We start from the raw sequence: 132,134 nt of genomic DNA on the forward strand, positions 1-132,134 counted from the left end.
TCACTCAATAAATATTTGTGGAACACCTTTCCTAACAGGGCTAGCGAGTCTCTTGGAAGGGGGTTAAAGGTCTCTGGTGGAGCCCTGATCCCAAGGTCTCCCATCTAGCCTTCTGGCGGACCTTCAACTCTTCGGGAAGCACCCACTCTCCCTCCTCCCTTCCAGCTCTAGGGCTCCTCCCAGGCAATGCAGAGAAATGCCTGCCTTTCTCCCCCTGACTACTTGCCTACTTGTTCTTCAGGTCTCGGCTATAACTCTTCCTCCTCCCGGAAGCCTTCCCTGACTCCCTGTAGAAGACACCTGATGATTTAGCCTCCTAACATCCTCTCCATCTTTGGCCATGCTGCTCTGTGTGTTTGTTTTTTTAAGGAAACCGCACTTCTCCCACCTGAATCCTGAATGCGTGTGTGTACAATGAGGCTGTTCCCCTCCAGGCTCTAGGAGCTGGCATTTGGCCTAGGCCTGGCCGATCTGCAGGTTCCTCTTTTGGGGAGACTACCGTTCAGGGCTGTGACCTAAGCCAGGCCCCTGAGGGTCAGCCCTGGAGTCTTTGCTGGGGGTATCAGGAAACAGGTCGCCTTTATCTGGTGGCATGGCTGAGCCAGAAAGCATCAGCCTGGAGCTATAGGCAGACAGTTTACCAGCACAAAGGGAAAGCCTGCCTGGAGCCTGGAGTCAGAGAAAGAAGACAAGCCCAGACACACGGGGAGAGATTCCGGCTGCTGCTGTGGATGTGCCTGGATTCAACTGTGCCTGAAGCCCGTCTACCTCCAGATGTCTCTTTTTCGGCCTGAGACAGTGTGTGTTGATGGCAGATGATTCCTGTCACCTTCCACTGAACGCATTCAGACTGATTCATCCCATGGGTAGAATTAGGCAGCCCCTCCGGCCTCCCAGAATCTCCAGGGCTGCCCTTGCCACCACACCCACCACACAGAATTACACACGCACAGGAATTGGTGGCCCGGCCCCAGTGTTTTTAATGGCAACACACTTTTGCTCACCCCTTCCTGCTTCTTGCGAGCAGGGATGTTGTGTTCATTTCTACCTCCAGAAGAGCTGTCGTAAAGAGGTGTTGGGTGAATAACTGAATGAATGGATGAATGACTGTCTTCTGGTTCGTCATGAGACTTGAGTAGGACAGGAGAGGAGAGTTGTTTGATCGGAGGCCTGCCTTCTACAAGGCTCAAGTTACACTGCAGACCTCTCTGAGCTGAGAAAGGGTTATTATGTCTTAATCTCTCTTCACCCAGACCTCAGCAGGACCAGCCTACACCCACGGAACACAGAGCCATCTCCTATTACAGAAAAACAAATCTGACACGGCCAGTCCCCTGCTTGAAACAACTTCGGGGACGTGTTTGCGGGAAGGGGTGATGGGGAGTGAGCACTGGGCCCAGGGAACATTCTATGCTATAGAACTTTCCATGTTTGCTGACTGATTCATTCAGCAAGCGTTTAATGAGCACATACTATGTGCTGCGCACCGGATGTGTTACTTCATCTTCTCAGCAAAGCTCCTAGGACCACGTATTTGTTTCTGTTGCTGTGTAACACCTTACCCCAAATTTAGGGGCTTAAAACATTTGTCATCTCACAGGATCCAGATGCAGCTCAGCGGGATGCCTCTAGGTCAAGGTTTCCCATGAGGCTTCAGGGCTGCAGTCACCCCAAGGCTGACCTGGGGCTCACGGATCCATTTCTAAGCTAATTCAAACGGTTGCTGTCGGGTGTAGGCAGATTCCCCTGCAAGCTCACTCACGTGGACCTCCCCAGGGGGCTGCCTCATAATGGGGCAGCTGGCTTGCCCAGGGTGATGGGCCTGAGGGGACAGCGAGAGTGTCCAAGACGGAAGTCACAGTATTTTCATCGCGTAGTCTCAGGAGCAACATGCCATTACTCCTGCCATCTTCTGTTCCGCAGAAGTAGTCAGCCCAGCCTACACTCTCAGGAAGGGGATTGCACAAGGGTGTGAATACCGAGAGGTGGACTAATTGGGGTGGCGATTTTAGAGGCTACCTGCCACAGGTGAGGTGTTATTATCCTGCATGTTACACTCAGACACCCGGCCGGCTAAGCAATGCGTGCAGATCACCCAGGTGGGGAGCTGTCTGAGTGAGGGGTTCCCATTTCACCGGACTAGCTGGGAGACGGAAGCCGTATAGATTGCCTGCCGCCGTGCAACCGCCTGCCCACAGGTCAGTGTCTGCACACCGGCACAATCCCCTCACATTGTTTCTGAGGGGCAGGCGTTCCGGAGCAGCTGCCGGGCTCATCCTTTGCCGCAACGACCCCTCTGTGATGGTGCTCAGGCATCTTTCCGACACGGAAGCTGGCTTCCTCCAGAACAAGTGAGTCAGGAGAGCTTAAGCAGGAGCCTCCAGGCCCTGTACGCCCTGACCTCAGGAGTCACACGCTGTCATTTCTGCAATGTCCGGTTGATCACCCAGGTCAGGCCTCTTCGCTGTGGGAGGGGATTGCACAAAGCCATGGGAATATCAGAAGGCCGGCAACCACAGGGCGCCACAGGATGAAGAATCCTAAACCTCAGCTAGGAAGTCACTCCCCTGGGCCAAGAGATCCAGAGCTTTCCCACTTACTCCTTAGCACTACCTCCCCCTGTCATTTGGGCAGGTGGTCCAGTAGCCTGGTGCTGTGCGGACCTCAGCAGTCTCCACGGAGATCCTCACTGATGCACCCCGCTTCCACCCCTCTGTGCTCTGGGGAGACCTGCCTCCCGGGGAAACCTCCATGCAGTCTTCATAGTCACTGCTACCCCCCGCACAGGCAGGCTCTGCTTGGATGCTGGGGGATGACGGGGAACCAGCAGACGTCCGTCCTCCCTGGAGAGTTCCCACTCAAGATGGGGAGGAAGACACTAGCCAGGTACAATATTCTAGTCACAAACTGTGACAGGTTCTCCCGAGGAAAACTACAGGGTGCCATGGGAGCATATACTGGGGGAGCCGGCCTGTGCCGCATACAGTATTTGAGCTGGGGCTGGGCAGGTGTGCTAGCACCTGGTTCAGGTGTAAGTGTCTGAAAACCCAAAATAACAGTAGCTCAAAGAAGATCGATGTTTATTTCTCTCTCGCTAAGATGTCTGGGTAGGTGTGTGAGGACGGGTACTGTGCCACTCAGTGACAGAGACCCAGGCTCCTCTGTCTTGTCGCCCTGCACTGTGTGGCCTTCACTGCATGGTCCAGGATGGTGACATCCACTTTCTGGGCCTTCAGATGGAGAAAGGGACACAGACAGTAACGTATACCGACTATCCCTGAAGCTGCCACCAGCTGCTTCCCCTTACGTATCAATGGCCGGAACTTAGTCACATGGCCACACCTAGCTGCAAGGGAAGCTGGGGAATGACACTTTCATCTCGAGCACCCCTATACCCAGCCTAAAAATGGGAGCCCCATCATCATACAAAAATAGCAACTACAGTCAACACTATCTTTCATTCTCACTGTGCCAGGGACAGACCTAAGCCCTTGACACAACACATTTCATCCTCACGACAGATCTGTGAAGCAGGCAGTAGTGTTGCCTCCATTTTCCAGAGGGGAACACTGAGGGACAGAGGTACCATGAGTTAGTTAGAGGACAAAGTGGACCACGAAGCCGTGCAGTTTGCCCCCAGTCTGGGCTCTGCTCACAGTTCACAGGTATGAAGCGAGGGAGAGCAGCTATGGGGAGACAGGTGCGTTCTCTGCCCACACAGCAGCGTGAAAGTGAGAGAGGAATGTGTTCCAGGGAAAAGGAACAGGAGATGCAAAAGCTTCCTCCCAACCCCCACCTCCAGGAGCCAGGTCCTCTAACACAATGCCTCTCAAACTTAAATGTGCCAATGACTCTCTTGGAGATTATGCGAAATACACACTCGATTCCATAGGTCTGGGCTGGGGCCGAGAATCTGCCCATGATGCCCTAGCCGCTGGTACCTGGGGACCACCTTTTGAGGAGGAAGACTGTGGTCAAGGGCCCACCGCTGCGGGACTCCCTCCTGTGCAGGGCCAACACGCAGTCCACTGGGCCCAGTGGCTGCTCAAGGCCCCTTCACCATTCCTGTGGCCCTCAGGTTTCCAGTTCAGGCTGAGATTTCTTCCTCTCTCCCAAGAGAACCAAGTCCCTTATTGAATGAATGAATGAATGAATGAATGAATGAACAAACAAACGGATGAATAGAGAATGCCAGAGATCAGAGAGAAGGAAAGCAACTGATCAGGTCGTCTGTAGGCTCCATGGGGAAGAGTTTGGCTCAGGGTCCCCCCTCCACCCCAGCAGCCCCCCGTACTGAGGCTGTGCGTTCCAAATCCCCCCAGAGGGCCAGGTACCACCACGGCCCTCTATTTATAGACAAACTAACCGCCCGCAGGCCCCGCTTTTAGAACATGAGCCTCCACCTTCTTCCCCTGGGGTTTTTCAAGTCCCACGTCACCGCAGCCTTGATGGGGGGCCCCAGAAATGGGGAAGTTCAGAATGAGTGTCCTCTACAGGGGTCTTAGGTTATCTCAGCTATCATCTCCTCTAGTCCAGGGAGATGCTGACTACCTGTGACTTTCACAGAGGGAAACGGAGGCTCACAGCCCAGGTTGCCATCCGCCTCGGAGACAACTGGTGCGTCCTCAGTGACCTTGGAAGAGGAAAGCAGAGATGGCCACCAGGCTGACGGCGGCAGCTCAGGAGCCTGCGCCCTTATGAGGTGCCAGGGACTGCACCAAACCAACTTTCTCATTGGATCCCTAGGGGACCAACCCTCGAATAAGTGTCCCGGTCCTCTTGGTGCACACTGGGGACAGGGTTGGGACTCTGCGGAGAAGCCAAGGGCCTTTCCCGGGGAGGTGCAGCAGGGACGTGTCTGTGTGTCAAACTGCGCCTTACAAACCAGGACTGCCTGCTCGCCCTTCTCACGCAGTAGCAGTCCCTTACTCCGAGCTAGGCGCTGGGCACGTGCCAAATCCGGACCCTTCCATTTACTGGTCACAACTCAAGGGATCTGTTTTGCAAATGCAATGAACAGAGGCTCAGAGAGGCAGCGGGGCTGCTCCGAAGCCACAGAGAGAGGGTGAAGGAACACAGAGCGCGGGGCTTGGCAAAGACGAGGGTGTCGCTAAGGGCTCCCGTCCCCTCCCGGAGCCTCCACCTCCCAAGGCCCACCCCTCCCGCTCCCAGCCCGCGGGCCCCTTAAACCAGGCGGCGGAAGGGGCGTCCGGGCCGGCGGCGCCCAATGGGCTGCGCGGAGCGTCACTTCCCGGCGGCGGGCGGCGAGCGGCGAGTGTCTGGGCTGGGGGCACCCGGCGGGGGCGGGGCGGCCGGAGGAGGCGTTGGCAGCCGGCTGGGACCCACGCGGCGCCGCGGCCCGCCTGGCCTGCAGCGCTCCCACCCCTCGGCGGCGACGGCACGATGCCCTTTGACTTCAGGAGGTGAGTGTGGCGACCCCGGCCACCGGGAAGCCCCGTCCGCAGGCACCGGGGGTGCCGGGGCACGCTGCGGGTTCCTCTTGCCTGGCAGGCACCGGGGCCCCTGCCCCGTGCATGCCTCGGCAGGCCCTCAGGGTCCCCAGACCGGCCGCCAGCCACACACAAAGCCAGCCGGGGCCGCGGGGGGCCCCCTCGTGCAGCCCCCCACCTCCTCGGGCGAAACCACCCACCTCAGCCCAGCCATCCCTCCCCTCTGCGGAACCCCCTCACCAGAATGCCCACTCCCCTGCAGCAGGTCCTCACACTTCACAGGCCCACGATGCCCTCTCCCCCCTTCTAGGACACAGATTTGCTCCCTCCTCCAGCTGGGAGCCCTGTAGCCATCCCTTTCCTGCCCTGTGCAGAGCCTCCTTTTGGGGACCCCACCCCAGCTGACAGGTGTGTCCTGGGCACCTTGAATGAGCCCCCAGGGATCTGCAGGCTCTGCAGCCCATCCTGCCAGCAGGGCAGCTGAAGGGGTTTCGGTTACCACAGGCTCAGGCTGCCCCGGCTGGGCAGGCAGAACAGGAGATCTGTCCCCCGGCCAGTCCTGGTCCTGGGCTCTGGGTATGGGGGTGCCATGGCGAGCGAGGGGAGAGGCCATGGAGCCAGGGGCAGTGCTGTGCAAGGGGCCCAAGGGTCTGGCCTTGACTTTCTCCAGTCACCACAATGGGTCCTTTGTGGGTCCAGCCGCCTCATGGTCCACATTGTACTGGGCTAGGCCTGCTGGAAGCCTGCCTGGGAAGGGGTCTCCGCCAGACTAACCCTTGGCACATGGAGCCCCAGGGGATGCCCTGGCCTGAGGCAGCCACACCACAGGTCTGTGGTCAGGAAAACAGAGCTTAAGTGTGGGTGGGAGCTGAGTTAGAATCCAGGCTCTGCCTCTTCCACAGGGCAGCGGGCTACGTTCTAGAAGTCAGGGAGAAGGCTCAGCCTGCAGACCTCCCCTGGCCGCTCGGCCGGGTGACCTGAGCACCCTCTCAGATTCTCCGTGTCGCCACCTGTGGATGGGGGCTAACCATCAAGCCCCACCTGTGAGGGCTGAGTGCAGGTTTAGAAGTGGGAGTTAGTGGGTGAGAAGCTTCTCCATGAGGCCCTTTCCTTGTCTACAAAACCAGGGTTCCAGGGCTCACCTTCTGGGGGGGGGGGACTCTCTCTCTCTGAGTGCCTGTCCCTCCCTCCAGCTGTGAATCAAGTCAGGGTAAAGTGACAGCCTTCTCTGGGACAAAAGCCTGGCAGTGACCCCCATGGTGGGTGGGCATGGTGGAGGTGAGGCCTGGAGAGGGTGTTGGCCTGGGACCTCTCCCACTGGCTGACGTGGTACTCCAGCCTGTCTCAGGCACGGGTGCCACCTCGCAAACAACTGCCAGCTGCCTGCACCTTCCGTGCAGCCCGGAGGCCGGCCCCGTGTCTCAGACTATCCCTTGCAGACACAGGGCCGTTTTGGACAAGGAAACCCCCTTTGATGGAATTCAGGGGCCAGTCCTCCTCCTGACGTTAACATTCCAGCCGTGAGAGCCACAGTTGGCACCTGGGTTCCTGGCTGCACAAAGCTTCCCCGCTTCCAGGCTGATCATTCCGTCCCCTTCTCCATCCCCATGTGATTCAACCATTTTTGACCTTGGGGGAATCCCTGTTTCTGGTCATTGAACCCCTTCCCTCTGTATCTAATCCCCTCATTTTAAGAGGCTGAGGGTCTTGCTCTGGACCTCACAGGGGCTAGGTTGAATGGTGGCCCAGGGCCCTAGTCATGCACAGTCCCTGACCTGGTGCCCCTGACTGGGAGGTTTGGAGTGTTCAGGGTCGTGGGGGCCCCAGCTTCATGCAGCACTTTAATCAATCCCTGGAGGGCGAGGGCTCACCACCTGCTCGGGAATGCAGATTCAACACTTTCCGTTCCCACCCTGGAGGATGAGCCCTTGGTGTCCGGAAACCTGTACTTTGCAAAGATCTGTGAACTCCAGGGCTCAGGTTCTACGGGAGGCTCCATTGCCCCAGACACCTTCCCCTTCGTCAGTGTGGAGTCACCAGATGTTTACCGCGCTCAGCCCTCTGCCCTGTGCACCACCGAGCGCAGCTGGGGGATGTGTGGTCCTGCCCTGGCAGCGCTAGAGAGGAGAAGGGAGGCGGGCATTCACCCTTGTCACCTGTGAGAGGCAGTTTTACTCTCATTTTAAATCACAGGACGGGGAGACTGTCTGCCCAGGGCCATGGCGAGCTGGTCCAGCTGGGGTTTGAATCTGGGGCCTTGAGCTCCAAAGCTTTAGCTCTGGGAGAAAGAAAGCGGAGGGTGTGGAGGGTCCCACGACCCTGTCACTGCTGTTGAGAACCAAGGGGAGTGGAGAGGGGCATACTCTGATCGGACCCCCTCCCCCACTGCAGGGCCTGGGAGTGAGCCAGGCTTCCTGCCCTGTTTGCTCTCCTTAAAACAAAAAGAGGAGGATTTTGCCCTTTCTTATCAATACTCCTTGTTTCCCTACTGACCAGGGGGCCTGTGTAGCCACTCTCCTGTGCCTTTTCCTGTCCGCAGTTTGGGGGTGAGAGAGTGGGGAGGGCTTGCTGGGGGGGTCTAAATGGCATAATGTGCGCGGCATGTAGACACAGTAGCCCCCCCCATACACTTTGGCTACTCTTGGCATTATTTGTGTCTTTTCACTGAAGCACCTGTACCCGCTATCACTACGTAACTCACTTGATTTGTTATGCTTGTCCTCTTTCTCCCTTCCATTAAATGCAAGCTCCCCGGGGCAAAGATTCTTATCTGTTTTGATTCATTGGTAACTCCCAGGACCCGGCCTGGGCCACACTGGCTCCTTAGACCTGCTTCTCCTGCTTCTCGAGGAAGCCACAGGCACAGTGTGGTTTGAAGCCAACTCTCCCTTTTCAGCTATTGGTGATTTTTCCCCCCTTCTTTGAGTTGGCTCTAAATTGCTGGGGGTAGGGGAGGAGGCCAAGTCCAGAGGAGGGAGCCTGGGCCTTCAAAGATGACTCGTGTTTGCTTTGCTTCTGTTGAATTGTTTCATCAATTGCTGAACCCTGCGGATGTGGAACTGGGCTCGTGACCCAGATCCGGGGGCGTTGGCCCAGACCGGACCCAGTTCCTGGTGGTGGGGGACGTGTACCACACCTGCTGCCTCCCGCTCAGCCTGGGGTAGGTGACGCGGCAGTCCCTGCAGCCCAGGCTGGGCGGGGTGCGGGGAGCTTCGGCACCGCTTTCAGGGGGGCAGAGGTGGCCAGCTCCCCCACAGTGGGAGCCCCTGAGTTGAAACCCCAAGACCTGGGCTGTGCCACTACCCTGCACTGACCAGCTGGGTCCTGTGACAGTTGACTTGCCTCCCTGGAGCCTCAGTTACTTCATTTGAAAGTAACCTTGATCGTAACCTTCCCTGACTCACCAGGAAGGGTAGATGCAGGGGCATGTGAGATGTCCCTGCAAGGGAGGACCGCTGCATAGTTTGTGGGGCCGAGTGTACAATGAAAGTGCAGAACCCCGTGTTGGAAAAATGTTGAGAATTTGAGGACGGAGACGGCAGAGCATTAAGCTAAGCACCAACCATTCTGAGCGTGGGGCCCTGGGTGATGGCAGAGGTCCCACACCCGTATCGCCCACCCTGCAGCGGTACCTGGCACGCGGCCCTTCCAAGCAGCCTTCCCTCCAGGAGACCCCAGCCCTCCAGCCCCAGAGAGACCCCCCGAAAGAGTTTTCCAAAACGGACGGATTTTTGCGTTTCCTGGTTTCAGCCTTCAAGTGGGGTCCATTGCTCTGAGGGTCCAGTATGAGTTCCTTGGCTCCCTCTGTGGCCTTGCCCGAGGGGCCCCCTGCAGACCCTTGTGGGCCCCCTTACTCCCTACAGCCAGCTGAGCCCCAGCCACTATGCAGGGTTCTGAGCGCAGAGTCCCCACTCAGCAGGTTGTGGCTGACATGACCCCCTGTTTGTCTGCCTCGCCTCATTCCAGAAGAAACTTGGGGAAGTTGACGGGAACACAGACTTTACAAGTTGGAAAAGATTTAAATAAACTGGAAAAAGCTAATCTAAGAAAGATTTGACCGGAGGAAAAATTATGTGAAAATCAAGGCGGTGTTTCGGGTTCGTTGAGCACTTACTGGGGCCAGACCGGATGTCAGGATCTTACGTTTATCGACTCATTTAATCCCCCAAGAGCCCCATTAGGCAGATTCTGCCATTGCCCCACTTCACAGGTGAGCCCGTGGCGGTGCAGAGTGAGGGACACGTGGGTGGGCGGGAGGCGCTGGGCCTGGAGCGCTGCCCTCTGGCCCCACAGCCCCACTGGGGACCCATGGGCTCGTCTCTGAAGCGTTTCCTCCTCCGCGCACCAAGTTCAGAGACTCGAAACCGCCTCTAATTGGATTCATCGACTTTCTTCTTGTCACTGATCCTTTCCTAACCGTGCTCATTAACAGGCTTAAAGTCACTCTCCCCCCCCCCTTTTTTAACACCAGCCTCAGATGGCCTGACACCCGAGTCTGAAATTGCCTTTAAAGACCCCCCACTGCGGCCTCACACAGGCTTAGGGCCTCTCACCCTGGAGGGTCCAGGCTCCCCTCCTTGGCCACTGAGGCCTTAGAGCGGAGAGCGTGGGTTTACCTGCTTGTCTGGGCTCAGAAGGAGACGCAAGCCGTCCTCCCGAGGTGCTCTGGGCTCCTTGCGGTGATGCCACAGGATCTTGAGCTGGGGCTTGAGCCACCGTGGCCTCGTGGGTTCCAGTCCACGTCTGGTAATCCCTTCATCCCTTTAGTATGGAGTGGTTGACGGGCAGGCACGCAAGGTGTGAGGAGGACATGGGGGGGGAGGCTTACGCGCTACCTCTGGGCCAGCAAACCTCAACTCAGGCTGTAGGTTAGAGTCACTCAAGGCCCCCAAACTAGGCTGCACTCCAGACCCCACAGTCAGGCTCTGGTGAGGGAGGGAGGCAAGCATCAGACAGGGGGGAAGGGAGGGAGAAAGAGAGGGAGAGAAACATCGATCAGTTGCCTCTCACACACGCCCCAACTGGGCACTGAACCCACAATGCAGGCATGTGCCCTGACCAGGAATCGAACTGGCGACCTTTGGCTTTGCAGGATGACGCTCAACCAGCTGAGCCAGCCGCTCAGGGCCAGGGCCAGGCATCAGTACTTTCCTCATATGAGTTCAGTGCACAACCAAGACTGAGGAGGTTGCCCTAAATCCTGAGAACCGACCCTTGGAGGGGAAGCTGGGGGTGGGAGTCTCGTCCCACCTGATCTGGTCCTACCTGGTACTCTTGCGTGACTTTTGGCAAGCCAGCTCTCTGCTCTGAGACTTTTTGCACCAGTCACGTGGTCCATAAGAGGTCTTACCTTTCCACTGATACCCCTGCTCTTGAAAGCGTGGTCCCCAGACCAGCAGCTGTCACACCACTGAAGCTTGTGAGACACGAGGTCTCGGTGCCCCGCACCCGCTGCCCTCCCCGAGTCTGAACCTGGGCTAACAAGACGCCCTGGTCATTTGGATGCTCGGTAAGGACAAAGCCCTGCTCCGCGTGTCCATCTGGACTCAGCGGCTCCCAGCCCGAGCTGCGCCCCCCCGCTTGGAGATCCACAGCCCGTGCTGACGTGCTGGCGGCTCTGAGAAGCCCTGCGTGAAAGGAGCCGGATAACTCGGTTCAACCGGCTTCTGCCAGACGTACTAAGTCGCCCTGTTGCTCAGAGAGTGCTGGGTACCATTTCTCAGAATGTGGTTTGGGAAATAGCCCTAATTGGTTCTTTAGGGAAGTGGTAATTAGACTAATTGTCTGTTGTCAACCTTAACATTTAGGTCTGTTGATTTAATTACGTCGGCTGCATATGCAGGCAAAGTACAGGGCAGGACAGAACCTCCGACATTACTATATATTCTCGAATTTGAAAACCCCAGCCCTTGGGCGAGGTGGGAAGAAATCAGGGCTCGTTCTGTGTGTGGCCGACGGCCAGGGGGTAGGCAGAGTGCTGCATAAACCCCTGGCCGGCTCGGCGGGCATCATTATTGCTGTTTGAAGTTCCTGTCAGAGATGCTGGGCCGCACCTCAGGTACATCCGGGGCCCTGGGGACCTGTGCACCCCTGACAGTGTGATCCCCCCCACACCTGCCTTGAACCTGCCAGGCAGCACACCTGGACAGACAGTAAGGTCCAACCGAAACGAACTGAGTATTCTGTTAAACCCTGCTGGAGACGAGAGGCCTGGCCGTCATTAAACTTCAGTCTAGGCGCAGGTCCCTGAAACACTGGGGACGGGTGTTGTGACAGCCCCTCAGGGACGCTGGCTTCGCTGTGTCGCACTTTGACCTGGGGCTTGAATGTCTGGAGGAGGACAGGATGGGAGCAAGCCCATCTCCTCAGTCATGCCGGCCGGTTCCCCAGCTCACGCGGCATCGAGCACGAGCTGGGCATTGTCACGGGACTTAGAAGTCACCCTGGCCCCTTGACATAGATAGGATTACTAGGAATTTATTTTATTTGAAAAACTGACATACAGGAGAGTCGACCTTTTGGGGGGCATACTCGTCTGCGACATTTAGGACATTATATCCACGTAGCCACCCGCACAACCCCCAGCCCAAGAAACTCTGATGCTGCCACGTGAGAGTCACACTATTAATGTAGCTTTTTCCCTGTAGTGAGAACACTTAAGACCTACCCTCTTAACCGGTTTTTGAGGGCCCAGCGCCGTGTCGTACAGCCGGTCCCTAGAAGTGACACGTCTTGTGTAACTGAGAGTTCACTGCCATCCACAGCAACGTCCCTTCTGCCGCCCCTGACGTCCGCCCGCCCTTCCGCTTTCTGCTTCTGTAAGTTCCACCGCTTACATGAGTCCTGTAAGTGGCATCGTGTGACCTTTGTCCTTCTGTGACCGGCTTCTCTTCACTGAGCAGAATGTCGTCCGGGTTTCCCGCCGTTGTTGTGTTGGGGCAGGATTTCCTTCTCTTCTCGAGGCTGATTATTATCCCGTTGTGTGCGCAGGTCGCATTTTCTTGATCTGTTCGCCCACACTCGGGCAGTCGGGCGGCTCCCCCACGATCGGGAACCATGCTGCGGTGGGCACGGGGGTGCACGTGTGTCTTTACGAACCTGATTTCCGTTCTTTGGGGTAAATACCCAGTCACGGGATTCCTGGATCCTATGGTGGTTCTACTTTTAATTTTCGAGGAACCTCCTTACTGCTTTCCACAGTGGCTGCGCCCGTTGGCGCCCCCACCCACAGTGCATGAGGGTTCCCTTCTCGCCACATCCTCGCCAGCTCTTGTCGTCTTTTGTCTTATTTCGATAACAGCCATCCTGGCAGGTGTGAGGTACCTCACTGTGGTTTTGACCTGCTTCTCCCTGATGATCAGTGACGTCGAGCATCCTTCCACGTATATGTTGGCCACTTGTATGTCTTTGGAGAAATGCCTATTCAGGTCCTTTGCCCAGCGTTTGGTTGTTTTTTTGTTGTCATTTTTAAGGGCTTTTTTTTTCTCCCCCACTATGGAGTTGAAGGAGTTTCTTGTATATTTTGGATATTAACCCCTTTTCATATATATGGGGCATACAGCGGGGGAAGTGCAGGACTAGGACTTGAACTTGGTGATTCCTGAGCCAGGGTGCTTCGCCACGATGCTGTCCTGCCTCGCCAATACCTCCCCCCTTGCCGTTGTTGGTTTTTGTGGTTCCCCACCAGGCCTTCTCTCCCCACCACCAGCCACAGACACGCAGAACTTTGTGGGCCACTGCTGGTACTTGGGCTGTTGTGATGTTTTGCCGGGTCCAACAGGACATTCCTGGAGTGGAGAAAGTGTGTCCAAACGTTCAGGGGAAAGTGCGACGTGGTGGGCCCACCCTGGCCACCCCTGCAGAATGTTCTACACTGTGAGTCCCTCCCCCTGAGGGCTGCCCATTGGGTTCCACAGAGAGCACCATCGGGCCACCCTCGGAATGGGCTCTCCCACCTGCTTGTTCGTCCTGGCTTCCTGGGTTTGAATCTCTTCCCCATGTGTACCAGCTGTGGGACCCTGGACAGGACCCTGCCTCTGTGAGCCTCGGTTTCCCTCATCTGCAAATCGGGGTGCTCCCACGGTCCTTGCCAGGTTCCTGCGAGCCCATGTGAGGTGGGCTCATTTGGATGCCAGGCCACCGTGCTTAGAACAGGGGAGCGTGTTGCCTGCTCCTGGCCTTGCCAGGCTGCATGGGCCTGTGTGCCTCACCTGGAAACTCTGGCGGGTGGACAAGGTAAAACCAGGGCCTCTCGAGTTTGCAGGGCCCGTGACGTACTCGCGTGAGGACCCCTGGGGAGGTTAGATCTGGATCCCGACTCCCCTCTCTCAGTGGCACCCACAGGGTGACCGAGACAACGAGCCATTAACCTGGTGAGAGAGCAAATGGTCAGTCACACACCCAGATGCGCCAGGGCCCAGCCAGGTGCCTTGGTAGGCGGGAAGGGGCAGCTCCCATCCCGTCTGTAGTTGGCTGCCCTGCCCAGGCTCCAGCTTTTCAGGAAATGTGAGCATGATTGGCGACTGCTTCCGCTGTCAGTGTTGTTGGGCGCCATGCTGGGCCCCACTGAAACTTGCCGAGCGCTGACGACAGCTTAGCTGGCCACGTGCCGCCCGTGTCATAGGCTGGCCAGGTGAACGGGACTCAGGGCACAGCCCTCGGAACCTTGGGTGGTGGTCTGTGGGCATGAACTTGGAGCCAGAGGCGGGGGAGTGGGGGACCCACAGGTCTGGGCAGAGGCAGCCTGGGGGCTCCCCTCCTCCCGAGGGCATGAGGGTGGCACTGCCAGCTCGGCCTCTGGGCCTGCCGCCCCTCTTCAGCAGGTTTGGAGCTGGCCAAAGCCCAGTCTGAGTGACACTCCCTTGCTCCAGATTCTTTAGCACCTGCGGCCCCCAGGATGTCTCTTCCGGTGACCTCCCAGGGCTCTGGCGGGACTACAGCAGTATTGACCAAGAGCCAGGCCAGAGGCCTCTCTGGGATTCCCTTTGTTTCTCCTCGCATTAGGTAGGAACCAGGGTTTTTTTTTTTGTTTTTTTAACGATGTTATTAATTTTTAGGGAGAGGGGAAGGAAAGGATAAAGAAGGGAAGATACATTGATCTGTTGCCCCCTATACACCCCCAGCCGGGGACCTTGCCTGCAGCCCAGGCATGTGCCCTGACTGAGAATCGAACCGGCGACCTTTCAGTTTGCGGGGCGACGCCCAACCCCCTGAGCCACACCAGTCGGGCAGGCACCAGGTATCATTCCCATGTGTGTGATGAGGATGCCAGGCACAGAGAGGGGGCAGGACTTGGCCAACGTCACACAAACCACGGATGACGCGACTGAGACTCCGGCGCTTGTCTGTGATGCAGGAGCTGGCTTTCTTAGCTGCACTTCCGTGCCCCGCAGGGGAGCCTTATCACCTCGATTTTCTTGGGGCCACTCCATGGGCGTCCCCCATGTCAGCGGCCATCTCCTTGGTTGTGTTTATTGTTTGTTGCCATGGAAGCCTCAGGGGGGCCTCTGGGCCACTGAAGAAGAGGCTGGCTGGTGACCTTTCCCTGCGTGATGTGCATGTCTGTGGGCAGGACCTCACCGCCGAGCCCCTGCCAGGGAGAGGGCGGAGGGGTGTAGCCCTTCCTGTGGGAAGGGGAGGGGCGCGGGGTGCTCATCCTGCCCTTCCTTTGGTCCGTCTCTGAAGCCCCCATGGACAGGCCAGGAGCTGTCGGCACTTGGTGGAGTCCTCTGCTCTCTGAATGTATTTATTGAGGGCCTGCTGTGTGCCAGACACTGTTCTAGAAGCTGGGGCGATAGCACTGAGCCAGACAGACAACTCCTGCCCCGCAGCCTCACGAGACTTCTGTTTTAGTTCTTGTATTTTGCTTCTCTCTCTCTCTCTCTCTCTCTCTCCCCCTCTCTCCCTCTCCCTCTCCCTCTCCCTCTCCCTCCCTCCCTCTTAGAGATCAAACACAGTTTTCATTTTGGAAACACTGAGATTTACAGAAGAGCCGTAGAGATGGTCCCCAGACGCCATCCAGCTTTCCCTGTGGCTCACGGCACATGCTACCACATTCGCCACACCTAAGAAACTGACATTGGTCTGGTCCATTATTGTTGTTATTAACAAAATGCCAGGCTTTTTTTGGAGTTCACCAGTTTTCCACAAATCCAACCCACACCACACCCCACGTTGCCTAAGTCGGTCACGCTTCCCGGTCTCCTCTGGTCGGGGAGTGTCCTTGTTCTTCAGGACCTCAGCGGGCTTGGGGAGCACTGTCCAGGTACCCCATGGGATGTCCCCCAGTCTTGGTTTGTTCAGTTTTTTCTCGTAATTAGACTGGGTTATGGCTGGAGTGGCCTTCTCTGCGCACCCTGACATCCACGTGACCTCCCTGGTGGCTTTGACCTGCAGCACCCGGTTCAGGCTGCCTTTGCTGGGCTGCCCACCTATATCAGTGGTCTTTCTCCCCACCTGGAAACTGGCCTCCTCGAGCGATGTGGACCACCAGCCTCTACAATCCCTTGTGGTTTCACGTGACTTAACTGCCCCTTTCCGCTCCGCTGGGGAAGGACCTGCCACGGTGGGCACCGCGTAGCACCTCTGCGGGGCGATCCTCACGGCTGTGAGCGGTCTGACACCCGCACCCAGTTTTTCCAGGACACCCCGTGAGAGATGTCCTTTCGTGAGAGGACCCATGAGAGGACCAGAAGTATTTCCCCCAGCGCGCGGAATGTTTTGAGGAGTGTGTGTGTGAGACCTGTCCCCTCAGGTAGGCAGGGTGGGGGGACCATCCGCGCTGATTCCTGTGGACCCAGGAGGTGGCTGTTGGCTCTGGGTGAGCCAGCATCCCCGCTCTGTCCCCACGAGCGTGGATCTCTCCCACCCTCCATGGGCAGCCCCAACCATCACCTTCTCCCAGTGTTCTTTCCACTGCCCCTGGCAGCCATCTTTGGTCTGGGGAGGCGTCCTGCTACAGGTGCAGACACCCTGGACGTTGTCACGTATATTCACACCGCTCTTGCCATCTCTGTCCCTGTTACTGTCACCTGCTGGTACATGTGGCTGTGTTGACACAGGCATGCCAGCCTCCCAGGTCTGCTTTGAGGAGCCAGGAAATCAGAAGGCGGCTCTGGGCTGGCTTGGGACCTTGTCAGCTACTTGCTGGCCCTGTGGGTAAGAGGATTATCTGGTGACAGCATCAGTGGGAACTGTCGAGCTGCATGCTGTTGAAGGGAGGGCTCCCCAGGTGGCAGGTTTGTCTTCCTGACATTGTTTTGGGCTCTTGACTCGGGCGGAGTCCACGAGTGATTTGTTCACTGGGCAGAGGAGTTTGGCTTCCTCTCCTGCCCCTAGTTCCCCTCCCCCGATGTCCTACCCACCCCGAGTTACAACAGCACCAAGCCCCACCCACTGAAAACAGGCTGTATGCCCCAATCTCTGGAGACTCAGCTGAAAGGTGTCGTCATTCCTATCTGGGGGACAAAGGTGGAGGCCCAGGGATGAGGGCTGGCAGGTTCATTCATTCCTTCATCCTTTCACTCACTCAAAGATGTATCAGGGAAGTTTCCAGGGAAAAAGCAGGAAGGAGAGAGACAGGGAGGGAGCGAAGGAGGGGCCCGTCCAGTCGGAATCAGATTCAAAGTCTGGATATGGGGCTCATGCCCCCAACACACACACCTCCCACAAAACAGCCGGAACCCCCAATGAGCTGAGACTCCCCCCATGACCTAGCAGAGGGGTCCAGCTCCAGCACGTTGGCTGCTTTGTTGCCATGCCTCTTTGTGTTTGGAAACTGTTTCTAGTTTTCTCCTCAGGGTGTGAGGACATCGGAAAGGAGTTGTTTCTCTAGCAATGGGAAAGGGAAATGTTCCCTGTGGACTGTGTCCCAGGGAACTGGGACATCAGACATTACTTGGGCCCTCACTAAAGGAGGAGCGGGTGGCCGGCTGCTTGTCCTAATGGGAGGTGACCAAGTCACCCCCAGCCCGGCTAGTGCCACTTGTTTGAAGTGGCACATTAGCCCCCAAATCAGAGGATGTTGGGAGGGAGAAGACACCTGACGTTTCATCCTCACCCCAGCGTCGGGGTCAGGCCTGGTTGTTTTCATTTTGAAGAAGCAGAGGCCCTGAGAGGTTGAGGGCCTGGCCCAGAGTCACACAGCTGGCAAAGTCACAGAGCCAAGCCTTGGTTAAACTTAAGACTTTCTCACCTCCAGAAGGGGATGCTTCCTGTTAGAACGCCTGCCCCTGGCCATCCAAGCGCGCCCGATTTTCAGTTTCAGTCAAGCAAGTGGGTTCCCTGCAACTGGCAGGTTTGTTTCCATTATCACCTGGGCCCTGTGCGGCCCCACCCCCAGCCCACAGTTCCGTCCAGGTGGCCTGAGATGGGCCCTGGGATCCCGGAGGAGATATGATTCTCAGGATGAGGTAAGTGGGGGGAAACCCTCAGGAGGAGGTCCCCATTAGGACTCAAGTGTAATTCTGGAACTCAGTACTGCAAATCTCAATTAACTTAGTAACAATTGCCCGAAAGTGTCCTATGGGACTTAAGACTTCAGAAAGCCCCCAGGGGTGTCCAACCTGTGGCCTAGGATGACTGCGAATGTGGCCCAACACAAGGTTGTCAATTTTCTTAAAACATTGTGAGATGTTTTTGTGATTATGTGTCATAGTGTATTTAACGTGTGGCCCAAGACAACTCTTCTTCTTCCATTGTGGCCCAGAGATGCCAAAAGGTTGGACGCCCCTGCAAGAAGATGCCTATGGTCTGGGAGCGATCGTTTTCCCTGGATGAGGAAGCAGATTCAGAGAGGTCACACAGCTGGAGAGGGGCCACAGGGACACAGCCCCTGAACTAACTGAGACGGCTGTGGGTGTGGACACCTTTGTCCCCGATGCAGAGAACTAGACCTGACCCGTACTCTGCACTCAGATATTTCCGGGAGGAGGGACGTGAGAAGCCCCAGGTGCTAGACAGTTGGGATGGCAGCGCTTATAGAAATAAACACTTCTTGAGCATCTCCTGGGTATCAGGCACAGTGCTCCCCAATATGCATAGATCATCTTATTCAGGTCTCTCACCAACCCAAAACCGGGGAGTGTACTACTCCGTCTACAGGTAAGGAAAGAGACAGAGGGATGTGCCTGAGCGTCCGTGTGTGTTAAGGTTCTAGGCTGATTAGAAGCAGTAGATACGGGAGCAGAAGGGCCTCCCAGCCCCCTCCTTTTGGAGCTGGGGGACTCCAGGCTCCAAGCGCTGAGGGCCCTGCCCACAGTCACCCAGCAAGCCAGGTGCAGGGACTGGTCCCGCTCTCGGACATGCCCAGCTTTTCCCGACTCGCCTCAGTCGGCTGAGCTTGCGAAACTGGGTCACGCTTGAAGCCAGCTGGTTTGTCAGAGCTGAGTGAAGCTTGAGTCAAAGGAGGTATGAGAAGGTTCGCCCACCTGCCTCCTCCCTGCCCCGCCCCACCCCACCCTGGATCAGGCCCCTCCAAGTGGGACCACTTAGGCACGTCACCCAGCTTGGACCTCCGCCTGCCTCACACTCACCCTGGTGTGACGAGTCAGCCACCCAGACTCGGCTCTTTCTAGAGCTGCCTTTGTTTGCGGCCGGCAGACCTGGGGCACGTGGGCTTTGGATCCTGAGGCTTCTGCCACTTGCTGTGTGTGTTTGGGCAGCTCACCGCACCTCTCGGAGCCTGCTTTCCGCTCTACAAATGGGACCAGGGACCTGACCCCAGCAGGCAGCTGTGTAGAGTTAACGTGAGAACCTCCCACGGCTCCTGGCTCCGAGAGGGTCCTCATTCAGTGTCATGGCCCCGCTACTTCCCTGTCCCTGTGCGTGGGACTTCCTGACCGACTGGATCCTGCAGAGTTTGGAAACTGGCAGCATGGGGAATTGAATTCTGCCCAGTCACAGGTGTGATTATTTGGTCCTCATGTTTCAACACATTTTTTAATGAAACACCGGCATCTTCAGATGGGGAGGTGTCACACGGAAATGTGGATTGCCAGTGTCTCTAGGAAAATGGGGCTCCCTGGCCACGCAGCAACACGCAGTCGCCCCCTGTGGGTGGGGCACGTGCCTGCCAGCCCCCCACTCTGTGCTGCCTCACACCCAGCTGGCTCCCCTCATTTATGAGACTTGCACCCTAGTTCTCAATGGGCCAGCTTATGGGGACAGGGCAGCCTGAGGGGAAACAGGCCACAGGCAGAAGTTGAACAAGGGAGAGCCCAGAGCCTAGACGGGGGGCGAGTTGGGTCAGCGGTCTCAGGCACCTGATAGTGCCCTGTGTCACGGGTTAGCCTATAGGACCTGGTTTGTGCTGGCTGGCGTCATCTGGCCCAGCCCACCCCCTCACAGGGTCCGCTTAGGGGTGTCAGGCCAATGGTGGGCCCCAGGGACCCAGGCAGGGAGGGCTGTCTTGGGAAGGAGCTGGTGGCCTTCGGGAGACAGTAGAGACCAGGGTTAGGAGCTTGGTCTCTCACTAAGCTGTCAGTGCCTTGCTCTGCCTTGGTCACTGCGTGGTCCCCCGGGCCTAGGACAGTTCCAGGCACACCAAAATAGCTCAAATAGTGAGTAGCAGAGGCTCCCCGGGTTTGAGTCCCATCTCTGCTCCCCACAGGCTCTCTGATTTGCTGGCACCTGGTCCGCGTCATCAGCGGGGATGGCAAGGTGCCTTCTTCCTGGGGGACAGTAGAGCTGCGAGGACGTAGGGCAGGTCCATCGCTCAGTGGGGCGCACCGCCGCCATGGGACGTGCTCACCATGTGTGGCTGTGCCTGTTGTGTAGTTTGCATGGGTATTTCTGTGTTCGGACCTCGATGCAGGCTCCCACCTGGGACTCTGGCCCTGCAGGTGCCAGTTAACACTGTCATTTTGGAATCTACCTGAGCATGCTGGAGGTGACAGCCTAGCGGAGAGAGGGCATGCAGGTGTGGCTGAGGGAGAGAACCTCTGGGGGGAACCAGCCCAGTTTGTCAGAGAAGCGCCTGTGTGTGTGTGTGTACACGCGTGGAACTGTGTGTTCATGGCTTTGCTGAAGGCCCACGAGGCGGCTATCTGTGTTCAGCCAGTGTCACCCGTGGGGCTCCCTAGTGTGGGGCCGTGGGATGTGGCTTTGGTGTCCACCCCGTCACCAGGCCGGACTGGTTTGCCATATGCTGCTCTTGCCTGGGAAGGTATGACACAGAAGATATGACATGAAGGAATGTGCCTTCTGCGCAGCAGCCCTGTGACTTGTGAGCCGCTTCTGGGTCTGCTCCTGCCTCAGGTGGAAGCTTCTAGAAAAGTCATGAGTGCAGCCCCTGGGAGGTGCCTGCTGGCCTTCAGAGGCCCCTGTGTAGCCCCAAGGGCTCCCCAGGTGGAAGTGGAGGGACTGGTTGGGCTGCCCAGAGGCATCTTCCTCGGTGGAACTTTCTGCCAGGCACCTCTTGGCTGTTTCTAGAACACACACCCAGCATTTCCCTCACTGGCTGTTTGTGAAAAGCTCACTCCGGATAGAAGGGGCGGAGTGGAGCCGTCAGGAGCCTCCCGCAGGGTCCGAGTGAGAGGCGTCTGCGTACCACACACTCCTGGTTCTCCTTTACTCAGTGACTGGAGGAGAGATGGGAGCTTGCGCTTAGTGAGACCAAGGTTCTCGTGTTTACACAGAGGAGAGTCCAGGCCCCAGGACTGTGGGTCCAGGAAGCTTGGGGTGGGCAGAGGAGGCTTTGCTGGATCGACCACTTCAGTGCTCACCTGGGAGTTCCCTAATAACCCCGGAAAAGGCTGTGTCTGCAGACCCCGCCGGCAGATGGAAGCTCACAGTCCCAGTAGGGTGCTGGGATGGGGTAGGAGTGCCCTGCTGTCCAAAGAGAAAACGGTCGGGTGCTTTGAGGCTCCTGCCTGTTGGGCGTTTAGGGCCAAAGTCCTTGCTTCCCTGCCCTACAGGTAACACCTATGGGAGAGCACATCCCTCTTCATGGGTAACATCAGGTCAAGTTCTGCTCCGAGCCTGGGACCTGTGGCTGCAGAACTGGCTCTGAGGGCATGACTTCTGAGGCTCTCAGTGCCCTGTTCTGCCACCTAGTCCAAGCCCCCTTCCTAGCATCCTGGGATGCCCCCCGCCCCAGCCGTCCCGGGCTAGGGTGGGCAGTGGGTGTCCTGACCTGGGAGGACTCTGTTTCCGCAGGTCTCCTCTGTGTCCCCACCCCCCCGGCCATTCTCGGGCCTTGGGTCAAGGCAGAGCCAGTCCTGTGAATACCATCTCCCTGACATATGCATTTTTCCTCTATGATTTTCCTGTTTTGATGAAACTCTGCTCTTGGCTGTGAAGGTTCCCAAGAGGGGCCTGAGGCCTGGCCCAGTCAGCCAGCCAGCCAGCTAGTCATTCAGGAACTTTGCTCCCAGGCCCAGCCCCACACCCTGCTTGAATGCCCTGCGGCCTGGGGCCCTAACCTTCCTGCTCTACTTGAATGGGGCCCGACCCTCCCCCACCCTCAATTCCCAGGTTCCCAAGTCCACGTCCTGGTCCTTATCGCTTTTCCCAGCTGACTGAAAAGACTGCATTCCAGCCTGAAATTAGACCCGTCCCACCCCTTTCCTTTCTGTTTTCTTCCAGACTTGCGGTGTGAGAGTTTGCTAAAGTTCATGGTCACGCCTGCTTGTGTCTGAGCCCGCTGAATGGCCACCTGGTTCCCAGGCTGCCTGTGGGGAAAGGACAGGAGTCAAGTCCGTTAGCCCGTTCATTCATTTGTTTGCTCATTCATTCAGCAAATGCACTGAGCACCTACTATGTGCCAGGCTTTGTTCTAGGCACTGGGCACAAAACAGCGGACTTTCAGGGGTCACCGAGGTACCAGCTCTCTCTGCCCGCCCTGGGAGGGATGGCCGCTTTCACTTGCTCCACTTTGCAAGTTAGAACTGAAGCTCCAGCCCTGGCTGGTGTGGCTAAGTAGATTGAGCCCTGGCCTGCGAACAAAAGGGTCACCGGTTCGATTCCCAGGCAGAGCACATGCCTGGGTTGCGGGCCAGGTCCCCAGTAGGGGATGTGCAAGAAGCAACTACACATTGATGTTTCCCTCCCTCTCTTTCTCCTTCCCTTCCTCTCTCTAAAAATAAACAAAATCTTAAAAAAAAAAAAAGAACAAAAAAAGAACTGAAGTTCCAAGAGCTGATACAGGTACTGGTACTACTGGTTGCCTCTCTGCCACCTCAGTGGGGGTCACTTTAAAAGCTCCCCTTCTTTGGGGCCCCTGGAGCCCCCTATGCAGCCTTCACACCTCCTCAGCGGAGCTGAGCGTGGGCTAGATTCCAGCCGTTGCTCGCCGCCCCGGTGAGGTTCCTTGGGCAGGGGACAGCTCTCCCCGAAGCCACAGCACAGCCCATACGTAGGTGGTGGCTCCGGGGTCTGGGAGCCAGGTGTCTGCAGCTCCAGACTCCGAAGTCTGTTCTTGGGGCCTCCCGGTGATCTGCTGGCCCAGGTCTCTGCGTGGGGCTTCTTCCCCGCTGTGTCTGGCCTCGAAGCCGCGCTGTGCCCACAGCCCTTGTCTCAGTCTGCTCCGCCAAAGGCGCTTTTGTTGAAAGTATTTGTCCTGAGTGATTCCAAGTTTTAAATCTCACCTTTGACGCATTTACCCAGCCCAGCCTCCTGCAAGCTTGTTCCTTATTCATTCTTTCAACAAACAGCACTTATTCAGTGCCAGGCCCCTGCCAGGGACTGGACGGACAGGTGAACCCTGCCCTCTGGGCGCTCACAGGCCTAGGAGGCAGTGGGAGGCAGGGGAGGCGTGAGACCCGATGGGAATAGCCAGTCCTGGAGTGATATTGTCAGGGTGTCTGGGGTCTGTCTCCTCCCATCTATGAACCAACGTAATCCTCGTGGCTGCTCCTAGGAGGTGGGTAGGATCTGTCATTATAAATATTTTGTCCATTGGGAAGCTGAGGCACAGAGAGGTTGGTTAACTTGCTCAGGGTCACCCAGCAGGTGGCAGAGCTGGGAACTGAACCCAAGTTCTCCCGTACAGTACTGCCTGACTGTGAACTTGCTAGATAAAGAAATGGGAATAGTCCACGTACATCTCAGGACTGCAAAATAAATGGACCGTTCCGGGGTGTGTGGCAGAATCGAGGTCAGCGGGCACCTAGAGGGAGCAATGCTGGGCTGGTGCTGGGCTGGTGCTGGGCGCAGGCCCGGGGGTCAGGGCAAGGAGAGGGACCGGGGCTCTGTCCTTCCAGATGGGGAGATCAGAGTAGGGCTTGTGAATGACCTTGACAGTGTGAGCAGCAGTCCAGGGCGTTAGCCAGGCCCGTGTTCATTGCGAGCACAAAAACATCTCCCAGAGCCAGACCTGGAGTTCCACGGGGCCTGAGGGCCTGCGCCTGTTGGTGGGGGGCGGGGGGGGGGGGGGAGAGGAAGGGCCTGGCTGGGCCGGATGGAGGCTGGGCCAGGCAGCCCGGCTCTGTCACTGGCTGCTAGGGTCACCCTGGGTGAAACTTGATCTACCCTCCTGGACACGCAGTGCTCTGCTCTAACCCAGCACAGGGAACAACACAGAGCCGTTTCCCCAGCCTTCAGGGCCCTGTGGGTCTGTCCTCCTCTGTCCGGCTGACCTCATCCTGTGCCGCCTCCCCTCCCTGTGCTCCGGCTGTTGCTCCCCGACCAGGTCAACCTCAGTCCCACCTCTGAGCCTTTGCTGAGCAATGGCTGTTCCCTCCCCTAGGAATGCCCTTCCCAGGCCGCTCCTTCCCTTCCTTCAGGTCTCTTTTCGGAGGGGCCTGCCCTGACCACTCAGCCTGAAGTGTCTCCCATGCGCTCTATCAGAGCACCCTGTGAAACGCTTTGTGGCTCTTAGCACACTTCACAGCAATCACATCTCCTTGTGTGTTGGTTAAAACGTTCATTCATCATCTGTCCCCTCCACGAAAATATAAATCCCTTAATTCCTGGGCCTCGCCTGTCTCCTTCACCCCTGTTTCCCCAGTTCCATCCTGGGTGCCTGGCACTGGTGGGCACTAATTATTTGTTGGCTAAAGGAATGAGCCTCAGTTTCCTCATCTGTAAAATGGGAAGCATCTTGCTGACCTACTAAAGTTACTGTAAAGATTAAACGTGTATTTAAGTCCTGATGCCCGGCACCTAGTAGGTACTGAGGATTGGTAAATGAAACAAGTGGGGGCTCCTGTGGGAATGACCAGCCCGGTGTGCACCGCAGCGCACGTGGCCAGGCCAGCCTGGTGCTCACAGGCTCAAAGTCAAGTTGATGGCCGGGGCAGGATGAGAGGAGGGAAGTAAAGAAGAAAAGGGGAAGGAAGGACAAGTCCTGGGATGCAGTGAACTCTGTCTCAGTGGAAACATAGAAAGAGGTGGTTTAGCTCCAGGCCGGCTTTGCCCGCTGGAGAGTTTGTAAATTCCTGCTGAGGACTCGTATTTTTAAAAGCAAAGAGGGGGGTGCGGCACAGGTATTCCGGCTAATAAATGTAGAAAGAATGATGGAATTTGGAAATGAAGTAGAACACACAGTAATAACTGCTGCAGTTAAAAGCAACTCATGAGTGCTAAAATGAATGGGCAAAAGTTTAAGCTGATGCTCAAGAGTATCTCCCCCCAAACATTCTATCACCCCAAAGGGGGAAAGAGTAACAAACAGCAGGGAGTCCTGGCAGAGACCATCTCAGTGCAGTGATCGAGGCTGACACCAGCTCCAGGACATACGGCCAGTGTGTCCCCTACTGGGGCACTCTGACAAGGGCCTGCTCTGGGGCTCTCCCCAGCAGGGCACGGCCTGACTTGAATCGCCAGAAAATGCTGGATAGACCCACTTTGAGAGAGATTCCACAAAATAATCACGAACAGTCTTCAAAAGCGTCCCAGTCACGACAGACAAGGAAGGATATAGTGCTGTCACAGATGGGAGGAGACAGTAGCTAGAGGCAGTGCAGGCGGGACCCTGGACGGGACCCTCAGCCAGAAAAGGACGTTAGCAGAACGACCGTGAACTCCTACCGTGGCCTGCGGTTGCCGCACGGTATGGTACCGAGGTGAATTTCTCAGCGTGAAGAATTTTTCTGTGGTTCTCTAAGGCGTGCGCTTAGGGGAAGTAGGGTGAAGGGTTTGTGGGACTTTCTGTCCCACAAAAGAACCGGCGAGCATGCTATTTGCCATCCTGTCCGGGTTCCACCTAAGCCATCCTGTCCTGTAAGACCCAGATGGCGGCGGGATAGTAAGTTGAAAAGGATGACAGAAGATGAAGGGGCAGGTAAAGGAGCACGGAAGAGGAAGTTGCGAGCGGGGGAGACCAGGTGTCAGGAGTGTGAGTTTGTAAAAGGCCTGGCGGGTGCTGACCAGAGGAGATACCTTGCAGGTGCCATCCTGTTTCCAGGAAGAATTTTTAGCTGCTGGTTGGCTGGCCGGCCTTGACGTTGCTCTTCCTTAAGGGGATCCGGTCCTCCCCCTCCTGAGCTTGGCCACCTGGGAGTGTGTCCTTCAGTGACACCCGTTGATCTCAACCTGTGGGAAACTATGGCAGGATCCCCCAGCCCAGAGTCCTTAGCAGCGTTTACCGATTTCAACCCCTCCTGGGCCAGTTTCACCCTTTTGGCCATATTTACTTCTATCTATTTATTTTTATTGTTATTCAAGTACAGTTGTCTCCATTTCCCCCCACCATCCTTCTGCCCATATTATTATACACTTTATGTTTTACTTAAATGGGCCCACTTTTAAAGACTTGAATGGATGAGTTAAAAAATGGTAAACATGTTACCTCACCCCTAGAAGTGGAAACCCAGTGTCACCCGCCAGGAATTCAAGGTCTCCGTGGGCTCCGGAGCAGTGAGAAGCCGGTTCTAGCCCCTGGCCGTGGCCAGTAGAAGGCTCTGAGCCTGAAGCCAGCTCTTCTCTTTATTAAAAAGGGAGATTATGAGGTGATGAAAGACCTACTAGTACCAAATGTGACTCCCCACCCCCGGCTCATTCACGGGAATGGCAGAAGTGGAATGGGCGGAGTTCCCTCACTGAGCGGGCTATTTGCCATCCTGTCTGGGTTCCACCTAAACCATCGTGTACAGGTCACAGCAGAGCTCCCCCAGAGCCACCTGGTCCTTCCTGAGGGACAGGAGATACAGGGCCTGGGCCCCGCTGACCACACTGTCAGCCCCGTCCGCCCCGAGTCCCCGCTGGCCTGGCCCGCCTCTTCCTTCCAGCCCCAGGAGTTCAGATCTGACTGTTTGCTCAACTGCAGAGTATTTTGGCCCTCAAAAGAAAAGTCAAGTATCAGAGTTTCTTGGAAATATTAGAATTATTCTCATAGTGCGTTATTGTTCCTACTTAATTCCAAGAACTGGGCTTTGTCACTTTGAGCTGGTGGGGTTCAGTGTGACACGCCAGGTGGCTTAGAGAATAATCCACACCTAGCCACCACCATTTCAGGAAACAAACTGGCCCTGGCTGGTGTGGCTCAGTGGATTGAGCGTGAGCTACGAACCAAAGGGTCACCGGTTCGATTCCCATTCAGAGCACATGCCTGGGTTGCAGGCCAGGTCCCCAGTGGGGGGACACGTGAGAGGCAATCACACACTGATGTTTCCCTCTCTTTCTCCCTCCCTTCCCCTCTGTCTAAAATAAATAAATAAAATCTTAAACACACTGTAAGCCCCCCTATTCTCCCTCTGCTTCCACATTTCCCTCCTTAAAGCCCCCGCCCCCCCCCCCCCCGCCCCGGTGCAGCCACTCTTGTGAGTGTGGTGCAGATTCCTCCAACGCACGTCGGCGGTTTCACTGCCTGTGTGTGAATTCTTAACTCATCCTTCATCGGCGTGCGTGTGCATGTGTGAGTGTGCATGCGCATACATGCACCTTTTGAGTGTGTGCATCGCTGAGCCCAGACTTAAAATTTTTTTTTTTAAATGTTCCAAGTCTTTCTGGCAATCAGAACCTCCGCTCTGTGCTATTGAGGTCAGGAGAGTTGGAAGGGAGTCCAGAAGGAAAGGCCAGTGGGAGGGAGGCAGGAAGAGAGCTAAGCGGGTAGGAGGCCTGGGGCGGGTGGGGGGGTTTGGACGGGGTGCTCCCAGACTGTGTGAAGCAGCTATAACTTGGGGTCCCTGAGACCCCTGCCTTCATCTTGAGCTTATGGGGAGCCCAATGTGCCCCTCATTCTGACCTGATCTCCTGGGTCCCCTGGGGCCACCTCTGCTGAGCCAGCCCTCAGAGGGTTGTGGGGGGAACTTGTTTGTAGTCCTCTGTGCCTCACACCCTGCAGCCTCAGGTGCGTGTAACAGCTACAGTGGTGCGCGCTCACTCATGGGCTGAGCACGTTGCTAAACCCCATCAGAGCAGCCCAACTTTGCGGGCACTCTTTGACTGGGAAACTGAGGTACCAGGCAGTGACATCAATCCCCCAAGGCCACAGCTGGCAGGTGGCGGGCTGGGACTCACACCCAGAAAGGCCAGCTCCAGGCCCACTGTGACCCAACACTGTCCAGACTTAACTGTACCAGAGGGCAGGAGGCCCAGGCCTTTGCCTCCTGCCGCCCATCTCCTTCTAGAACTACACGTTTGTAACCGTTTCCACGATTCCAGCTCCAGGCAGGCAGGGCCTGCCTTTGTTTGGGTTACATTGTATCTCCAGGGCCCACCCGGCACCCAGAGCAGAGCAGATGCCAGAGATATTTGTGGAGTGGATGCCTAATGAATGAATGAATGAATGGGCAGGTGCAGAGCAGTGGAGGCTGTCTGTGAGGAGGCCCCCTGGGGGCATCTCTGAAATCCTAGGCCTGACTTGGGGAATGGAGAAGCCAAAAGTCAAGGGTTTGAGTCCCAGCTTCGGTGTTCCCTGGCAGTGAAAGCTGGGGTGACCTTTATCTTCCTCCTCTGGAGAGTGGGGACCATGATCCTAGCCTGCCTCCCAGGGTCCCCGGTACTGCCTTGTCGGGATGTGGCACCTCACAGGCCTTCCTGGGTACGAGTGGGCCTCCCTGGTGGGTGGGTGTCCCCGGTGGGTGGGCCCCAAGGCCAGGGTCATTCTTCTGGAGAGCACAGAGGTCACTGGCAGGTATGGCAGCCCCACGGGACTCACCAGTGGGTACCCACAAGCTGACTGACTGATGCCGCCCCTTAACTTTCCCGGCGTCCCTGCTTCTCACCTTGGAGGCCACAGAACAGTGCTGACTGGCCTTGGCTACTGCCTCCTCTGCTGTCATTTGACACCAAGGAGACAGCTAGCCAGGCCTTGGCCAGCTGCAGAGAGCCACAGCCCCTAGTCACTCAGTTCTGGCCGACCTCTGCTGTGTCCTGGCTGGGCAGGGTGGCACTTGCCTGTCCCCACACTCACTGTGCTCTGAAGCCACCCCTGCTGGCTGCTTAGCAACAGGCTGTGGCCCTCACATACATCCACTGCCCCTGCATTCTGCCCTCAGCACAGCTGGCCACTGAACCTCCCCCACACAGCCTGGAACTAACCTCCTGTGACCGCCTCCAGGGTGCCAGGGGGTCCTCTCTGCGTTCGTTAGTGATTACACTGGTTTCTCAAAATCGTGCTGGGAGGGAGACGTGATTCCCCCACCTCCCCCCCATTTTACAGGTGAGTAAACTGAGGCTCAGAGAGGTCTAGCCACTTGCCTAAGCATGGTCAGGATTTAAACCCCAGCCTGCGTGAGCCCAGAGCTGGTGTGTGTCCTCTTCGCCCCGTGCCGCATGGTAGAAAGAAGGCAAAAATAAGCCCGTCCATGGAACGACAGCGCAGTACTGGTGCCCGACGATAATCGCAGCCAGCACCTGCCACACGCCTGCCGCGTGCTGTGAGCTACAATCGGCGCCTTCCGACGGCTTCCACAGACAATCCCCACACCCCTGAGGTAGTCATTCTTTTTTAAAAAAGATTTTATTTACTTATTTTTAGAGAGAGGGGAAGGGAGGGAGAAGGAGAGGGAGAGAAACGTCAATCGGTTGCCTCTCGCACGCCCCCACCTGGGGACCTGGCCCACACCCCAGGCATGCGCCCTGACCGGGAATCAAACTGGCGGTCTTTCAGTTTTGCAGGATGATGCCCCACCAACTGAGCCACACCAGTCAGGGCTAGTCAGTCTTTTTATCCTCATTTTACAAATGAAAAACACTGGCGGTCTGGAGAAAAATCTGCCCAAAGGCATGCAGCTCATGCATGAGGAGGTCGAGCCCTGCAAATCCACACCCTGGGGGTTGAAAAACCAGGTGCGCAGGGTCCACCCAGATCCTGAACTGTTACTCAGTGCTACAGAGAAGTGAGCTGCTGAGCCCTGAACAGATGGGGAAGAAACTTAAGTGCATATCGCTGAATGAAAGGAGCCCATCTGATAAGGCTGCACACGATGCGGTTTCTGGCGGATGGCATTCTGGGAGAGCCAGGACTATGGCACAGTGAGAGGCGGGGCTGGGGGTGAGGGCCAGCAGGTCACTGCGCAGAGCACGGAGACTATTTAGGGCGGTGAAACTGCTCCGCCGTGAATCTATAACGGTGGGTACATGTCATCATACATGTGTCCAAACCCACAGAACGGGCAACGCCAAGAGCGAACGCTAATGTTGGCTATGGACTCTGGGTGACAGTGATGTCAGTCTCGGTTCATCCACTGTAACCGATGTCCCACCCTGTGGGGGGGGGCAGATGTTTGGAAAATCTCTGTACCTTCCACTTAATTTTGCTGTAAACCTAAAACTGCCCCAAACAATAGCCTATTTTTAAAAAGGCAAACTGGTACACAGTGTACTTGGTATTTGAGCCAGCCCCAGCCTGACCCCATGACCTGTGCTCTGCCCACACCCTTAGCGGCGGTGTCCGTGGCGGGGAGGGGGTGTGGCTGTGCAGATGATGGGGGCTTCCCTGGCTGGAGGATCTTCGGGCTCTTCTTTTCCAGGACTTCTTCCAGGCCCGCTATCAGGTGTGGTTTGAAACGCAGTCCGGGGTGTGCCCGGTGGAGGGGAGCCAGAGGGAGGCAGTGGCTGTAGCCAGGTGACCAGGGGAGGCCGAGGGGATGGCAGGCACACCGGTGGCAAGGGGGCTCTGCCAGGGGGTGGACTGAGCCTCCCACTTGGGGAGAAGGGAGGAGGAGGTGAGGGCGGCGATAACCACATTCTTTGGTCCCCATTTCCCGGGACAGCGTGTGCTCAGGCTAACCTCACCCCTGCCAGGCCATTGCAAAATTCAAGCTCAGTTAAATCAATGTCCTTTGGAAAAGTACATTTTGCTCAGGAGCCAAGAAAAACTGAAGACTCGGCAGCCAGTACACTGAAGTCGAGAGCCAGGTGTGAGTCACCAAGGGGGAAGGAGGAGGGCCGGGCAGGCCTCGGCCCTCGCCTGGGCCCAGGCTCCCTCTGGTGCCAGGCCCCTCGGCCAGCTCCAGGCCCCCCTCCTCTGGGGCTGTGTGTGTGTCGTGGGCAGCACCCTCAGATGGCTTCCTCAGGGCTCAGACCCCCCTTGCTGTTTAGAAAAGGTTTTGTTCCGAAGGAGCTGTGGATAACATGAATCACTGTAAAAAACAAAATTTCATACTGACTTGCGTCATTGATTTAGAGGTGACTTTTCTCGAAGATCAGTCTTTGGTAGACAATAATGCCAAAAGCCCCCAAATTTAGGGGCACCTGGGTGTCATGGGAAGAGCCTGGGATGGGACTCACAGATAGCTTTCACTTTTGACATTAGGAAATTCGATGTAACTTCCTGGACCTCCATTTTTCTGCCTTAAAAATGGGTCTGGACTTAAATTAGCCTTGAGAACACCTGGAAAGCATGTCACGGGTGTCCCTATTCTCACATCCCGGGCAGACATTGCTAATCCACACCGAGCCCATTGTCAAATCTGCGCCCAGTTCTTTTCTTTTAGAGATTGTATTTTATTTTAGAGAGAGGGGAAGGGAGGGAGAAAGAGAGGGAGAGAAACATCGATGTGTGAGAACTGGGGACCTGGCCCACAACCCAGGCACGTACCCGGGCCGGGAATCGAACCGGCGACCTTTCAGTTCTCAGGCTGGTGCTCAGTCTACTGAGCCATACCAGCCAGGTTGGAAGTGTTTTCTTTGATTCGCACCCAGAGCAGCGCTTGGTCCACAGGAGGCACTCAGTAATGACAGAAAGAATGGACAAGCTGGTGCAGGAGAGGCAGAGGGCAGGATGCTTGCAAAGGCCCAGCACTGGGACCGAAGGGACCTTTTGGGAACAGGATGTTGGAGGGGCTGTGGGGTGGGCCAGGCAGATAATGCGCAGACAGGCTGGCCAGCCCAACCCGGGTCTCCCAAGGACCCCGGTTGTCTCGGCTTTTTATTTATAGCCTGTTTGTATCCAGCAACTGAAAAATACTGAGATGTGCCCCCGTGAAAATGGCTACCAGCTCGCCTCTCACCTAGGCCCACGAGGAGAACACTTTCTTCATCCCTTTGGCACGGGCTTGTCTGAGAAGTCTCACCGTTTAGTTCGTGGGCCAGACCTCGAACGGCTGGACACAGCATACTACCTTCCTGTCTGGACCCCGGAGGGTGAACGTGGCAGCTTTGCTGCCTGAGTGACCTTGAACTCCGGGAGCTGTGCACCTCAGCAGGAGCTGTCACTCTGGACCAGACACCCTTCCACCCTTTCCCCCCAGGAAAAGGTGTCTTTTTTAGAGTCAGGGCCTCAGCCTCAATCACCGTCTCTACATAGTCTCTTCTAGCCTCAGTTTCCTTTTCTGTGAAAATGCGGATGAACCCCGTTTTTGTACCTGGGATGACTTTGAGGAGACAAGAAGACAGCATGAGCAAAGAGGCCAGCTCAGTAAACCTTCTCCTTCCCCTCCCCACACCGCCACGTCACTCTCCAGCTCTTTCTCTGCTGTGCGTTCCTTGCCCTGCAAACCTCTTCAGACCTAACCCTGTCCGGGCTTTCACCCCCACGCCGAGCTAGAACTCAGCCTTGACCTTTCAGAGTCGCTGGGGATGTTGTGCAAAAGGTGGGTCTCACAGCACAGAGTAAACTTGAACTTGACGGGCAAGTGCTGGTGGAGGTCAAAGTCGCACTTGTGCACCCCCAGAAGGTGGCACCTTCCCCCGGGACACGTGGCCTGGCTGCCTTTCCCCCCTCGTATGTAGAAGTACATGACTCATTTCAGTACGCTCCTTATATATTTGAAAACGCCCGCACCAGTGGCTCCTTCCGCTCAAATCTGTCGAAGGCCGTGCCCTGGCGGGGAGCCGTGGGCGTGCAAATCCAGTCCCCGGAATAGCTCCTGCCGCTCAGCGTTTAAATGTCGTCTATATTTTTATCCGATGATGGGTCACTTCTGAACCCCGCCCCCCCACCCCCATCTTCTGCCCCTCTAAGAATACATTTCCATTTATAGCGTCTGCACTCGGGATGATGTTGTGCCCTGGTGTGGGGCTGGCGGGCAGCTGTGGCCTGTTTCTAGCGATTTGGAAATACTCCGGGGCCCTTGCTGTCCCCTGGCCCCGCGTTCCCTGTGGCCTTGACAACAGGATGTCTGACTCCCAGCCAAGTTCAGGCCCCAACAGCCAGTGCGCCTTTCCACTTTCTGGGACAGCTGGGGCTCCCAGTGCTGTTGGAGGTGGGGAGGCAACAGGGGGGGGGACCCCTGTCCAGCTGTGCTCTGCAGGGCCTCAGGGTGGCACCATGCTGCAGTGTGGGACCCCTCCCCCTTCCCCTGCTGCCGCACCAGGCTCGACAGCGGCACAGGAGGGCAGCCATGAGCACCAGCGCCCCTGGGGCCGGCCAGCGTCCATCTCTGGGGAAGCTGCAGAGGGTAGGTGTGGGGTCAGCCTCCTGGTGAAGCCGACCAGGGTTCCAGTCCTGACTCTGCCTCTTGCTGGCTGTGTGAGGTCAGGCAAATGGCTCCACCTCTCTGAGTCTGGGTTTCCGCCTTTGGTGCCAGTACCTCATGGGTGGTGGGAAGGATTCAGTGGGGTAGGTCAGGGGTGTAAGGAGTGCTTGCCCTGTGGGGTAGGAACCCAGGAGATGCCAGTTCCCCTTTCTGTCCCTCTGTTAACACAAGTGGGTCCAAGCTGAAAGTTTGGGGAAATCAGTTTGCAGGTGGAAATAAACCCGCAGCTCATATTCGCAGTTGCGCTTTTACCCAACGCAGTTCCTGCCTTCCTGCCCCATCCCGATGTAGTTCATTCCACAGTGGGGCCCTGGGATGGAGAAGTTTGACATGGGTGTACACCCATAAAAGCACCCTCACAACCAAGGCAGCAAACGCATCCATCACCTCCCAAACCTTCGGACCCCTCCCTCCCTCCGTCTCCAGGCAACCGGTGGTCTGCCGTTACTCTAGGTAAGTCTGTACTTTTCAGAAAGTCATATAGATGGACTCACACCATCGGGACCCTGGTTTGTCTCTCATTCAGCATCATTATTTTGAGAAGCTCATGGCAATACCCACGGCTGCCTGCGGCTGAGTCCATCGTACGGCTGTGCCACAATTTGTCCATTTGCCTGTTGATGCACACTTGGGTTGTTTCCAGTTTGTGGCTGTTACAAATGAAGCTTCCGTGAATATTCATACACGTGTGTTTGTTTGGGTACGGACTCTCATTTCTCTTGGGGGAATGCCTAGGAGTGCACTGGCTGGATTGTATGATAGGTGCATGTTTAACTTTTGAACAAACGGCTGAACCCTCATCCACAGAGCTGGTGCAACTTTCCCGCCCCCGAACAGTGTCTGAGAGTTCCAGTAGCTTTGCACCCTCACCTCCGCTCCGGGACATCAGTCTTCATGATTTTAGCCATTCTCGTCGGTAGAGAGGAGGAGCTCTCTGTGGCTTTAATTTGCATTTCCCCAGCATTTTTGATGTTAGCATCATTTCATGGGGTTACTTACCATCAGTAAGTCTTTGGTGAAATGTCTATTCAGATCTTTTGCGCAGTTTTCAATGGGTCATTTGTTTTCTTATTGCTGAGTCGCGAGCGTTCTTTATAGTGCGTATAAATTCTTTATCAGACGTGTGGCTCACATATATTTTTTCAGTCTGTCGCTTGTCTTTTCATTCTTTTAATAGTACCTTTTGAAGAGCAGAAGTTTTTCATCTTGATGAAGGCTTACTTATCAATTTTTTTAATGGATCCTGCTTTTAGTGTCTTATCAGAAAGAATTTATTTTGGCCTAACCTAAGATCACAAAGATTTTCTTCTAGAAGATTTAGAGCAAGCAAGTCTTGAAGTCGAATCTAACTTTGTTCTTTTTAAGAATTATTTTGGCTCTTCGAGGCCCTTTGCATGTCCATGTGAATCTTAGAATCAACTTGTCAGTTTCTACAAAAATGCTTGCCAGGGTTTTGTTTGGAATTGAGTCGAATCTGCAGATCAGTTTGGGGAGAAATGCCATTGTAACAATATCGAGTCTTCTGATTCATTAACACAGTATATTTCTCCATTTATTTAGGTCTTTTAAAATTTCCCTCATCCATGTTTTAGAGCTTCCCATATATGGGTCTAGTGCGTCTTTTGTCAAATTTATCCCTAAATATTTAATAGGTTTTACGCGTCTCCTAAGAATAATAGAAGCAACCCTGTGTGTTAGCTTTTGGTTATACCTTCTATTGTTTCTTTCAGAAGATACAAGCAAGGATGCCAATTTATTTTTATCCACCACCTCTACCCCCCCACACATAAACTTGAACAGAATGCCGTGTCTGCAGTTTGCTTTTTTCTCTTTCTGGATAGAGACCTTCCTCGTTCGCCTCGATTGCTGCTTCACCCGTCACCTCCGCTTTATGGGTGGTCTGTAGCCTGTGGACCGGTCCTCTTGGGTGGTCTCTAGTCATTGGCTGTTACAGCTGGTGCTACGGTGAAAAGCCCTGTGCATATGTCAGTTGGTGTCTTCACCAGGAACTTACTGAATGCCATGAATGGGCCGGCCCTGCACGGCCCACAGGAGACTGAGGACCAAACCTGGCCCAGCCCAGCCCAGCCAGAGGGGAAGACCCTGTGGCCAACTCAGGGCTGTGCCAGGGAAGTGGGTGAGGCTGCCTTGGGAGCAGCCTTCTAGAAAGTCAGTGTCAGGTTTATTCCTCCTCCTCTTTGGCTAGATTTGGTGGCTTTTGTGGGAAGAAGGGGAAGGGAGAAAGTATGCTGAAGGGGCAGAGGTCACAGGTGGAGGTGATTGGAGCTGGGAGGCCACCCTGCAGAGGGAAATCTCCACGTGGGCCCCGAGATGTGGGGAGAGAACTCTGGGTGGTGGGCTGGAGGGAGAACACTGCACATGTATGTTGTATGTTGGAGGTGTGTGCACAGCGGGTCAGCACCCAAACCTGTACGTGCAGGAGGGAGTCCCCCTGGCCCAGGCAGGCCTGTGCGCAGCGGGTAGACGTGAACACCCTGGGGCCAGCCTGCGGGAGCTGGGGTCCCCATCCTGCATCTTGGGCAAGCGAAGGGGGCACGTACCACACATAAGCCTAGCTGGGGCTGCTGTTATTGTTACTAACGTTACCCCTGCAAACTCCGGATGGCGTTCTTTTCCCTTCCTTGTAACGGAGGGAGGAGCCGTGTGAGCTCATCTTAGCTGTTTGAATGTCAAGGACAGGATGGGGGAGGGGAATGAGGGTGATGCTAGGGCTCCTCAGGACTGGTGCCTGCAGCGCCCAGCTCTGGTGGGCTCTCCAGCCAGCGTACACGCGCATGTACACACCCACGCCCCAGTGGTTCTCAGGAAGGTGGAGGAAGCGAACAAATGAACAAACAATCGCACTTTTCACCTACCTCCCTGGCACTTGGCTCCAAGGCTGGACTGGCCAGGCCCAAGTGCCAACGAAAACCCTCGCTGGCTATTTTTGGGACGAATGACCCGCCACTTCCAATGACTTGCTCCTACATGGCGTCTGATTTCATGAAGCCTTGGAAACAGTGACATCACCTGCGCTCGCCCGGGTGCCGCCCACCTAGGGCGGACCACAGAGGGCTGTGAGAACCCTCCGCTGGAGCCGGGAGAAGTGCGGTCCCCAGCAGCAGCAGTTAAAATAGCCGCGCTGAGGCGTTCTGCTATGAAAAGGCATTACAGAAGAGTCCCATTAGTCAGACATTTCCAGTGGCAGTTCCCTTCTGCCTGTTTATTTTAGGGGAGGTTACGCCGCCTTCCTCGCCCTGCGGCCAGCTGCGGTCCCTACCGCAAATTTCTGTTAAGTAAATACTCATTGACTTTTGGTGCCGACGTATGTTTTCACCTCAGGAGTTCGTTGTGTGCTAAAGAATAGCGAGGCTAGAAGCCCGGATTCAGCACCTTTTTGATTAAACGAAGTGACACATGTATTTACTGTACCGCTAGAGTAAGTCACAGACCCAGGTCGGACTTTATTTTCCCCCTGTGGGGGCCTTCGCCCAGTTTTTTTCCAAGTACGCTCTGCCTTCTCGGGCACAGAGCAACAAGGGAGAGGGAGAGACTGCGGAGTCCAGATTCTTGGCCTCCATGGGGGATAGTCGAGGCTGGGGCCCCGACTTCTCCCAGTAGGAGCCGATGCCTCTTGGTGAGAATACAGGCTCCATGGAAAATGAGCTTCCCGCCTGGGGATTTCTGCTCTGCATGCAACAGAGTCTTCCAACTTCAGCGCTATGTAGGTTTTGGGTCCATAATCTTTCGTTGTGGGGTCTGTCCTGTGAATCGTAGGATGTTTATAAGCATCCCTGGCCTCTACCTACTAGGTACCAGCAGCACCCACAGTGTGACAGCCAGAAATGTCCCCAGACATTGCTAGATGTCCCCTAGGGGGACAAAATCGCCCCTGCTTGAAAACCACTGTCAATGACTTTTCAAGAGCATGAGAGAGAACAAGGATTTCGCCAGCTTTTAACCTGCTTGTTTTTGTCTTACGTACTCCGAGGTGAGTTGTGCCTTGACCTGGGCCAGTCACCCCTCCTCTCAGGGCTTCCGCTCTGTCCTCTGGAGAATGGGTGGGCACCGAGATCTCCGAGTCCCTTCCTTCCAGACCGCACAGTGCAGGGCGTTGAAAGCAGAAGGCCTTGTGGGGTCTCTGTGTTCAGTTTCCGTGCCAGCAGGCAACGAACCTCTTGCCCACCTTGCCCCAGACCCTGGTCCCATTCTCCTGGCATTGGGGTCAGTCCTTCTTAGGTCCAGCTGAGTGTTCTCTTGCTTTAATTTAAACCCACTTTGCCTTTTTTAAAGTGAAGTTTCTAAATATCCACCAAAGTAGAAGAGCCCCGAGGACCCATTCCCGCAGCTTCCCCACCGCCCACTTCCCCCTCATCCCGCCAGGGGCCTTACCTCTGTGCAGGTTTGCTCATGGACTCATGGGTTCCCAAGGGCCTGGAGTGGGCAGGGCCGGGCTGGGCATCAGGGAGACCAGATCTGGCCCTGGGGTAACTCACGGTCCGGTGGGAGGTCCGAGGAAGGGCATTTTTTATTCAACAACCATCAAGAGTCCATCCTTTGGCTTCCTTGGTTCGAGGCCAAGGCATTCCAGTTCTTTAACCTTTCTTCCTAAGAAGTATTTTCCGCCCTGGATCCCCATCCTCCCAGCGACGCTTCATAGGTGTGCGTGCGAGCTTAGCCGAATCACCCAGCTCTCTGAGCCTCCTCTCCAAAACGGGTTCACAGTCCCTGCCTCGTGGGTTGGCCACGAAAACTGGACGAGCACATGCCGGTTGGGGCCTAGCGTGGGCCTGGCATAGGCTAGGTGCACACTCAGTGAGCATCCCGCCCCCCTCCCCCGTTCTCCTCGCCCTTTCTCCCACATTCTTGTGACAGTGAGTGGTCACAGCTCATCCCCTTGCTGCATCACGGCGGCGAGGGACTGACTAACGGGAGCCCAGGAGGACGGCTCACTTCCTGGTCTGTCACATGCCTGGGTTCTCACCATCTTCCCTGTGGCCCATTTTCTCAGTGACATTCACTGCTGACTCACCCGGCTTGTGGTCAGCTCTGAACCCAGGGTCTTTTTCAGCTCTCCCTTTACCCTGCGACCGCTCCCCAGCTTGGATTGTATGGCGTGGGAATAGGATTATTATTGGAGAACGTTCTGTTGCGGTGGCCCTGAACAGGGACCCAGAGGCATGGGTCGACCAGCCACTTCGTGAGGGCAGGGGCCGTGTCTGCCTTGACCACTTCCGTTTTCTCACCATCAAGAGCACTGCCAATAGTTACGTAGTGAATATGTGTTGGATGAGTGAATGTACTTTGAACTGGTCCCTGTCTTCCAGGAGATTCCACTTGCTCTGAGGCAGCATCTTCCGAAAAGCAAATAAACAAAACCTTGAGACTTGAATTTACCAATAATTGAGCTCTAAACTGATTCCTGCAAATACAGGACGGTGGGAGGACCACGGCCTACGGACTTGGACTTGGAGTTGAATCCCAGCTTTGGTAATCATGGGCTTGATGACTTGGAGCAAGTTGCTTATAGCTGAACTTTGTCTTCTCCCTGGGCAAATGGGATATCAGCATCTTCCAGGGTTACTGTGAACATTAAATTCAAGGATATGTGAGAAGCAGCCTAGCGTGGGCTGACAGTGACCTTGGTTTTGCGCCATTCACTCTTTCAGGGGCACCTGCCTCCTTGGCTGGCCGTTGCCTCCTGTAGTCTGGACCAAGTCTAACCTCCTCTCTTAGACCCTTGTTCACCAGGCTTCCTCCCCTTCCCACCCCGACAAAGACTCTCCCGAACACCAAGTAGACTCAACAAACACTTACTGAGCCAGCCCTTCAAATTCAGACGCCTGTAGGGACGGGCAGTAGTGAAGAGAGCAGGCTGGGTGGGATTTTTACATGATATCTCGCCCTTAAAATATTTTTTTAAATTTCCATTAAATTAAAACATGTTTAACTTTTCATTTTGATACAATGTTTAGACTTGCCAGAACATCGGCAAACATAATACCGAAACTTCCCCTGTGCCCTTTGCCCACTTTCCTGAAATGGGAGCATCTTACTTAACCAGATTCCATGATCAAAGACAAGGAAACACTACTCTATACAAACCGACCCACAGATCTAATTCAGATCCCATGAGTTGTCCCCCGCCGTCCTTTTTCTCATTCGGGACATCCCACAGGACTTGGTTGTGGCGTCTCTTCCGCTGCCTCTGATCCTGGATGGTCCCTTAGTCTTCACCGGCCTTCCCGACCTGGGTCGTTTGGACAAGTGCTGGTCGGGCATTTTGAAACACGACCCTCCCTCTGTGTGGATCTGCTTGCTGTTTTCCCACGAGTCTCCCGAGGGTGTGCATTTAGAGCAAGAGCTCCACAGCAGTGACGCACACCCTCCTCCGTGTGTCCCATCAGGAGGTACGTGACACGTCTCCTCCCCGGTGACAGGCACTTGGTCCCCACAATGTCTGCTAGGTTTCTCCCCTTTAAAGTCACACTTTTTCCTGCTGTAATTCGCAAGGATTTGGTGGGGATGGTGCTTCAGAGGTATGGGAATGGCCTGTTTCTCATCAAATGCCTGATTGTACTCATTTCTGTTTAGCCATATAGATTGTGGGCTTCCTGCGTTACCCGGGTGGTTACCATCTTTTGCCGTGATCACTGACTGTGCTGTTCACATTGTCCTTTCCCTGGCCCGTGGAAGCCCCTCTAAGCGGCTTCTTGTCCTTTTTATAGGTCCCCATCCTGCTTTGAATGCTTTCTTGCTTTCGGACATAAGACAATGCTCCAAGTTCATCCTGTATTTTCCCTGCCCAGCCCTAGAATTAGCCGTTTCTCCGAAACACTGATTTCTTTGAGTAAAGAATGATATTTAGAGGCAAGATGTCAGTGCCAGATGCGTCTGTGATCTGTCTGTCACTGTTCCTGGACCCTCTCTGTGGAGCAAGCTGGGAAGTATGTCTGCATGTGGTGTGCACACACCCACGTGGACAGTTCTGTATTGTGGGTGTCGAAAACCATGACTTCACAGCGAGTCTTCCGTCTCCACGCTAATTCCTCAGGGTTTATTCTGCTTTTTCTCTCAGTCCCTCCCCCGACAGTAAGGCACCTGGCCCTCATCACCTTCACTGTATCCACTGATTTAATCGGCACCCTGCCCCTGGCACCCCTCCCTTGTAGGTAACCCCTTCTCCCTCCTCACCCCTACCTGGTGCTGATACTCTGCTCCTGGCCACCCCTGCCTCGTCACCCTGAGCAGCCTCTGACTTCCCGTAAAACTCCCAGGGTTGAAACGACGGCTCCTATGTTTTTTCAACTGTGAGGCCCAGTTTTGGCCTGTGGGCCCTGCCTGGATGGTGACTGGTATTAACTGGACCAGGAAGTGGATCGTCAGCCCCTCCCCCCTCCCAGGGACCACTCCCTCCATTCCCAGCCTGGTTCCACGTGCAAGGAAACGAAGCCTCCATCACGCCGGATCCGCTCTTCTCTGGCTCTGCTTTTGCTGTTCTTATTGTCTGGGCTACTGTTTGCCCGTACCCACCTTCCTCCTATCCTTCTGCTCTGCTCAGATGCCACCTCTTACAAGAAGCTTCCCAGATTTCCCCAGGTGCCTCCAGCCTCCCACCCCAGCCCCACCTTCTCTTTCCATTTCCTTTGTCTGTGCTGCTAACCCACAAGCACGCAGGGCTGATTTTATCTCCCTGTCTTAGTGCCTAAAAGAGCACCCAGCTCGTAGTAGGTACTCATAAACGTTACTCAAGTGAGCATCAATAAGAGTAACAGCACTACTCAGGCAGTGCTTCCTGGGCACCAGGCTGGCTCACAGTGCTTCATGTGCTCCAGTTCTCCTGGCGCTCACCCCTATCTGCAAGATGCATACGACTGTTGCCCCATTTTGCAGACGGCAGGATGAGGCCCAGGGAGGTTGAGTAAGCCCCAGGTTACACAGTGGTGGAGTCGCCTTTGAGCCCAGGCAGGCTGACTCTGCAGTACCTGCTCTTACCTCTCATACTCCTGTCGCATGAAAGGGGTCAGCATTTTCAGGATAAGGGAGGTGACTAGGTATGGGTGGCTGAGTCACATGGTTATACTTCTCCCCGCCCCGCCATTGCACTCCCAGCCGCAGTTTCTGGTGCCCTCCGGGGCCCAAGTACCTGGCTGAGCAGGTAGGTGAGAAAGTAGTACCTTTTAACTTGGCAACCCACGGGAACCGCCTTGCCCCTGAGGTCTCAGGAAGCTAGCACAGTCGTGATTAGAGTGAGCACACAAGAGTCAAGTGTCAGACCTTATGCAAGACCTCCAAATCACGGCAGTGGGTTAGCGGGGCGCTAGCTGCTTCCCGGCCACCGAAGGGAACCGCACACCAGCCCATCACCCACCAGGCCCAGAGCAGCGGCTCTTTGCCATGCCGGGCTCTGACCAGAGAGCCTGGGAACTTGTGTGTGGACTTAGGGCTCCATTGGTTCAACTCTGCATGGGAGAGCTGGCTGCTCAGGGCCAAGGGCAGGGGAGGGAGCCAAGTGCACGAGGAGCATCCCCTGTGAACACTCCATGTCAGATCTGCCAGATGCTTGTCCCTTCCTCTCCTCAGTAGCCTGGCAGGTCTGGTAGTAGTAGACCTATTTTTTATAGACAGGGAAACTGAGGAACAGAGAGGTGAAGTTATTTGCCTAAAGTCACACAGCGAGGAAGAAGACTGGCCAAGATTTGAACCCAGGGTGGTCTGATTCAGGGCCTTGTATTTAAACCCATGGAGTCTCTCCGAGTCCCCAACCCCAAGTCCTTCTGCCACACCCCACAACCCGTGCCTGCTCTGATGGGACCCCTGTGAAAGAGAGGCGTTCCCTCCGCGCCAGGGGTGGAACCCACATCGCACAGAGCCAGAGCCATCATGACCTGATGCTGAGAGGTGGCCCCGGGCAGGGTTTTAGGTTCGCCTCGTACCTTAGAGTCCGGAAGAATCTGTAAGAAACAGGCTGCAGGAGCCAGGGAAGCAGGGAGCAGGGTCCGGAGGGTAAGGCGGAGAGGTGACGCCCTGGCACTCAGGAAAGGCTGTGTTTCCCTGCTCCCTTCACCATCAGAGAAGCCCCACACTCCCTCAGGGGGCTCCGTGTACTCCACAAATGCCTGTTGAGGGCCCACTCTGCACCAGGCCTGTGCTGGGATCCGGGGATGTGGCAAGGGGCACAGAAGCTCACCAGGTCCCTGCCCTCATGGGGGTGACCTTCTGGTGGGGAAAGACCAGCCAAGAAACAAGACCAGATGGGGGTCAAGGGCTTCTCAGGTGTTAATAAGAGCTGTGAGCCAGCGTGACAACGGTAAGGGCAGTGTGAGGGTGAGGGTCCCATCAGAGGGGGTGTCCCACAGGCCTCTTGGAAGAGCTGGTTCTGGGAAGAGGAGTGACTTGCTGAGCCATGTGGCTCTCAGCTGCCCCACATCCCCTGCTGCCCAAGGCCAGCCCTGTGTGCCCATCTCACCCCTGTCCCCTTTGCTCTCTGCAGGTTTGACATCTACAGGAAGGTGCCCAAGGACCTCACACAGCCGACGTACACCGGGGCCATTAGTGAGTAACCCCATCTTGCCCTTGCCCTTACCCCTTCCCACCCCCCAGCCCTGTGCCCACTCCCCGTGCAGAGCTGCTGGGCCAGGGCGGAATGGGGAGACAGGAGGAAGGGAGAGATGATGGGCATCTCGCCAGGCCTGTGGCCCATGGTCTAGAGCCTTGTCTCCCCTCTCCCCTCTCCCTGACCTATAAGGCATCAGGCAGCGCCTGGTTCTGGAAGGAAAATCAGATGTCACGTATAGTGACTGCCCTGGGAGGTGACTTGGGGGTTCAGGGATCAGGAAGAGCCTGACTTTTCTCTCCAGACCTTTTAACTGTTTGCACATTTGACCTAAGCATGTTTCGAACCATTTAAAAAACTAAAAATCTCACTCTGATTTTGGGTTCGAAATACTATTCAATGAAAGGACAGGGCTCGTTGGTGAAATGGCCAGTTCCAGGGGCTGGGCAAGAAGGGGACAAAACACGCCTGGGGCACCTTGTGTACCAGAGGGCACGGAAGAGCCCAGAGGGAAGAAACACAGATGGGGTGTGTCAGCGGGACTCAGGAACCCGCCTGGGCGACAGAGACCAGAGGCCAAGGCTGGGGCAGTTTGAGCAATAGAAGAGATGACGGCAGTATCAGCTTGCTGCCCAGAGAATGAAGGAAAGGCCCGTGAGTCCACACTGATTAAATAAATAGGGGAGAAGGGATGAACCTCCCTTACAGAAGAATTCCAAATAATATAGACGAATGCGTCCCCACCCAGGAGTTAGTGCTCAGTTCTCTTCTCTTGGAATGTGGGCTGGCCTTCGTGACTCACTTTTAAAGAGATGAGACCGGAAAGGAACACCGTCACGTGACTGTGGGCACACCTGGAGGAGCACCTTCACTGAGGGATGAAGGTTAGCATCAGCCAGTGAGATGTCACCAGGATGATGTCACACCCCCCCTGCTGGGACGCAATGGGGAGAGCACCTGACCGCCGGAGATCCTGCCCCAGAACCACCAGCTGGTGGGTCTAATGTTGAGATCACATCAGCTCCAGATTGGGGGGTATCCTATAGACCCTCATGAGGACTGTTCAAAGGGGGCCAGGTCCCGAGAACCAAGGGAAGGCTGAGGAACTGGCACAGATACGAAACCAAGGATACTCGTCAGCTGAGTGTGGAGTGTGGGGCTCTGGACCGGTTCCCGGCACAGGCAGAGGTCGCTGGTGGGGAAACTGGTGACCTAAGCCTGTCGCTTATGTAGTAACAGTACTGGACCGTGTCACCGTTTCCCTGTGACGGATCTACCAGATGTAACAGAAGGGGAAGCTGGGAGCAGGGTCTGTGGGAACTTTCTGTACCATCTTTGCATCCAGTATTGCTCCACAGTAAAAAGTTTATTTAGGAAAAATCAAAATAAACCAAAAGTACTGTGAAAGCAGGAGTGATTGGACCTCGTTTTTCAGAGGAGAAACAGGCTTAGCCTGATGTGGCACAGTTTGCAAAAGATAGAGTCAAACTGGGACTCAGTGGACCTCTCCAGTGCTCGGTGTGGAGGGGGGCCTTCCACGGACTATCCCCTGGGGTCAGGCACGTGGGTTGGAGTCTGCTGTGGCCTCCCAGGGAAGGCTGTCATCAGGAGAAGGGATGGCCTCAGGGACCCCCCACCCTGGCTGGCCCTGCCCAGCTCTCCCCTCCCTGCAGCTCAGCTCATTGAAGCTGTGGCTGCCTTCTTGAGTCCTGAGTCTCCCCATCTCTGCAGATGGGGACAGGCTCTGGGGTCCAGCAGGACTGGGTTCCTGCTCCCATTTAAGCAGCTGGACGACCTCGGGCTAGTCGCTTGCCCTCTCTGAGTCTCAGTTCCCTGATCTGGGCATTAAAGGACATCACGCCTGTCAAGTGTGGGACACATGCTAAGTCTCCGGTGCCTGGCTGACACTCCTCTGCTTACCACCATCCTCCTGGAGCCCACGGCCTACGGGGGTCTGTGACCGCAGGAGCTGTGATGCTTGGTGCCTGGGTCCCCACGGAAAGGATATTCAGGGGGCATGAGAGGAAAGGGGATTATGTGTCCACCTGTTCAACTGTTTTATGAACCTCAGCCCAAAACTTCAAACCAGGCCTGTCCCCTTCCTACTCCAGCGGACAGCTCCAACCCCTTCTCCGTCTGCACAGTCTTGCCCGAGTCGGCAGGTTTAGCCTCGGGTGTGCGTCCTTCTAGAATCTTTTAAACGTATCGTCAGGCTGGGATATGCGTAGATGGCCGTTCCCAGCACAGACGCCTGCAGGCTGTGCTCACCATCTTCCCGGCCTTTCTTTCAGCCAATTTGTCCTGGACGCCTTCATACCAGCACATAATTGGCCACCGCACTCTTCTTTCCAGCTGTGTCCTGTCACGTTATCTGGGTGACCCGCTGTTTATGTAAGCAGCTCGCGGAGAGTGGACATTGCTGATTCCATTTTTTTTAAGTTTTTTTTTAAGATTTTATTTATTTATTTTAGAGAGGGGAGGGGAGGGAGAATGGGAGAGAAACATCAATATGTGGTTGCCCCTGGTGCACCCCCTACTGGGGACCTGGCCCACAACCCAGGCATGTGCCCTGACTGGGAATCGAACTGTTGACTCTGTGATTCACAGGCCGACACTTAATCCACTGAGCCACAATGGCCAGGGCTGATTCCACTTTATTGTTATCACACACATCCTTGTCCGTACCTCTTTGTATCCTTGTAGGGTTGTTTCTGTAAGGTAACTTTCCTGGATGAGGGATTACTGGGTCACAGGGCCTTTGCGGAGATGTAAAATTTAGCAGGTACACCACACAGCCCTCCGAGACACTGTGTGTTCTGCAGTCCCAGTCACAGTGTGCCCGGCAGCCAACTCCCTTACACAGGAGGGAAGGCTGAGACCTGGGAAGACAGCCCTTAGCTGCCATTTAGCGAACAAATATTTATTAACCAGGTCCTGGGGGCAAGACTGGGATCTCAGTGATGAATGGGCTTCGGTCTTTGTCATGGAGGAGTGCGTGCCTTGTGAGACACAGCAGCATCTCTGTGCCCCGTGATAAGTACTATTAATAACCGAAGAAGAACTGAAGAAGCCGGCAAGGAGCCTGGACACACGGGTCTGGTTTGGATTCTGCCTCTTCCCCTGAAGCGGCCCTGCGGCCTTGGACAAGTCTGCTGGCTGCACCAGGTTGCCCACTGGCCCGCGTCCGCCTGGGGCCTGCATCCCTGCTGTCCGCGGCCTGAGTCAGTCTCAGAGGAAGCCTGGAATCAGAGAGCGGCAGCCTCTTGCCCAAACATGGACTGAAAAACCCTCGTCGAGCCTTCAGTTATCCGAAGGCCTTTCTGGCTGAAATACCTCCCACCTGGCCTTTACATTTTCATTCACTTATTCAGCGAAGATTTATTTTATGTCTCCTCTGAGCCGGGCACCACACCGGACCCTGAGACCACAGTGGTGCTGTGACACAGTCTGTGTCCTCCCAGTCTGGGGACAGGGTGAGGGGAGCCAACATGGAGCTTGAGTGGTCAGGGCTGATGGACACGTGGGTTCCAGCCACGCAGGCCTGGGGTTCATGGTGTCCACCAGGCGGGTTGACCAGGCTTCCGCAGGGCCTTGAACGAAGCACACAAGTTTCAGAAAGAGGCCTTGCCGGCCCTGTCCGTCCACCTCCCATCTGGGCAGAGGGAGAACTTAGGGGCCCGTTTTGCAGGCTGGGGTCAAGGAAGACAGCTAGGAGACACCAAGAGACCTAAGTCAGCATTGACCTTCAAAAACGCCTGCTTATTTTGGGCTTGGTCATCACTGCAGCGTCCTCTGGGTTGCTGGGGCTGAGGGTGGGGCGAGAGGGGGAAGCCGATTCTGAAGAACCGTCCTGTGCAATGTGATGCTGTTCGGAAACTGTGCGGCGCCCAGGCTAGGGGTGTGGGGACAGCTCTGTCCCCGCTGCAGCTCGTGGGTGACGAGGGGAGGGGAGTACGCTGGGAAGCCCAGGCTCTTCCCTGCAGTGGGCTTGCTCAGCAGCTGGAGAAGGCATTTGAAAATCCATTTCTAGGCCATAAAAACAAACAGACACCAGAACGCTGGACAAGCCAATGTGGCGCCTGCGTAGACACAGACTGCTGAGTGAGCAGAGCTCCGCGGGAGGCGTACGCGCCTGAGGCTGCTGTTCGCTTAGAGAAAGAAAGGGACCTGCACATCTGTGCTCTTGTGACAGGGAAGGACACAGAACCATGACAGTGTGACCTCAGGCTGGGGACTGTGGTCAGGAGGGAGAGAGAGACTCACACAGTACACGCCTTTGAATGCATCTTGATTCCTTTCTCGTCACGTGCATATTTTACCTTTTCCCCTAAAATACCCCAGAAAAAGTGAAACCCTTTAAAGCTGCCCCAAACCGCTTTTTCAGTTTGGAAGACCTGGAGAATGACTCTAGGAACCCCCGGGTCTTGGCGAGGTTTTGGAAGCTGGTTGGGGACTCTGGGGACATCCCCAGGCCCTTCACTTGGACCTCAGCTGAGCTCCTGGGGCTCTTGGTGTTCGGGCATCGGCTCCAGAGCACACAGGTTCCCGTCTCGTCCCCTCCCAGTGCGGCTCCGAGGCCAGTCTCCTCCTCTCTGAGCCTCTGTTTCTGCCCCTTTCTCGTGGGCTCATGTCCCTGTCCAGGGGTGGGTGCAGACCCTAGATGCCCATCCATGCTCCCTCAGCAGGGCATACAGTAGGTGCCCAACAAACGCTCATTCTCCTTCCTCCGCACCCAGAATGCATCTTCGACCATTCTTTGATTGATAGATCGATAAATTGATGGATTGATAACAACAGTACCACTGCTAATGGGATGATGGTGATATAACCGGTCTCGGTGCCCATCCGGTGGCTCGGCCAGTCCAGGTGCCGGGTGTCCAGACTGTAGCAGAAGGAGCAGGTGGGGCTGGGAATGAACTTTCTCTCTGCAGGAAACTAAGGGTCAACCCATGTGTCCCGTCACCTTCCCCAAACCACCCAGCCCTTCAAGGTCTCTGCGATGAAAGGCCTAGTAGAGAGCTGTGGAGTGTGTGCCTTCAGGGGCATCAGTCTAGTAGGAGACACAGCCACAGGCAACCATTAGATGTAGCAGGTGTTCCAGCAGAGGCTGGGAACCCGGAGGAAGGAGGAACCAGCTCCACTTCTGGGGACAGGGGGAGCTTCCCCACTGAGGGGACATTTGAACAGGGCCTCACCTGGAAGCGTGAGGAGTTCACCACACAGAGGGTGACGGCAGAGGAGGAGGGGTGATGGGACAGCCAGTCCAGGCAGAGGGACCTTGGCGTGGCTGGGTGGTGGGAGGTTGGGGAGGTGTCAGGAGACGGGCCTGGAGGTGAGCGGAGGCCCGGACCCCCGGATGCTGGTTGTGTCCTGTGCCACTGCAGAGCCACACACACTCCAGCGTCAGCAGCGCCAGGCAGCCGAGCTCCCTACACGCGCAGGGGACGGCCCTGGAGCCTGGTCCCCCTCTCTGCATTTCTGACTGGGGCCATTCCTCACGTTCACAGAGAATTGTCCCTCCTCTGGAAGCACAGAGCTCGCTGTCCTCGTTTTCCTACTTTTGATGGGGACACGGGCACACTGTGGATGCACCATGGGGGTGGTGATACACGGAACAGACGTGCAGCCTAGGAAGCAGGGAGGCAGGAGGGCACGGTGGGGCCTGTGGCACGCCGGTGGGCTCAGAGCCCTGTGGGTACAGGGGCTGGGGTGCTCTGCAACAGCCAGAAGGCTGGACTTTGGGGGGATCTCCAAGTCGTTCCAGGCCAACTCTGTACTTTAGAATGTGTCCCACTCAAGCCAAACAGAACACATTTGGTGGCCACCACCTGGCCGCCTCTGTTTTTGACTGCATGAGCCTGTTCTCGTGGAAGAGACCCCTGGGCTCTTCCTGGGCCCCTGGGCTGGCCTGTTAGGGGGCTGGGCCCACCCTGGAGGGTCAGATCTGTATCAGCCAGTGCCCTGCTCCCTTTCTGGGCTCAGGGCTGCTTCTCACTGAGACCAAGAGTAGGAAGGGGCCTTGGGGGCTGTGTAAGGGGGGCCTCTCCCCCTCCCTCTGAGCAGATTTCCCCTGAGGGCAGGGGGCGGGGAGGGCCGGGAGGGTCTAGCTGCCCTGGTCAGGGTCCTCATCAGTGCCCTCCGCCCTCACCGTGCGTTTCTCTGTTGTTTCTTCCAGTCTCTATCTGCTGCTGCCTCTTCATCCTCTTCCTCTTCCTCTCGGAGCTCACCGGATTCATAACCACAGAAGTGTAAGTTACTCCCCACCCCCCACAGCGCATTCCAGAGCTTCCCCAGATGCGAAGAGGGCGGGGCTTTAAAACAGAGAGAACCCTCAGCACCGTCCAACTCCCTTTCCAAGCCTGTGGCATCGCTGCCCTTCTGTTTCTTCAAAGGGCTTTAAAGTCAGAGCAGAAGCCACCGCGGCTTTGCTACAACTGAAGAGGAAACCTGGGTCCCGTGCTGTGGGAGGCCGCCTCGGTCCCCAGATGAACAGAAGGCATTTGCTCTCTTTGCCGCCCCTTTGTTTAGCTGGGGGCTTTTTCCCCCTCTGACTCATCCCGGGGTCATTCAGTGTCAAAGCTGGAAGAGTTCAGAGAAACGATGCAGCTTCCTATCCGAGTGGGTGTGGCCGCTGACATCAGAGGCCGGGGTGGGGGAGGCCCCCTCTGCTAAGCCCCCTGCCCTGTTCCCAGGCCCACACTCCGTGAGGGATTGGCGTGGGCTTCCTGGCAGCAGCTGACGCATTGTGAGTCCATCCCCGATTCCTAGCACATCCTCTAGGCCGTATGGAACCCAGATGCCAGTGGGATGATTGAGCTACGGCCTTCTCGGACGGGACGCCCCTCTGAGATGGAATCAGGCCCAGGAGCTTGCTGCCTTGGCCGTGGCTTGAGGCTTCCAGGTCTCTTTGTTTCCGTGTTTGCAGCCGAGAAAGTCGTCAGGGGGTTGAGCCCTGGCCACTCGCGTTCCTGCTCAACACTGGAATTTTCTCTTTTACTCACGGAATTCCTTGGTTTCCTTGGCCTCCTCCTCAACCACGAGGCACTAGGAAATTGAAAACACAGCCGCTCGGTCCCTGATGGGCCTGGTTGCTGTGAGAGTGTCACCGCCTTTGACCCTCCTGTGGCCCCGGGGCCAGTTGTCTCCTGGTGAGGAAACTGAGGCTCAGACAGCCAGGCCACCTGCTCACAGTCACGCCATTAGGAGGTGGCCCCCAATGCCTGCTGGCCACGCCTCTTTTTAACCTGTTTCTGGATGTAGCTTCCTGCCCTCTGTCCAAGGTGTGACAGGGTTGGCCTTCCCTGTCCCTCTGTTCCTGTGTCCAACCCCGATGGCACCCATGCCCACGGGTGCTCACTTTCCTGTGTGACCCCAGGCAAGTTGCTGAACCTCTCTGGGCCTCAGTCTTGTGGGTGAAACAAGGGACGGTGGGTCAGAGTCACACTCCCTTCCAGGTCTGGGGAGGCTCAGCTGCTTCCTAAGACATGACCTGCCCCTACCTGCAACCATGCAGAGGTCAGAGAAAGGACTGTGTGTCCCCCCCGCAACACCCAGCCCCTAATGAAGGATGACCTGTCCGAGTCAAGTGTCTTCCCGCCTGTGCACATTTGGGCCTTTCACCACTGGGGGTCACGCCATCGTGGGTTGGAGGTGCAAGCAGGGAGAGCAGTAAGAGATTGTGAGAGTCACTGGTATTATAAAGGACCTGTGTGCCAGGCACCTGCTGCCCCCTGGGAGGAGGGGTGCGGTGCAGGCCCCTCATGTTCTGAGTTAAATGAGAGGAGTACACGCAGGGCAGCAGCAAGGAGTGGGCCCTGAGCACGCCCTGGGCAGCTGGTGGGAGGCATTACATGTCCCAGGCAAGGGCGCTAGCAAGTGTGAAGGCCCAGAGGCAGGGTTCCCTGGTGCACGTGAAGTATGGAGGGAGAGCTGGTGCAGCAGGAGCCGGGGGGAGCGCAGAGCGCGGAGCAGGCAGAGCCAAGTCAGGCTGGGCCCTGTACGTGGCTGTGTGTTAATGGGGTTCGCCCTCGGCCCTGAGCCCCCAGAAGCGGGGGCCAGTCCTGCCTTATTCGCTGCTCTGTGGTCCCAAGCTCAGAGGGAGTGAAAATGGCAGTAGAGGATGCAGATGGTCAGCAAGCAAGCAACCCTGGGACCTAGCAGCTCGTGGGAAGGGCTCTGAACGAAGACACAAAGCAGGCAGCAGAAGGAGAAGGTGTGTGGTATGCTGGGAGGCTTGCCCACGACAGAGGCGCACTTAGAGATACTGCCCATCTGGGGCCGGACCACCGCAAGGAGGAAGCAGGGCATCTTCTGGCTGGCGGAGGTGGTCCTGACTTCCATTTGTGAAAACGCAACTCCCAGAAGTGCAAGTAAATGAGGAACTTACTGTAGCATTTGATGCCAACAGATTCCTATCTCTTCACGCACTCACTGCAGATTTTCTTCCCATGTAACACTGAGAGGTCAGGAGGCCGCTCAGCCCCTCCCAGGTGGTAAGAGCCCCCAAGTGCTTATTTCCGGGTCCCCTCCCTTGAGTCAAGAACAGGCCTCCCTTGCCTCCTGCTGACATTGGGCTGGCGGCTTAGGAACCCGATTTGTCTGCTCAGCTCATGGCCAGGTAGGGTGCTGAGGCAGGGGCCCCAGGCAGGAGAAGGTGGACGTCAGAGCCTGCTGCGTTTGGAGCAGGCAGGGCCTCGCCTGCGGGGGAAGGGCCACTCTAGCAAGCCTGGACAGGTCCTTCTGTGTACCCAAGAGAGGGCTCTCCTTTCCCAAGGGCACAGTGTTCCCACCACCCTGCCCCCATCCCCTCCCCAGGACTTCCTCTTCCTGGCCCCTGGGGGCATCCTGGGCCCTGCGCTCCTACCAGGTCCCTGGAGAGGAAGAAAGATGAGGGTGAGGGAAGAAATCAAAATACAAGGCTATTCATTGAGGTTTCGCCTGTGTCTGGCCCTGGGCTAACACGCAGTTTTCCATTTGCAGTGCTTGTGGCTGGAGGTGGGGGGAGTGGGGACAAGAGAAACCTGTCGGGGCTCCGTTTACAACAGGCAGCGACCCTCAAGCCCCCTGTCTCTGTGGCCACGTAACCGCAGTACAGACGGAGTGTGCAAGGGTGCGGACTGAGGACACCGGAGAAGTCCGGAGGGAGGGAGGTTGCGCTTTCGGGGTCTTCCCTCTCTCAGAAGTGTGTGTGACCCCCCCGAGCCCCGCTGACTCGGGAAGAGTGGAAGGTCGCAGTTCGTTTCCTTTTCCGAGCAGCCAGACCGCCCTGGCAGCTGTGTGGCCACAGCGGGTCAGTCTCCCACCCCCATGAGATTGTAACCTAAGGAAATGAGGTCACCGCAGGTGGGACCAACATGGCTCCAGCGCGGGCCTGTGGTTATCGGTGACATAAGACGCTATTCTGGCCTGGCCCGGTGGGAGAGAGGCCTGTTTGTTTGGGTGGTTGGACTCCAACCTGGGCCCTGGACAGGCCTTTAATTATGCTGGGAAAAGTGGCCCCACAGGGTGCTGGGAGGTGCAGGGGAGCAAACCACTCCCCCGCCCCCCCCTGCCCCTTGGAGAACGTGGCCACAGAACATTCCAGCCTCTGGCTGCCCAGGCTCTGGCTGCTGTTACTATTAACATGACGGAGATGTATCATGAGAAACCATAGCACTTGAAGCCCTCCATTGATAAGTTGTAGCCTCATACAACTCATTATAATTTCCTGTTCTGATTGGATAGTAGGCAACCAGGTGCCAGCCCCCCAGGCTGGCAGTTTACTACACTCAGCTCATTCCATCTTCATTCACAAAGCCCCTTGAAGTGGGTACTGCTGTTAACATCAGCCCTACTTTACAGCTGGGGAAACTGAGGCAACAAGAGGCGAAAACCACAATTCGTTTAGAAAGTTGTGGGGCCAGAGTCAAACCCAAGTCTGTCTGATGCCTGAGCATCACCCTGGCCTGTCGTCCCGCCCTTTTCTGCCGAGAGCACTTCCTCTCCCCGGGCACCTGGGAGCCACTGCTTTTTGGTCCAAATAGTTGACTGGAGGCCTTGGGTGCCCCCTCCCCAGGTAAGGCGGCCGAGCAGGCAGTTGGAACTCCAGGAAGCCACTGCCCACTGTGGGAACTTGGAGGTAACCTTGACCGGTATCCTCACATGTGACGAGGCCAGGGGCTTCACCAGGAGGAGGAGCTGGCCTCTCCCTCGGACCCCAGATGGCTACTCTGTGTCCGGATTGTGAGCCAGGGCCAGGTAGCAGCCACGGCCATCACTGTGCTCTTTCTTGAGAGAGGAACAACAGGGGAACAGAAGGCTTCTGAGCTCAGGGACAGGATAAGGTTTGTGCCTCAGAAAGCTCACCTCTCCCTCTCTCTCTCTCTTTTAAGATTTATTTATTTTTAGAGAGGAGAAGGGAAGGAGAAAGAGAGGGAGAGAAACATCAGTGTGTGGTTGCCTCTCACACGCCCCGCACTGGGGACCTGGCCTGCAACCCAGGCATGCGCTCTGACTGGGAATAGAACTGGCGACCCTTCGCTTCGAAGGCCGGCTCAATCCACTGAGCCACACCAGCCAGGGCGAAAGCTCACCTCTTGGGAAGAGGTGGCCTTGGAGGCCAAGGCACAGGTTGGGAGGCTGGGTGATGACCCAAGGCAGAGGGTTACAGCTGTGGAGCAGAGGTAGGGGCAGGACTGGCTGTCTGCAGAGGGCTGATTTGGGGGGCATTATTACCTACCAGGGAGTAATTGTATAACCTGCGTCCCTCCCTGCCCCCTCCCACCGAGGCCCTTGCCGCGGGCCTCACTGCTGTGTAAGTTTCCATTAAGTCCAGTTATTAAGCATGGAGGCCAGCGACTTTGGGCAGGAATCTGAACTATTCAAGTGCTCTTCTAAAAGCAAATAAAATTGTTTTCCATGGATGTCATCAGACTCACGCCTCAGCCGAGAATTTCAAGGCCCTCCATTACATTCCACCTACGCTCCCTCCACCGATACCTCCCCAGGCTTCTCTCCCTCTCCCTACATGGTCTCGGCTCACCCCCCACCCCCACGCCATCCGCCAGACTCCCTGACGCTGTCTGGTGTCCCCCACCCGGAATGCGCCCCCGACTCCTCCACCAGCACAGTCGGTCGCCTCCCCCGCCTGTTCCATCAGCAGAGATCGTGAGCCCCAGCTCCGTGCTGGCGGCGCAGAGCCCTCTTCTGTGAGGGCGGGGGTGGGGGGAGTCAGATGCCCACGGGGTGTGGCAGGTGGTGACAGAGGGAGGCTTATGGGGCACATGGGGCATGACCCCCTGAGCACCTCTGTAGCCTGTGGATGTTTGAGCCCTGGGGGTTGGGCATCTGAAGATTATCAGAAAGATGGTGACACCTGGCCCACAGGTGGACTTGGGGGGCCACGCCCCTCGGTTCTTCATTACTTCCCGTCCAGTCCAGTGTCTCTCGATGGAAAGAACTCAACCCTGGGCTCTGAGGGCTCTGGGTCTCTAAGTTCAGGTCCTGCCTCTGCCTCTTCCTGCCGTGTGACCTTGGCCGGTCTTTACTCTGGGCCTGGCTTCATCCTCGTGGAAAGAGAAAAGGAACCCTTATTCAACACTCGCTCGTTCTGCGTGTTAAATGAGAAACACGTGAGAGCCCCAGCATGGTGCTTGGTACCACCGGGGCGCCCAGCACGGGGCCATGTCCTTTGACGAGTCATCAGCAGGGCCAGCTTTTATGCGGGCCTTAGACCTGACCAGGGCTGTGCGCGGCGCCTCACCCAGGGGAGCACATTCAGTCCTCCCCACGGTGCCGTGCACTCACTCGCGGTCGACGCCGCCATTAATGACGAAAACAGCAGTGGACAGACGTGCACTGAGTACTTATTGTTAACTGAGAGCGCGCGATGTCTTCCATTGTCCCCGTCTTGCAGGTCTGGGCAAACGAAGGCTGAGGGAGGCAAAGCCCCTTGGACAGGGTCAGTCGGCCAGTAGGTGGCAGAGTCGGGACTTGAACCCTGAGAACCTGGACTTCCACCGTGATGCCTTCTACCCAGAGGGGCCGTGCTGTGACCCTGAGGGTTAAGTGAGGGACATACACCCCTGCCCCGGCGGCCTGCCGCTCCATCGCGGATCTGGTCCTCACACAGCCCTGAGAGATAGCCAGTCCTTAGCCCGTTTTTTTCTTTTTCCCTCCCCTCCTTCTTACCACCCCCGCCCCCAGCCTCCCTTTTCTTGGTGAGCTGTATATAACTTAGAGATGGTGAAGTGCACACGTCTTAAAGACGAGACTTGACAGGTGTTTACCTGTATTGACATCACCACCTCACGACAACACATCTCTGCCAGCCGGAAGGTTCTCTTCATCGCTCCCAGTCAGTAACTGCCCCCCCCACCCCCATTCTGACTTCTGTTACCATAGGTTAATTTTGCCTATTGAAGCTTTAAACTTCATTGAAAGCTTTACCAGTTTTAAGTTGAGGAAACCAAGGCTCAGGCAGATGAAGCAGCTTGGCCCCGTTCCCCCAGCTTCTCAGTGGCAGGCCAGGTGGTGAGCCCACATCTCTCTGTCACTGCCCCGCGGTCTTCTCATCACCCCTGCTAGTGATGGGTAATCAGGCCCATGGGGGTCCCCAAGCAACAGTGAGTCCATAAAGAGTGTTTATTTTAGCTCCAAACAGGCTTTTAAAATCACCGTTTAAAATCGGTTCGGCCCCAAGCAATAAGGTTAGCTGGCCTTGGCAGGCACCTGCCAGTGACAAGTGACGCGAGGCTGTGAGTGGGCTTGGGGAGCTGGCCGGGGGTGGCAGGAAGCCAGCAGCCCTGGAACATTGGTCTTGTGCTCTGAAGGTGGCCGTATTGACCTCCCAGGCAGGCAGCTCAGGTGACCCGGGAGGTTTACCCCACAGCCTGGGGCCTTCAGGAAGGCGCCTGGGAGCAGCCAGGTCTAGGCTTCCTGTCCCTGAGCTCTGCAGGTGAGTGCCTTCGCCACCCTCCCCCGCACCTCAGCCCCTTTGTCTGGGCCTCACTGGGGAGCCTGGGGCCGCAAGGGTGAGCTCACCTCAGCGCCACACCTGGGACTCACCTCGCTCTGCAAGCTGAGGTCACCTCCAGCAGATTGCCAGGGCATGACATCATCCCACAATCCCTCAGTGATGCTCCAGGCCCCGCCTTGCAGGTGGGAGAGGTGAGGAGCTTCAAGGAAGAGTCTCCCTGGGCAGGGAAGGGAAGCTGAGGACTCTCCCTCTGTGACCATCCTGTTAATCACCGAACAGTCTCGTTACTCAACACCCCTCCTGAGTTGCCATCTAAGGCCGGGGTGGAAATTGGGCGCTGAAGGCTGAGGAGGAGCATTTGGCTGTGGCGCAGTCCGTCCTCCTCCAGCGTAACCGCCCCTGATCCTGTTCTCTCCTCTCCCACGGGCTCACGAGTTCTTCCTGTTCTTTGAAGTGGGCCAACGCCAGCAGCCTGCCAAGCCCAGGCCCTTGTCTCCCCTCCCCACACGCTGGGGCTTCAGAGGGCCAGGGCCCCCCACGTGTTCTGCCTTGACCCTGGATGCTGAGGACAAGAAGCAGGGAGGCAAAGTGAGCCCTCGGCTCAGGCGGAAGGCAGCCCTGGGCTGGGATGGCAGCTTAGCCATTTCCTGCTGTGTGACGTTGGGGGTGGGACTCAGCCTCTCTGAGCCTCAGTTTCCTGCCTTTAGAGTGGGAATCAGGACATTTCGCAGGGGCAGATCGGGCCGTTCCTGGCTGGGTGGGCGGGAGGCTCCGCAATCTGAAGGCTAAGCTGTGCAGGTCTCTCTTGTTCTGGGGACATGCTTGTGACCCCACAAGGAAAGAAGCTCGTGTGTGTTGCTGAGCATCCCATTTCTTACTAAGTGAGCACCAGCTGTATCACTCTAGGGGCTGGGGCGCAAGGATAGGATCTTAGAAAAAACAAAATGCCCTCACCCCGGCCTGACTCATTCTTCCTGAAGAAGCGGCCGTTGACCAGGCTCTGACAGAGTCTGGTTGTTTAGAGCTGCAGCCCTTTATGTTACCACCCGCGCACGGGACGCACGGGACCCCAGGGGCTGCCTCGAGCTCTGCCCACAGCTGCCCTCTAGGCCGGCCTTTAGACTCGGCTGCCTCTGCCCGTGGGGAGCTTCCCAGGAACCAGGCTTCCGACACAGCCGTCCAGCATTCACTCGAAGGCACCTGGAGCTCAGCACAGCCACGCAGAACCCGGTGCCTTTCCTCCCACCGGTCAGTCGGTTCTCTTCCAGTGGACAGTTCCAGAACGAATCTGTGGCAGTCTGCCGAGTGCTCCCCTCAGCCCACCCTCAGGCCGTCCGTCAGCGAGTCCTGTCTGCTCTTGCGCCCCCTACCCTCCTTTCCACACCCAGGCCAGGCTGCCATCTGCACCCTGCAGCAGCCTCCTTTCTGGACCCCCTAACGTACAGTGGCCCCTCCGGTCAGCCTTCCTTGCAGCAGACAGAGGGAGCCTAGTAAAGTGCAGCCTGACCACGGTGCTGGGTCAGGTTCAAGTGTGAAGGCCTCGGCGTGGGCTCGGAACCCCCCTGACCCAGGCCCCACCTAGTCTCCGACTGCTCCACACTGCAGCCTCAGCAACCTACGCTCGGTTCCCCAGTGAGCCCTGCCCTCGCACTCCCAGGCCTCTGTCCCGAGTGCCCCCTCCCTCTGCCAGGACAGCCTCCTCACCCTCAGACTCAGCTACCACCTCCTCAGAGAGGTCACTCTCCCCGAGGTCAGCCACCTGGCTTGGCCCTCTCGGGGCTCCCACGCTCCCCAAGAAAGCAGTGGTTGTGGATGGTGGGCACTGTTCCCCTGGGAGACTGCGGAGTCTGGGGACTCCGTGAAGGCTGAGACCACGTCGGTCTGCTTCCTGGCACTGTGGTGCTCAGGGGGCTGGTTAAGTACACAGTGCTGCTCACAGACCCCAGTGTGGTGCCACTGTCCCTGACAACAAACAGGCTGTTGGGGTGTCCGTGGAGCCGCCTGCCCCCAAACTATGCCTCCCCCCAGAGACGTCTACATCCCTGTGCCTGAAGTCTGTGACTGTGACTTTATGCAAAAAAGAAAGTTTACCAATAGGATTATGTCTAGGATCTTGAGATGGGAAGGTGGTCCTGGGTTATCCAGGTGGTCAAGGTGAACTCACAAGAGTTCTAAGAGGAAGTCAGGAGGTTAACGAGGAGTGGACATGCCACGTGGCTGGCCCAGAAGGTGAAGGAAGGGGCTGTGAGCAGAGGCGGCTCCAGAAGCTGAAAAAGGCAAGACGGGGGATTCTCCCCTGGAGACTCTTTGCAGACGGCTGGCCTCCAGAAGAAGCTAATAAATATGTGCTGTTTTAAGTCATTACCTTTCTGACAATGTGTTACAGCAGCCACAAGAAACTGATACGTTGGTCTGGTTGTTCTCAGAGCTGGAACCAGCCCAGGGTTTGTGAGAGCTGGGACATGAGGACCGGCACCCAGGGAGCCCTGACCTCATGACGGGGAGGGAGGGAGGTGCCGTGTGCCTGCTGGTGGTGCCAGGCTCGGATCCCTAGGAAGGCCTGAAGCTCTCATGTCCACGTTTAGACCACCCCGCTCACCCCCATATAACAGATGCTTCCCCAGAGGTGACCTCTGCCGAGTCCTCACAGAGAGTGGCAGAGCCAGGATTGGAACCCCCACGCCCTCCCTCCAATTGGGAAGACCAGCATCTGGGGCACGCCCTCGCCATCCAGATGGGAGCCCCACTGCCCCCCGGGGGGTGATGCTGGCCATCGGAGCAGGAGTCACCATGGGGGGTGCGGCCAGGGTGGGTGCCCCTGTCCCAGCAAAGGCTTCTGTGCTTGTCCCCTGCAGCGTGAATGAGCTGTATGTCGATGACCCAGACAAGGACAGCGGGGGCAAAATCGACGTCAGCCTGAACATCAGTCTGCCCAACCTGCACTGTGAATGTGAGTATCCGCGGCAAGACCTCTCCTTTAGGTGGCGCTGTGCGTGCAGGAGCGGTGTGAGAACTGGGACCCGCAGAGCGTTCGAACAGAGCAGGCTGCCGGCAACAGGTAGCATGAAATTCTCCCCACGCCTTTTGGGGAAACTATGATTGCATGCGAACGTACTTGGTGGGTTTCAGGAAGAAAACGCAAGAAACTGCTAACAGGTGTCACCTCTGGAGGATACATGTTGCAGGGGGCGGGGGTGTTTCTTACTTCAGGATCCCAAGAGGCAGAGTCAGGCTCTCGGAAAATTAATTTATTGAGGGAGGGCTCTCAGGAGGAACCGGTAAGGGCGTGAGGGAGGCGAGAGGACGAGCAGAGATGTGTGGCATGTGAAGGGCACCGCGGTTTGTCCCACCCGGTGGCAAAAGGCTCGCTGTCATTATCCTCATCCTTGATGTCCTTGACCAACCACTGCAGGGTGGTGTGTGGGGGTGGGTGAGGGGTCATAGAACCTCCCCAGGGTCTGAAGGCACGGAGCCCTCCAGCCAACCAGGAGTCACCAGCTCCCGGAACACTTGCTTTTCCACGTCACGCTCTACCTTGTTTGTTTCCACCAAAAGAATGAATTATTTGTGTAAACAAAACTCATGGGAAGTCTGGCATGTGGCATCAGATTCTGGCTCCTTTGGTCACTAAAACTGTCTGACCCTGGTTACAGTAACCTTTCCGAGCCTCAGTTTTCTCATTTGTAAAATGGGCTCAGTGCTAACTATTGCCCGAAGTTGTCGAGAGGATGTGACAAGCTGGTTCCTAGACCTGTGGGTGAGTGGACTGGGTGTCTCCTCTAGGACTGGGGTTCTAGCTGCTTCTCTGCCCCAGCCTGGTGCGCACCCCCTCCCATCCTGTTGGAGGGCAGCACGTTGGGTGGGTCTGCAGGCTGCGATCAGGAGGCAGCCCTGTGACCACTCTTGCTGAGAATTACATCACAACTTTGAATCCACAGCGGGCCCCAAGCCAGGGGACCTGTTGGAATAGGTCGGTTTTATTTTTGTCTTATCCTCTTTCTCTTAGAAAAATAATCCATCTGGCAGCTTCTCATTTAGGAGTTGGTCATGTCTCTGGAGCAAGGAAATTCTTGGGCCAGAGGACTGGGACCCACGGGGCAGGGGAGGGAAGGGATGTGGTTCTAGGCTCTGTCCCAGCTCCAGGCAGCAGCCCAAGAGGGGCCCAGCGACCTCAGGCTGCGGCTGCGCCGGCCTATGGGGCCCTGCTGCTCTGCGGGGCCGTCACCCGAACCCGGGCGGCTTCTGCCAGAGCCCCGTATCAAGTTTACATTATAGAAGAAAAAAATGCGTGCTCACCATTGTACTTCTGGAAAATCCAGAGCAGCAGAGAGAGAAGAAATCGTCCACCCTTCACTCCCACGACCGCCTCGGTGGACGTGCCAGGCCATCCCGTCCCACTGGCCTTCCCTGCCGCACGTTGCTCTACCCGCTGAGGCCATGCTGTGTGATCTCATGTCCTGCTTTTAAAACGATGGGGTTTTTGGGTTACACAACTAATACAGGAATACATGTTTTATTTTTTTAAAAAAGGTAACACATTCAAAATATCGAAATAGACCAAGAAAACACTAAAAGAAACACATGTTCCCCCAGGGTGCCATCCACCCCAGAGGAAGCCTCTGCCAACAGTGGGGACCCCTTCCCCCAGCCCTGGGTCTTCTGTCTGCCTCTCTGTCCATCAACAATCGTTTTTGCCTTTTCCATAATTGGGACCCAACTCTATGGGGCCTTTCTGGGGCTCCTTTTTTTCAGCTAGTATCTTGGGGCTGTTCTTATGTTACTCATAAGATTAGCACAACAGTAACCCCAGCAGGCGTTCAGTGGGCTCTGAGCCCGGGCTGGGCCCCATCTAGAATGCTTTGGCTGTGCTAGTGGGTTCAGACAAGAGGGGTTCTAGCAGAGTGGCCAAAGGGCATGCACTCTGGATCAAGACTCTGTGGGTTCGAATCCAAGCGTCATCGTTTCTTAGCTGTGATGTCACAGGCAAGTTACTTAACCACTCTGTGCCTCGGTGTCTCCCCGAAAAGATGCGTCTGATAACATTCCCTTCCCCATGGGAATGTGCAGGTGGTGCATTCTTACATAAAAGGCACTTGAAAAGGTGTCTGGTGCATAGTAAGGGCTGTATTAATTTTTTTTTTTATCCTCAGAAACCTAGGATTGGGGGAGGAACCTGAGGCACAGAGGGGTTAGGTAACTGGGGTGAAGCGCAACCCCACACTCAGCTGCCGCCCTGCCGTGGGCGGCCTCTCCCATGTGCGGGTTCCGCTGCTTCCTATACCTGCTGCCCAGCCTTCCCGAGGGGGCCGTTCCATTGGCCAGGCCCCTGCTGACAGGCAGTTGGGCTGCTTCCAGCTGTCACAACTTCAAACACGGTTGCCCCAAGCAGCCTTGCACACTCGTCCGGTCACGTGTGCATGCGGAGGACAGGCTCCCGGGGACGGGACTGCTGACTCAAACGGGGATCCACTTGTGATTTCTTGTAAACCAAACATTATGGCATTGACCTTCCCACCTACTGCAGACCCCTGAGCATCCTCTGTAACGGCTGCATCCCATCCTCATCTGTGGGCGGGCCCTCGCTCCCTTCCCCGTCTCCACCGAGGGCGTGGGAGTTGTTCCAATTGCTCCCTTGCAGGATTGGCTCACTTAAAAATTACTTCCAGCCACTCTTTCTGTACATGGCAACCTCCTTCCCAGCATTCCTTCCAGGGAAATTGCTGTGTATCTGTGGGTTATGGGGACCTCACCACTTCTACCTCCACCTTGCCGCTTGGACCATCTCAGGACAAGCAGTTGGCATGCACCTGCCCATTTCCTAGGCTGGGAAGCTGAGTCACAGGGGTGGTAGAGCCACACTGGAGTCGGGGACCAGGACGCCCCAGATTTCCCATTTAGTGTATTGAGCCTGAGCTCCTGCAGGGCGGGGCCTGGAGGAACAGGCGTTGGAGTAAGGGAAGGTATGAATGCATGAATGAGTGAATGAGTGAACTAATGATGAGTGAGTTAATAATGAATGAATGAGTGAATGAATGAATGAGCTTGTTTGACCAGTGAACCCAGTTTCTGTCTGAGACACAGAAGTGTTGAAGTTTATTAAGCACCTGCCACTTCCTGTGCATCACGCCCTGTTCCAAGCGTTTTCTCCTAACTGCTTGATCCTCACGCTCCTCCAAGGAAGGTTTAATGGTTATCACCCCATTTCCCAAGAAAGAAACTGAGGCACAGGGAGGTTAAGGGCCTCAGCCAGGGTCGCACAGCTGGTACAAGGCCGGCAGGGCCAGGATTCGGCCGCCTCCTAACCTTGACCCTCTGTGGCCTGCAGCCTCACATGGGACAGCCGTCACCCCTGCACCCCACCATTCTGCCTCACTGGCCCCACTGGCTTCTGCCTCCTTCTCTCTTTCCCCTCTTCCTTTCCAGCGCAGGCAGTGGCAGGAACGAGGCGGGCTGGCTCCCTCTTCATCCAGGGTCCTTTTGTCCTCTTCCCCTGCGGCCTGACTTCCTCTCTGTGTTTCTGGGCCCCAGACGGTCTGTGGAGGGCATGGAGGAGGGGGCTGGTCCTTCGCCCCCATTTCTCTGGGTGTTTGTGACTCGTCTCTCCTTGGCTGTCACAGTGGTCGGGCTTGACATCCAGGATGAGATGGGCAGGCATGAAGTGGGGCACATCGACAACTCTATGAAGATCCCGCTGAACAACGGGGCCGGCTGCCGCTTCGAGGGCCAGTTCAGCATCAACAAGGTACAGAGACCGCGGTCCCCATCTCCTCTGTCCCCTCCTCCCCAGACCCTGATGGCCTCACTGTGCACCCACTCGCTGCTCCCCACCAACCCCCGGCAGGCTGAGGTCAATACCCAGGTATCTGGGGTTCCTGCTGAGGGTCTGGGTGGGGGTTCCGGGCTCCCTGGGGCTTGGAGCCCCTGCTGGCAGGATCAGGCAGCGTGGGGTGGGAGACCGCAGCGTTGGAAGCCCCGAGCCCTGCATTCGAGTCCCAGCTCTAACCCCTCTTGGCCAAGCCAAGTCCCTCCAAGTCCCTCGGCCCACCTTAGCCTCAGTTTTCACATCTTTAGGGGGAGGATGGAATGATCATGTAATCATGCGCCCCCTTCACAAAGCTTGTGTGAAGAATAAGTGGGCTATTATTATACATTCATTTAGTCCAAAAATTTGTATGAAGCACCTGCCAAGTCTCAGGGTGGATGACCTGCTCTGGAGCCGTGTGTTGGACAGGTGGGCAGAGTCCCAGGGGAGGGATATTAACATGCACACCCTGGGCTCCTGCTCTCTCCCCTCTGAGACACCTCGGTCACATGTGACCTAACCAATGTGTTCATTCATTCCAGAGCACAGTTCAGGCCCCCCTTTGACCCTCACCCACCCTGGACAGGCTCAGGGGTCGTGCCTTCGAGAAGCTCTCAGCCAGGCGGTAGCTTGGAGGAGAAAGCCAGCCGTGGAGGCGGACCAGGCCTGCAGCTGGCCCCCACCCCTTTATCTCGCAGCATCTGGCTGGCGCTTGCCCTGCAGCCTCCTTATCCACCCATCAGGAATCTGGCCAGCAGCCAGAAGTCAGAGTTCACAGCCTCCAGCACCCCAGACTCTTCGAGTAATCACCCAGCACCCCGGGAAGAGGGCAGGGTCAGCCGGGGTTTGAGGCCTGGCTTTGTCGATATATTTTTTAAACCCATCAGAGGCACTGACGCAGGTTCCTAAGTCACAGGCTCTAAAAGCGTTGTCTTTTCTTTCTTCGGCCCAGCGTGTGCCGGTATGAGTCAGCCACCTGTGCTGGATGCCGGGTGCAGGGGGAGCGGGTCACTGAGTCACAGCCCGAGGGGTGGCAGCGGGTGGCAGATGCACAGGAGCCAGCCTCCTTGGCTCACTTAACTCTGGGAGCAGGAGGCCCAGGCCCCAAACACGACTCTGGATTCTGCCCACGTCCACAGGAGGCCCCACGTCACTGCACAGGAAGCAGCACAGGACACGTGCCAGACACCATCTTGTCCTTATTTCCGGGGATGGTGGGCCACGGGGACTGGAGTCCTGACTTGGTCTTGTGAAGTTTTGTAATAGAGATGTCTCTATGTGTTACCTGCATAAGTAAAAATGAAGTTTAAAGTATTTTTTAAGTGCAGTGGCTCCTCCCCAGGCCCTGGCTATGTACATGCTGTCCCCTCTTCTGGGAGGTCCTTCTTCCTGACGGCAAAGTGGTCCGTTCTACAAACCTGAACTAGTGACATCCTCCCAGTGACCCCCTGAGGTTGTCATCCCCATTTTGCCGATGGGGAGGCTGAGACCCAGAGCGATCCCTGACCATGTTCAGCTAGGAGGCAGGGCCAGACCGGAGCCACATGTGGAACTCAGCTGCTGCCCTATCACAGGTAATCAGGCCCTGAGTGGGCGACGCTGTCCCTCCTGCTCACCCCAGACCCAGTGGCTTGCCCCCTCCTCTCCGCCCTCTAGGCCCAGGGCCCAGGCGCCGTGCTGGCCACTCAACAGGAGCTTGCCGAGGCCGGCCATGCGCTGTCCACCAGGTTCCTCCTGCGTCAGCCCACAGCCCAGGCCCTAGTGAAGACACATTTTCCTGAGAGGGGTCCGCAGAGTTTGAAACAGGCACGCTTACAAAATAAGCTGCTAAATCATAAGCTGTACTTCTTCCCCTCATGGGTGACGTGTTGATTCGGAGTTCCAGGAAGCTGCATTGCTTTTTAAAGGTCGCCGGCAGCCAGGAGTGGGTGGTGGGCAGCTGCTGTCTTGGTCGGTGGCCTTGCGCCGGGTGCCCAGCAGGGCACTTCACAGACATGCTCTCCTCTCCACCCCAGCCTCAGCGGCCCCCTCGGGCAGCTACCATCGTTGCTACATTCTGCCCGTGAGGAAGCCGGGGCTCAGAGGCAGGCAGTGGCCCCTTTGGTCTCGTGGCCTGACCACGCTGGGGTCCACACCCAGATCTGTCTGGCTCCAGGGCAAAGTCCTGCACCCGACCCTCTGGGGAGGCCCACCAAACTCCTGAGACTTGCCTCTCTCCCCAGGTCCCGGGCAACTTCCATGTGTCCACGCACAGTGCCACGGCCCAGCCACAGAACCCGGACATGACCCATGTCATCCATAAGCTGTCCTTCGGGGATACACTACAGGTGAGCGGCCACACTGCAGGCAGTGTGGCCAGGGACGGGAGCACAGGGGCTGTGTCACCAGAGCCATCTGTCCCTCCTGGGCACAGAGCAATGTCCTCCAGTGGAGCTGCCCCCTTTGAGCCTCCGCTCCATCCCTCACCCCCTCTGTTTTGCTCCTTCTGAACACACGGCTGCTGTTTCATCAACAGCCTTGAGGCCCAGGCCCGGGGAAAGGCACCTGCTCTTCGTCAGCAAGTGCTCAGTGCTCACGCTTTCTCTCTGTCGCACAGCCTTATGAGGTGGGAGGGGCACCACATTTTACAGACGTGGAGATGGGACCAGAGAAGCCACTTGTGCAGGGACTCCCGAGATCTGTCCTGACTCTGCCAGCTGCAGGCAGGGGAGTGTTGACGGCCCTGGAGGTAGATCCTCTTGCAGCCTGTGTGACAACGGGAACCGAGGCTCAGAGGGAGAGTAACTGCCTGGCCACAGTGCTGGGGCTGGCGGTGCAGGGGGAGTGGGTCACTGAGTCACGGCCCAATGGGTGGCAGCGGGTGGCAGATGGTCCTGACCCCCCCAGGCCTTGCTTGGTGAGAGTTCCGTTTCCTGGCCGAGGTTGCTGGAGGGTGGGGGCCCCCCATGCAGGTGCACACACGCACATCCACTGTCACGTCACTTACGTGCATGTGCAGCCAGAATTCAGACCCAGCCTTTGCACCAGCCACGCCACACCCGCCTCCAGACACTGTCAGCCTGCGCGGAAGCCTGCCCTTTGTCACTTAGAAAGCAGGGTTGTAGGCGACCCCTTCTTTAATCCTCTCAAAAACTCCCTCAGGAGCCCTGCCTGGGGTGGCTCCATGGATTGAGTGCTGGCCTGCAAACCAAAGGGTCTCCAGTTCGATTCCCAGTCAGGGCATGTGCCTGGGTTGCAGGCCAGGTCCCCAGTAGGGGACATGCAAGAGGCGACCACATAGTGATGTTTCTCTCCCTCTCTTTCTCCGTCCCTTCCCCTCTCTCTAAAAATAAATAAGTAATATCTTAAAAAACAAAACAAAACAAAACCCTCCCTCAGGGATGTGGGATGGGATTTACTTTACCAGATGAGGACAGTGGTTCAGAGAAGTTCAGTAACTTGCCCGAGGTCACACAGCTTGTAAGAAACCAGGAATCTAGCTCTGGGACTTTCCTTCTATGCCTTAGACAGTGATGGATTCATCAGACTCTCTAGAGGTGTCTGTTCTGCACCAGGCTCTGTCCCAGACCCCGGAGTACCCAGAACAGAGTGCACATAGTAGGTGCCCAAGACGGGAAGCAAGCTAGTGCCTACTGTGTGCCAGGCCTGTGCCAAGATCCTGTCTGGATCTTGTTCCCCACAACTTCCTTACAAGACAGACCCTGATGGACCCCCATTTTACAAACAGAGGAGGTCCCTAAACCAGATCACACTTGGCTGTCCCCTGACAGAGAGCGTGGCCAGGTCTGGAGGGGACGGCATCCTGAGGTCAGTCCCCTCGCTGTGCCTCTCCACAGGTCCAGAATGTCCACGGAGCATTCAATGCCCTTGGGGGAGCGGACAGACTCACCTCCAACCGTAAGTGTTGCCCCTGGGAGCAGCCTCCCGCCCCAGGGGCTGCCCAGGGGAGTGGGAGAGGACAGGGACCCGTATTGGGCTCTCCCTGTCTTTCAGACAAGGGAAGATGAAGGACCTGGCCCTGGGGAAAGTCGGCAGTAGCCCCGGGCACTCATCAGTGCTCTTGGGCACCCAGGACCGTAGCCACTGTTTCCGTTCTCAGTTCTTAAGTCAATCACCTGAGGTCCCACAGGGAGCGATGGCCCAGCCGGCACTCCTCCTAGATCACGTGGCTGCCTGAGACCAGGTCTGTGAGCAGCACGGTCAGGTTCTCAGGTTCGGCTACCTGGGCCACTGCCCCTACCCCACCCTTTCTTCCTGCTGAAACCCGTCCCTCCCACAAAGGCCCCTCCCCGAGTCCCTGGCACCTTGGCCCAGGTTAGAGTGCCTTGTCTTTATGTCTTTACACACCAGCAGGAAAGCGTGCGCACACTCGGGGCCTCGGACGTGTGCACAGACCAGGCCTGGGAGGCCCGTCTGCCCGCTAGACCCTGCAGGCAGGTCACCTTGTGTTTTCCAACTTCTCCGCCCGAGCTCACTTTTCTTATCCATAAGGCTTTTCTTAGCATTTCTTAAAATACCTTCTGCTCGCCAGTCATCAGGAACCTCAATGAGAGAAAACATCTCCCCAGGACCTGCCCCACCCCCAGGAAACCCTGCTTTTCATTCTCTGTGTCCCTGTGAGTTCTTGTCCATGGCCAGGAGTCATTTCTTCAAAGCGTGGGCAGCAGTCTACCTTCTGATTTTTGTACTCCGCCTCATGACCTAACCACAGTCCTGTCCGGTGTTTCCGGCGGTGACGGAGGCCCGGCCGCCCACCCAGCAGCTCTGCCAGGCCGAGTGCACTTTCGCCGAGTCAGCAGTGCCGCCAACACGTCCGGTATCTGCCTCGTGTCAGCTCCCCAGTGGCCTCCCAGTGGCCCGTGCCTGTCCTCGCCGCCGCCAGCAGCGCCCGAGCCTGCGACGGCACCTCCTGTGTTTGTACAAATGTCACAGGTGGTGGGGAGTCGCTGGAGGTCTGTGTTAGGGCAGCGTGGGGTCCCCAGGTGGCCATCCACACGCGCCCGCAGTTAGCAGGGACCCCTCAGCTGCCCAAGATGGGACACGGATCCAGCTCAAGGCCCCAGGGTGGGAGCCGGCAGAGGGTCCGGGCAGGAAACTGCGCCTGCCTGGGGGCTAAGACAAAAGCTGCCCCAGTCTGGCTTGGTGGTGAGAAAAATGCATTAGGTACGGCGGCAGAGGCCAGAGGGAAGACGGAGGACAGCCTTTCGTTCTCTCAGCTCTCAACCTCGGTCCCGTGCCGGGGGGCCTTGTTTAGGCACCAACACAAACGCCACCACTCGGAGGCCCTCCCTGACCACCTGCTCTGTAGGACACCCCACTCCTCCTAAGGAACAAATTTACTGTTTTTCTCAGCTCAGGCCACTCCCTTTGAAGACTCGACTCATTGTTGACCTTTGAGCTGTGATGATGGCTTTGTGGTGGTGGGTGTTTTTCTTTTCTAAGGAGTTCGTATCTTTCAGGGAGACAGCACTCAAATGTTTGTGGACAAATTGATGTGATGTCTAGGGTTAGCTTCAACGTCAAGTGGGGGAGGAGGGGCAATGGGGTCGAGTTGAAGCACGTTGGCCATTGGTGTTAACTGTAACTCCGGGAAGCCGGTGCACAGGAGCTCCTTCCGTGATCCCTGTGTCTTACGTGTTTGAGCTTCTCTGTAAGGAGATGCGTGCAGGGCAGGAGGGAGCAGGAAGGGTACGTGGGCCTGCGTGGATGGCGCTGGAGCCACCGGCCCCGAGGAGGGGTCAGCTGACAAGGAATCCATGTGGGTGTGTTAGGTGCAAGGTCTCTAGTGGGTATCTGGCAAATCGTATCAAAGGCTCTGAAACTGGTCATTGCATTTGAGTCATCCGTTCTGCTCGCGAGAGAGGAAGCTAAGGAAAGAATTAAGAGTGTCCAGCGATTTAGGAAAATGATGTCTATTAGGTCATTGTTTATAAGAATGAAAATGAGGTCTGTGTCTAGCTGTGGGGGCTCGGGGCGAGGACAGTGTCCGTGGCCACGCCACAGGATGCGTGCCATCACCGACCGCAGTATGTCAGAACCTGACTGGCATTCAGGCAGCCGATGTTTATGGAGCACCTACTACATGCCGTGCTGGGGGCATGGCAGTGCGTATAACCGACCCCACGGTGGAGCCAGCCCTCTGGGGTCTGTGGTGTTCAGTTTTTAGAAAAAAGCACAGTGTGATCCAATTTTAGGAAAACGCAAACATGTGTACACATACAAGTCCACCGCCTTGCACACAAGAGTGAGAATCGCGGTTTCCTGTGGATGGTGGGTTTGCGAGTTTTATTTCTTTTATTTCTGATCATTTTTTATACGCATTTTAACAGAGCTATTTTACATTTATTTTAATTTATTGGGGTGACGTTGGCTAGTAAGGTTAAATTGCAGGCACACAGCTATAACACAACGTCTGTATACTCACAGCCCAGGCTGGTCTCCTTCTGTCACCGTGTACTTGACGCCCTTTGCCCTCTTCATCCTCCCACACTACCCCCCTTCTTCCCTGGCACCCTCCGTTCTGTTTGCTAGAACCACTACAGACATGATTTTCGAGTTTTCAACTGGGCGCTGGGCACTTGCAGCGCTGTGGTCTTGGGCTCCTGCGTTAAAGTGTAGATGGGTTCTGAGCTCCGGCCCAGGCTCACCTTCGGGGGTGAGGCCCAGGTGTCTGCCTTTCCCAGGTGACTCTGGTGCTTTTATTATCTGAGGACCGCTTCGGGGTTGAGCGGAGGGGCATTAGGGCCTTCATGGGCTCTGCCCCAAGGCTGCAGGGCTCTGCTCGGGTTCCCAGAGGAGTCTGGTCTGCAGACAGTTCCGGAAGCTCTGTCCCTTCCTTCCCGAGACTCGGCGTTGGCAGGGAGAGGCCCCAGACACCAGCTGCATCCCCCACCTCTTACCCAAGATGAGTGTGGAGCTCAGGGCCAGCTCAGCCAGGAGGCCAGGAACAGAACCCACCGGCCTACATCTCTGATTTCTGTTCTTTTAGCTCCACGACCCCTGACCCAAGCTTCTCTTAGCATCCTAGAAGGCCCAAGGGAATTCATACCTTTCCCCAGCAATATCTGGCAGCTTTGGGCCAGTGCTCCCTCGGCGCAGTGTTCGATTCCGGTTACCTCATGCTTATCAGAAGCTGATTCATCTGCTCTCCCATTCATGCTTCTGACCAGTCATCCCTCCACCCGTGCACTCATTCAGTAAGCATTAGCCGCTGTCCGCTCCGTACCAGGCCCATGCAGGGCTCTGGGGACACGGGGATGAGTAAAGCTTGGTCCCTGCCCTCTGTGGCCTCCCCACCCCGAGGGGGAGGGGTGAGAGTTAGTTACCTTGAAATCTGCGACAGGGCCAGGTGGAGGGAGAACAGATCTCCCATTAATTGAAAAATGGGGAAAGAAATTCATCAATTCTTCATAGATGCCATTTTTATGGTTTGTGGGCTCTTTCTTTTTAAAACCTAAACCCAGTTTGTTTTAAAAGTAACAATATTCAAACAGGACCAGAGGGCGCACAATAAAATGTGGTCTTCATCACATCCTGCCTTCCTCCTCAGAAGCTAAACTGCTAATAGTTCTTTGGGTATCTTTCCAGAGAATTCTACGTATTTTTGCATGAGGGAAGCGTGAGCCTTCCCTGCGCCCGATGCACGGAAAAGCGTTATTCACCCTGTTATGTAACTTGGCTCTTTTGACGTCACAGTTCCTCTTGGAACATGGCCTCTCCCAGCACCCACCATTCAATGCTTACCTACTGATGGACGGTGCGTCCTTTCCAGAAATGTAATGTGCAACACAGGAGTAAAGATCCTGACAGGCAGAGTCTTTCGATGCCTGGTGTCAACGGTAAAGGGGGAGCCCATGCCCCCCTTCCCCGCCCCCCCAGCCACCGGCAATGCCAAGCAAGCTTAATGTTGAAGTGACCTGGAGCCGCCGGCCAGGCGGTACCCGTCCCCCTGCTTCATTCCGCTGTGTCCTTCCCGCAGCCCTCGCCTCCCACGACTACATCCTGAAGATCGTGCCCACGGTTTACGAAGACAAGAGTGGCAAGCAGCGGTACTCGTACCAGTACACGGTGGCCAATAAGGTACGTGGGCAGCCGGCCAGGCCGTGCTGCGTGCAATGGCGCCCTCTGCTGACCGAGAGCAGAGGCGCCGAGAGTCTCGGTAGGATTTTAGAAAGAGCAGGCAGGAGGCCTCCCCACCCAGGTCCTGGGGTGGCAAGTGTCTCCATAGCCCTGCATCTGGCCCCAATCAGGACCCTGATTGGTCAGCACACGACAGATGCTCTGGCTTTCAGGGCACAAGCACCTTATCCAAAATCATGAGGCTCTTGAATGCCCCCAATGGCTGTTGGTTAACAGGAATGTCCCAGGACCCCAACCCTCAAAGTCGTGGAGAAGCAGGTGGGCCTCAGGGGGAGGCAGGGCGTGGTCAGAGCCAGGAGAATGGGGTGACCAGCCGTTAATGGTTTCAAGCTGAGAGCCTCGGGCTTCCTCGGAGAGGACCCTGTGAATACCTGAAGCCCGTTGGTCAAGACCCCCTACCCCCCCGCCCTGTAGAGCCCTTTTCCACCAAGCCCCTTTTTCTTCCGTCCCAGGGCTGCCCAAACCCCTCCTAAGTGATACAGTGTTTAGCTCAGTTAATAATAGTAACAGTAAGTGTTGTAGCCGTCACTTCTTGGGCACCTTTAATGGGTTGGACATTTCTTTGAAGTCCCTCCATCGACTTTGTCAGTCCTCACGACAGCTCTGAGATCGGAACTCGCATCGCCCCCATTGCACAGATTTGACCTCTGAGACACGGAAGGGCGGTCACTGAGCTACAAAATGGCCAAGTGGGGATTAGAACCGGGTTCTCATTGGGCTCTAGAGCCTGGCCCCTGGTTACATCGCCATTCAGTCTGAAGCAGGGGCATGAGTCTGCGGGGCTGTGAGCTCTTCCCTCTGAGTGACCGGAGGCCCCTCTGCTCAGATAACTTTCTAAAAGGAAATCTGCTTCTCTGATTCTCTGTTGTTTCTTGGAGGGCGTGTCCTTGTCACCCTCAGGTGCCGATGGCACCCAGCAGCTGGGAAAACGTGGCTGCAGTCTGAACAGAGAGAGCACGAGCTGTGGAGGACATTGCCAGTGCAGACCCGGCTCAGCCCCTTAGTCACATAACCACCTGTGCCTCAGTTTACTCCTTTGTGAAACGATGACCTCCTTATAAGATCGCTGTCAAATGAGGCAGTGCCTTTAAAACCAGGCACCAGATAAAGCTGTGGGAAAATGCCGCTATTTTTTCACTACTTTTTTCTCTGTCCCTCAGCCTGAGGCTGTGACCCAGACAGCCACCCTGCCCCATCAGGTCTCCCTGGAGAAAGCTGATCTTGTCTTGTCCAAGGCTCCTTCCCCTGCGGCTTTGGCAAGGGCCCTGTGGCCAGAGCAGCTGGCTCAGCTCTCTCTGTGGCCTTGGCCCCAGCCTGCCCCGAGAGGGAGTGGCGCCCGTGGAGACGGTGAACAGAGGAGGCAGAAGCCTGGGATCAGGCCCAGCACTGGGGCTGCGCGGCAGGGGTTCAGCCTGGTCTCCAGGTGTTGTAGATGAGTGAGGGTGTCCCAGAGGTTTCCCGTGTCCTGAAGCACCCAGACCGGAGAGGGCACATGGTTATTCGGCCCCGAGCATCCTTCAGTCCCGGCAGGGCCCCTCTCAGGAGGGCTTGCTGTAGAGCTGAGTCTTCTGGCTTTCCAACCCTGTGTTCCTTCTCCAAAGAACCTCACTCCCCGCAAGGCCTTCAGAGGCATCTCTCTGTCCCTCACACACTCCCCAGGATGTCAGTGTGGCATAGAATGTCCCCTCCTCGCCAAGTCTTCCACATGCCCCTGGGGAGACTTGGTCATTTGTTCACGCCCCTGCAGCACCCCATGTCCCCCGGCATGTGCAATGTCACAGTAGTACACATATTGTCACGTCTGCCTTCTCCAGACTGTGACCCCCTCTGGGCATGGCGTGGGGTTTACCCCCGTGGGACCCCCAGCTGCCATCACGGTGCCAGGCACCAGCATACAGGAGAGGCGCTCCAGAAACTCTTAGCGAACAAATGAATGGGTTTTGCATGGCCTGGGAGTGGAGCCAGGCCTTGATCCACACTGAGCCCAGGTCACTTTGTCCTTTTCCATCTCTACACTCAGATTCATATTTTGATTCTGGTGCTACTTCCAGAATCAAAATATGCAGTTTCCAGGCAGCCAAAAAGGTCAAAACGCCCCCAGCAGTGTTGCCCATCCACGGGCTGAGGGCCAGGCCTCGGGAGGAAGGGTGTGAGAGGAGGGGCTGGCTCCCTGGGGGAGGGAGGGAGGAAAGCCTGTTCTCATGGGCTGCAGGGGGGCCCTCTGTTTTGCAGCCCCCACCCGCCGTGAGATGCGGTTTGTGTACCTGCATCTCACATTCCCACCTCCCCCGGCTCTTCCTCCATCCCAGGAGTACGTCGCCTACAGCCACACGGGCCGCATCATCCCTGCCATCTGGTTCCGATACGACCTCAGCCCCATCACGGTCAAGTACACAGAGAGACGGCAGCCTCTGTACAGGTTCATCACCACGGTGAGTGGGTGGGGCGCCTTCTATGGGCTCCTGCCACCGGTGCGCCCCCGCGGGTCCTTGAAGCAACAGATCACAGCCCTTGGGGCTGGGGGCTCAGGCTATACACTGGGCAGTGGGGGGGCGGTGATCCCAGGGACATTCAGTCATGTCATCAGAGGCACATCAGGGGCGATGGCGTTTCAAGAAAACTTTCTCCAGAGGGGAATGCCACTGAGTTTGTTTCTTCAGCAGATCTGTATGTGGCTCAGTGAGCTGTCCAAAGTTTTCTCCAGCTTCTCCATTTTGTGGAAATTACTCTCAGCAGAGCTGACCCTGTTCTGTGTGAATCTTGCAGAGAAGACTGGCCTCCTTTATCCCCCGCGTCTGCTTTCCCCCCCGCAGCTGCCGATATCATCAGGTTTTTCTCTCTCTTTCCCTCCTGCCCAGTCTCTTGAGTTCTTTGCCATCGTCCCCACCCAGGCCACCCTTCTGTGGTGCAGCTCCAAGCTGATGTCCTTTCTGTTTGATCCCCATGGTCTGGGCTGTGTTCACAGCTCCCTGGCCTCCCTTTCACAAAGTCCTTGAGGCCGGAAGAGCAAGGTCACGGTGCCCTGCTTCAGCTGCGAGGCCCGCAGGTGTTTGGTACCCGAGAAGGCTGAGATGAAGGGATGGGTGATTATCCCCATGTCACAGAGCGGGAAACTGAGGCCCTTAGGCTTCTGCGCCTCTTCATGCTTTTAATATGATTCAAGATCAGGGGTCCGGTCCTGGCACTTTCATTTCTGGCTCTGACTAGATTTGCACTAGGCAGGGCTCTGTTACAAGCTGCTTTGAGGGAGTTAGGTTTCAGGCATGGCTGGATCCAGGCACAAACATTGTCTACAATTGGTCTTTCTTCAGCCTGCGTTCCTCCACACCAGCTTCATTTCAAATCGAATTTACCAATAGGAAATGCCCCTTTCTCAGTAATTCCACCCCGAGTCTTGCGTAGGAGAGTGCTCTCATTGGCCCAGCTCGGGCCCCTTGCCATCCTTGCAGCCTGGAGAAGGAGCAGAATGTGCCAGGAGGCCGGCCCCAGTCAGACCACCAGGACAAAGGCTGCCAGGGAAGAATCGGGGGCCAGTTACCAGGAGAGGGAGGAGTGGGTGCCGAGAGGCAGAAGGGCCCGATGTCCACGACCAGGCCTGCATCTCCTAATCTACGAAAGAGGGAAGCAATCGACACTCTCCCTCCGGTGGGTCTTGGCGCCGACGCATGGCCCAGAATTCTGACCATGTGCCCAGAATTAGAAACTAAGGTGCAGCAGGCGCCCCTGTGCAGGGGTGGCCTTCACAGCCCTGGGCCCACACCGTGCGGTGGGATTGGGAAGGACCCTCACACCCCCTTCCCGTTCGCTCCTGCAGCGCCAGGCGGCCGAGGCTCTGAGGGTTGAAACCCTCGGCAAGTGGCTGAGCAGCAAAGTCACTTCATTTATTCATTTAGCATTTGCTAGAATTTTCCCTGTGCCGGGCCCTTGCTGGGCAACTGGGTGGAAGAATTAGACACCATCTCTGCCCTCAGCCTGCTCCCCAGTGGGTGGGCGAGCACCCAGAGGGATGCAGTCCCCGCCAGCGGGGGTGCCGGTGTGGCTGGGCACCAGGCACGGTGGGGACACAGGCGGGCACAGTCCCCTCTGTTTGGGAAGCCTGAGATGGGTCTGGAAGGACAAGGAGGCGTTTCCTGGGCTGAGTGACGGAGACAGAGTCCAAGCAGAGGGAGTGGTGTGTGCAGAGGCGCCCGACATAGCATGTCTTCTGAAAGCCAGGTAGCCTCCTTCCGTGGGGATGGACTCCTGAGAGCTGGGCGTCCCAAGAAGGCACAGGGCAGGAGCTTCATCACCCAGAGGCCGACCACCTCCCCAACTCTGGCCATCAGCCCCTCCTCCTTCTCTACTCTGTCCACCTCCACCTGGGTGAGCAGTGCTGCAGGGAGCTTGCCGACATGCTTAGCCTTCTGGGTTTTCTGAAGGCCCCCTACCCCCCACCTCCATGACGCCATCTTGGTTGCCATGGCAACTAGGGTCAGCCTTGAGCCAGCTGGCTGTCTCTGGCAGATGGCGTCATTGTGCAGCCTCAATGGCCCTCATCACAGGACAGCAGATGTGGGGATGACGTCCGCGCGCAGACAGCACACAGACCCCCAGCAGCCCTGGACCGGCAGGGTGGGGTGCTTGTGGAAGTGCGGGCACCTGCTGGGACTCCTCTTCCTCGCTTTTTAAAATCCAACACTTGTGTGCGAAGCCCCCGGACCCCAAGGGGGGCCTCTGCAAATAGCTCCTCAGAGAGGCTGCTGAAGAGGGGGCTTAGGCCAGGATGTCGTCATGTGGCGGCTGCAGGGGCAGCTGCGGGTGGGCTGGAATGAGGTGTGGGTACAGCTGGTGGCGGGTGTGGCTGTGGGCGTGCGGGGAGAGGCGGCTGGGGCCTGCCCAGTGCAATTCTAAGTATCCGGGACCTGGCTGATTGAGGGCCGCCCCCTCCCCGCTCCAGAGCCTGAACAGAGGAGGGATCCTCCCCACCCCAGAATCCTCCACCCGACTGCCCAGGGCTCCTCCCTCTCACCCGCTCAGGCACCTTGCTCAGATCTCTGCTTACTGCTGCTCCAGAAAATCCCACCACTAAGGGAACAGATAGACACATGGTGTTTTGGAAAACACGCTGGGGACCCCCTTGAAAGTACCCCGTCCCACACACGCACATTTGTCCCCTGCCACTCGCCAAAGCCCCTTCTTGAGATTCCCGTCAAGTGGGTCGAGGTGGCAGATTGGCTTCGCGTCACATTGCCTTCCTTGTGGGTTTTATTCTATCTGGGGGGGAACAGCCAGAAGTCGCGAAGTGCCAAACTGAGCTGCCAGTATGGCCGAGGCAGTATTTGCCCACCAGAAAGTCCCGGCTGGCACTGACACGCTCCAGGTGGGCAGCAGGAGCATCGGAGTCAGGCTCAGACTCTGTCCCGCCTACGAGGTGCTTCTCACTAGTGAGATACTCCCCCAAACTCAAGACTGCGCCTCAGAGCTGCCAGGCCCAATTCACCGCTGTGTCCCTGGCATGGAGCGCAGGGCCTGGCTAGCACATCCATGCTGAGAAGCATACAAGGGGCAGCTGCGTGAAGAAGTGATGCTATAGCCACGCTTAGTGCACACCTAATGTGTACCGGGTCGTTTTAGAGTTATCTGCTTTAACCTCTCCGTCCCCCGCCCTCCAGGGACTCTCCAAGGTAGATGGTTCATTTCTATTTTGTACGTGAGTCATTGAGGCCCAGAGAGGTAAAGAAACACACCCAAGATCACACAGGCAGTAAATGGCAAGGCTGGAACTTGACCCCAAAGCCTACCTCCCTCAAGGACGTTCCCGCCACAGAGCCCCCAGAAGCCATGGGGCCGTTGGGAGGACCCCAGGATCATTTGCTACAGTGACGTCCATCCTGGGAATCAGGAAACAATAATATCACAGCTGGAAACTAGGTGATGTCGTGTGCACGTGTGATAAAAGCACAGTCAACCCGTGCAGACCATAAAAAAAGCAAACCGTCCAAACGTGTGGTTTGTGGGTTTTCTTGCCCATATCTGATTACCTTTCCCCCACGTGTTTGGGCACCTGAAAGAGTCCGCCTGGGCCAAAGGGAGCAGGTGCCTGCGGTGGGGGGAGGTGGCCGGCAGAGTTGAGAGGACACCACCCTGAGCAGGTTTTACCTGCTCAGACTGTGAGCTGGGGAAAGAGCAGCCTTGTAGCTGGCACAGCCGCCTTTTCAGGGCCCCAGTTGTTGTCTCTTCTCGGGGGGCTGGGAGCTCCAGGAGGGCAGGGCTGGGTCCTGTCCCCTCTGGTCTCCAGGTCTGCAGGAGGGTGATAAATAGGTGTCAAACAAGGAGCAGAGGAGGGGTGTCCACCTTGGTCCACCCCCAAGACAATTTCCATTATCTGAGATCAGAACAAACCCACATTAGCAGCTCAGTTACTCCGTTAGTCTGCGGGGTGGGGGGCGGGCGGAGGGGAGCTGCGGTGAGTGTGGAAGACTTCAGTTCAGATCCTTCCAGACGTGTGAGCAGAGCGACGTCTTCCGGAAGGCTGCGTCCTGGGGACAGGTTGTTCCAACTGCGTCTGCACACAGGTGCGTTGGTGGGATCGGAAGCCTCGCGAAGGCAGGTTCTGACACGTGTGAGGAAGACCAGGATGCAGCGGGCTCCCTACACTTACTTTCACAGCCACGCAGCTTCTTACCTCACAGACTGTGCTGCGGGGGACCCCTCACTCCAGGGCATTTGATAACAGAATTGAGAAAACAAAATATAAAGGAGCCATCTGTGCCTGCAGGCGGGGGCCGAGGGCAGCCTGCAGGGTGGGGTGAAGTGGGTGCTCTAACCAGAAGAAGCAGACCCTTTGCAGCCAGCCCCCCAGACCTGGGTTCTTGTCACCCTACATGGTAGCTGTGTGACTTTGGACACGTCACCTCTCTCCAAGCCTCTGTTTCCCCATCTGTGGAATGGGGGTCACCCATTTCCCTGAGCACTTGCAAAGACCAGATGAGAAGGCAGAGGGAAGTGGATCTGAGGCCTGGCACATAGTAGGTGCTCAACTAAAGTGGGGTTTTTTCTGAGGGGGAAGCGAGTATTTTTCAGCTGCAGCCATGATAAAAATGGCAGGGGGAGGACTCTGTCCCCCCAGTCCCCTGCACTAGAGGGTAGGTGTGGGCAGTATGGCAGGTGGGCATCTCTGGGTGGGGACCTCCTTACCTGCATCCCCTCCCCCACCCTTCCAGGGCCCAGTCATCAGCTTCCCCTCGGAGACAGCGGGCCCCCACCTCTGCCAGGCTGGGCTCCGTGTCCTCATCCTCGGCTCCAGCCTGTCTGCCGCCAGCCAGCCCGATGGCTCTCAGATTCATTATTCATTTCCTCATACCGTGCTTTTCCAGAAGCGTTCCTAGTGATGCTGACTGGACGGGGAAGGGGAGTGACCGGCTCCAGCACTTAGCTCAGCGGGCAGCCAGACACGGGTCGCCTCGGCCCCCACAGCGAGCCCCATTTTACAGATGAGAGAAACTGAGGCTCAGGGAGGTAAACTGGCCTTCCCTGCCGGAGTCACAGAGCAGGGATCTGACCCTAGGAGTGGGTGCTCCGGGGCCCACCATGCCCCCCACTCCTTGTGGTGTGTCTGTCATAGTTGCTCATTGCTCGCCCTGGGGAAGGGCTGATGTGGGTGGGACAACGGAGGGATTCAGCTCTCCCGCTGGTCAGAATGGGCCCTTTCCATATTACTGGGAATCAGGAGCCGTAATTAAGATGTAAGAGAAACACACACACACACACCCTTCCTTTCGAGGTAGACGAGCTGACTTCATCCCAGCTGGAGTAGGAGGTGGGGAAGCTGGCAGACCGCAGGGAGGAGGAGGGCCCCCGGAAGAACAAAGGGGCATTATTGACGGCCTCTGGCCAAAGCAGAGGGAAGTGCTTGTCTCAGACCCACTGGGGCCTGGATGTGGAATTGTCCTTGTTTTCGAGTCTGGAGCTGGGGCTGCTGACCAGAGGAGGGTGGCATGTGCTGGCTCTGGGGGCCCTTTCTGGCCCAGTGGCCCTGTTCCTTCACCCTTCCCCCTGCCACCCCACCCCCACCCCCGCCCATCACCACACACAGGTTGTCCCACTGCCTTTGGGCCTGGTCGGGACGTACAAAGTATGGCGGTGGTGAGGGGTCAAGAGAGCAGCCAGGCAAGGGTCATGGACACTCCCATGAATCCCATGGCTGTCCCTACCGGCAAGGATTAGCCTCCCCATTTGTAAAAGTAGGAAACTGAGGTACAGGGAGCCGGGGGAATGCAAGGGTGTGTGGTGGGAGGGGCCCTGCTCCTGGCTGACACCCTGTGAGTCGCCTTCACCCCCCACCTTGGGCAGGGAATCCTTTTCCGAGCAAGCCACTCACTCGTTCATTCGTGTATCCGGTTACTCTCGCACTGAAGCCCTCCTTTAGCTCCTCAGCGAACCTGTCCTGAGTGCCTACTGCGTGTCAGGCACTTCTGCTGTCTCCTGTCCCCCGGGCTCTTAGGGAAAGGAGAGTTTTAGCAAGAGGGCTGAGGTGGGCCAGAGAAGCGGAACTGCCTGTGGGCCAGGTGCTTTGCCCCTAACACATGCTGTCTGTCGCAAATGCTTCTCGGCACGTACCTGACCATGACTGACCACCTCTCTGGACGAGGCCAGATGTGGTGACCTGGTGCTGGGGGTTTCTGTGACCACTCATACGCCAGCACCCAGGGGCCGCCTGGCCCGAGAGCACCTAGGCCCCCTGCTCACGCCAGTCACCGTCTCTCGAGCGAGTCAGGGGGCTGAGCGGCCTGTCGACAAAATGAGGAGGGCAGTGGCCATAGTAGGTCAGGTGGGCTGCTAGATTTCCTATGGCTTTTGAGCCTCACCCCCCCCAGAAAAAGGTGTCGGCCTCCTGTCCTCAGCTGCCCAGGGACCAGCACCTTCAACGGATGTGGGATAGTGGGGGTCATGCTGCTGAGCTGGGGGAGACCAGTGGGTTCGCACGGGCTCACTGCAGGGCCTCAGTTTCCCCACCCGTGTTCTCCCGTGTACCCCAGTGCATGTGCCGTGTCCTGCCCCGGGCCAGCCCCACGGACGGGGCCTTCGGCCTGGGTGCCGGGTGTGTGTGAGTCAGGGGTGCGCCCGGGCTCCAGAGTGTGCAGATTAATATAGATCGGTGTGTGTGTGTGTGTGGTTATTTTTTATTTTTTCACTATTTGCTCCATTGCACTGAAGTCACATTTTCCTATCCTCTGATCCAAGCTCTAAAAGCATTTTGTGGTATAAAATCTCCCATCATCTGATCCACTCTACCGAAATAAACCGCTCCCCTGCCGTCATCTTCCTTGAAAAGTGCCCCTTCGTCATGCTCTGAGGCTGGCAGGGAGAGGCCCTGCCCACTGAAAACACTTCACAATAATCCCCCCAGCGCCCCCAGCCTCTCCAGTCCCCGGGGGGCTGCTCCGGTTGCTCGGGCTGTTATTACTGGAATGCCAGCTGCTCCACTTGCAGCCCATCCGTACAGACCAGCTCTGTCTGCCCTGGGCCTCACAGGCCGCTGCTTAGCTCATCTCGTAGAAAATATCATTTTAAAAATAAATGCTGGTTCCATTCGCACTTCCCTCTTGCCTCCGCTGTGCCTCCTGGCCTCCTCCCCTTGGCACCAGAGGATCCACTGAGGCGCTGCCCTCTCCCAGAATCCTCCAGGGGTCCAGGGTCGTGGCTGGCCAGTCACCCAGTGGTGTCTTCAAGGCTGTCTTGGGGACCCTCTGGGGCCACCCAACATGGCTTCTTCTGAGTCCTGTGGTCATTTCAGTGTCCTTAAATGTCGCATGTGGGGACACTCTGGAGGCTGACAGACTTGGCTCTGCCACACACTTCCTGGGTGACCGTGGGCAAGTTATTTCCCTCTCTGGGCCACGCGGGTCCATGAGTGAAGGAGAGGTTCTTCCGGGTGTACGGGGTGTGGGTGGTTTTGGTTCTCATGACCAGTGTGAAGTGTGTTCAAGGGGAAAACACTCGTCAAGTTCCCTTGCAGACGTCTCGTGGATTTTTTTTATTTTCCACCATCTCATACTTGGATTGTTTTATGGCACCAGGAAGGAACTCATAGGTGGGTGAGAACATGTTGAGTAACACACAGCATGAGCTTGACATGTCCCCCTGTGGAGTTCGGACAACTCCACCGCAAAGGGAGGAATTCAGCGGGACAGCCATTTCGTGCCCGAGGCGCGGTACTGTGGTGTCCAGGGAACAGAACCCAGCACACTTTGGGCCCCAGTTCAGCCGCCCATTGCGGTGGCTTTAGACCCGTGATTCAGTGTCTCTGTGCCTCGGTTTCCTTGGCTGTAAAGCAGGTGTAAGAACCCTACTTGCCTTGTTGGGTCGGTCTGGGGATTCCACGGTGGGAGGCGTGAAGCACCTCAGACCGTGCCTGGCACAGGGAAGGTGGACAGTCTGGGTGTTTTGCTGTGGTTATTAGGTGGCGGGAAGTTACGGAGTACAGGCATCCAGGTGACATTCATTGTCATCCCCTGCTACGGCGATTCTTAATCTGGAGCAAGTATGACCCCCAGGGGACACTGGACAAGGTTGGGGGTCATTTTGGTTTTCACAAGAAGGAGAAGTGACTGCGGGCACCTCATGGGTGGGGGCCAGCGATGCTGCTACACACCCTCCAATGCACAGCACAGCCCCACAGTGAATCACCGGGCCCAAAATAGTGCCCTCAGAAACGTTGCCCGGATAGCTTTCTGGTAGCACCGCCGGCCCCTCTCTCCTCTGTAGCGCTCGCCTTGGTTGCAATTTTGCATTTATCGGTATGATTACTTGATGTCCACCCACCCCACTGGTAGAGCAGGAGCTAGTGTATGCATGCGGTAGGGCTTGCCGAGCTCATGGCCTCGTGATGTGGGAGCAGGCTGGTTTGGCACTCCCTCCAGTGCTGACCTCTGACCTCCCCCCATTTCAGATCTGTGCCATCATTGGCGGGACCTTCACCGTGGCCGGCATTCTGGACTCGTGTATCTTCACAGCCTCAGAGGCCTGGAAGAAGATCCAGCTGGGCAAGATGCATTGACCACCTGCCCGGCCCCGTGGCCGAGGGCCCAGGGAGCCCGCCTGCCCTGCCTCCCACACAGCACCCTGTCTCCTCCTGCCCTCTGTCTGGTCCAGGATCTGGCTGCATCCCAAAGTGGGGGGAGGGAGAGGTAGGGGCGGCTCGCAGTTTCGCAGCTACCTCTATTCCCCGTGTTTAATTTGAGATGAATTACACTGCCTGAGGTTGCGGTGCCCCTTCCCCGGGGGAGCCCCCAGACCAGCGTCAGGCAAGGGGTGCTTGGGGATATTGGGGACCACTCCTGGGAGGGCTGCAGTCCCTTCCCTCCTGTGGGACCAGCCCAGAATCCATGTGGACCAGTTCTCAGCCAGGCTTTGACAATCTCGCAGCCTCCGCCAGTTGGACACACTAATCACTTGGCTCCCTCCCCCCGACCCCGACCCCGGGCAGCCGACCCGCAGACCTGGACTCTTGGCCCTGGACCAAGCTGCCTATAGGTACCCCCCCTTCCCGCCCCACCTGGCGCCTTCAGCAAAGGATGGTACTTCCCAGGCAAACCCCCTGGATGTGGCGCTCCAGGTGAAACCTCGCTCTGCCCCCTGCTTTTCCTGCCTGACCCAGAGCCCAGGCCTGCAGCCCCTGGCCTCCACGCCCTGCTTTCTTTTTCTCCGAAGAAGCAGATGCCCAGTTGTTGGTCACTGGGCGGGTGGTGGGGTCCCCTTCCTCAGTTTACTTTGTTCCTCTGAACCACCACCCCCCCCCTGCCCCGCCAATGTGCCTCAGCCCCTGCGCCTGTTGGTGGGGGGCTGGTTGTGACTGGGAAGGCGCCCTTTGAGAACCAGACAGGATCTGTGCACTTAAGTCCGCACGGGGAGCATCTTTCTCCGCAACCCTGAACTAATCATGTCTCGGCCTCTCCCAGCCAGCGGCCATCAGTCCCGAGGCCTTAGGTGGGGGAAGCAAAAGCAGCCCCGCCTTCCCCCATCCGGATGTCCACCTTCCGGTCTCCCCTCTGCTCCCTCTCATCCTTCCCCTTCAGTCCTGAGAGGGAGGGGCAGTGGTCCAGGCGCACTTGGACCCAGGGAATTTTCGGTATGCCCGGGGAAAGAGCGGCCGCCTGTTTTCCATTTATATCAAGATTGTTTGCATACTTTTGTAATTAAGGGGAGTGTCCAGGAGAAGGAGTGCTAACGTATCTATATAGATAGCTTAAGTCTCTGCCATTTGTAATTTTTGGCTCTGGATTCCAAGAGGAAGAGCTTCCCTGATTGCCTATGAGGTGACTGATGTGCACGTAACCGCATTTGGTTATTCCTGGTGTCTATGGCCACTTAGATGGATTTTTAAAAAAAATTTTTACGTTCTGTTCCCCAGTTATGAAAAAGAGTCCCTTCAGAGGGTGGGCTGGGTAGGGTGGGGAAATGTGTGGGGTGCACAGGAATTGAAAATCCACTTCTATGCATTTTTAAAAAACAAACTTCTAAGGGCATGGGGAATGTCAGTTTCCTATGGAAGAGACACACCCCCAACCCAAAATTCTTATCAACAAATTCTCAAGGGAAAAACATGTTCTAGTTCTTTCCCCACTCATTGGGTTCAAAGAGATTAAACAGCTGATTTTCAGAACTCTTGCTGTGTGTTTCTTTCTATTTGACTGTGGCTGGGCAGCCGGGACTTGGGCCCAGAAGGCGTTTAATTCTGTAGGAGAGACGTTGGGGAAATGGGGAAAAGACCCGTGAGGATGATCAAAACATCATCCTCAGCACTCACTCAGTGCTTCCTTTATCGAATCCCTCCAGGTCGGACCTGCCCTTCTGTAGCTGTGCAGCCCCGCCTCTCAGGGCCTCAGTTTTCTCAGGCGAAAATGGGCTAGTGGTAACACGACTTCACAGGACTGTTGCAGAAATTAGATCTACAACATGTGCAAGTAAATTCCCCTGGCTTGGAACGAGCTCACATAGGCAGGAAAGAGGTACCTGGTAAGTTTTCAAACACGGAAGTTAGGGTTCCCTGTTGCTATTCCCAAATAGAACATAGTCTTGAGAACAGGGCCGACATTTCCCCACACCTTCGAGGGAAGGGCTGCATAAATGAAAGTGTTTCATAAACTCTTGATTTTTTAAGGACCTGGCATTCCTCGCTCAACCTTTGGTTCAGCAAAGTGACACCGCCATCGGCCATAGTGAAGGGACTTCACGGCTGTGCGCCATCGTGCTGTCCGGTCCTTTAAGGTCCTCACTGGGACAGCAGGAACGTGGGTGCACACATCGGGGATGGAGGTGGGAGCGAGCCGGTCTGTAAAACAGTCTTCATTGACCCTCCCCTTTCCTCTTTAACATCCTGTCTGCTGCTGGCGGTCAAGAGTCAATTGTGTGCGTTCCCAAGCCTGTTTGTGCCAGCTGTGCTCTGTGCTGGAACGATGTGACTTTGTTAACCGATGAAATATGATTGAAAAATGAAAGAACCTAGTAAAACTAAGTCGAATACTTTGGAGAGAAATGACAAAGGTGTGTTGCCACAGCCGCCTCCAAACGCTACTGAATTCGCTGACCAAGACTGCTGAAAAGAGGTTGGGGGCGGGGTGGAGCATGGGAGCAAGTCCTCGAGGCTACTGGACTCGTTCTCAAAGTGTCTGAGTTCTCACTCAACGTTAAACAAACCCCAAACTGAAGCTCTTGGGTTGGTTTAACGTATGGAAAATGAGGAAGAACTCCACTGCAGGTTTCTCAATGAAGAAGGCTTGCTGCAGGGTCCAGAACTAGTGAGTGCGTTTTGACGTAACAGTTACGGTATGTGTACGTCATTGTTGTGCTCTGTCCCTTAAACCAATTCTTTCAATTATCTCACCGAGCACAGGTTACAGTGTTTCCCTGTAAGAGGACTTCTCAGTCAGGGATCACAGCACAGAGCCACACGGTGGGTGGGGGGAGGTGACAGGTTGGGGCCGTGGTGGTGTGGGCAGAAATGGCTCCTCCTGGGGGGGTTGCCGGAGAGGTGACCCTGCAGAGCCACAACGGTGACGGGAAAAGTCCGTGTGCTGCCTGCCGTCTGCGCTGCCTGGGGTGAGCGCACAGAGGGCGTGCGGGGGCCCAGGGAGGAGCCGCACGCCCTCCGGGTGACGCAATGGTGCCGGCCATCTGAATAAACCGCCCATAAAAATCCAGTGCTTGTCTCTGCTTACTGGTTTGGGTAGGGACTGGCAGCACAAACGCCGACCTTCCCAGTTGCGTTACTGCGTGGCACTTAATGTTTTTAAGAACTCTGTTTGGGAATTCTATTTTTTTTAACTTTAAATGGTATTTTTCACTTAGTTTACACTCAGTACTATTTTGTATTAGTGTCAGGCGTGCAGCACGGTGGTTAGACAATCGTCTACCATACAAAGTGGTCCCCCGATACTGCCCGGACCCCGCTGGCCCTGGACAGAGTTATTACGATAGTACTGACGATATTCCCTGTGCCGGCCTCACAGAGTAATTTCCTTTGACTCTTGCCGGAAACAGACACACATATTCTCAATGGGGCCGGTCACCGGTGGTCCCACGCCCTCCGAAGAAACCGATCCGTGGGCTGCTCCCTGCAGCTGTGGTCCGAAAACTCGAGGGGCTGAGGAGGCCATTCCCCCCAGAACCTGCTCCCCCCCCCGCCCCCCCCCCCCCGCAGTTGCCTCTGTCAGTTCCACTGTGATGAGGTCATGCACTTCATTCTGACCAAAATAAATCATTGTTGTCGTAACTCTTGTCACCAGTGGTTGGGAATTCTCCACGTGCCAGGCGGGGCGTGACTGTTCAGGCCTCATCTGTCTGAACCCTCACAGCGATCCCCTAAGCTGGGTGTCCCCTCCTTCTTAGGAAGGACAACACAGAGATTTAGTAGCTTGCGTCGCTGGTCACACAGCGGGCAGGTGCTAAGATTGGAACGCACACCCACGTCCGCCTGACTCCAGGGTGATGACAGATCATACGGTTCCACCTCAGTCCCCAAGACCCGACCTGTGTCAAAAGGGGAAACTGACCCTCTGTGCACCGCTCCCCCCGAAAAAGGGAAAATTGAAAGTAGTGAGGATACTTTTGCTTTTTGCCTTCTTCCTGTGGAGGAAAGCTAAGTTGAACATAGGGGATTTTCTTAACAATTTAAAACCATTCAAACATGATTTTAATTACACAAAGAATAAGTTTTCATATCCCCCTTGGAGGAAAATCAGAAAAGAGCAAAATGTGAAAAAGGGAAAATTAAAAGGACCTCCTAATCCCTCTAATCAGAGATCATCATCGTTAATGTTGTAATGACCTCCTCGCATGAACAAAATGGGATCGTGCTGTTAATATTTTTTCGTAGTTTACTTTTTCCCTCATAGACCCCTTTCTATGTGAGTAACTGCGGGTCTCATCATCTTTATTGGCTGCAAGATCATAACCATATTGAGTGTATCGTGCTGGGTCATGTTCTTCCTCGGCTCCCACCACATTCAGAGCCTGTTTTCTCACCTGGAAAAGGGACAATTCAGAGGACTGGTCACCAGATAAAATAAGGTAACGTGTGCGAAGCTGTTAGCACAATGTCTGACAGTGAAGGCGCAGCCTAATAAAAGTTGTAACCATTACTATTCATTCATTTCATAAACAGCAATTCCCACCAGTTATTAAGCGCTTGCTTTGAGCCAACCACTGTGCTAAGTAAGGGTTTGCTGAATCCAGACACCAAACCGATGAGGTAAATACCATCATTTTTCCCCTTTCTCAGACGAGGAACATGAGTGACCAAGAAAGGATAAATATTTTATGCAAAGCTTCAGAGCCGGGAATTGGTGGAGATCCAAACCCAGGCAATTAGAACCCAGGGTTTACACACTTCCCTGCCACATCACCCTCTGCCTCTGAGACATAAAAGTATCCCCTGGGCAATTCCCCTGCGCTAGGCTCTGTGCTAGGCCTGGGGCTTCTGTACTGTCGCTGCGCATGCATGTGTCCAAGGGTGAGCATGAGGTGACACCGTGGCTAATGCCACTAAGTCCTCATTAGAGTGATGCAGCCTTGGGTTCTCATCATCCTATCTGGTGATGTCATTGTGCCTGTGTTTACCGAGCCATGGGGGTGGCCAGAGCGGGAGGTAAAGAAATACCTCCCTGCCCTGTTTGATCATAAACACACCTTGATTATCTTGGGTTGTGTTGATCTGCCCATACTTGGCTGCCAGCAAGGCTCTGTACTCCTGGGGAGCAGGGACCAGACCTCCCCACACCCCCTCGATGTCTGTGATCCAGCCCTGTACCTGCAGCTCCAGGTAGGTACCAAGTAAATGGTGAGTACATTGATGAGTAAAAGGATGAATGTGTGAGTCAATGAGTAGGTGAATGAGTTAATGAATCAGTGTGATGAAGAGTGAATGAATGAACAGAGAAGGAGCTGGTGAGTGAGTGACTGACTGAATGAGCTGCTCTGAAAACCCTCTTACCTTCCCTGTGAACTCACTCATGCCAGTGTCTGCTCCTGCCTTGCCCATGGGAAGGGACTTCCTCTTTTTTTTTTGTCCCGTTTCATTTATTGAGATATAATCGACACTGTGTAAGTGTAAGGTGTACAACGTGTTGATTTCATACAATTACATGTTGAGAAAAGATATTGAGAAATGATAAACACATTTGTGTTAATTAACACCTCCAGCACCTGGCATAATTCTTTGTCTTTTTTTTTTCTGGTGAGAGCATTTAAGATCTTCCTTTCTTATGTCTCTTCCGCCCGTCCTTACTCTGGAAGCCTAAACGCAGATGGGCACACTAACACTGTTGCCTCAACAACTCCCACTCCGCCTACTCTGCGGTCCTGACTTCTGTGAACAGCCCAGGTGTGGTCCTCCCCCCCCAGAGTCTGAAAGTCAGGGGTCTCCAACGCTGACTGCAGGGGCCCTGGAGTAAACCTCTGATGAGACCCAGCAAGTCCTGGGGTAAGTCAGATGCCCTGGTTGACCGTGAGCATTAGTAAACACTAGTGTTTAACAATTTCACCACCACGTGTCAGGGAGACAAACGGACAGAGCACGAAACATGCCTGATGCTTCCGCTCCCTGAATTTCAGGGTGCTCATCTGTTAAGCGAGCACCACAAGTTCTACCTGGCACCTGGTATAAAGTAGGCGATCAATAGATACGAATTGAACGAAAGAATGAATCAGTTCATTCAATGAAGGAACCAATGCATGGGGTCTCCCGCACAGCGGAGCCTAGATCAGGAGACCTTTCATTCCAGGCCCCCCACCCTCCCCCGCCCCCGCACAGGTTTCAGAGCCTAAGGAACGGTTGGGTGGCGCCCACATCCCTGGGCGTTGTTTGGTGGAGGGAGGTGGAGACCCGGAGGGCGGGAGGTGGGAGAGGCGGGCCGCGGCGTGGTGGGCGGGGCCAGGAGGAGTGGAGCGGGGCGGTGGTCTCAAACCTGCAGATGCTCTCGCGCCCCAAAGTCCCAGCTGCGCCAGATGGCAGTTTCCGAAGGCGTTGGCAGAAGTTAAAAAACAAACAAAAGGGAGGGGAGGAAGGGAGACTACAACCCGTGGTGTACTTAGAAAGCTTACAGTTTGCGTCATCGCAGATAATGGAAAAAGTCTGAATGGAGGACTGAGTGAATGTGAGGCCTGGCCCCAGGGCTTTCTGGGAGATTAGGAATAATGGATGATTGTAATTGAACGCTGTGTGCTAGGCACTGTTCTAAACACTCTAAACGGATTAACTCATTTAGTCCTCAAAACAACTCCACGAGGCACCAACTAAGATCTTCCTCATTTCACGGGTGAGGAAACTGAGGCTCAGAAGCATGGAGGCGGCTCCCCAAGGGCCAGCAGCATGAAGGGGCACTTGGGGCAAGGTCTAACTCTACACCCTAGATCTCCGAACAGAATTTAAAACCTGGGGGGACGTTTTGCAAAGCCAGGTGGTTGGTTAGCCACAATCCTCAAACATTTGTGCGCCTCAGAATCTTGGGTGTGAGTGTGTTGGGGGGGGCGGGGGAGGAGATGCTTGCTTTAAATTCAGATACCCTGACCCCAACCTACCACTGTGGTTTGTAGGACTGTGGTGGAGCACGAAAATCTGCATTTTGAACAGGCTTCTCGATGATTTTAAGAAACAAGTCAGCAGACTGCATTCAGAGCATCATGCCGTTAAAAGCAACCCGATACTATGCCTGGACCACTTATGCAGAGAATAACAGCGGCAAAGAGTTTGGGGTAGGCGAGAGACTATTGATGGTGCACCTATTAAAAGAACATCAATAAGCCTCTATTGCAGGTACTAAAAAAGTAGGCGCCTTCTTCCTAGAGATGCCAGCTCTTCGCGGCTCCCGGCTTGACACCCAGGGCCGCTTACCCACCCAGTGGTCCCCGGAAACTAGGTACTGCGATCCCACCCCAAGCCGCAGGGAGCGCCATTCAGCTTCATTTAAAGGGAATGGGGCACCGCTTTCTTTCTGCGCTTCCGCGACAATGAAACCTCACTTCCGCTTCTGAGCACACGCTATGTGAGAATTTCCGGCGCCAGGCAGGTGAGTTAGCTGCTTGTTGTTTTCTCGGACTGAGATACTCTGCGCCGCGTAGGACCCTTCCCCACCTGCTGCGGCGTTACCCGCCTCCCCAGAGATCTCTCTGCGTGACCCCATCCATGCGTTCTTCTCTAGCCCGTGCCTTCTCGTTTTATTCCCTTTCAAGACATCCCTGCCGCCGTTCCTCCTCGACCCTGTGATCGGGCATGCACCCCTTAGTTTAATACCCAAATTCCTCACAGCCTCTCTCCTCCCCACCCCCCACCAGGCTTAGTCCCCTTTTTCCGAGGCCACCTGTTGTAAAGCACTTGGGCGGGAATGAGGCGTGCCTGATGGAGAGCAGGCGCTGGTACCCCACTGAACGCCCCTTCGATCCCTCCCTCGCTGCTCTTTGCAGACGGTCACCATGAAGTTCAACCCTTTCGTGACCTCGGACCGCAGCAAAAACCGCAAACGCCACTTCAATGCTCCCTCGCACGTGCGCAGGAAGATCATGTCGTCCCCGCTCTCCAAGGAGCTGCGGCAGAAGTACAACGTGCGCTCCATGCCCATCCGCAAGGACGACGAGGTCCAGGTACGTCTCCCGCGGGCTCCAGTTACTCAGATGCTTGGCGCGCGGGCTTTGCCTTTGCCTGGGAGCGACATGTGTGCTTGGACGTAGGGGCGTCATAGACCTCACTCGCCCTCAGCACCCTGGCAAGTAATGTGACCCTGCCAGAGGTGAGGGTCCCGAGCCACCAGAAAGCACCTGCCCAACCTAGTTAAGAGCATTCAAGTTCAATTCTCTAATAATACTTTCTTTTTAAAAATATGCCAGCCAAGCAAAACCCCGCTTTTTGATTAGCCAGGGCTCAGGGTGGCTGTCTGCACCAGACTCTGCAGGGATGACTCCCGGGTCTTGGTTGCCGATCCAGTCGGCCTTTTAGCTGTTTATGGAATTCACCAGAATGTCTCCAGATGCCTCAAATTCAACATGTTCTCTCCTAAAATCTGTTCTTTTCTCCCCGTTCATCGCCTCTGGGGAAGACACAGCCATCCCCCATCCCCCTCGCACACAGCCATCCGAGCCCAGCCAGACTCGTTATCATCCTGGCCTGTTCTTCTGCACCTTTCTGTCTGTTCAATATCCACCTCTCTGGGTCACGTGTTTGTCCGCTTCTCTCTATCTCAGCTGTTCCTTTGGCCTTATTTTCTTAACATCTTTCTTCAGTCTTGATAGTCATTAATAGGGCTTTTTCACAGACTTCCATGTGAGAGTCTCTGGTCATACGGAGTGTGGTGGGCCTTCATGAAGAGTGGCTGGTTTCTTTCCAGCCTGAACGTGGCCTTGGTAAATAAGCTGAACCACCTAGATAGACATTTTAGGAGTAGTGAGGTTCCCCAGTTCTTCGGGTGAGTTATTTCCTCTGTGCTATTAATGAACATCACCTGTGTCGTGGCTACTGTTTAATAGGCCCCTGCCTTCAGGGAAACCATAGTCTAGTTCATCTTTGAATAGAGTTGGAGTGTGAGCAGAGTTTTAGTATAGCCCACAAGATTTTATTTGAACGTTACATTTTTCTGTCTATGAAATGCTCATATTAATTAATAATATTAATGCTCATAATAAAAATCTTAAAACGTGGAAGACTTTGAATTTTAAAAATAGTCATCTGTAATCCTACTTCCGGCCTATCAGCAACCATTATCGATATTTGGATGTATTTCAATCTCAGCATCAATATATTAAACATGTACATACATACAAGATTCAGATTGTATATATAATATAAAGCTTGGTGTTCTCCTTTTCTTTCTAAAGGTTGTATCTTGAGCATTTTCCCGGGTCATAAATTATGTTTTGAAAACACGGATTTTAAGCGGTCGTATGGATGTCAGTATGCAGTCTTTGACCAATCTTTGTTGAGGACTTGAGAGCGATTGTATTTTTTCTTTTCTTAACTTTTTTAACCGAGATATTGTTGATACATAACATTATGTTAATTTTAGGTGTACAGTGATTATATCTTTTTCCTCTCAGGATTAATTTTGTGATGGCCATCCTAGTTCAAGGAATTTTGTGTACTTCAGATACGAAAAGAGAAAAATTCAAGTAGAGAAATCCCACCTGACTTAGGATAGCACAAAGCAGATTTCTACCTAATCATGGCTGACTTCTGACTCCTGGCTGCCAGGGTTAATCTGCTGTCGCACAGAAAGTTGTGTGTTAGCCTGTGTGTTCCTGGTAGTGTCCTTGCTGTGATGTTCGTGCATTAGAAATGGGGGGCGATTCTCATGTGTTTCCTCTCAGGTGGTTCGAGGACACTACAAAGGCCAGCAGATCGGCAAGGTGGTCCAGGTGTACAGAAAGAAGTACGTCATCTACATCGAGCGGGTGCAGCGTGAGAAGGCTAACGGCACAACTGTCCACGTGGGCATCCACCCGAGCAAGGTACGCCCGGAGCTGGGCGGTGGTAGCAGCCGCGCAGTGTCGGGCTGCCATCAGAGGTGTTGATGCGTTGGTCCTGTTTACACAGGTGACCGTGGCAAAGGACTTCCCCAGGGAGGTCCAGCGGGCTTGATGGATTCCCTGGGCTAGTAATACCATCAAGGATCCAGATGCTTTTCTTGTCTGTTTTGTCAGCCTTGGGAAAGGCTCTGTCTTCCAGCGGGCAGCGAGGGAGTTCCAGGCATTCCAGACCTCACCTCGCCACTAGATAATGTCCAGAGGGAGAGGAGAGCCCATTGCTTCCTGTGGCCCTCGAGCCCTCCTGGTGGAATATGCTGCTCTTCCTTTGTCCTTACCCTGTGGTCTCTGTAGTGCCCAGTAGCTGCAGGGACACAGGTGTTTCATTTCTGTCAAAATACAGGTGCCTGAGCGCACCACGGACACACTTAATAGTCAATAGACCCATCAAGGCTTGATCCAGGCATCTGCTTTTTTTTCTTTCTTTTTTTTTAAAATCCTCACCCAAGGACATGTTTTCATTGATTTGAGAAAGAGAAACAGATTGAATGCCTCCCTTAATGTGCCCGGACCGATGATCAGCCTAGACATTTGCCCTGCCTGGGAATCAAACCTGCAACCTTTTGGTATACGGGACGATGCTCCAACCAACTGAGCCACCTGGCCAGGGCAATGCAGGTGTTTCTTAATGCGTTTTGCCAGCCAAGGGAGGATATAGACAAACCAGAAACATGCTGGTAGCATAATTTTTCCAACCCAGTTGATATTTTATATCATTAAACTATCTAAATGGTCTCCCAGGTCCTCAGGAATTAGGCAGGTAGGAGGTTGGCCAGCAGAAGGAACCTAAGCTGCTGCTGTTGAGGGAAGCTCTGCTGCACAAACTAATCGTGGTTATAAAGCCTTTCCACTTAAAAAACAGAGATCTCCTTGTTTTCTCACTCCTAATAGGTGGTTATCACCAGGCTAAAACTGGACAAAGATCGGAAAAAGATTCTTGAACGCAAAGCCAAATCTCGTCAAGTTGGAAAAGAGAAAGGCAAATACAAGGAAGAATTTATTGAGAAAATGCAGGAATAAATACAACCTGTTGTGCAGCCGTGGTTTGGCTGTACATTTTTAGCCTGGTGTGTATGCCTTTGAAACTGCTGAAGATGTCTCTGGAATAGTGTGTTTCCTTCCTGTTTTGTTCTGATATGCGGCTCTGTAAATCTGTTGTTGCTGTTTCGAATAATTTTAAGAATAAAAATTGGAACTGTTTCTTAATTCCGTATGGAGTTTGCACTGTTTTGTGGATAAAATCCATCTTGTCGTCAATTCCTAGTTGCCATTATTTCGTATGTTTAATTGATGGAGCAGCCCGATAGCAGCGGTGGGATGGCCCTGCTCCTGCCTGGACCCTCATGCTGACGGGGCGGACAGGACCAGGCTGGTCCCTGATGCAGGGGCTCATTCCGCTCATTCCACTGAGAGCAGCTGGCGCTGCTTTGCACACCCACGTCTGGGGCCTGATGGATCGACCTCTGATGAGCTTCCTCTCCCTTATGCTCCCAACGAAACCACGTGGTGCACAGCAGCTCCCGAAACTGCCTTGCCCAGGGTCTTGACTTTGCAGGTGCCGTTTCCATGTGATTGAAATGCCCCTCCTTTCTCCCAGGGCTAACTCAGAAAATGGATGTCCTGTAGGCAAGGATTGGCTTGCAGACAGATTTCCTTTGTCCTGTTGCTTTTTATGATTTAAAAAATATATATTTTTAGAGAGGGTGGGGGGAAGGGAGGGAGAAGCCGGCCTACAACCCAGGCATGTGCCTTGACCAGGAATCAAACCAGCGACTTTCCAGTTTGCTTGCCAGTGCTCAGTCCCCTGAGCCACACCAGCCAGGACGCTTTATGAGTTTCTCAAAGTTCATTTCCAACAGTTAAAACTTCCGAGAGCCACAGAGAAATCCAAACCCCGTCCTTCCTCTGATCCTGTACAGCAGCAGCTGTGTGGGGCCAAGGGCTGGCTGCTCCCTTTCTAGCTGACTGCGCGTGGGCACCCCGTGTGCCTGGCCCCCACGGGCATCTGAGCTTTAAATCCCACACCGAACCTACAGTCACTCTCCAAGATTTAGACCCAGGGCTACATGTGAGATTTTGCCTCTCCCCTGTGTTAAATAATCTGTTGACTAAGTACATCGGGTAAGTTGGGGAAATCATGGATCACTAGGCAGCCATAATTTTACACAGCCCCTGAAACCGAGTAGGTGTCCCGCACGGTGGCTGCATGATTAGTGTGTGGAGCTCTATGTCGTCAGGGTGACGACTAGATCGACCAGCAAGGTCTGCTGTAGTTTGTCCTCATCTGAGATTTGTCTTTATTCTCAACCAACATGTTGTGGGACCCCAAAGTTGCATAAAGTCAGATTTCGTACTGGATTAAGTTTATTTTAAGGATGACATACCGTATTTTGCCGTGTATAATGTGCTCCCGTGTATACCGCGCGCCCATAGTTTTGGCCCAAACCTTCAGGATAAAAATCTTGTTTTAATTGTTTAATTCAATTATTTATTTATTTATATTTAGATACTTCTTTTTCATATTATAAAGGAATTTCAGCATTTATTGAACATATTATGGTACAAGAAATTGTATGTAACAGTTACAAAACACAAGAACAGATATGAGGTATTTCAGGTTCTACCCATGTGTAATGTGCATCACTGTTTTTCCCTCAAAAATTTGGACAAAAAAGTGTGCATTATACACAGCAAAATACGGTCTTCTCGTGCCTGGTCTGAGCCCTAGGCTCCCACTGATACTGTTATAACTGGTATTTCCTAGTAGTCAGACTTGGCTTGTTTTCAGCAACTCATTCAACACAATTGATACAGATCAGAGCTTTAAGAGCTTTTTACGTGTGATGGTGTGTGTACAACACAGAGCTGAGCAAATGTTAGCTATTGTTTTGGGGGGTAGAATGGAAGTGGGTTTGTCTGCAGGCGCAGAGGGACAAGTTTTTCTCAGGGGAGTTCAGACAAAGCCAGTGCTTCAATGGAGGGGAGGGTCAAGGGCAACAGTATTGTGTTCTGGCTGCCACAGGAAACAGGGCCTGGGGAATGCCAGCTGGGTGGGCCTGCCTCGCCTGGGTATTAGCGTGTTTCCTAGGATGGCGGAGGTAGGCAGTTTCCTACTGACCTTTTCATCAAATTTGCAGTTGTCCAGTTCACTCGAGTGAGTCCCTTTGGGCTATTTCCGGGAAGACTCCCAGCTTGGACACTTCGGAGGACTGCTTATGAACGTCTGCTTGCTATCGGGCTCACACAGGGATGCTCAGCTACAGGGCTTTCCGTGAGAGTCAGAGAGGCGAGAATTGACTCTTCTGACAACCAGACAGAACTCTACTCACCAAGAGTCCACCGGCCTCTAGCGAAGCTGCACACGTCCAGCAGTTCCCACCTGGGGGTGGCCTGGGGCTTTCTTCATTGTTCTTTTAAACTGGTATTTAAATATATATATTTAAATACACACACACACACACATTTTATTTATTCTTAGAGGGGAAGGGAGGGAGAAAGAGAGGGAGAGAAACATCAATGTGTCCCCCAGTAGGGACCTTGCCCGCAACCCAGGCTTGTGCCCCAACTGGGAATCGAACCAGCGACCCTTTGGTTCACAGGCCAGTGCTCAATCCATTGAGCCACACCAGCCAGGGCCAAACTGGTATTTTTTTAAGGAAGTAATACCTATATATAGTGAGACATCAAAAGGTACAAAAGGTACGGTGAAAAGTAAGTTTCCTCGTCACCTTGCCTCTCTGTCACTCAGGTCTCCCCAGAAGCAGTCACTGTTTCCAGTTCCTTTGGTGGCCTTCCATAAATAGCCTCTGCACCTGTGCCTGGCTGTTTACGCAAAGTTTCATCTATGAAAGCGTCTTCATGAGCAAGGCAGGTCAGCCAGATTGAAAACTGTGGTGTGAGGTTGATTGATTGCTTGAACACCTTAATTACCGTGTAAACCAGCACAAATATTAAATAAAATATTCTTTCCCTGCCTGGTGTGGCTCAGTGGGTTGAGTGCCGGCCTGCGAAGCAAAGGGTTGCTGGTTCAAATCACAATCAGGGCACATGCCTGGGTTGCAGGCCAGGTCCCCAGTTAGGGGGGTGTGAGGGGCAACCAATCAATCCATGTTTCTCTCCCTCTCTTTCTCCCTCCTTTCACCTCTCTCTGAAAATGAATAAGTAAGATCTTTTAAATAAAATATTCTTAGTCCATCGGAAATAGCTCAAACCACCACATCCTAATTCTAGAGAAGGTTTTCAGAGGTCTCATCTTATGCAGTAGTGGTCTCTATCTTGTTAGTAGTGGATAATTTAGGGGGTTTTGCTGACTTCTTTGAAACAGGAGCTATGAATGAAGACTTACATGCAAATCCCAGTCCTGCCACTTAAAACAGCTAGACTTTTCGCAGGTTACTAAGATGAGCCTCTTTTTCCCACTATGTAAAATGGGTTTACTATCTGTGTGAGGTGTTGTGAGCACTGAATGAGACAGACAGGTAACTCAAAGCACCGAGTTCAATGGCGCGTGGGCATCACTCATTGGCAGCTGCCCACAGCACATGTTCCATACATCCCTGCTGAGCGAACGAGTAGGGCAGCAGCTTCTCCAGTAACTTCCAACCTCAGATCAGCTCAGAAGGGGCTTTGTGATTCTGCGTGCCAGTTTTTATTTCCTGGGCTGGGCTTACGAAAGAGGTCTCCTCTGGGGTTGCCCTATAGCAGCTCTGTCAGCGCTTACGTATTTTTTACCCCTCAGGGGTCGCCTCTGAGGCTTTTTCTCTAGGAGTGGTTCTCATACTTTTGGGGCTCAACACCTGTTTACACAGGTAAAAATCACTGAGGACCCCAAAAGCTTACATTTACATGGATTATATCTATCACATAATTTACCATATTAGAAATTAAAATAAAACCTCAGCATATAAATAAACCCAAAACAGGTTAAAAGAACATTTTATAGAAAATAACTGTCTTTTCCAAAATGAAAGAATGTAGTGAGGAAAGTGACATTGTGTTACATTGTTGCAAAACTTCTGGATGTCTGACCAATGGATTCCTACAATGCTTCTGCATTCAGTCTGCTGCAAGCTACTGTTTTAGAGGAAGCAGCGGAAGAAAATTCAGCGTCAGACAGATTGGTGTTTAGGAAAGACGGGCCCTCATAGCGGGAAGGGAGAGTCCCAGTGACTCCCCAGGGGCCTTAGTGCACTGCCCAGAGTCTGGTTTATTCCCTGAAGTAGACATTAAGGGCCTTGAAGGCAAATAATATTTCTTCATTCGGTGGATCCTTGAATCCTATAGTTCCTGGCTTTCCCTACAGCTTTCATTTGCACCGTGGGATAAAATGTTTTTGACAGATTCACTGATAGAGGGAGCTATTGGCCAATACTAGATCACAAATATAATACCGACATTAAGAATTTTTCTCATTTCACAGAGGACAAAACAGAACTGGTGTCTGATCAGCCGCTTTCCTGTGCTCCCCGGCATCGGCTTCTCAAAAAGGCTGCCAAGAAGGCAAGACGAAACTTAAGACTTAATGGGATCAACTTCAAATAAAATATTTGCATCGATTTAAGAAATGGGAAAAAATTCCCAATAGTTAAAAAATGAAAGCAACACCAATATCCATTGATAGATGAATGGAAAAACAAAATACAGTGTATACATAAAGTGGAATATTACTCAGCCTTGTGGCATGCGCTACACGGTCTCATCTGCAGGACATCATGCTAAGTGTATTAAGCCAGACACAAAAAGACAAACACCATATGATTCTACTTACATCAGGCATCTAGAGAAGCCAATCGGACAGCAGTGGAGGATCGGCTGGTGGTTGCCAGGGCTGGGGGAGGGGAAGTGGGGAACTGGTTGGTGGGTCTGAAAAGTTCTACAAACTGTGTGCACAACACTGCGAACATACGAAACACCACTGAACTGTACACTTAGAAGAGTTAAGATGGTACATTTTAGGTTCCATGTATTTTACCACAATTCAAGATAAATTTTAAAAAAGAAATGGGAAGAAAGCAGGAGCAAACTTTTCTCTCTCCTTTAGCTCTGGCTGACCTCACCCCTTCTTTCCTGTTCAGTTCCGCCGTACAAGTGTTCATCGAGCACATTCTGTGTATAAACATACACAGGCCAGCTAAACAGCGCCTGTTCTCAGGAGTTCGCCCTCGGTTAGAGGGTTGGGGAAGATACACACACAAGTCCAATGCTACAAAAGATGCACTAACAGGATGAAACCGGTCTGGAGAAGGAGGTGCTTGGACTGGAGTTCAAGGATGATGGAGTTTCTGCCGAGGCTGAGTTAGGGGGGGCAGTATGAGCACAAAGGTGATTGACTAGTTTCCTACCTTGTCTGTCAGCTCAGGGCTTGGAATCATGTTTGAAGAGTTGGTACCGATGGTAAAGATTGTCGGTCCAACTTCGTGTTTAGTTCAAGAACCCATTCTACCTGATGAAGAAAGAAATCAGGAGGTAATGTGAGGGAAGAAAGTGTGACCGTTGCAGGGAAGCACTGGATCTGGGTTATAGATCTGCTTTCCTTCTGCCTTCTGCCTGTGAGCTTTGTCAAACTCCTTAACCTCTCTGAGGACTGGTTTACTCCTCTGTTCCAAGGTTTGTCTCCAAGGTTGCTGCATGCTGGTAATTAACATATGTGGGAATTCTTGGTAAGCATTAGAAACTCCAAGTTCATCTCATTATTCTGGCTAATTCCTCTTTCAGGGCTCAGCTCGGGACTGGTGGGGGGGTGGCGGGAAGTCCAACACTATTGTCCACTGTACCTCCACACTGCACTGAATGGCCCACGCAAGTCCATCTCCTCAGCAGCCTGTGAACTCCCGAGGGGGTTCTGATTGTTCTCTGTAACCCCAGGGCCTGGCACACGCTTTGTGGCTTTGGGCAAGATCCTTAACCCCTTCCATGGGACTTAGTTTCTTCAACTGCAAAGCGGGGGTAATAGTTAAAACTACCTCATAGGCTTAGTGAGGTTTCCAAATTTAAAACTCATACAAGAATTTATAACAGTAACTTACTATTGTTAAGATCTGTTGCATAAAAAGAAGATAACGCTGTAAATAGCTACGGTCTTTTCCTAAAAGGACCACGTTCTTATCAGAAAAGTTTGCTGAGCCCCTGGTGACTTGACCCCTGTCTCCGAAGCTCTGGAGTGAGTGACGTCTCTCAAAGGAGCAGTAGCCCCAAGACCCGCCAGGTTAGGGCGGAGCTCTGTCTCTCGGCCCATGGAGGGGCGGAGTCAGCGCGCGGGTCACGTGGGGGCGCGGGAGGCGGGTCCTTGCGCGCGCTCGTCACGCGGCCTGGTGTTGACACTTCCGGGTGGGACCAAAGTACGGCGGTGGGTCAGGGGCTGGCAGCCATGGCTTACAACGGCCTGACGGTGCCTTTGATCGTGATGAGCGTGTTCTGGAGCTTCGTCGGCCTCCTGGTCCCCTGGTTCATCCCTAAGGGTCCCAACCGGGGGTAAGTGCGCCAGGCCGGCCTGCGGAGCGACGTGCGACGAGGAGTGGCCGGGCCGGGAGGGGGAGGGGGCGACCCCGTACCGCCAGGACTCCACGGGGTGGCCCCGACTCGCCTGCAGCCCCTGATTTCCTAAAGGCAGCAGCTTCAGTGACTCCTGGCCGGAGCGTGAGGAGGGTGACCTGCGGCGGGCCATTCTTGGGAAGGAGTTTTAGGGGAATATTTTTTTATCACGTCCTGTGTGGGGACGGTGTAGTCGGAAATGGGTTTATACCAACCCAAGGAGAAGTTGGGGTTCGGCCTTAGACGACTCTAGCCTTGCCCTCCACCCAAGTGAGGCCACATCTGCCTAAAGGAACGGGCCGAATAAATAGAAGAGAAATTGCCCTCTGCGCTTCACACGTCGTCGCAGTTGCACAGGACAAGCTCGTGCAGCCCAGGCCTTGCATCTCGTGGGCGCCGGGAGGTAGCTGGGGCGCGATCTAAAGCGAGCTTATGACCGAAGAGCAGGAGGTATTGTTCAGAAACCCCTGCGTCATTGCGTTTGGAGGGCGCTGCTGCCCTGGTTTGTGAGTGTAGCGAGTTCCTAGAATGATTGGTTAAGATACTTTTTCCCATGTTAAATAGAGCTTAATGTAGTTTGTAGGTAAACTTTTATAGATATCTTCAAAGGGGCTTGAGCACACTTTTTCTTTTCTTTTTTTTTATTTTGCCTCTTAGTTCCTCTTTTGCCTTTTAGTCATTTTTTTCTCAGTGCAGGATCATGTGGGGTGAAACTTAATCTGAAGCCACAGCTTGTCAGAAACACCCTTTTTTATTCTTTGAAATTTTAATTGGTGGCCTCACAGTGCTTTGCGTGCAGAGTGGACATCCAATAAATAGCTCTTGAGTGGATAATTCTATTGCCTTTAGTAAAAGAAAGGAATTACTGTTACTTCCTGAACCCCTTTTGCTCTCTGAAATAACTTTTATGAGACCTGTTATTTCCAACTAGTTTAAAAATAAAATACAGTTTGGTTAAAAAGGAAAAATGATGCATGAATTTCTATCACTAGGTAGCATTAGCTCCCCCTTACTTCCCTCCCCCCCATAAAACAGCGGCTATATGGGGTCATCTATCCAGCCTGTAATAGATGAAATAGAGAGTCAGAATTCAGGGGCTTTTAAAACAATTTGTATTAACCAAATGTAATGTCTTAGACTTGCTTCTCATACTGGAGTTAGAGAACAATGAAGTACTTTGTTGTGTTTCTGCCTTCAACTATTTCATGACCTTACTGTCCGCCTTTCCAGCTTTCATACTGAGAAAAGCATTTATTAAAGTGCTGGTAGCATTGACCCCTCCTTTCTTAAAGACCTCCACCTGGGGCCCAGCCTGCCAGCCTTGGGCCTGGGAGCCTCTGCTGTTACCCAGGCTAACGAGGGCCTCCTGCAGTGGACGGCTGCTCAGTTTCTGGCCCTGCTGTTACGATTCAGGTTTGACCTGCTGGTGATATGTTATCCAGGTCTAAGCCACAGCCTCCACCCCAGTGCTCGTATTTCCTGCTCCTGGCAGGATCCAGCAGGTCTTAAAACACACTGTCTCCTAGGAGGTACTGTATTACGCTTTGAGAAACACTGCCCCTAGCTGGGTGATCCCTGTGACCTTGGACAATTTAGTTAACTTTTCCACATCCCCATTTCCTCATTGTGAAATGGAAACATTAGTACTGTATTAGTACTAGTTTCCCTTTACCTCCTGAAAAGACTGCTTTTTTTTTTTTTTAAATTCATGCAGGAGCTGAATTGCTTCAAGGACTATTGTGAATTTTCAAAACAGCAGAGCCTTTCTGATTTAGAAGGATTAAAACACCTTCCCTGAGGAGATAGTGAAGCGCCTTCATAAAGGTGCTGCAGGTGAAGGGGAGAAGGACTTTGCTGTTCCATCCTCTCCCTGTGAGACCCCTGCACATGCGCAGGCAGAACGTGGGGCGATGAGGTTTTCAGGCCCTGTGAGGCCGGGAGAAGGGAAGGGCAGAAGGGAACACTTCTGAACCTTTGTGTAACCCAGCACCCCTTTCTCTCTCATTGTTTCCTCTGGCCGGAAAAGAGGAGGGTGAAGTCTGTGCCCGGTTCAGCTTTCCTGGCCCGCCCTCCCTGTTTTTGTGATTTCCCTCCTGTCCCTTTAGGAATCCCCACATCTCTCAAAGCTTCAGGTTTTGACAGTGACTCTTTGGGCAGTCGACGGACTGACGGCGTGGGGAGAGGCACAGGGCTGGGTGGGCCAGGAGTCGTCACCTCGTTTCTTCAAATGGGGAGGACATTTTCAGGCAGAGAAAAGCAGGGAGGCTAGTACAACTGCTGTATGCCACCACGGAGACCCAGTAATCGTCACGTGTGCATAGTTGCTTTACCTTTGAGTACACAAGTGAGCGTGTGTACACACGCCTCACGGCACTTTTATCTCAGACACCCTGGGACACCCTTATCCTCCTTTCCTGCTTTATTTTTCTCATCTGCACTGGCTGACACTCTGCATACGGATAGATGGGCAGATCGATGGGCCCATCGACCTTGTTTGTTTATTGTCCTCGTTTGTTGTCTGTCTTTGCCACCGCCAGTAAACTTCACCAGGGCAGGGGTTTTCATCTGTTTGCTGCACTCCCGTCTCCCCAGAGCCTGGGACGTACTGAGCCCTTAATGACAACCTGTTGAGTGAATGAATGGATGTGCCCATACATTAACCATAGAAAATGCACACACCGAACTTCTAAAGGATGAGTTAAAAATGGAAGAGGAGTTCTGATATTTGCTTAGGGCGCAGAGATGTCTCCTTGGACAGCGCTCTTACAGGTGGTGGGGGGCGTTGAGAGGTGGTGAGCTGCAGAGCGGTGGATGAAAGGAGTATTTTAGGAAGACTGCTTCAGGGTCATTATGGATAGAAGGGAAGAGGGGAAGTTTTGACTCTGCTAGCTAGCAGTTAGCTGGGCGAACCTGATACGTTTTGGTGCTAAGGGTGGGACCGGAAAGGAAGAACTCCACACAGGGAAGGGTGCGCAAAGGACTCCCCACAGCATTGGTGACTCAGGGCGCAGAGGAGGCACAAGCAAAAGATGACTGATTTGAGGGCGGGCTGGGTGGGTGGAGTGGCAGAGCTGCTTCTGGGGAGCAGGAGATTCCCAGGGGAGCCTTTGGAAGGAGAAAGGGGAGGAGATTAGCACGGGTCCAGTTTTAGAAATGTTGGCATTCACTCAGGTCTGAGACCAGGGCTTACCTGCTTTGTAGACAAGAGTGGAGATGGCGAGAGGTCAACACTAGAGAGTCACATTTTTAGAAGTGTCCTGTCGTTTTGTGGTATTTGCCCACGAAATGGGGTAGTTGTTTGGATGTCAGAACTAATCATCACTGCAGCTTTTGTGTGTTCAGTTTCAGATGGGTTTGGACCAGACCGCTAATCTGTGGCATAAGCACATAACCCTTTAAATACAAAGAAATGTGTAATTATTTACTCAAACCCCTACCAAATGCATGCACCTCAGGGTATGCTGCAGCCTGTGGGTGGGTGTTGGAACAGATTCAGGGGCATTTTCTGGGTGCAGGTGTGATCACTGGGGAAGAGGACTTGAACCACGCTGCAGTGTCGGCATAGCTTGCAAGTTACCTAATCTTTTTTTTTTTTTTTTTTTTTTAGCGTTATCATCACCATGTTGGTGACCTGTTCAGTTTGCTGCTATCTCTTGTAAGTATGTTTCTCTTGTAAGTAGTTCTTTCCTAACATCGTAAGTGTTGTTACTGGCGTTAACAACGTGGGTGATGGACATTGGAGTCAGTGGAGCGTGATTGTTGTGAAACTTTACAGCTTTGTTTCTCGAAGCTTGTTCCTCGCGGAGCATCTAGAGAGCATCTAGAATTGGTGCCCAAAGATTGACAGTAGCACGCTTTTCCTATGTCCAGTAATTATGCAATTAAATATAAGGACAGCACAGATACCCTGTCTTCTGCCAGCGCAAGTACGGTTTATCTGGCACAAGTTAGAGCTCATAGTTACCCAGAAATTGTCGTGGTGGTGCCTCGATTTCACTGTGGTGAAGTATTTCGCCTCCTCGTTTCACTTAAACATCTTACTGTGAAGCCAGAAAGCCGTTCTTTATTATGACTTTTGTTCATCGGGTCACCAGCAGTTGAGCTAGAAGGGTAATCAAGTAGGATAAGAAGAATTTTTTAAATTAAAAAAGATTTTTAATGTTAAAGGATAATGATTCGCATCTGTTGGCATGGATTGTGTCGTTTACACAAACTGTGGCATGAAAGCTGTTTAAGGCCACCCCCTGCAGCTGTTTGGGGAATACTGTTCTTCTCCCTCACGGGGGTCAGAACTGCACGGAACGGTTTGAAAGCTGCCTCCAGCTCTTGTCCACTCTCCCCCCTTGTGCGGAGAGCGGAATCAGTCCCGCTTTGGGAAAAGACCGAGCCATGTAGTCAGTGCGTGGGGAAAAGAGCCACTCCAGGGAATTCAAAGGCCTTATGATTTCTTTCTTTCTTTTTAAATTGCAGTGTACTTCACATACCATAAAATACATCCTTCTAGGGATTTCTTCTCAGGGTTTTGAACCACTGATTCTTTTCTTGAAGAGAGCTTTCTAGCTTTCTGAGCCTTCCTTGCAGAAAAGTGCTGGTGCTGGCAAAACTAGTGTTCAGTGCACGCACGAGGCGGGAAGCAGCGGTTCAGCCCCCGTGATGAAAGGCCGCGGCTCTCTGTGCCTCTGAACCTGTGAATGTCCTCCATCCTTAGGCTTTCCACTGAGGTTTTTTGATTTTTTGATTTTTATTTCTTTCAAGATCTTACTTATTCATTTTCAGAGAGAGGGGAAGGGAGGGAGAAAGAGAGGGAGAGAAACATCGATGTGCAAAAGAGTTGCCTCTTGTATGCCCCCAACTGGGGACCTGGCTCACAACCCAGGCATTGTGCCCTGACCAGGAATCAAACTGGCAGCCTTTCGGTTCTCGGGCTGGCGCTCAATCCACTGAGCCACACCAGCCAGAGCTCACTGAGTTTTTTTAAAAAACGTGAGGATGAGCCAATTCCAGTTCTTGGCATAAATCACAATCCACCCCCAACAGTTATTACCGTGCATGTTGACTCTGTGGCCAGTCCTCAGTCATCGTTCAGGTGTAACCTGAAGTGTTCAAAGCGGAGTCGCAGTGGACAAGCGTGGCTAACTGACGGTGGTGTTTGCTGCCTCGGCACCAGCGCTTAGCAGATGAGACCCTAGTTGGCCGGGTTAGCCTTTTGTTCTGACGGGAGGGGGAGAGAGGCTTTCGGGGATGCTCAGCCTGCAGAATGGAAGTGTGACAGGTGGCACGCGGAGGGAAGTAGTGAGTGGTCATTCTTACAGCAGCCGTGTTCAGCTCTGATGAGTGAGTGAGAGGAAGTACGTACATCATCGGGACTCTGTCGTTTTAGCAGGGGCACTGAGTACTGAGTCACGGCCCTGCTGACTTACAGTGATACCAGCTCGCGGGCTCTTGGTTAGTCCGGGAGCCAAGGAGTAGCCCCGCCATTGAAAAGGCCTTCATTTTTATTTCTCTGAAGATCTCTGCCCCCTGAGCCGTAAGGTTGGTGGTAGGGCCTTAAGAAAGGAAAAAACAGTTGCTCAGAGGAATGACTTCAGAGTAAGGCAAGCTGGGACAAAAACGTTTTCTGACTTTCTCCACCTTTGACATGAACTAATTTGCATGATGGCTTCTTTAGAACAACAACAAAAACACCTTTCCAATCAGTCTCATACCTCTTATTTTCATTTCAAGTGTGAAATGAATAACTGGACTTGGTTGGGAATTATGTCACTTTGAGTCTTTGTGACTCAATGGGAACTGTCCGTGAGTCCTTACCCTTCGCTGTCGAGAGTTTAGACTGTTTCTGTCTTTGTTCCAATGAGCTTGTGCCAGCTGTGTTGACAGTGGATTGGTATTGTCACCGGTGCCTTCATAAGGGCAAAGTCCCGACATGCAGTGCTCCTGGAGGCCGTTTGTGGGGGGATGAACTGGGTGGTACCGACTTCCTGGAAATATTTTTTTCTTTTCCTTGAAACCTGATTACGTATCATATTTAGCAAGTTATCTGTCTGAAACAAGCCCTAAATTCAAGCCCTAAATATTTTACCTGCTTGATTCCACAAAGGAGTGGGATTCTATAATAAATTAAATTAGAAAGTCAAAGGAAATTTCACTCTTTGGTCCTAAGTATACAAGTATTTTCTTGAAAATGCCTTTTTTGAAGGAAGATACCCCCAAAACTGGATATCCTAAACAAAGTCCTATTTTGAAATACATTCGTGGACTTTTTTTTTAAGATTGTATTCATTTATTTTTAGGGAGAGGGGAAGGGAGGGAGAAAGAGAGGGAGAGAAACATTGATCGGTTGCCCTTCATACGCATCTCAGCTGGTGACTGACCCCACAACCCAGGTATGTGCCCTGACCAGGAATCGAACTGGCGACCTTTTGGTTTGCGGAACGACGCCCAACCAACTAAGCCACACTGGCCAGGACTACATTCATGGACTTTTAAATTGCCCTCTGCTTGTGGCAGTTTTTTTTGTCTGTTTTCAGTTTGTTCTAGCTGAAGGTCAGATTCTGTGGGGCGTGACATGTTTGAGCTCTGAATAAGCCGGGATCTCTGCCAGTATAACCAGTTTGTGTTAATAGTTGAGCAGAGGAAAATCAGCTTCAAAACAAAAATTTACTTGGGGACAGGCTGAGATTGGCATGGTGGTAAAACTTCTAAGAGATGTCACGTGAGAAACTGAGTACCTAAGGGGAGATCTTTGAGGCCAGGAGACTGCCATTTCCTAAGGCGGTGGTGGTCTACTGGGGCAGAGGCCAGGGCTGCTGCTGTACATCCTACGGTGGAGGGGACAGCCCCTCCTCCCAGCGAAGAACTATGCAGCCCCAAACACCAGTACTGCTGTGGTTGAGAAACGTGCCCTAAAGGGAGGGATGGAGGTCTGGAGAGAGGAGAGAGGACGGCCAGCATTTAGATGTTCAGGTGAGGAAGGGCCAGGAAAGGGTGCCCGGGAGCCTTCCCTGTTGAGTTGAGGGGGAGTGGCCAGAACAGATGAAGGGATCAGAGGGCAGTGCAGTCAGCAAGCGTGCACCCCACAGGGGAGGTCAGTACTCCCCAGGGGTGGGAGAGAAGTGTCTGGACACAGCACAGGGGGAACCAAGAAGCCAGTGCTCCCGCGTGCAGAGCCTGAGTTACCTGGAGTTGTGTGAGTGAGTGGCGGCTGTCTGAGCAGGTGACAGAGCATCCAGCGGACAGGGTGGAGGACAGGGAAGGGCTGGGTGTTGGATCAAGTGGTGGGATGAGCAGAGCAGGCCAGGGAGGAATTAAGATCATAGAGGGTGGTCCTGGGAGGTTTGGGGAACTTTTTTTCAGAAAAAAATCGAGGTAAACGAAGACGTGAGATGTGTTGAGCTGAGCGCTTGTAGTCCTGTTAGGAGGCCTTCCACCGCAGCGGGACAGGCAGAGGCCCTGGCTGTCAGGCACTCAGGCACCTGCTTCCCCGGCCAGTGGCACTGGAATGGCGGGTCAGGCTTCGTTTTGTTTCAGCGGTTTCGTTCCCCAGGACAGCTGCACCATTGATCGCTGCTCCATTGATCGACGACTTCGCTTTTCTCCATTGACTGGCTTTGGCATCTTTGTTCAAAATGACGTGACCGCAAATGAGTGAGTCTATTTCCAGACTGACTCTCTCTTCTGTTCATTCATCTCTTTGTCTAGCCTTATGACAATACCATGCTCTCTTGGCTGTCGTAGCTTTGTATTGAAATCAGGAAGTCTAAGTCCTCTGTGTTTGCTCTTCAAGATTATTTGGCTATTCTAAAATAGCCATATCAAGTTCAGGGTCAACTTGTCAGTTTTTACCAAAAAAAGCCTGTTGAGATTTTAACTGGGATTGTGTTCAATCTATAGTTCAATTTGGAGAGAACTTACATTTTACCAGTACCAAGTCTTCTGCTCGTGAACATGGCGTATCTCTATTTGTTTAGGTTTTCTTTGTTTTCTTCCTTCTCCTACTTGGGGTTTAACTTGCTCTTTTTCCAGCCTCTTAAAGTAGAAACTTAGATCATTTATTTTAAGTCTTCGTTCTTTTTAAATGTAAGAAGTTAACGAAATCCCCTTTAAGCATTGCTTTAGCTACAGTCTACAAATTTTGATGATGCTGTGTTTTCATACTTCGGAGTGTGGTGTTTAATTTCCAGATATCTGGAGCTCTTCCAGATATCTTATCAGAAGATGCACTCTGTAAGATTCCACTCCCGACATTTGGAACATAGTCGTGGCTCGTCTGTGGTTGACCTTGATGACTGTTTCACGTGCACTTGACAAGAATGTGTGTTGTGGAATTGTTGAGTTTTGTGTTCTGTAAACGCCGGGCCAGGGAAGTTCAAATCTCCTGTATCCTCATTGAGTTTCTTGGTCTGCTTTTCATTAATCACTGAGAAGGGGTGTTAAAATAGCTTGGACACATCAGCTATTGTGGATCTTTTGTTTCTCTTTTTAATTATTTCTGTTTTGTTTCATATGTTTTGAGGCTCTGTTATTAGGCGCATACACATTTGTGATCCTTATGTCTTCTTGATGAATTGATACTTTAACCATTATAAAATGCCCCTCATTTAGAAGAGTTAAAGATAACCCTGCCTTGATTTTTATTTTGTCTGATATTAATAATCATACTACCTCTCTTCTACTCATTGCGTCTGTCTGTATATTTAGAATGTGCCTCTTTGCTATAGCTCAGTTTTAGTTTTTTTATCCATTCTGATGGTCTTTGCCTTTTAACTGACCAATAGATACTCATACACAATTACTGTCATTATTGATATAGCTAGCTTTGGGTCTACTATTTGTTAATTGTTCTGCTTGTCTCATCTGTTTTTTGTTCCTGTGCTCTTCATTTTATGCCTTATTTTGGATTAATTGAGTATTTTTAGTATTCTACCTCAATTCCTCTAAGGGCTTTTTAGCAAACCTTTTTTATATTTTTCTTTTTAGTCTTTGCTCTAGTGATTACAGTGCACATTCTTAACTTTTCAAATCTACTTAGACTTAATATTGAGCTACTTTAGGTAAATGTAACAACTTGCCTAATATAATTCTGTTGACTCCCTGTCTTTTGTGCTGTTGGTATCTCATATTTGACATCTATGTATGTGGTAACACTCCTACTACAGTGTAACAGTTTTTCCTTAAGGAGTCATATGTCTTATAAAGAAATTGAGAGAATATTTTCTATTTGCCTACATATTTACCACTTTTTAGAGTTCCTTGGTTGTCTTTCTGTAGATTTGAATTTCTGTCTGGTGTCCCCTAGCCTAAAGAAAAGAACTTCCTTTAGTGTTTGTTGTTGTAGGACAGACGGGTCTGTGACAAGTTCTCTCAGCTCTCACGCACCTGAAAATGCCTCTACTGCACTTTTATTTTCGAAGGATATTTTTTCTGAATATAGAATTATGGGTTGACAGAAACTTTTCAATCATTCAAACAATGCTAAGATGCTTTTCAGTTGTCTTCTGGCCTTACTGTTCCTGCTGAGAGCTCAGCTATAATTTGAGTATTTTGCATTCTTTTCCCTGTGGATGTTATTAAGGCTTTTCTCTTTGTGTTTGGTTTTCGGCAGTATGGCTGTGGTGTGTGTAGGTGTGGTTTTATTTGAATTTATTCTAATTGGGATTTGCTGAGCTACCTGGGTCTATAAGTCAATATTTCCCACCAAATTTGAGAAAATTGCGGCCTATCTTTTTTCCTTCTTTCTTTCCTGCTATTCTTTTTCTCCTCCTCAGACGTCAGTTACATGTATGGTCGACTTTTTTTTCTTCTTTCTTCAGATTAGATGGTTCTGTTGACCAGTCTTCAGGTTTACCAACTGCCTCTTCTGTCCTCTCCAATCTGCCAGTAAGCCCATCTAAAGGTTTTTCTTCAGTTCGTACATTATACCTTTTAGTTCTAAAATTCCCACTGGGCTCTTTTTTTACAGTTTTATTTTTTGAGATCCCCAATCTCTACTACCACCAAATAGTCAGTTTTCATATTTTGCTCAGAGTTTATTTTTGCTGTCTATAGGACGGGTTTGCCGTAAGCTACTCTGCTGTTACCAGAACCTCACCTGTTGGCTATTTTATTTTCAGGTATTATGTTTTTCATTTCTATAGAAGTTCTCTTGCTTGGTTTACAGTTTTGTTTACCCCTCCCTTCTTCCATCCCCTACTCTCTCCCTCTCTTTCTTACTTCTTTCTCCCTGCACCTATTGTAAGTCTATTTATTTCTTAAGACAAAGTTTATTTGTAGTCTATGTCCGAGAATTCTGTATCCAAAGTGCTTACATGCCCGTGTCTGCTCTTCGTTGCCTCTCACTCATGGTGCCTTGTTTCCATATGTGTTTAGTTGCATGCGACTGCCCGCGGTTCATTTTCCCTATGGTTTTACACGTTGCCTTCTTCGAGGTCGGTATGCAGGGGGCTCCTCCCAGAAAGGATTCCCATTTCTCTGTTGGAGGCCTGAGGCCATCACCGAGGTCCCAGAGCCGGGCTGGCGGTTGGTTGGGGGCCACTCTCGGGCCCCAGAGGCCACCACACTCGTGCTGTGCTGCCCCCCAGCTGTCAGAGCCAGCCGTCCTCTTGTCCTACAGCATCTGAGTCTAGGCAGGAAATAAAAACCACGTGATTCGTACAAATTGTGATGAAAGAGTGTAAGATATAAGGAAGCTCTGTAAGCTGCTCCGGGGCCGAGGGAGCCCAGGGCAGGACAGACTTGAAAAGGATTCAGGCCTCCGTGGGAGAAGGCGTGGTTCGCCCGCCTGGCAGTCCAGAGTTTTGTTGGTTTGACCTGGCTGGAATGGGTCTGGAGGTGCTGGGCAAGCAGGAGGCCACCTTCTGGAGCACAGGCAGGAGAGCAGGTGCCCAGTGTCATGGGTGTGTAGTAGAGTCCATGGGTGTGCCAGGGCAGGAGGCCTTCAGGGCATGTGGGCCATGCAGGGACTGATTTTGGTGTCAAAAGGGCTGCAGGAAAGTAATTTTCAGGCGGAGGCCACGGGATCAAAAAGCAACCATGCCTGGGCCCAAAACTGCCCGGGCTTCACCGGATGTCCTCACAGCCACTCCGCCAACTCCCTGTCCCCGCCTGCAGTGTCCCTCCAGCTCCCTCTACTGAGACTGCTTAACAGCGTGCTGTCCTTAAGGAGAGGAGAAGGAGTTCAGTTGTTTATCACGGTGCGCGCACTAACGGGGACGTTCCGAGCCTATCAGCAGTAAATTGTAAGTGATACACACACTCCCAAGGCCTTTGTCGGGGAGAGCCCTGTCCCTTTTAGGAGCTCAGCCAATTAGGTCACATCTGCTCCGGAGGGTTTCCCTTTCCTAAAGCCAGCTGTGTGTTGCACACTGACCACAGAGTGGCCGTCATCGTATTCACTGTCTCTGCTTTAGACAGGGTGTGTACGCCAGGGGATGGGTGTCTCGGGGGACGCCGTGGGGTTTTGCCTGCCCCGGCGGGGTGGGGCGGGAGAGGAGGTGGAGACGAGGATGACTCAGAATTACATGAGAAATTCGTTTGCAGGGGACACAGGTTGTATTTCACTCCGTGCTTGAATACACATTAGGTGTCCCATGAGACAGAGAAGGAATAACTAGTATTTATTAAGTTTCTGTTTGTAACTGCTCCACAGAGTACTCTCATAATTCCGTCTTTATTTCTTCACATTTTGGGGCAGGGACTGTTACCTCATTTTACAAAAGGGGAAATTGAGCCTTGGGGTTGCAAGGCCACTTGTGCGGAGACAGGCAACCCCTATTGAGGCAGCTGGAATTAAAGCCCAGCCCCGCCTAGTGCGGAGTCCTGTGTTTCCTAAGAGCATCTGAGAATGATGAATTGGTCATTTGGAAGAATTGGAAGAATTCTTGGAAGAGTTGGAAGAATTTGTGTCTTGCATTGGGAGGAGGGCAGATGACAGAGATCATCTCGGTGGAGAGAGGGCAAGTTGCCTTCAGGAGCCCACTGATAGAGGTCACTCCTGTCACAGCCCTCACTGGAGGGACAGTGGATCAGAGAAGTCCTTGCCAGACTTCCCCATTCCAGCAGGGAAGCTGGGCGTGTATCTGCCTGAGCTGTGGGTCACTGGGAAATAGCCAGGCCTCTGGTCCCTGTTCTCATTTCTGCATGTGAAAATAAAGAACAAAGCAAGATTTGAACGCTGGCTGGTGGGGCTCAGTGGACTGAGTGCCGACCTGCAATCCGAAGGGTCGCCGATTCGATTCCCAGTTGGGGCACATGCCTGAGTTGTGGGCCAGGTCCCCAGTAGGGGGCATGCAAAAGGAAGCACACATTGATAATTCTCTCCCTCTCTTTCTCCCTCCCTTCCCCATTCTCTAAAAGTAAATAAATAAAAATCTTTAAAATAAAAAAAACAAGATTGAGAGAGCTGGGGATAGATAGATAGATAGATAGATAGATAGATAGATAGATAGGTAGATAGATAGATATAGATAGATATATATAGATATAGCCTTTTTGGTGGCGGCGGAGAGGGGTTCTTTATGCTTGGAGAATTCTAACAACCAAGAGCTGAGCTCCTCACCAGTGGCCAGAGTGTGTGCAGAGTGAAACTCCCCGTGGGTTTCTCTCCCAAAGCAGGTCTGCTGCTGTCCGGGTTTGTCTGTCACAATCTTGGGAGCACTTGGGGGCTGGCCCCTCTTCTGATCCCTCTGCGTCCCCAGAGCCTGACGTGGAGCGTGGCGTTGGCAATGATTGAGGGGTACATCAAGAAGTTTGTTTCAGCCTGGTCTAGTGGGACTCCGGAGCCCTGGGTCCCCACCCGGCCCTATCATTGATTCGCTCTAAGGGATAGTATGTTCCCTAGGGCCCAGTTGCCTCGTCTTCAGAATGAGGAACGTGGACTTGACTTTGGGCCATTCCAGCGCTGCATACAGATGTCACCACACCGCAGCTACCCCAGGCGCTTGAATGATCTCAGATGGTTTGTTAGTAGGCTTGGCTTCAGGTTATGGGGACATGTGGAACCGTGTGGGCGAATTGGAAGGGTACATTTCGTTCTCTCTGCTTGGACACATGAAGTAATAGATTCGTTGGAATATGACCTCTTCCTCCACCCACTTCCATCAATTCAGACTGGATTTTTCCCCCTCCCAGTTCTCCGCCGTGTTTCTCTGCCTTAAAGGGAACTTGCAAGTCGGACAGGAGTCCGGAGGGCAGGTGCAGGGCTCAGCTGCTCGGAGGGGACAGTCCCCCCTGCGATTTCAGATGAACTAGCCTGGGCTGTTCCCCAAGGAACTTCGTCGAACTGTGGTTTGTGGGTGTTTTTAAGTGAGATGTTTTGCTTGAATCGAACCATTAAAAATAGTATGTAAAATTTAATTCAAAACAGTTTCTCAGTACTAATCTGAGTAAGCAAAGTGGACTTCCTTCTAGATGTTTCTTTTTTACCTCAGGTACCAAGGGGTTGTCATGGATTTAAGCAACCGTCAGCATATGGATTCCTTATTTCCTTAACCCCCAGATCAATTTAGACTTTGCTAAAAGAAATGTCCTCAGTACTCCAGAAGGTAGCTTCTGTAGTGGAAGCAGCAGTTTGAGCGGATTTCTGTGTCCAGAGCTGCTACCACCTCCTTGGTATTGGGACCACAGGCAGGTCTCTGAGCGTCTCTCTGTCTCAGTTTCCTTAACTGTGTTACGGGGGAGTTCAAAGGGGGGTTACCGCTGAAGCAGAGCACCAGTGGCTGTACAAAGCTCCCAGGTCGTCAGCGTGCAGCCAGGGTTGGGAACCGCCACTCCGAAGCATCCTAGAAAGGGTGGGGAGCTGGCACTTCAGGCAGGACTGTACACTTTTGGTGGAGAAAGGAGACAGCGTCTGGTTCAGGCTTAACCTATTTTTTATTTCGACATCTGACAGTAGCCAGCTATCTCAGACTCACGAAGGGACGGGCGACAATTGTACAGTCAGCTTCTGTTGTCTGCTCTGATTGGGGAAGTCCTGGGTCTGTGGAATTTTCCATGACTCGCAGCTCTGCACCATGAGTGTCTGCCGCGGCCACAGGGCTTTCCAGTGTGTCTGCCTGCTCTGTCCCCCCTTTCTGTCACTGCAGTGTCAGATCGCTGTCAACCCCCAGCTACACGCCTGGGTATTTTGTTGTGGTTCTCGGGACAGATCAGAGGATCTCGTCTGAATCAGCCTTTTGTTTATAAAGGGACTCGGCCAGAGGTATCTGTTTTGGCCCGATTTCCTCGGGTGTCATGTTACCTGTCACAAAACCACCTTTTGTGGGGTGGGGTGGGGAGAGCGGGTGCACTGTCTCTGGAGGCGCAAGCTTCTGGTGCGGTGCTGGTCACTGGTGATCAAGATCAGCTTTTTGATCCTTTGACTGGGCAAGTTCCAGAAGGGACAGCAAATGAAAGAACAGAGGTCCAACCAGATGATGCCCTGGCTCTGTTGGGCTAGTTCCCTCCTTCAGGGGAACTCAAGGTCCTAATATTTCTCTGCTTCCGTTCTAGCTCAGTGGTCTTCAAACTTCATTGAGTATATAAGTGACTATATCAGATGCGAAGCCACTTGTGAGCAGAATAAGAAAATGTTAAAGGCCACTTGTGTGCTGCTTTTCACATCTAACCCTGCAGTTGTACCTAACACTGTTGGACCTCGTGCATAATCACCCATAGACTCTGAAGTGGGCAGGGAGGTGAATGCCCGTTTGGTTCAGCGTTTGTGTGGTGATGGTGGCAGAGAAGGGGCCCTGCAGTGCGAGAGTCTTAACTGGGGGGTGGGGGAGATAGAATGTCGTCACCTGGCTGTGCCAGTGAAAACACATGTGTCCCGTGGGCTGTGGGCCTCAGCATCTGGAGAGTGGGTAAGGGAACACCTGTTTTCCCCGAGCTTGGGAGTTGTGATAATAAATTGAGATTAGGTAAAAACACTCAGAGGTAAAGATACGTATATGACTTTGGGAGATCTTAGCTACTTAGAAGGAAGAAAATGAGAAAAGATAGAGATGTCCCGTGATGAAGCCTCACTGCTTTGCAACATGTCGAAAGGGCAGGGCGGGCTGTGCTGGGTGAAAAACACTTTGTTACAAGCTCTACGCAGCCGTTAGCACAGTGTGTTATGAGCTTGTGTTAAAGGCTGGACTAAGCAGTTTTACTAAAGCTGTTTTCTTTCGTTCTAATCGCAAATGGTCCTGTTCCCACATGATTTCACCACTTTTTGTTGTCGTTCCTCCCCCACGATTCTTTCAGTTGGCTGATTGCAGTTCTGGCCCAACTCAACCCTCTCTTCGGACCACAGCTGAAAAACGAAACCATCTGGTACCTCAAGCATCACTGGCCTTGAGGAAGAAGACCCGCAGTGCAGTGCTCAGCCAACTGAGGTGACTATACGCCCTTGACCTTGCACATCGGGTAGTCACTCGCTCGCCTAGAGTTTGCCGTGACTTTTTCTCAGAGTTTTTGTGGCATTTTAAATTCTGCTCGTACCCTGCCGCTTAAAGCACACTTTGATGTGCGAGACTAAGTTCGCGTGCCGACTTCTAGACGCAGCTCAGGGAAGGGGCCGCTACAGTTGGTGTGACATGACTCAGCGACCTCAAGCAGTGGCTGGCAGATGTGAAATTAAGTGCATTTCTGAATGCTCTGGATGGAGAGAGAAGGGTGCTTTTTTGAAAACTGGTCTTAGAATTGCAGCTTTTATTTGGTCCTGAGGATCAGAGGGGTAAGGAGGGTGCGGTGGAAAGATTTGGCCACTGGCTGAGGTCGGAAACCCTGTCGTTTAGTTTGTTCCTCTGTCGCCTCGTTCGATACGGGGAACATAGCAAGCAACATAGCGCCAAGTGCTTGCCTAGGTGCCCGGCAGTTTTGGGCAAGGACCCCCCAGTGGGGTTGCCGGGAGCCTATCAGGGATGGACACGCGGTGTGCCTGGCCCTCCTCTCTCTCTCGTGATGCTGTGGTGATGCTGTGGTGATGCTGTGGTGACGGTGGGTTCAGGCGATGCCGGCCTGGCGCTCCAGCTGTAAAGGGCTCTGTCAGCCTTTCATCCGAGGATTTGATCCATTGATGAGCGTAGCCTGAATCGGGAGTTTCTATAGAAGTTGCAAAATGGTGATTTTCTAGTTTTATCACGGCTTCTACATTTGAGTAGATGAGCTCTCTCATAAAGGTGAACTTGCCCTCATCAGTAGGTTATTTAGTAACCTAGAAATACAGATCATACAGGAAAAGCAGAGTACATATTTAATTTTTTTTAATAATCAGAGTAAATTATTGGCGCTTAAGTTCCTTCTAGGGTGTGCAGTGAGGTTTTCTTTTCTTTCCTTTTTAATTGTGATCCGTTACATTTATTATCCTTTTTGTGTTTAGTTGTTCTTTTTTTGGCCTATGGGAGCCTGTCTAGACCGGCTTCTGTGTCCATTCGGTGCTAGTCTTAGATGGTTTCTTTACTTTCTGGCAACATCAAATGTCCCTGACCCCTCTTGTATGTTTCCTGGCCCAGGCTTGGAATCAGCTGGCCCTCCAATTGCTTTCTGCATTTCCTACTGAAGGGACCTTGGCTCCCTCGTCAGTGCCCCGGCCCAGCTGGCCCTGGTTTCTCTCAGTGGGAATGGTCTTTAAAAACCAAGAGCCGACTACTGCATGCGTCTGTTTCTGCTGCGGTGTCGTTGCTTCTAAGCCTTTACAATGGACAGAGCCGGGAGATGTGGAGTTTTAAGAAGAAAAAGATCATGTGTTTGTGTTAGTATTTCTCACTCAAACTTAACATTATAGGTTTTTTATGTCTTTGGTTTTATACTTGAATGTCATTCACATATGCTGACAATCTTGGTCCCTAAAGACAGTAACTTAATTACTTACTTTCGTTATCCTACAGTACATGTAAAATAGTTTCCAAATAACACCAATGTAACTACCAACTGTAGCTTCATTGAGTGCAGGTGGGGATATCTGTCCTGCTTTATTTGTCCCTATTACAAGTAAAGAACAGAATGCTGTTTTCTGAGGTCACTTGAAATAGTTATTTTTTTCTGGTGGTTATCAATGTGATATGTAGTTAGATTAAGTTTTATTTTGTGTTTAATTCATAGTAATTTTTATTTGTTTATTTTTATTGCTGATCTATTACAGTTGTCTCAATTTTCACCCATTGCTCTCCCTGCCCCGCCCACCCCCGCTCCCACAGTCAGTCCCTACCGTGTTGTCCGTGTCCGCGGGTCATTTCATAGTAATTTATTTATTTATTGCTGTTTTTGAATATGTAAAACATATTTCCAAAGTCAAAATTATAAACAAGCTATATTCAAAGAAGCCTGTCCTTCCTTCCGGTATTCCATTTTGCCTGGGACGAGCAAATACATACATGTGTGTGTGTGTTCCCGTCCTCCCCGACACACGGCTGCTACAGAAAAGATAGATTGTACGTACTGTTCTGCAGCTTGCTTTCCCACGAGCACCGCAGCCTGGAGGCTGCTCCTGTCAGTGGGTGGAGACCCTCCTGATCTTGCTGTCGCCATTGATGTCCTTCTGGGTTGTTTCCAGTCCTTCGCCACAGTGCCATCCTGCGCATATGACATTTGATATTTTTGCTAACGATCTTTGGGTTAGATTCCCTGAAAATGGAATCTCCGGTTAAAGGTAAAACTACTTCAGCTAGATATTAGCACATTTCCTTCTCTAGGGAATGTACCACTTTTGTATTCCCACCAGCAGTGTGTCAGAATGCCTAGGACCTCACGGCTGGATTTTTGCCAATCTGATAGGTAAGTAGTCAGCTTTTTCCCCCTCTTTGCCCAGGGTGTTTTGATTTCCCTCTTACATAATTTTTTTAATCTGATGCATTAGATTTTTTTTTTTTCCACAATGTCTCCTGATTTCTCTCCTTCCTTTTAATTATAGTGAGTGTTAGTAGGGATGTTGCTTGGGCTTTACAGCTGAGGACTTCAGCATTGCCTTTCACTTCACTTCTCCGAGCCTCATTTCCTTGCCTTCTGACGGGACAGGCGGGCCCTTCGGTCCTGCATAGCCCTGGGTGTGTGGGTCTCTTCTGCCTCCTGTGTGTGCTAACCTAATTGATGGAGCCCTAACATTTGCATTCTGGTCCGCAGCACCCACTGGGGCTGCTGCTTAAAACCCTGTATTAAAGGTTGTTCCTTTAAAAGAAAAAGGCCAGGGAGTAGGAGGGCACAGCCAGGGAAACACTGGTTCTGAGCACCATGGCACATTTATTCCACGTTTGAGGTGGTGACCACGGAAGTGCCAGGACTCGGGGCCTTTGGAGTCACCATGTCAAGAGATCTCAGGTGTGAGTAACGTTGGAACAAGACAGCACCTCACTCTTCTTGGTGGTTAACTCAAAAGACTGAGCTAAATTCCCTTTTGAACTCTGAGCTCTTACACAACAGTGGGATGATCAAGGGGTGCAGAACCCAGATGTAGGCCTGTCTTCGTCCGGTAAGGAAATGTGTTTGATTTTGTACATGATTTGATTAAGGGCCTGCGTTTGGAAAGTAGGAGATGTAAGCTAGACACGGTATGCAGCAAGAGGAAGATAAGGAACAGTCGTGGAAAGCTTTAGAAGAATTTTGTGCAGATGAAATGCACTTGGTCTGAACAGCACAGTTAAACACCTAGCTAATGCTTTGTGCCCTTCGTCACTTTGCTTGCCGTGGTTTTCTTGGCGATTGTAGGCTGAGTGCTAGCACGTGGCCGTCACGGGCTGGAGGCCTTGTCCGCACTTTCCCGAGCACGGCTCGCTCCGTCTTTGCCCTTGCCGGCCTTGTTCCCCTTGGAGCTGTCACATCAAGGTGGCCGTTTTTGTCAATGTCCCGTTTTCCTTCAGCCTTGGGGATGTCACGTCAGCGTGTCATCTCCTTGGAGTGGTTTGGCTTCAGAGCCAGTGTCCTGTAAGCTGGTTGGCTTGCCGCATCCTGGTAATGTGTCACATGCGCTCACGTGGTGTGCCACTGTTCTGAAAGGCAGACGTTCTGTTTTCTACAAAGTCTGGACAGGGGAGGGATAGAGGGTATTGGGAATTTGGCTTCTGCCCTGGGGGAGCTGTTTTTCTCTGCATTCCAGAAATATTTGAGTGCTCACAACGAGCATAGTACTGAGTGGAAATTTCAAGGCAGGCCCTGAAGGGCTTTCCGATGTGTCCGAGGTTGAAATTAAGCCATGCTCGGGACAAGTTCAGCAGTGCGAGGTGTTTGTGGTTGAAAGCGTCTTTTTTACTCTGATTTCTGACCGTATAGTCTGCTGCCACCTCAAGCCCAGTCATGTCTCCATTTCAGTTCCTGGTGGCACAGTTGAGCTTGTCACCCAGGGTCAGAGCCTGTCGATCACTTCCTCGAATCCAGTCGACCCTGGTAATGGCTCTCTCTACCCGCTTCTCCTTCCGACACCCTCGTTCCTGACCCCAGTCACTGCAGCTCTGAGTCACCGCAGGTCAGTGTGTCTACAAAACACCATCCTGTTTACCTTCCTGTTGGAGCGCTTCCTGGAACGATCGCTGCTGGCCCTGAACCTGCAGTCCTTCTCCATGGGCTACAGCAGGGCTGTTTAACCCAAGGCTCCTGAGTCCAGTGGGTTCAGGCCCCATGAAATGCTGTGGAACATGTTGTAAGCACAACCCACAGAAGATAAGAATGACTAATCTGCGGGTTACATCCAGCTTCTAACTGGAGGTCAAGGCCTTCCCAGTCAGCCCTCGGACTTGCTTTGCTGCCTTTTTACTCTGGAGCCTCACTGTTACCATGTTCTTGACCTATTTCGCTTTACTTACCTTTTCCTGCCCCTCGCTACCTACAACACTCATTCATTTAGAAAGTAGATTAGGAAACACTTATTTTGCAAACATTCTTCTGCCCTATTCCACTCCCCCGGTCCCTCGGAACTCTTCCCGATGCTTTCTGTGAGTGTCTAGCTTGCAAGGCCTTGCACTCCCTTTCCTGGCCACTTGGTTTCAAAGTGATTTCTTCTCTCCCTAAAGGTGTTCAGCTCCCCAGTTTTTTGCCATTCATTTGATGCCTTGCCTTGTCTTGTTAAATGCACACCCTTAGATTGCTTAAATACCCTGGTAGTTCTCCTACAGAAAGTGCCTACCCTACACATAACAACAGACAAGGATTTATTTTGTGAATTTGTCTGAAATGGAAACATAAAGATAAAAATAACATCTATCTTTGAGTAAAAAAGATACCCACTCATTCTTCCCCGAAAAGATCTCCTGGTTCCGGACTTCATGTTTTCACGTTGTCTGCATTCCCAGTTTTATCGGAAAGCAGCCTTAGTGACTGACTCCCTTGTTGTACAAAAATAAGAACATAGACCCTTTGTTGAGTTCCCCTCCCCCACCCCATCTAATCAGAACGATGATTAGAATGTGCACCTGTTCCATTCACTCCAAAATCAAACGGCAAGTCCTTGCCATTTAACGTAATGCTCACTCACATTTATTTTACACTGGGCGTCACCGCGCTGGAGTGAAAATTGACCCCAGTTTCTGTGTGGTTTTTCAGAAATGAAGGCCTGTGCTTTTCATTTTGTGATATTTATTTGTCCAAAAAGGCCTAAACGGTGAGGAAGTCTAACCAGTATGTTCTTCATGGAACACTACCACACAGAACATCTGTGTTCGCTAGCCAGGCTTCTCGAGTGGAATTCAGAAGGGCCGGCACTCGGGTCTGCACAGTGGCGCTGTCTGCCAGCCGCAGCGAGAGGACAGGAGTGGGTCTCCGGGTTAGGGGGAGGGTCTGTGAAGCTGGGGGCTCGCTCCGGTAACAGCCTCTCTGCAGCCTGGGTCTAAGCATGGTCCCCTGGTCACATCTTGAGCTGAATGTACCTTGTTTGCCGTGTCCCGCCTTAGGGTCCCGGCAGCCGGGTGCTTTCCACACCGAGGGTGGTCGGGCTGTCCCGGCTTGCACCAGTCTCTCGTCCACTGATGGGCACCTGGACACTGGGCCTGGGGGACCTTCTGTCACAGTGCTCTGGGGCTTCTCCTGCCACTGCCTGCTGACCTGGAAAACTTCGAGGGCACATCAGATTTCTCCACCTGCTCTTTGACCTTCGGTCTTGTCAGACCTGCCTGTCAGACCTGCCTGCCACAGACCAGTCTCATCCCACCCTCATTTAACCCTCAACTTGCTGGCACCGTGCGCCCCAGCTAGTGTGCTCTCTTGTCCAGCTCAAGGCTCGTGTGGAAATTGCCTTTGAAAGACATTTTCTCTTTATTGGCTTTTTAATTTCAGAAGCAGCGTATGTGGCCTTATTTCTATAGGTGTCCGTAGAGGAGCTCACGCGACCACATTAGCAGCTGGCCAGGTGCAGACGCCTGTGCTGAGTGCTCACCAGCGCTGCGAAGGTGGTGCGGCGGCTCGAAGCTTCTAGCGAAGAAACTCACGTTTGTCGTGTATACTTGTGGTGGCAAGAATAGGGAGCAAACTAGGAGCAACTTTGAGAACCAAGGACAAAGAGTCTGCTCTTTAGGAGTGTGACAGAAAAGCTTGCCACGTCTGGGGGACCCTTGCTCCGCACTGTAAGAGGTGAAGGGAAACAGGCATTCTTGAAACCGAAGTGAACTCACTAGATTCCTGTGTGATCGGTCTTAGTCACTTTGCTCTTCCTCTTTCTGTGACACAGACCTGCTTGTGATCCTCAGTTTAGCGATGTCCTTGGTCACGGGACCTCTTGTTACCGCCCTGCAAAGCCTGCCCACCCTGCACATTAACTGAGCCCACTTTGCACCCCAGTGTTTGTTGAGCACCTGTATATTTTAAGTGATTGGCCTCGTTGACTTTCTCGAGGTTCACCTTTTGCCCTCCCAAGAGTGGTGAGGACCAGTTACTAGGACGGCTTTGTTTTGCAGGTCACGGAGAGAGTTCCTCTGAATGCAAAGCCACCTCCACACCTAGACCGCCTTCCTTGACTCGCCTGTGTTGGCCACCAGCTGCCTTAAACATTCACACCACGGTTGAATACCTTACTCTGCAGTGCAGTATTTGTCCTGTACCTTTTTTACACTTTGATGAATTCTGTGCCTCCGTAATTCCGACTGTGCCGACGACATAAAACGTGTGTACGCTCTTCTGAGGTAGAAGGTGCCAGTCTCCTGAGAAACTCACCCTCTCTCCTCGGGACCTGTGGATTTGAAGGTGGCTCCTGCCCGCTCCCAATGGGAGAATCCGCGACGTGTTTCAAAACTGTCACGGGACAATGAGATTCCAGTGCAGCAGCCAATAGGAGCGCACGCTCCAGGGGAGCTGTGTCCCAACAGGATCACACCAAAGTCTATTTTCTGGATGAATTTCTTCTGCCATCTTTTGGAATAAATTATTTTCCTGCTTTCTATGGAAATCCGGTGTTTGTGTTTGTTAAGCTCATTTTTATAAACTTTTCTATAAATAGAATTTTCTAAAAAAATTCTATAAATTTTTAAAACTTTTCTTTAAAAAAAAAAAAAAGGCACTGCATTTCAAACCCAGGTTGGACGTATGAAAGCAGCCGTGTAGTGTGAGGTCCCCGAGGAGACTGGTAAGTACTTTCCTCAACCATTCAGTCAGCACTTGAGTGCCTGCTCCAGCCAAGGCACTGGAGGGTCAGAGATGTGGAAACGGGGTCCGTGCAAGATCAAGAGCCGTTACACTATTTGGAGAGGAAGGTCAGTCTGCATAGAACTATAACACAAGGTCATGTTTGTCCATAAAAAGTGTTACGACGGTCAGCAGGTAACTGGTCAGTACCAGCCACAGGGAAAGTTGGAACCAGTGGCTCATTGTCCCTCATACCCTCGGACCCAGGACTGAAGAAACCCAGTGATTAAAAAAGCCTGGGGTGGGGGCAGTAATTCTTGCTAGCAAGCATCTCAGTAGTTCACCGTTTGGGGGGGCTTTATTCGTTTTAAGAAGTTAAAAATTAAAATAGACCTAAATTTCTACTGGCCCACGGCTTTTTGACAGCCGGCCAAGAATGGATTTCCTGTTTTGCAGTTCGCACTTTTCTGTCCCTCCCAGACTCTCTGAACTGGGTGCTTTGCTGTTCTCATGACCAAAGAGAGTTTCGAGTTGAAGTGACTTCATTTCTTTCTTCCAGTCTTTACTTTCTTTCTGAACGTGAGGTTTTCATGAGCATTAAGCAGCCCCTTACTTCACTTTTCCAGCAAAGGGGCCTGTTCAGCGGCTTCATGGAATCCATAACACAGTGACAGCTTGACGCCGGGGGGACCGTAGTGATACGTGCTAGTAAGCCCACTGTTTATGGGTAAGGGATCTACGCCTTTAGTGCATCCTGTTAGAGGCAGACGGGGGCGGGAGGACCCATTTTCTGATTCCCACTCGGAGCGCTTCCTGCTTGCTGCCCCGTCCGGCTCAGAGTTGGATCTCGGGCAGGAGGGGAGAACTCTGCCTTCGTGGATGACCAGGCTGTCTCACATTAGAGCAACTTACTTGGCCTTTAATCAATATTTGTCGTCCAAGAAAGCAGTGCTGGTGGTTACTGTGGCTACGTAGGATGCCATGGTCTTTGACCCCGGTCACCAGGGGAGGTGCTGGGGGGTGGCTGAGACTCCAGCACAGCTGTGTACCTGGATTTTCAAGTCAGGCCGGCAGTCCGTTGTTGCTGGGGGTCTGTCTGAAAGCTTCCCAGTTCCCCCGCTACACCACCGTGGTTTGGGAGCTGTGCCTCATGATGTCCCTGATGTAATGGCACTTGCTCTGACTGTTGCTCTTCCCTGTTCTGAGTTCAGCACACAGCGGTAGCTGCTAAGGAGCCCACGGGTGTTTGGCCTGGCAGACCTCAGCTGCGTGGCCTGCTCTGGGCAGGGTGGACGGCTGCCTGGGGACTCTTCTCATTTATGATCATGGCTTGGCACATTTCCAATTTAATGGCATCATTGAAGGCAGAGGTCACAATCTTGGCTGATCCAAATCCCTGGGTTCTGTCTCATTCTGACACCTTGCACTGATCCATTTTCCTACCTCTCATTTGCTCTAAGTTAGGCCTCGGGAAGTAAACTGGGTTACATTGCTTTTCGCACTCGGGCTTGCTTGCCATTTGGCAGGACCCGATTCCTATGAGAATGTCAACTACACGAATCCCAGCGGGAAACACGGGGACGGGGGCACTGAAGGGCCTGGTGCTGCACCAGGGAGGTTTGACCGTCCCCCAGAAGGGAACATCTGGCTTCAGTAATAAGCCTTCGAGGGAGGGAAGAGTCCCTAATGAGTTCAGCAACAGCTCAGGCCTGAACCCAGAAGGTTCTCTCCAAACGCTGCTGGAACTTACTCCTAATGATGTCCGAATGGACTCAGCATAAGGCCTGTGAAGAAGAGCTCATTTTCCAGCCAACTTAAGAGATCAAAGACCTTCTGGAAAGATGGACTGCAGGCTCCTCAAGGCCCTAGGTACTGCGTCACCACCTGGCTACCTCGCTCTTGTTGAAATGAGGGGCCGGTGAAATCCACTCAGGTTTTGTGAGGGAAGCTCAGTAAGGTCCCTTGGCCCAGGCCACTTCACCCTTGAGCCTCTTTTGTTTCTCATTTAGGAAATTCTCGAGACTACTAAATGCAATTAATAGGTAAATTCAGATATGTGTTTTCTCTGCACCTCGTCCTTGAGAACTGGACCATGTTGGTACAGCATGGTGCAGCCTCTGAGATGGGTGCTTGTGAATCATTTCCTTTGACAGTCCGCTTGCCCCAGTGTTAGCCAGGGCTCAGGTCGGAAGGCGCCCCACCCAGCCCTTTCAAAGGATCCTGGGAAGATCCCTCTCCATCAAAGCCTTTCCCGCTGAATGTGGTGTGGCCTCTTCCGGTGATCCTTAGACTAGAAGAAGCCCAAGCTTTGCAATCTTACTCCATCTCTTGCCAGCTATGTAACTTGGGGCAAATCATTTCATATTGAGCCTTTGTTTTTTTTTAATGTATAAAATGGGGATAATCCCTGCCCTCTCTGTTATACTAGGTTGTTACTAAATGAGATGGTGGTGAAGATGATTTGTAAATTATAATAATAAACAGTGTATTTTCCAAACGATAAAATCCCTGGGACCCACTGACAGTACTTTTATTTCTTTTCTAAAATTTTATTTTTGACTGTACTTTTCTATAAAGATATGCCCCAGAGGGACAGCCAACTGATTTTTTTTACCCCTACATCTGTTTTCCCTTTTGATTAGCCATTCGTACTTGGGTTACAGGAAAAGCAAGGGTACCTACCTGGCTCTGGGCCTGAGCTCTGATACGGCGACGGATCTCCTAGAAACAATCACAGATCAAGTGTCTGGACCACATCCTTCCAGGTTCCACCAGCTCTTGTGCCAGAATGGGAGTATTTCTGGCATGCTTTTGAAGATGTAGTTTGCTAGGTCATGGGTTTCTTACATGGTTTTTGTTGTTTTCTTTAAACCTACAATGATGTCTACGCCCTTATCACTGACCTAACGATTACTAACTACATCTTTCTTTGGTGTTGCTTCAGAAGGAGCACCTTTTTGGTTCATTCCTTTTGGCCACTTTTTTTTTTCTTTTTTCTTTTTTTTAAGCAATGGCAAGAGCCCTGCCATGCCGAAGCAGATTGAGAATGGAGAAGTTATTTTAAATTGTTGCTCAGACATGAAAGAGTTGGCTCTGGATTTCATCTTCCACAAATTGGAAGGGTCAATTGCTCCTTGATTAACTTTATTTAAGTTATATTTTAAAATACTGATCTAGGCATTTTAGAATGGTTTCATTGCCTCCTTCATCAATGCAAGAACTCTCCCCTGTTTGGAGGACAAATATGTTTAAAATGGAGATGCTTCTTAAAAGTTATGTTGCTTTTCCCCCTGTCCTTTTATTTCAGCTTTCTCTCAAGAGTTAAATGGCTGCAATTAATGGTAGAAAATCCGTAATTTTCAAAGGAAAAAAGCACAATGAAAATACCATTGTGAAAGATATTTATCATAGCACAGTTGATGGAAAGCAACCTTCACGCCCAACACAAGGACATGCTTAAAGAAGTCCTGTCGCACCCAAGTGAGGGGGCCTCCTGGAGCCTTTAATGATTTCCCCCCCAGAATGTATACCCAGAAAGATCAAAAAGACAACACCACCATTAACATCGCCTGTCGATGGTAACTACAAATGATTTTAATAATTTTTTTTCAGTAGTTTCTCCAGTGAAAAGGTAAGACCAGTAAAAAGGAGCAACAGTAAGAGTTACTTTACTAATGAAAGATAATAGAATGTTGTGCTTGCTTTTGCAGCACGTTTACTTGGCATGGCTCCTGCACAAGGATGACAAAAAAAAAAAAAAAAAAAAAGGAAAGAAAGAAAGGTAATAGAATACGAAAAGGAAAAAAAATGGGATTTTAAACTTGTGTACGTAGCAAAAATCCTGGGAAGAAATAGACCAAAATGTTCACGATGATTATTTCTTTTGCAACTGTGTGTGTTTTGCAAACTTTCCACTAAAGAGTATGTAGTATTGTACTATTATAATCGGGGGGGGGGGGGTAGGGGAATGGTGTTTTTTTGGGGGGGGGACCATTGTCAGAATAGTGTTCGTACTTCCTTCAAACATTATATAACACACACACACCCTTTTTTAAAAAGAGTAATTCAGGGTCAGGGGAAGTGAAGTCAGCTAGATTTGTTAAACCACCGAAGCTATTCTGAGTCAGTGAAGGTTAGTGCGTCCACACAGCAATTCCGATGAACTGTTTCCATTCAGCGTGTAAAACTGGCCTCTTTCTGTATAGGTGCTCGTAGGGACAGCTCCGTGCAATGAAAAGGGAGCATTGATTTGGATTCTACCCACATGGAAAAGTGGAAGCCTTGGGTATTAGTGCGCTGGGGTGCCGCATGGGTTAGAAAAAGCCCCACTGTTCTTCCACTCCCAGCTGCTGCAAGCAAGTCTTTCATTCAGGCCGTGCTACTGCTTCACTTAAAACCCCTTGTGAAATGTATTGGCCCTTTTCCCCCCCCAAATTCCACTCCCCGATTTCCAGGCTAACTCCAAACAGGAGTATGCTAGTGGCTGAGGATGCTCCGCCACTAATACCTCCCTCTACCCAGAACACCTCACCCCCTTCTCAATGCAGCAGCCGGCTGACCCCAGCCGGGACCTGGAGGCACTGTCCCACCAGCTCGCTCTGCAAGTGGTGACCCCCTGAGTTCCCTCAGCACCCTTTATTTGTAATCACTGCTGTGTAATTCACAGGGTGGTTTCCCTGAGGCTGCAGAAACCTTTGCTGGGCAGGATCTCCAGCTTATTCAAGCGTTTGATCCCTGCAGCCTTGCAGAGTAGGTGCTCAATGAGTGTTAACTTGCTGCGAGTCCTGTGGGAGGCCAGGCCTTCCTGTGGAGCTGACTCTTGGTAAGGGCAGCAGGCAGGAGCTGCAGCCAGCCCACCAGGACTCCTGCAGCCAGAATCCTCCCGGCTTGAGCCTCAGTGGCACCACCCAGGTTGGCAGGGAGCAGGTGCCCTCAGGTGTGTGTGGAAACGCAGGCAGCCCTGCAGGAGGCCAGGTGGGCACGGAGTTACGGGGACTCAGAAACAAGCAGGGATTCCCCCTGCTACTGCCCCCCCTAATGGTAGAGAATCCACAGGTGGCACTTAGGTTTGTTACTGTGCTGTATGTGTCACTGTGACTGGCAGGTGAATGCAGGTGCAGAACATCTCACTCTGGGGCTGGGCCTTGGGAAAACAAGATGACACCTCACAGCTGGTGGGCACCCTCCCTGGCGGGAGGGAAATTGATGACCTTGTGAACTTCTCGGGTGAAAATACCTTCCATACAAAGGGCCCTCCAACTTCAATTTTCTGAGTGTTTTTGTTGTTGTTCTTCTTCTTTACTTTAGCACTCTAACCTGTTGCCTTCCTTGTATTTGGAAACGCATCTTCAGAGTTTTACCCGGGATCGGGTCCTTTGGAGTGAGTGTCCATTTATTTGTACTTCAACAAACTGTTATCATGGCAGCAGGTCTTGGTTCCTGCTTCTTATCAGTCTGTTCCTCCACTTTCTGTTTTTATCTGCTCCTTCTGGCCAAACCAACAAGAATGTCTTATTGTACCTGTCCTTTGGGAGTCTGTCCTACAACAAATGCTAGATTGTTCTCCCTTGCCTTGCTGGTTTGCTATCAGTTGGAGTTGCTGATACTAACAGTGTACTTTCAGCTCTGCGCTGACAAAAAACCAAACCAAACCGAAAAACAAGAACCCACAGGAACCATTAGTTGTCCTAGAAGTTTTCAGTCTTGGTGAAATGGACAAAACAATTTCGACAGGAACGGAATCACAAAGCCATTGGAGTGGCTTGCTGCCTTCTCTGGCCAGGCTGCTTTCCCTTTTCTGCTGCTTTTCTCAGAGAGTCCCGCCCTGGGAGGCGGAGGGGAGCAGGAACCAACCCTGCTGAGCACTGACTACACATCAGCCCCTACCCTGACCCTCAAAATCCACCCCGGCGTCGGGTTATGACAGGAGCCAAGGAAAAGCCAGTTAGTAACTTAGCCAAGAAAAGTTGGGAAGCAAATGGCCCTGAAAATCTAACACGTTCTTGATGACCCCCGGGGCCACCTGTTAGAGACTCTCATTGTATTGTTGGCTTTCCACCTGAGACTGCTTCACCAGGCTGAGTTCCTCCAGGGCAAGGACCGTGTCTTCCTGTACACATTAGACTCTCAAGAAATGTCGGTGTCTTTATCTCTCCCTCTCCCCTTCCCCTAGTCATCACTAAATGCAGGCTTGATTATGCTGTCTAAGGATGTGCCTTGCATTCTCCATAATTCACGGATGTATTTGTGTCCAGGCTACTTGATTTAATTGAGGAAATAATATCAACACACGTGATATGAATGACACCAAGCAATGCATGCACTAAGAACTCAGTTGTATGGTAGAGGAAAGGAGATGATTAATGAGAGCAGAAATAGATGTGGTAGCAATAGATTCACTTCATAAAGGACTTGGGATCCTGAGTGAAGGAGGAGGAATAGGATTTAGATGTTAATCTGTGCATTCAAACCACAAGCGGTTATTAAGCTCCCGGCTCAGAGCAGGCCTGGTTCTGCAGTATGGAGAGTGAGGAATCAGATTAATAAGTAAGCGATAAACTAGGGAAGGGCATCTGGGACCGAACTTGGTGCTTTCTGAGAGAAGTAAGAAACCGAAGCTCACAACTGTCTCCTAAAGAACACTATCCTTGAGATGTCAAGGCAATGGAAAAAAGTAATCTTCCTTCTTCCCGCAATTCCCCTCCTCGAACATCTTCTAGAAGAGATGTTCTTTTAAGAATGAGGGGTGGGTGCCAACCTCCAAGCATCTGTTAGTATGTCTTAGATTCACCCTCAGCAAAGCTCCAGTCTGCTCAGGAAAAAAAAAACAAACCCTCAGTTTTTACAAGTATCAGAAGGACACAGCTTTTCCTGGAGATCTTCCAGCTTTGAGTTGATTAATCTCAATGCTGAAGTTGTTAAATCTTAACAGGTCCAGCAGGATCTGGAAAGAAAACACTTTGAGGTGAAAAGATGATGCTCATTTAGAAGCCCTGCCTGCTTTACATGAACAGTTCATCACAGTCGGTGCTGTGATGAAGGAGCCACATATAAAGCACAAACTTTAGGCCATTAAAAAAGTTAGGACCTGTGGCAACTACTTTAATAAGTTTCAGGAGCTCAACGTTCAGGTTAGAAGGATTGTAGAGAACAGTCCATTCTGGTCCAGATTCCTGCTGGGGAAGAAACCGGGCCACAGAGAGGGCCAGCCCTCACCCTGGATCTCATAGTTGGCTGAGCCCAGATCGGGGTCTTGGGTCCAAGAACAATGTTCCAAATACATCAAGGTTTAAAGTGGGTGAAATGTCTGCAAGTACAAAGAATATCTCTGGAAGGGCACACAGAGTGTGGGTAACTGTGGTTGCTTCTGGGAAGGGGTGCCTGGGTGAGAGGGAGATTTAATAGTCACTGAATAACTTTTTGAACCTTTTGCATTTTGTGGTATGTATATGTTACCAAATCAAAAAGGAAATTACTTTTAAGAATTCATTGGAGTCCTAGGTATTGCTTTGTTTCCCCCACTGTCTCATGTTTGTGTAAAACATTTTCCTGCCTCAGGAAATGAGTCCTCCTAGTATGTAAATGATTCTGTAGGAGCAAGGTTAAGCACTTTGGAAGTGTGGCTAAAACAAGAGCCTCCTGAACCTCAAACCAACGCCCTTCCAGAGGCTCCACTTCCTGCCAACTTTGACTGTGACACCATCTGGCAGGATAAGCCCCAGAGAAACACGAATCAATGAGCAGTCAGTGGTTTCATTCACTTCAGAGCAGGATCTAGCCATTAACAAACCTTGATGCAAAGGTCTCTGTTAGCCAAAACTCTTGCCCTTTCCAAGACAACGGAAGATGCAAAGGCGGGAACCCAATTGTAATTCACTAGCAAGCGCCCTCAAGAATGTGCTAGAAGAATCGAGCTGCTCCCTGACCCCAAGGGACTGTTGCCCAGTAGAGGCGGTGAAACTGCCTGTGTCCGGAGGGCTGTGTGAAAATGGAATAGCTAACCATCTGCTGGAGTATTTCCAACAACGGTACTACAAGACAGGATAGTGTGTGATGTATTCCAAGGAGATTTAATACATGAATCTCATTGAATGAGTGAGAGGACACAGCTCCAACTTCCCAAGCTAGTTTTTCAATTGGGATTTCAATTGAAACTCTAGTTGATGTGGAAAATTAGAATGTATGCGCAAGACATAATACAATGCTACTTTTTGTGCAGTAGGGAAAGTCCTCATTCCTTCATTGGGTGTTGAGACCCTTTGGCATTCTGAAGGACACAGAGGTGAGGTAGAGTTTCCTCTTAGGTTTCTACATATACCTTCCTATTAATATTGTATACAAAAGTATTATTTTAGTAGCTGTTAAACTGCTAGAGTCTAGAGTTATCCTTATTGCTATTTAGTCCACGGTAGATCTTCTAAATGATGTCCTTGAAAAAATCTAATAATACTACCATTCGTTTCACTATTTGCTAAGCACTATGCGAAGTGCTTTATATGATTTTTTCCACTCAGCTCTCACGTCCATGAGACACTTACATAGGAGTCCCACAGAGAGCAAATAATTTGTGTTGGGTCACACGTGGTAGAGCAAGGATTCAAATACAGGTGGTTATTGAAGCAGTATTTAATGACTGCCTACCTGCCAGGCATGAAATGTAGAGGGTAAACAGCACAGCTAGTCCCTGCCCTCTTGAAGCGTGTGATCTATAGAAATCTTTCTGATTCCAAAGTCCATACTTTTGACATTGACATTATACTACTTTCCGAGATCTGTGCAAAGAGGAGCCACATTTTCAAAGGCAATTACTCCTAAGAGAAAACTGGCATCCAGATGCAATCTGGCCAGGCATTTCTGCTCCCTAATCCTCAATTCCCCATGCTTGCTAAAATCAGATTTCTGTTCCGTGCTCAAAAGATAAATTCTGAGACCTTTAGAAGTATAAAGAGCACTCTGGAAGTACAGGCTATGATAGCTGGGTCACTTACTAGCTGCCTGACCTTAAGCAAGTAACTTGACCCTTCTGAGCTTTAATTTCCCCCTCTGAAAATTGGTCTATTACCATTGCATGTGCTTGTAAGGCTAACTACATGAGGTGATGAGCCCATCCCAGAGTACACGTTCAACAATAAAGCATCGCTGTGGTTATTAATAGGATTAAGAAGCACAAGAAAACCTCAAATCCAAGAGTTACCAAGGTTTGAAGTTGTGTACAGGTCTTCTCTCTTAAAGGTGCACACGATCTGATCCCTGTGTCTGGGGCATACGTGCGCAATGAATATTAGTTGAATGAATGAACGAAAGAATGACTGAAGGCAAGGTCAGTCTCGGTGAATAAGTTAAGAAGGACAGGCCATTCATAAAAACAAGGTCGATACAACCCCTCTTAAATTAAAATGCCCTCTGTTCCCGCAGACCCCTTCAAATTTCAGTGAACTTAAACTGAAAATGGGCATGTCAACACTTTCAGGCCCTACCGCGTAGTTGTGAGATCAGAGAAAACGCTGGGGGACGGGAAAGCCTTTGTAAACGAACACGCTCCTTAACGTAAGTGTGCTGGATATCTGAGACGACCCTCGCCCACGCTGCAGTGGCAAGCGCTGAGCCCCCGCTCCGCCCCCTCTTCCGGGTTTTTTCCGGCAACCCGCCCCTCCGGCATCACGTGATAGGGGTGCCCTGCCAGGCGGAGCTCCTGATTGGCCGGGCTGCAGAACGCCTCGTGATTGGCCCGAAGCCGGCGGGCCCCCGCCTCCCTCCACCTCCACGCCGCGGCCCACGTGAGGGGGGCGAGTCACGCGATTTCCGGGAACCCGTCAGGAAGGACATAAACAAAAACAAACCCGAGGCAGCATGGAGAGGGGCCGCGGCCCCCTGCAGCAGAACCGGACCCAGTCCCTGAGCCACCCCACAAGCACAGGTGAGCGCTGCTGCCTGCCGCCCGGAGCCCGCAGGGGGCCCTGGGCTGGAGGACAAGCCGGCTGGGGGGGGCGGAGGAGGGCCGCTGGCCTAGGAGGCAGCAGCGCCGGAGCTCTGGGCCAGGCCGGCGCGGGGCTGGGGCCCGGACCAGGGCAGAGTCTCGGGGCACGCGGGCCGCAGGCTGCCGCCTGCGGGTCACGGGGGCTCCGGCCCTCCCCTCCCCCACCCATGGCCCCGGACGGTTATATAAAAGCGCGGGGCGGCGGTAGGAAGGGACCCACGGGCGGGAAGCAGGCTAGGTCAGGGGTGGGCAGTGCCGGGCGTCCGCCCCGCCGGGCCGCCCGGCCCTTCGCCGCTGCCTCCGAGCCCGGGGCCGTGGCTGCCGGCAACCGGCCCCTGTCAGAGAAGCGAGCGGGGTGGGAGGGGGCCGGGGAAGGGA

General features: G+C 53.3%; 4 protein-coding genes across 6 annotated transcripts in view; all 4 read left to right on the top strand.

Annotated features, from left to right (window-relative positions):
- The first annotated feature begins 5,236 nt into the window (after positions 1-5,236).
- ERGIC1 (endoplasmic reticulum-golgi intermediate compartment 1) lies at positions 5,237-83,348 on the top strand. The gene is made up of 10 exons (XM_053927377.2): positions 5,237-5,423; positions 42,747-42,808; positions 48,985-49,057; positions 58,620-58,714; positions 62,382-62,506; positions 64,789-64,893; positions 66,403-66,463; positions 70,545-70,645; positions 73,015-73,137; positions 81,636-83,348. The coding sequence occupies exons 1-10, from the start codon at positions 5,404-5,406 to the stop codon at positions 81,741-81,743; spliced, it is 873 nt and encodes a 290-aa protein (XP_053783352.1). The 5' UTR covers positions 5,237-5,403; the 3' UTR covers positions 81,744-83,348.
- A 5,742-nt stretch (positions 83,349-89,090) lies between these two features.
- RPL26L1 (ribosomal protein L26 like 1) lies at positions 89,091-92,963 on the top strand. Of its 2 annotated transcripts, none has more exons than XM_045185161.3 (4): positions 89,091-89,246; positions 89,645-89,821; positions 91,538-91,678; positions 92,645-92,963. In XM_045185161.3, exons 2-4 carry the CDS (start codon positions 89,654-89,656, stop codon positions 92,771-92,773), a joined length of 438 nt encoding a protein of 145 aa, XP_045041096.2. In that variant the 5' UTR covers positions 89,091-89,246; positions 89,645-89,653; the 3' UTR covers positions 92,774-92,963. The 2 variants fall into 2 exon arrangements, with proteins under 2 accessions (XP_045041096.2, XP_024432673.2); XM_024576905.4 differs by having other exon boundaries at positions 89,097-89,250.
- Positions 92,964-99,038: 6,075 nt separating this feature from the next.
- ATP6V0E1 (ATPase H+ transporting V0 subunit e1) lies at positions 99,039-121,604 on the top strand. Its single transcript, XM_024576842.4, has 4 exons — positions 99,039-99,223; positions 102,891-102,938; positions 114,506-114,636; positions 121,117-121,604. The coding sequence occupies exons 1-3, from the start codon at positions 99,120-99,122 to the stop codon at positions 114,597-114,599; spliced, it is 246 nt and encodes an 81-aa protein (XP_024432610.1). The 5' UTR covers positions 99,039-99,119; the 3' UTR covers positions 114,600-114,636; positions 121,117-121,604.
- A 9,956-nt stretch (positions 121,605-131,560) lies between these two features.
- CREBRF (CREB3 regulatory factor) overlaps positions 131,561-132,134 on the top strand; it is a 42,474-nt gene continuing 41,900 nt past the window's right edge. Inside the window, exon 1 of one of the 2 annotated variants that reach the window (XM_024576737.3) lies at positions 131,561-131,696. In XM_024576737.3, coding sequence (XP_024432505.2) covers positions 131,630-131,696 — 67 coding nt within the window. In that variant the 5' untranslated portion in view covers positions 131,561-131,629. The remainder of the gene's footprint in view (positions 131,697-132,134) is intronic. The other variant, XM_024576738.3, reaches the window with a different exon arrangement.

This window comes from Desmodus rotundus, chromosome 6 (genome assembly GCF_022682495.2).
Source record: "Desmodus rotundus isolate HL8 chromosome 6, HLdesRot8A.1, whole genome shotgun sequence".
NCBI classification, from domain to species: domain Eukaryota; kingdom Metazoa; phylum Chordata; class Mammalia; order Chiroptera; family Phyllostomidae; genus Desmodus; species Desmodus rotundus.

Excerpts from the sequence above, each read along its gene's own strand:
- ERGIC1 (XM_053927377.2), top strand. The coding sequence starts at position 5,404 with ATGCCCTTTGACTTCAGGAG. Across the intron at positions 62,507-64,788 it reads GCCAGTTCAGCATCAACAAG|GTCCCGGGCAACTTCCATGT; the intron begins GTACAGAGACCG and ends CTCTCTCCCCAG. Across the intron at positions 64,894-66,402 it reads CCTTCGGGGATACACTACAG|GTCCAGAATGTCCACGGAGC; the intron begins GTGAGCGGCCAC and ends GCCTCTCCACAG.
- RPL26L1 (XM_045185161.3), top strand. The coding sequence starts at position 89,654 with ATGAAGTTCAACCCTTTCGTGACCTCGGACCGCAGCAAAAACCGCAAA. Across the intron at positions 89,822-91,537 it reads GCAAGGACGACGAGGTCCAG|GTGGTTCGAGGACACTACAA; the intron begins GTACGTCTCCCG and ends GTTTCCTCTCAG. Across the intron at positions 91,679-92,644 it reads TGGGCATCCACCCGAGCAAG|GTGGTTATCACCAGGCTAAA; the intron begins GTACGCCCGGAG and ends CACTCCTAATAG.
- ATP6V0E1 (XM_024576842.4), top strand. The coding sequence starts at position 99,120 with ATGGCTTACAACGGCCTGACGGTGCCTTTGATCGTGATGAGCGTGTTC. Across the intron at positions 99,224-102,890 it reads CCTAAGGGTCCCAACCGGGG|CGTTATCATCACCATGTTGG; the intron begins GTAAGTGCGCCA and ends TTTTTTTTTTAG. Across the intron at positions 102,939-114,505 it reads TCAGTTTGCTGCTATCTCTT|TTGGCTGATTGCAGTTCTGG; the intron begins GTAAGTATGTTT and ends CGATTCTTTCAG.